The sequence below is a fragment of the Notolabrus celidotus genome, chromosome 10 (genome assembly GCF_009762535.1).
Source record: "Notolabrus celidotus isolate fNotCel1 chromosome 10, fNotCel1.pri, whole genome shotgun sequence".
Lineage (NCBI taxonomy): Eukaryota > Metazoa > Chordata > Actinopteri > Labriformes > Labridae > Notolabrus > Notolabrus celidotus.
This window is the reverse complement of record NC_048281.1, coordinates 28,436,694-28,562,602: the sequence shown is the minus strand read 5'-3', so window position 1 is coordinate 28,562,602 and position 125,909 is coordinate 28,436,694. Positions and strand designations below refer to the sequence as shown.

At 40.5% G+C, this 125,909-nt stretch overlaps 2 protein-coding genes and 1 long non-coding RNA gene across 7 annotated transcripts; 2 read left to right on the top strand and 1 right to left on the bottom strand.

The window, feature by feature from the left end:
* The first annotated feature begins 1,253 nt into the window (after nucleotides 1-1,253).
* Nucleotides 1,254-23,739, top strand: si:ch211-269e2.1 (cohesin subunit SA-2). 2 transcript variants are annotated; one of them, XM_034693131.1, is made up of 32 exons: nucleotides 1,254-1,382; nucleotides 1,794-1,895; nucleotides 1,977-2,055; nucleotides 3,361-3,519; nucleotides 3,598-3,694; nucleotides 3,844-3,920; nucleotides 3,996-4,067; nucleotides 5,794-5,998; nucleotides 6,085-6,236; nucleotides 6,344-6,417; nucleotides 6,485-6,608; nucleotides 6,686-6,784; nucleotides 8,510-8,589; nucleotides 8,717-8,824; nucleotides 8,906-9,029; nucleotides 9,124-9,241; nucleotides 10,146-10,249; nucleotides 11,604-11,696; nucleotides 11,822-11,908; nucleotides 12,163-12,363; nucleotides 14,197-14,273; nucleotides 14,354-14,441; nucleotides 14,538-14,615; nucleotides 14,853-14,945; nucleotides 15,035-15,209; nucleotides 17,621-17,757; nucleotides 20,333-20,434; nucleotides 20,521-20,675; nucleotides 20,768-20,896; nucleotides 20,976-21,157; nucleotides 21,241-21,316; nucleotides 21,396-23,739. In XM_034693131.1, the coding sequence occupies exons 2-32, from the start codon at nucleotides 1,840-1,842 to the stop codon at nucleotides 21,529-21,531; spliced, it is 3,537 nt and encodes a 1,178-aa protein (XP_034549022.1). In that variant the 5' UTR covers nucleotides 1,254-1,382; nucleotides 1,794-1,839; the 3' UTR covers nucleotides 21,532-23,739. The 2 variants fall into 2 exon arrangements, with proteins under 2 accessions (XP_034549022.1, XP_034549021.1); XM_034693130.1 differs by having other exon boundaries at nucleotides 10,107-10,249.
* Nucleotides 23,740-26,961: 3,222 nt separating this feature from the next.
* Nucleotides 26,962-67,777, bottom strand: ppp2r3b (protein phosphatase 2, regulatory subunit B'', beta). Of its 3 annotated transcripts, XM_034693645.1 has the most exons (15): nucleotides 67,652-67,777; nucleotides 65,506-65,892; nucleotides 43,178-43,363; nucleotides 42,741-42,844; nucleotides 41,982-42,084; nucleotides 40,553-40,627; nucleotides 40,351-40,437; nucleotides 38,738-38,894; nucleotides 38,083-38,143; nucleotides 37,896-37,985; nucleotides 35,571-35,746; nucleotides 32,882-33,000; nucleotides 32,675-32,781; nucleotides 29,709-29,750; nucleotides 26,962-28,364 (listed from the first exon to the last, which is right to left on the bottom strand). In XM_034693645.1, exons 2-14 carry the CDS (start codon nucleotides 65,857-65,859, stop codon nucleotides 29,732-29,734), a joined length of 1,638 nt encoding a protein of 545 aa, XP_034549536.1. In that variant the 5' UTR covers nucleotides 65,860-65,892; nucleotides 67,652-67,777; the 3' UTR covers nucleotides 26,962-28,364; nucleotides 29,709-29,731. The 3 variants fall into 3 exon arrangements, with proteins under 3 accessions (XP_034549536.1, XP_034549534.1, XP_034549535.1); XM_034693643.1 differs by lacking the exon at nucleotides 29,709-29,750; XM_034693644.1 differs by lacking the exon at nucleotides 29,709-29,750 and having other exon boundaries at nucleotides 38,095-38,143.
* A 45-nt stretch (nucleotides 67,778-67,822) lies between these two features.
* On the top strand, nucleotides 67,823-108,899 carry LOC117820028. 2 transcript variants are annotated; one of them, XR_004632674.1, is made up of 5 exons: nucleotides 67,823-68,025; nucleotides 69,605-69,724; nucleotides 104,198-104,274; nucleotides 107,237-107,322; nucleotides 108,524-108,899. It is a non-coding gene; the product is annotated as an uncharacterized LOC117820028 (long non-coding RNA). The 2 variants fall into 2 exon arrangements; XR_004632673.1 differs by having other exon boundaries at nucleotides 104,198-104,410; nucleotides 108,524-108,897.
* Nucleotides 108,900-125,909: the final 17,010 nt, after the last annotated feature.

Here is a 125,909-nt window from a genome sequence, read left to right as displayed (position 1 = left end):
ATATATATATATATATATATATATATATATATATATATATATATATATATATATATATATATATATATATATGTATACACACACACATATACATACACATGTACCCACACACACATACACAAACAAATAAATAGAATAAAAGATAACAATAAATAAATACAAGTTCGTAAAAAAAAAAAAGTATGAAATTGAAAGAAAATAGAATAAATGAATAATAAGAAGGAATACAGTTCTTGTACTGTGTCAGTAGTTTTAGTTGGGGAGTGTTGAAGGTGATATATCATTATTGTCATTAAATAACATAAGATAAGTTGTTTAACTTAAAAAAAATACTAACTGAAATAGTTGATTTGACCCTATAAAATAGATGAGAGCAAACTTATGATAAAAAATATGGAAAATGTTGACTTAGCAGTTCAAATTTTAAACACAGATAGAGTGGTAACTACATAAGCATATGACATTCTTTAATGCTAAACATGTATTTACAAATGTATGAAGAGTTCATTTGCCAAAACAGATAACTCTCTTTTAATTTTTTTTTTTTAAATGTTTCAAAAAACATTTTTTCTATAACTAGCTGTATTATCAATCAACTGAAGTTGGGTTGCTTTGACTAAGTCAAAAATGACTTTACTAATTAAAGGTGTTTTAAAAATGTAACTATGTTAAAAGTAAATGTGTTTTTTGAAAATGTAGTTATCTGTTTTTGCAAATGAACTCTTCGTATGTTCTTTGTGTTTGTCTTTATACAAAGTTTGTCAATAATGAATGTGCAGGAATACACTGTTGAGATTATGGATCTGATGTTATGAGTGAATGGCGCCCCCTGCTGGTCAGTTCACGCGTGTATTCAATTTAGAAAATACCACAACAGCTCCCTCCTGAATTAAACTATCGTGCTGCTGAGAGAGTGAACAGAAGGAGCTGAGTAGAGACGTTTTAACACCAGACTGACATCAGGAAAAGAGACATATGACATGTTGTATTATTGTTTATTCTTTATAGATGACTGACGCACTTTGTTCTGGTTCACATGTGCAGCTTAGCTCATGTCTCAGACCTTTAAAGCCGAGTTTCCAACAGATGTTTCCAGCTGCTGAGGTCTTCAGAAAACCACCCGGACACGTTCTGTCTGTCACAGCCGTCAGGGGGCGGGACCGAACAGTGAGTGACGTATGAAAACAGCCAATCACTGACGTGCATTTTTGCGCGTCAGCCAATCAGTGCGGGTTAGGCTGTCCGGGCAACTTGACTGTGAGAGCTGTGGGAAAAGAAGGAGGATGTTCGGGTTATTAGGAGACTTTTATGAATCTGACAGTCTTAAGGTTTATAAAAACACATCAATGGAGACAAGGAGAGGATTACTAAAGGTTCACAAGGTGAGTTTGAAAAGTTAAAGAAAGGGCGTGCTGTTTGTTTACCTGTCAGGAAGGTTTATCTTTGTTGCATTGAACACACCATAGCACTACCTAATGTAAATATTAGTTATAGTTGAGTTATTCAAACAACATGTGTGTTATTAAACAGAGCTGGGAGATAGTGGAGTGTTATTGTGGAAGCCTCTCTCCGCTATGAGGTCCTGCACTCTTATTCTGTCCTTAAGCAACCCTTAAATTCCCACCTGTCCTACCTGTGCAATGCTGCAGGAGATTAATTCATGCAACAGTCATTGCTGTGACAGGGTTGTTATTGGACATATGTCTGCGATTATTGCAACTTACTCTGTCTATGGAAATTTAGGAATCACATTGTTGAAAGTATTCATGCTTTGTGGGGAAATATCTGTCCAGATGCAGACACACACACCTGAGCGCTGTGCGTAAAGACCTGGAGGAGATGATACCAGAGCCCTCTGCTGCAGCTGCATCTGCATCCAGGTCCTCAGAGCAGAAGTAAGCATCCTTAAGGGCTATTTTACTTTATTTTACTTCCTATGCATGCATTCTGATTGTATGTTTTATTTGACTTCCTAGTAATGATGGGGCAAACTCGTCTGGAGCTGTCAATCATTCAGAGGATGACTCTGGGAATGAAAACAGACAGAAGAGTGTGGTAGGTGTTTTTATATGGATCATTTAGCATGCAGTGTGTCCTCCAGGACTCATCAATAGTATTAGTATTAGTAGAAAGTATGCATACAGCAATGCACACACCTTTGATGACCTTTTTTTTCCATAAGGCAAGTTTATTTATAAAGCACCATTCATACAAATAGCAATTCAAAGTGCTTTACAGAGTTAAAAACAAAAAACAGAACAGTAACAATCAACAAAAACACAGCAAACGCTTCAAACATTACAATTTTATATGCGGCCAGTTATGTTTGATCTACTCTCTCTCTCTCTGTGTACTTATGTAACTTAACGTAGGCCTACATAGTAAACAGTGTTGGATCTTATTATTTATTTAAATTAGGAGGGATTATTCTAAATAATCAGCCCCCTCACTGCTCTGAAGTCCGTAACTTGCAGTCTTACTGTCCCGCCGGACACAGAATCACAACTGATCTAGTCTTAACTGAAATGAACCTTTAATTATTCGATCCATCTCAGAACTTCTTCCCAAGGATTAAAACTCACACATTGAATCTTTTCTGTGTCGAGTCGCAGCCCGAAGCTGGCTCAGACCTCTTGAAACCCCCCCAGGGTGCCCGTATGCCCAACATTTAATTGTAGATCCAATATCAGGTTCATTCCATAATGCCATACCTTGTCAGAAAATATCCAATTTAAACATTTAATCCTTAACATAAAGATCTGACATCAAAGTTTGAAAAGACATAGGTGAAAATTATACAGATAAATACAAATATTTTACTTTTACATATTTGATGTGTGGAGAAATGGCTTTGCAATATTTAATCCAGAAAAAGTGGGTGGGGCCTAAAGTATTTGCAGACTTTTAACTTTTTAATTTTTCAGGGAGAGTTCACGTTAATTTTCCTGAAGAGACTTAGTTTAAGTTGTTTATTGTGAAACCCCAACCAAAGTGGATTCTCTCACACTGAAAATAAGATTTAAAAAATATAGTTTCTGTCATTTTACAGACAAAACATTTATTACAACAGAGAAAATAATTACTGTAACTGTAGCTTGAACGTAGCCTATTTTACAATTTTTGTGGTGGAAAAAGAAAGGTTGTCTGTTTCTACATATGTTCAAAGCTGTTTCAGTTGATGTTCCAGAAGTGTGGCAAATGTGTTAGGGCTCAAGTGTACGAGTGTAATGTCTGCTTTGCTTTAAGTTGCACTGTAATCACTGAGGAGCTTCCATTCACAAATTTCAATCTGGCTTTTAGAGGATGCAGCACACTGGTGTAAAATCATACCTGAATTTGAATCATTATCTCACCCCACAGAGGCGAAGGAAAAGAACTCACAAACCCTCTGAGAATGTCAAAAGCAAAAGTGCCAAAGCCAGCCGCAGCAGTGTCAGCAGAGCGCGAGGCCGCAAACAGAAACATGTGGAGGCTGTCACGCTGTTCGAGGTCATCACTATGGGCAGGAGTGCCATGCAGGTATGATGTCGGATATGTTCTGGTACAAGTTATGAGACATCAAACACATAATCTGACTCCTGTGTGATGTGTGACCAGGCGGTGATTGATGACTGGATTGAGGCTTATGTGACGGACAGAGACTCCTCTCTACTCGATCTCATCAGCTTCTTCATCCAGTGCTGTGGATGCAAAGGTGAGGGTGAAACACACACACACACACACACACACACACACACACACACACACACACACACACACACACACACACACACACACACACACACACAATTCATAACCAGAATAAAAACCAAAGCCTTACTTGTCCCTTCCTGTCTCTCTCAGGTGTGGTCACAGCAGAGATGTGTCAGAACAAAGAGGACAGTGATGTCATGAGTAAGATGGTGGAGGAGCTCGATGAGGTCAGTTTTTCTTCTCTTGTCTTTGATTCAGTTTTGATTCATGGAACTAAAACTGTTCTACTATGTGTGTTTCAGGTGGCAGGTCTGCAGTATAAGAAGTTTCTGGCCTTTCCATGGATCCTCACAGTCACATGGCCCATGGATACGGTCAGTGCTTTGGGGATTTACCCTGAAATCATCTTATACTTGTTGTGTCTTGTGTTCGTTGTCTTATGTTGGAGGAAAAGAAAATAGGAACACTTTATTTATAAAGCACCTTTTGCAAAACAGTTACAAAGTGCATGACTGTAAACAAAAATAGCCCATTTAAAAAACACACAAAGAATAAACAAACAAAGAGCCATTAAAATTTAACATATTATAGCACACAGAGAAGATACAGACTATAGGGAGATACAGAAACATGATAAAACACATAAAGAAAAGGTAGTTTTGAAGAGGTGGAATTCTTAAAGTGATTTGAAGAAGGCAGACTTTGCAGCCCTGATCTTCTCAGGCAGATCATAACAAAGTTTCAGGCTCAAGTTACTTTGTTGGTACCTGTAGGTACAATGTTGAAATCCAGTTTGGCACCCAGTTACAGATCAACAGTAACATGAAACAACACAATAAAATATGACTGTTTCTTTGTAGCTGTTTCTAATGTCTGAAAGCATGGCAAAGATGTTCAGTGAGTGGTGTATTTGACTCTGCAGGATGAGATTTTTTGTGAGGACACACTTATTTGGAATGTAGGACAAAATCAGCAAACACCACTTTGTCCACAGGAGGCACCAAAATCAACACAAACTGAAAGTCCTTCAGAGGAACTTTGAATTAATATTGTACATGAAATACAAAGACAACAAAATAAAGTGACAAAACTGCAACAAAACAGAAGAAGGCAATGAGAGACAGAGGGGAACTTCTCAGCTCCAGGGTTATATGATAACACATTATATGGAGCAGTCAGTCATGGCAGACGAGAAGTTTACCATAATAGAAAGTGTTGCCATATCTTATAAAATCTTTTACTCTTAATCCTCAAGCAGTAAGTTGTTTTCTCCAAGGGAAAGAAGTCATTCATTTAAAAGAGTTAGAGGCCAATAGGAATGCTTACATTTGATTTGTATTTTAAAGCAATACAGTTTTTGGCAGTGATCTGCAAACTTTATGTAAATTAGATAGCATGGCTGCTTTTAAGGTTAGAATTTGTAAAGTTGCCCAGTAGACAAATCCCTGGGTGCATTGTGGAGATGACATCATGGATGCTAGAGATAGTGTCACACACTTCCTGCCAGAGCCTCAGACGTTTAGAGCATAGTTTGTGAAAGGTCACAGTCTGATGCAGAAAGTTAAATTGTACTTTTAAGAGTGACAAACTTCCATCCATCCATTATCTTGATCGCTTATCGGGGGGGCTGGAGCCAATCCCAGCTGATTTCGGCCAGAAGGGAGGGTACACCCTGGACAGGCCGCCAACCTATCACAGGGCTAACATGGAAAGATCAAAAAACCATCCAAGCACACACTCACACCTAAGGGCAATTTAGAGTGACCAATTAACCTGGAGAGAACCCACGCATGCAAGGGGAGAACATACATCCACACAGAAAGGCACCTGACCGACCGGGGACTCAAACCAGGAACCTCCTCAGTGTGAGACAATAGCGCTACCCACTGCAGCACCATGCAGCCAGGGACAAACTTAGTGTAAAAAAAAAGATTTGGGCCGAGCATTAAGCCTTGTTGCACCCCAAAATAAACCGCCCCTTGTAGCTGACCTGTCATCAACAACATCGACATAGAAACACCTTTCTTCCCAGAAGGACAAACACAGCTTAAGTTGTCTTTTTGTCGTGTGAATAACAGAGTCTTCATCTCTCAATTCTAGGACAGTATGGAGTATCCTCTGACACAGTCTGGACCGTACAGACGCTGGTTTCACTCTGAGTTCTGTGACTTCGTGTCAGTGCTCGTGACTCAGTGTCAGCACAGCGTCATATTCGACTGTTACCTGATGAACACCGTCATCTCACTGCTCACTGAGCTGTCCAACTCTTATGTACGGGCTTTCAGACACACCTGCACACTAGCAGGTAAGGAATTAAAAACAGTTACATACTGATATATGAAGAAGTGTAATAAACTAATCTGTGTTTTTGTTCTGAACATGCCTGATAAGCGGTGAAGCTGCTGAGCTCTCTGGTGGGTGTCGCTCTGAGTCTGAGCGTAGGCATCGAGAACAGTCAGAAACTGTCTGAGGTGCAGAAGACGAAGACGATGAGACAGAAAAGCACTCTGCAACTGGAGAGGATACAGAAGAAGATCACAGAGGTGAGATATGATTCATTTGGACTGTGTGGTGAGTAATGTAGAGTGTTGTTATCTCAGAGTGTAACACATCGAGTGACTTCTGTTTGTCTCTGCTGGTGTTTCTGTAGCTGCGGGAGAAGAGGACGGAGATAGAGAGCATGATGGACATCATCTTCAAAGGAATTTTTCTGAAGAGATATCGGTGAGTGTTTGAAGGACTGTGTTTCTCTCAGTGTGTTGGAGCTGATTGTGTGTGTGTTCCTCTGCAGTGATGTGCTACCAGAGATCCGCTCGATCTGCATGGAGGAGTTGGGTTTGTGGATGAAGCTCTACAGCTCTTCTTTTCTGAATGATAGCTACCTCAAATACATGGGCTGGATGATGCACGACAAGGTGAACATATCATGTGACGTAACACTATAATAGTTCTGATAAACTGTCTCCTCACTGACATGCACGTCGTCTTTCAGGTACCAGATGTTCGTCTCAAGTGTGTGCTAAGTCTTCAGGGTTTGTACGGAGATCCGGTGCTGCTCCCGAAACTTGACCTCTTCACCAGCCGCTTCAAGGTACACAACTCTGTTCTAGTTCAACAGACTGAGATCACAAGGGCTGCTAGAGCTTTGACTTTCTTTAGGTTTTTTAATAATAATAATAATAATAATAATACATTTGATTTATTACGCACTTTACATTCTGAACAAATCTCAAAGTCCTAGATGACATATTAAAAGGGCAGCAAAAAGACAATGCTCTCAGAGATACAACCAGATTGACCTTAAGGAAAATCATATTTGCAAGTTCAACTGCTGCAAAGAAGACCATAATACATTCCTGGTTCTCTACTGAACCTCAGTCTTTAAAACAGTGGTTTAATTACTTTGGAGATATCGCTCTCATAGAAAGGTCACTGGCTGTAATTCATAAGGCACGAGCATCCACTGTTGAGTCTTGGGATCTCCTTATTTATTCTCTTTTAAATGTAAAGCTATGACTGATGGGTTTTTTATTATTTTTTTATTATTAATATACAGAATATGAAACCTACACACATAAGCTACCTAATTGATGGATATGTCCTTTCAATCCTCTCCCTCCTCTATTTTATTTGTTATTTGTATTTATTATTTTTTATTCCAAATGTATGGATGATGGTGTGGCCTTGTGTCACTTCTCTTTAATTTACCTACTTGTTCTCTGTCATTATTTTTGATTTATATTATCTTTATAACACGGCATTGGTGACATGTAAATAGCTTGTTTGACGGCGATGTCATCTGCTGTGAAAAAATTCAATAAAAATTTTGATCACAAAAAAAAGGGCAGGAAAAATAAAAACAGGGAGCAAAATGCAGACACTTGTTAAAAATGAGTTAGTAGTTGAATAAGACAGGTAAAAAGCAGCAGGAAAGGTCAGATAAAAACTAGGGATGAAAACTAAACTAGAAATTGGGGAAATGCCCTCCGAAACAGAAAAGTTTTCAGTTCCTTTTTGAAGTAGTCTGTGGTCTGTGGTGCTCTCAGGTGGTCGGGGAGGGTATTCAACAGTCGCGGGGCAGTAGAGGAAAAAGGCCCGGTCTCCCATAGTGCGGAGTCTGGTTCGGGGGCAGTGGAGGCAGTTGGTGTTGTGGTGGTCTGTGGGTTTAACAGTTCTTTCAGGTATGTGGGGGCGTTTCCATTGCTGCACTGATGTGTCAGCAGAGAGATTTTGAAGTCGATCCTGTGTGAAACCGGGAGCCAGTGGAGTGAATGGCATGGATGGGTGTGATGTGTTCATGTTTACGCACTCTCATCAGGATCCTGGCTGTGCAGTTCTGTATGTGTTGCAGCCTTTGAAGGCTTTTGCCAGGGATCCAGATGAGAAGTGCATGGCAGTAATAAAGCCTGGAGGAGACAAAGGCATGGACCAGTTTTTCTGCATCAGGGAGAGAGAGTGAGGGGCGGAGTTTGGAGATATTTCTGAGGTGATAGAAGGAGGTTTAACAGATATTTTTTATGTTAACACAGCTTAATTCATATTTGTATCATAATGTATGCAAAAAACAATCTGACTGTTAGAGATCATCCTTATAGTGAGTTTCAGCTCCTTTTGATCATTCTCATCCTGCTCTGGATGGCTTTAGCAGCTTTTATAATGTAATTTCCAACCATCAAACTACAGCAGACATCTTCTGTTAGAGATAAAGAACACCATACAACCCGTATTACCCCACCATGCAATATCTTCTAAGCCCCATGCTGCAGAGTATCATACCACAGAATTTAAAGTGTAGCCCTCATGTGTGATCCTGCAGGACCGGATGATCTCCATGACACTGGATAAAGACAACGAGGTGGCGGTGCAGACTATGAAACTACTGGTGCTCATCTCTAAGTGAGTGACGAGCCTGTTTTGAGGTTCTGAAGAATTCAGTGTCAATTCAAACTTAATTTTAGAGTAAAGTAAAAGACACGATCAATTCTCATATTGAAGTTGAGCCTAAAATGTTCGTTCTCCTCAGAAACTCGGATGATGTTCTCAGCCTGGAGGACTACAAACAGCTGCTCCAGTTTGTTTACTCCTCACAGCGCCCTCTAGCGGCCACTGCAGGGGAGCTGCTATACTCACGGTAAGTTCATCTTCTTTGCGTATTCACAGAAAACTAGACCACAAAGTGAGTATTTGACTGGATTTGTTTGATCTCTGTCAGGCTGCTCAACACTGCATCCCCTGCATCTGAAACTCAGGATGATCCAAACGAGGAGGAGGAGGAACATAAACAACAAACATTTACCAGATTGAAGGCCCTGCTGCGGTTCTTCCAGGAGTCTCAGGTGATAATACTCTGCAAGACTTTATTCCCTTTGGTCACTTATGTTGTTTTTAATCAACACGTTAGACTAATGTGTGTCTTTTGTCTGTTTTCAGCTGCACAAGCATGTGGTGTACCTGGTGGACAGTCTGTGGGACTGTGGTGGAGCTCTGCTGAAGGACTGGCCCGCACTCACGTCTGTGCTGCTGCAGGATCCGCCCTCAGAGAGTCAGGGTAACTGTGATGTGTGAATTAACACAGTGATCAGCCTCTTTATGAGCTACTATGGAAAAGCAGACCATCACCTAGAAGATTGAGACTATCTTAATCATAACATCCAACCCTGTCAGTGTCCCTGATGAAGGAGTCTTTGTTTATATTTGTCCAGCATGTTATCACAGTGAGTTTAGAATACAGCGATTTGATGTTCAGGACAAGATCTGCAGAGAAATAAAGGCGAGGGTTTTGTCCTCAGGGTCACCGAAGTCAACAAAAAAAAGGAAAGTTCATCACAGGTGCTCTAAATCCAGCATAGTGTCAGGCCATGAAGCAAAGTTTAGCCCCCAGTACATCAACTCTTATCAGCTGACAGCTCAGCCGATTACCTTCTACACATCCAATTAGCAAATAACAAACATTGGTGTTACATTTAAACTACTTTAGCTTGTCTTCACTTACTGCTTTCTCTGCATCCCGCCTTCACCCAACCTCCTGCTTCTTATGCTGTGTCTAATCTTACCGGTATCATATGTATTGGCTCTGGTGCTTGATCTGTTGTGTACCCTGAGTCTATGCTGCTGCTCTTGCTGCTTTGGCATTCCACATATGCACATGGAAGGGCAGGGAACTCTCAGAATAGAGCCATACAGCCAAATCTGACTTATTGCATGTAAATAATAATCATTTTTGAATCAACTGCGTTTTTTAAAGAAGTAATGAGTGTATCATTAATTCTTTATCCACTCATATTTTTTGTGTCCATGTCTTGTTAGGAGGGTTTTTCACATCCTCTTCTTTTAGTCTTACCATATCTTTTGAAATAAAATATGAAGATATCTCTGGTGTCATATGCACTAAGTGTTCAGAATTTGTCCTTTAGTGTGTGTTTGTCTATGTGTGTGTGTGTGTGTGTCTGTAGGTCTAACTCAAGATGAAAACGCTGTACTTGTGGAGATCTTGGTCGCGTCTGTGCGTCAGACCTCAGAGGGACCAGTGCTGGCAGGGAGGAGCGGAGCCAAGAAGGTCAGAGGGAGATCCATTACTGTTTATTGATGAGGGGGAGTTATAACAGTCTTTCTGAACGTTTTTATTAGACTAGGCCAACACAGCACAAAACAACAATGCAGCCGTTAGACTCAGAGGCAGATATCGTGCACAAATATTTCATTAATACAATTTTTTCCCCAAATCTTTTAATTCAATTTTTGCAGACTGTACAAAATGATGTCACATAGGAATAAATCAGAGCATCTGCAAAGAATATTAATACATTTTTAAGAAAGATCCATAGTCTGAAATTAAAAACAAAACAAATAAATTTAAAAAAAAAAGTAAAAATGAAAAAAAAAAAAAAAAAAAGTAAAATCAATAAATCAAAATAGTTTTATAAATAGTAATTCGAACAACAATAGAAATACATATTTATAACAGTCTTTACTAAAGTAAAGGTACCATGATGGGCAATCAAAAGACATGCATTCAAAATCCTTCCAAGTAATAATACAGTATTAAGAGTATTAAGTCCAGCGTGTTAATGCTAGTTATAAAATGAAAATGTTAATATAGATGCATCATTGCTTCATCTTGTAGCCACTTGAAGTGGAGACACATTTACCTCGTGATACAGTCAGGGAGTCTCATCCAGTGGATGTCAACAGAAGGGGTCAGGTCCTTCAAGATGGTCACAAGAATGTGAATGACAATGAGAGTGGTCTGGAAAGTATTTGAGTAAAAGGAAGAAATGTTCTAGTTCGAAAATAAGTAGTTTTCTTATGAACTTGTAAAGCCTTAAAAAAACATTCTTGATTTTCCAGAAATGCTCTGAAAGCTTAAAGGAGGAAATGTCTCTAGTGTGGAAATGATAATCTCACACACCTAAAAGGAACAGTTTGTTGTGCTTTGTAAGCTTGTTTAAGTGTCAAGTAATATTCTATTAAGTAACTTGTGAAGTAAAATACAAGAGTGAAAAAGGTTCTTCAAAAAATTACTGTTTTCAGTACTGTTTTTTTTAATTATGCAATTTATAATTTTTTTGAAGTGTACACCAACAACAAAACATAACAGTATAAATCAGAATACAAGTCAAAACAAAGCAAAGCATAAAAATAATAAACATGACATCACCTGGATCAAGATTCATAACCAGAGAATAGCACCTCATAACATATGCTGCTAAAATTGGAAAGAGATCAACAGGAATCTGGCACCACGTCACAAACCCTCCTAAAAAAGGAAGAGGGCAGGAGACATCCTGTAAAAACAGAAGAAGGAAATAAAGATCCAGTGTTTATTAGATGATTCAGTTCTGTTTATAAATCTGATCATTACCGTATGATATCACATGTTATATGAATCTCTGTATGTCTTCACATTTCAGGTGATGAGTGCCCGGGAGAAGAAAATCCAGGTTGATGAGTGTACTAAACTCACTGAACATCTCATCGTGGTGCTTCCTAAGTTACTCTCCAAGGTACTTATAACACACGATCAAAACCATAACTCTGATCCTGTAATATGAACATTATGATCTCTGGACAGCACTTTTTGACTCTCTGCATTATATTCAGTTTCTTTATATTATTTCTGTTTCTGCAGTTCTCAGATAGTCCCGACATTGTTGCCTCTCTGATAAAGATCCCTCAGTTCTTCATCCCAGAGTGTGCTGAAGCTGGAAACACACAGGTCTGCACCCTGGCTTTTTGATGTTCACAATCAGTAACATGAAGAGTGATGAAGTGATGTTTGGGAATCCATTTGACTAACATCAGTTTGACCTGTTAGGCTGTTATCATGCACGATATAATGATAACTACTAAAGGAAACAAATGTGACATAGTGAAGTTCTTCATTTTTGCTCATTATCTTCAAAATTTAAGATTTTGCATGAAACAAAATAGATGAACCGCACAGGGATTTATTTTCCACCTCACCCTCAGGTGGTGTCAGACCTGCTGGCAGAGATCGGAGCTGTTCTGGACCTCCACTCGAGCCCTGCTGTCCTGGAGGCTGCCGCTCGAACATACCTCAGTCTGTGTGGGGAGGAGATGACCTGCTGCTCCGAGGCTCAGACTGCCAGAGACTCTCTAATCCAGAGCTGGGTGGACAAACTGACAAGCCTGCTGCAGAGCACACTCAAGGTGAGGAGAGATGATGATGATATTATGATACTTGTTATTTATTTCTGATTACTTAAGAATTATAGTTGATTCTTCTGAATACTTTTAAAATACATTTATGGGCATTTTGGCCTTTGGCTACACCATTGGCTCCCTACTTCTGACTACTTGTGATGAATAGCGCGAGGAATTTCAAAGTGTCTCTTAGGGCTCTGCATAACTTTACAACCACTGATTTTACAACTTTGCTTTTTTTTTAACTTTATCTATTTAAAGCTGCTGTGAGGAACTTTTAGTTTGTATCGATTCTGGCGCCCCCTTGTGGACAAAGTGATACCTCTTATCTCTTGTCCAGTACATGCAAAATAAGTGCCTTCAGACAATAACCTCGTCCTGTTGTCTTTTAACATTTAGATTTATCACACAATATAATTATTTGCAATGAAAACAGCCAAAATAGGGTGTCTCTCAATCATCTGTTCTAATACCTACCCCCTCAGAGCAGCTTCAGGCATTAAAATGACAACAGAGAAGGTATCAGTGTTGTTGTGGATGGTCTTGTTTGCTTTTGAGGGTCATAAAGAGGCATCAGTATCAGTTTCAGTCTGTTTCTCAGCCAGTTAAAAACTCCTCCTTTAATTAGTCCATTAATCCTGAAGATTATCAGCAGATTAATCCGCAATAAATACGATTTATATTCCTTTAAAAATAGTTTTAATAGCTCCACTTAGCAACATCCTTCTACTGTAAAATTCTGACAGTCATGTCTCATAAAACTCAAAGGTGAGGACCCAAAATGTAGACTTCAAAACAGGATTTTGAATAAACAGGTGAAAAAGGTACAAAAAAAAAAAAAATCTAACTCAAGTCCAGAGTCAAAAAAAACAGAAGGGTAAGAAAACAAAGACACCAAATACACTTAGTAATCAACAGAAGAGGGTAATCCAACTGGAAGGAAAACAAGGCAAGACACAAGGAGAAAGAACTTACAAAATAAAACAGGAAGTAACAAAAACTGAACTCAAGAGAGTAAAAATACACACACATGGGGCATGGGAACACAAGGGTACAATACACAGTGATGGAAACGGAAATAAAACAGGGAAAAATCTAAACTATCAAGATTCATAGACTAATTTTACTTCATTAGCTGATTGATATACGATCATAAATCAATTGAATGATTTTCTGCATTCATTTTTTTAACGTTCATTCTTTTTGTGAATTTTTCTGACACTTGTCTTATTTGCTGGATTTTACTCGTAACAGTTTAATGGCAAGGTATGATTACATTTGGCCTCATTCACAAATATCTTAAGATTTTTCTTAAATGTACCCATAAGAAGGTTTCTAAGAGAATTCTGAGTCAGATTCAAGAACGGTTCTTAAATCAAAGAATTCGCTCCTGTGTTCTTAAATGGATGAATGCCATCATCTCGTAAGTTTGAAGCATGTGCTTAAAGTTCCTAACTTTCTTAGATATATGCACCTTAAATGCCCATATAAGGGCATGACACTGCAGGGCCACACAGAAATCACACAGGCACCAGAGAGGAAGAGGAGAGACATTGGGAGTGTGCAAATTAGACTATAAACAGATTTCCAAGTAAATCGATGCAACGTCAACCAAAGAACACTTTGGTGAATGTCAGAATCTTCTTAAAAGCTTCGTAAGTGAGTTTTAAGAACATATTTGTTCTTAAGAACAAGACTCATTCTTGGTTGTTGAATGAGGCTCATTGACTCTTCTTCTTCCCTCAGCACTTGTTTTAGTCTTGCAGTTTTTGACCCATGTATGTGAAGAATAAAAAGCCTTTCCAGTCAATATGTGTGTTTCCTGTTTCTCTGTTATAGGAGGACAGATTATCTGCTGATGAAGGAGAAACTAGAGAGATAACAGTCACACTGAAGAAACTCAGAGCTTTCTATAAGTAAGATTTTCTCAACATAAAGTTTGAACACATTATTCCTCCAGGGATGTGCATTCATTTGTTGTTTCTCTTCTTGTTAGCTGTCATGACCTCTCGGGATGGACTCTGTTTGAGCTGCTGTCTCCCCTCCTCTCAGTGGAGGGCGGGCAGGGAGGACCAACACCTGAGGTACCAGCACTGATGTTATACTGCAGCTTCTTTACAGTTTAGTTCTGTCTGCAGCCTTCCTCTTTTCAGTGTCTTACCTCTTGGTTCTGTGTGAAGGTGCTGCTGGAGGTGCTGCAGTGTCTGAGTTTCTCCATGGTCTGGTCTCTCAACACCAGTGACACTCTAACATCCAAAGTGGGTTCAAGCTGCTTTAATTGTTTGAAGGCTTTTTACTTTAATCTGATAAAAACATTGACACTTTATTACATCATGCATTTTCCCTTTATAGCTGTTGTGTTTGAAGAAAACACAAATACATTGAGCGTGTAGAAGAACTTTTTTGCACACAAAATGCGTCACAGTTTGTTTGTTGTTAGCATCCCTTGTTCTGAAGTGTGTATGTGTGTGTGTGTGTGTGTGTGTGTGTGTCAGGAGAAAGCTGTGGCCCAGAGACTCCAGCTGCGTCTCTTCTGTGAGCGGGGTCATCACTGTCTGTCTCACTCTGACCTCTGTGTGCGTCAGCAGGTGAAGCTAATGTTCATTTTTAATACATGTCAGCATCATGAACCTTTTCTTCCAGACGTTCTAACCCTCCTCTCACTTCATCACTTCAGGCTTTCCTGGGCGTCTGTGACGTTCTGACGGCTCACTCATACCAGCTCCACGTGTGGGATCCCACCTCCTTCGGCCCTCTGCTCTACACTCCCAGTCCCAAACTGCAGAGGGCGCTGTTGACCTTCGTATGCCAGCATGTCTTTGTTGGAGCGGAGAGTGACAGCCACTCTGGTGGTGAGGCCTCAGCTCATTTTTATTTACTCAACCTTTTTGATTATACTTTTTCACTTATAACTGCTTAAGTTGGATGTTTGAGTTTACCTGGTATCTCAAATTAAGGTTCAGGATTTTGTGACTTTACAATTAGTTAGGGAACAAATCATGGATCACAGATCAGGCTTACACAAGAGTGAAGTGGAAACTTTAAACCCTCAGAGCACATTTGTGAGCAGACTTTTTCAGTGAAGTTACTTGTAGTGTCAGGGAGCTGAACTTAATATTTTAAAAAAAAAAGTGCAAATGAATTATTCTGAAATATTGAATGATGGAAAATAAGTTGAATTTGAACATTTTAAATGAGGGATTTTTATAACTTTATTTCTAATCTTGTACTTGATTTGAAATTGGCCAATACAGGTGGGACAAGAAAAAACAAAATATGTCAAGATTCAATGTGTCTGGTCAAACAAAAAATATCCTCCAAAATAAAATAGGATAAAATAAAATCTAAACATGATAACAGATAGAAGAAGCAGTAATAAAATACAAAAATATGATAAATATGTATTTTAAGGGCAAAATATATACATATTATCTAAAAATCTAAACATTTACAGCAGAATAAACACACAGGAGTCATGCATATTGCACAAAAGGACGATTGCACTCGTGTGTGTTAATGATATTTTACTTATTTAAAAGTTAAATGGCCTGATCATTTCAAGGTACGGGTCTCTCAGCATCTAAAATGTAAGCTTCTTGGTTGTAGACAAAATACTCCACTACAATTAAAATTTTAATTCCAACTTGAGCATGATTTCAAAAGTATCAACAGTTTGGTCTCTGATGCATCAATAGTAGGAAGAACCATATGAAGCTATGCTGTATACGGGGAAGCTAAATACAAGGACAGATATTATGGTTGTGTAGTTTCCAGTTTCCGAGGAATGGAAGATACACGACTGTAAAAAGGAGAATGACAGAACAAACAAACTCTAGTTAGGAATTAAGAAAGTAAAATTCTCTTTGTGGGAATGATAACAACTCATAGATATCTGAGTAATAAAAGGAAGGACCACATGTTTACGTTTAACTACCATCTTTTAATTTACATCTACAACCTTCAATAAGGAAAAACAAAAACAGATTTTAAATAAATGAAGTGAACTTTAAAGCAAATTTACCTCTGAAGTGAACTTGATTTAAAGTAAAATAGCTCAAGTCTCAGACTTTGCAATAAAACACTGAACCTGAATAAATGAAGTTTATTATTTTACGACATGACGGACATCCTTTTCTGAAATCAAACAGAGCTCACTTAGATAACCATACGTGGTGCAATTTAAAACTCACCTTTTCTTATTCTTCACGGTTTCCTCACTATGTTGTTTTGTGAGTGAACACATCGCGTGCCTTTACAGCAGATGGCACTCTCGCTGTGCTGCGTTTGAGGACCAAATATTTTCTCTGGGCCTCAGAGCAAAGCATTGATTATTTTGTCACTTTCCAAAACATGCAGGTATTAAATGCATGGCCACACATTTGGCTTAATAACTCGCTGCAGAGCGTCCTGCTGACTGCAAACCAGGTCTGATCTCCAGCCTGACCGCACAGCTGACCTTCAGTTACAAACCAAGCCCTGTTAATATCCTTACACTCAGACTGGCCTGAGATGATGCTGGATTATGCAAGGTTAAAAAAAAGTTTGATTATTGTTGTGGCAGTATGTGTCAAAATGAGAAAACAAGATTATTGCAGAGTTTTCTCTGTTTGAAGTCCTGCAGGTGAACTTATGATTTCATTCATGGCTCACCGTAACTTAAACATTTTTATTATCTTTACAATAGCTTCTACTTTCAGAGACTTATTGCATCCAAATATGGGATAGTTCAGAGAAAGCACTAGCAGTCCTGGTGGGAATCTCTTAAATGTTCAACCAAATGCAATAGGGGATTATTGGTTTTTGAACATGTAATAAAAAGCGATTGTTTTATTGGATTTGCCTGGTTATGGTTTTGCTATATATATAGACAGTGTTTTCTATTAGCTGCTGGATCAGAGATCACTCGGAGGGCAGGGGCACAGAGTTAAATCATAAAATCAGGGCAATCTCTTTCCGTGAGAAAATTCCATTAACTCTGGCTCACCTCCGAGCCTATTTTATTAGCCTTGTGAAAGATTGAAGCCACATGGTGTCACAACCATAACTCTACTCTGGTGTTATCTTTGATTTCCACCTGCTAAAGCCATTGTCCTGAAACTAACTTAAACACTCTCTCCATGACTCTGCTTTGTTCTTTTCTCTCTGTTATATGATTTCTCATGATGAATCACTCTTTTTTTCTTTTACACCCTCTTTTCTTCTCATCTCGTCCTCGACCACTTCACATCCAACCACACGCTTCAACTCCATCTGGATCCCTCAGTCAGTGAGAACTCCGAGGAGGAGAGGCTGGAGGACCTGCACAGGCAAAGAAATCTACTCGCGGCCTACTGCAAACTGATCATTCATGGAGTATTGGAGATGAGTATGGCGGCAGAGGTGTTCATGTACTACATGAAGGTAAAGGACGGCTCCTTAAAGGAATAGTTACACCTTTTGGGGAATAGTTTTCCTGCCCATATTTAGGAAAGATGACTGATGGGGTGCCGGTGGCCTAGCGGTCTAAGCGCCCCACGTATAGAGGCTACAGTCCTCATCGCAGAGGTCGCCGGATCGACTCCTGGCAGGTCGACCATTTACTGCATGTCCTCCCCCACTCTCTACTCCCCACATTTCCTGTCTCTCTTCAGCTGTCCTGTCCTTAAAGGCAAAAATGCCCAAAAAAAAAAGATGACTGATGCTAACCTGAAGTCATTTCTTCTTAAACATAAGCTCTGAAAGAAGACGCTGCTGAAACACATAAATAAAGGCCTGTCCCAAATACAGACCAGAAAAAACTGATTGTTTTCATATTATGTGCAAGTAATCTAGGAATTACGTAGACTACCTTTGTGTTGTTCAAATACATTTACTATACAAACTAGTTAATCCCCAATCCCATGTTATTCCCCACTGTTTTTTTTAGCAACAGAAAAGAGCCCCAAAAGATTGAAGCTACATTTCAGTTGCTGTGTAGGAACTGTGTGACTCACTGTACTTTCCATCACAGCAATGTTTTACGTTTTTGAGTTATTTTTGAGGCATTTTGACCTTTATTGATGGGACAGCTGAAGACAAGAAACGTGGGGAGCAGAGAGTGGGGGAAGACGTGCAGCAAAGAGGACTATAACCCCATCTTTTTAAGACACCAAGGGATTCTTTTCACTGAATAGCAGAAGGCCTCTAACTTTAAGTGGAAGCTGCTCAAAATGAGGCCATTTAATAAAGGATGACAAATAATAAATGATGCTTTGGACAGAACCGGTCGAGCTGATTCGTCCTGCATCCAGTCTGTATGCTGAACTACATACTGAGCTGTCTGCTTGATGTAGTCTTATATGTGAAAGATTTAACTCTGTGTGAGGAAGCTAATGATAATAACTCACAATCTCAGCAAGACTTTTTGGGACTTTTTGCTTAAAACAAACTTTGACCTAAGCTGCAACCACCACTGTTAGAAAGTGAAGCCAATTTAGAAGTGTGAAAAAACTGCAGTTCCTAGAGTGTCCACTTGAGGCTCAAAAGCCAAAGAATCCTTTATAGTGTCCATATTGTTTCCATATCCAAGAGAATCAAACATTGTTACAGTCTGGTTCAAAGAAACATATTGTTTGTACGCTCATTACCTTATTTGTTATTTTTTATTGCTCATCATTTGATGTTATAAAGTCTAAGACTTACACATAAACTACCCATGATAAGTGGCATGGCTGATTTGACTGACAGGTATCTGTGTTCAATCAATCAATCAATCAATCAATCAATCAATCAATCAATCAATCAATCAATCAATCAATCAATCAATCAATCAATCAATCAATCAATCAATCAATCAATCTTTATTTATATAGCACCAAATCACAACAAGTGTTATCCAAAGACTCTTTCAAAACAGAGCAGGTCTAGACTGTACTCTATGTTCTGTTATTAACAAAGACCCAACATCAAGTCAAGGATAAGATCCAGTCCCAACTTACAGACAGGACTCAGTCCTATCTTATCTTAAAGGCACTATGAGGAGTTTTTAAATGGCTGGGAAACAGACTGAAACTGATACTGATGCCTCTTTATGACCCTCAAAAACAAAAAAAAACCCATCCACAACAACACTGATACCTTCTCTGTTGTCATTTTTAATGCCTGAAACCACTCAGAGGGGGGTAGGTGTCTGAACAGATGATTGACGTCTGGCTTTAGAAACACCCTTTTTTGGCTGTTTTCATGGCAAATAATCACATTGTGTGATAAATCTAAATGTTAAAAGACAGCAGGGTGAGGTTGTTATCTGAAGACACTAATTTTGCATGTACAGAACATGAGACAAGAGGTATCACTTTGTCCACAAGGGGGCGGTAGAATCGATACCAGCCTAAAGTTCCTCACAGCAGCTTTAATACAGTGGCAAGAACTTCCTTTAACAGGCAGAAACCTCCAGCAGGACCAGACTCATGTTAGACACACATCTGCTGAGACCATGTTTGGGTTGGAACGAGGGATGGAGGGAGATAAAGAGAGAGAGATGATAGTGGTGAGATGGATAGTAGTAGTTGTAGCACCTGGAGTCTGGTACATGTTGTAGTTGTTTGCTAGGAGGCAAGGCTATGGCTTCAACTCCACTTCTTTGCAAGTTATTAGATCAGCTGGAAGTTAGTTGGAGTCATTATTTCCAATATGGCGACCTCCATCTTTGGCTTCATAACGCCTCTTTAGGAACCAATGGGTTCAAACAGCCCATGTTTCATACAGTCTATGATTTGACCTAATTTCCTCTGCTGTGAAGGAGCTCTTGTCTGCCTCTCAAAAATGATTTAATAGATCATAGAAGTGAATTTATTAATGTTCACTGCATGCATTTCTTGAGGCATGACAGATGTTAGTACTTGACTTGATGGTAGAGGAACATAATCATCACAGGGCTTTTTTCTTTTCCTTTAAGGTCACTATGTGCTACAGATTCTGCAGGATACCATTTCACCTTCTCTCTCTTTGTCCCCAGTACTACAACGACTTTGGAGACATCATCAAGGAGACCATGTACCGGACCAGGCAGGTGGATAAGATAGAAAGTTCTCGTACTCTGGTGCTCTGTTTGCAGCAGGTAAAGTTGAATCTAAAAAACTAACTTCAGCTTCACTCTGGCTTCTTTTGAGACTCTGACGTGTTTTTTTCCTCCACCTCTCCCAGCTTTTTGTTCGCCTGAAACGAGAGCAGGAGAGCGGCAGCGGCAGAGCGCACCCAGGAGTCCAGACCTTCACCAGCATCAAAGAGCTCGCCAGGCGCTTCGCACTCACATTCGGGGACCTTGTCAAGTTCCGTGAATGTGTAGTCATGATCCACAGGTCGGTGTGGGCGCTTGTTTTCTCATTGTTTGGATGTTGTTGTTGTTGATAGTTTCTGTGCCTAAGGTTTGTGTGTTGTGAAAAATGTGCAGGAACGGGATAGAGTTTGTGTTCCAAGAGTTTAGTCAGGGCCCAGAAACACCCACACCGCTTTACCTCTCCTACCTGACCATCCTCAGTGAGTTCTCCAGCAAGCTGCTCAAACCAGACAAGAAAACAGTGTAAGTGCTGCACACAAGGTTAAACAATGATTTAAACGCTTTTGAAAGGCTTTCTGAGAGGCTGTTCTTGTCTGTGCAGGTTCTCCTACCTACAGAAGCACACCACAGAGCATGTTATTGACCTCAGGGAGGAGTGCTGGCAGCCTCTTATCTACTATCGAGCTTCACTATTGGCTGCAGCTGAAGGGGAGGATGCCGCGTCTTATGTTAGCTCTGACAGGCGACCAAACCGCTCTCCTCTTTCCAAACAAAAGCTAGAAGGTACAAGAAAAAACAACAAAATTAATGAGTCTTTGTCATCAGCAAGTAATAGTGACTTCATGTATTTGGTTTTGCTATTTCAGGCAACAAATCTCCCTGCTTGTTGACCCCCGCTGACTCCAAAGTTAGTAAAGGTCACAGGTCAAGCTTCAGTCCAAGGTGAGGCTCAAATTAAGACACTGCAATTCAATTTACACCTTCTTTAAATGTCTTACTTTAACCTCATCTATCTCCTCAGCCGGCAGGAAAAGACGACAGATATGGATCCTTTTTCCGTTCCCGTGGATCCGCCTGCAAGAATGCTAAACTTGGGGGGCTCGGTCGTCAGCGCCAGCAACGACGCAGAGGACGACACGGTGGAAGTTGAACTGTAACAGTTTAGAAGATGAAGAGAGTGGACTCTTCAGTTTGGACCTCACAGACTCTGATAGAGACACTTCAGGGTCCATTTATTCTGACAAAACAGGTTTGTTGAAAATGCAGTATGTCATGTTTTTTATGAGGACCTTTAGAAGATAACATTTGTGTGTCTGATCTCACCAATTGTTCATCCAACTGACTTCCTACTGGATCATGTTCTTGCAATGGCACCAAGAGAGAACAGTTTCCAATTTGTAATAATGAGCTTTATGTAACGAAATGTAGCTTTGATACCTGAGGTTAAAGAAACAATGGTGTTCTTCTAGATTCTGTGGATGCAGAGGAATCTATCCTTATAAGCCTTGCCCAGTGTCTTGATTTGTATCTGACACGTTGAACTTTGAGCAAATCTGAATGTTTTCTACTGCGCCGTTCTTTTCAGCAATCATCACAAAATTCAGAGCAGAAAACCCCCTGGAAAAAATGCACTTTTTTAGATTCTTGGTTTCCAAACAGTATTGCATTCAGGAGAAATTATACAACATATGTCATATCTCCTGAATGCTTTGTACCATTGCTACCAGATTTGGGGGACATCTGGAGATATGTTACTTGAATTACCAGAACAAATTTGGTTCCACTTTGGCCCCATGGTACTGCTATAACTTCCAATTCAAGTCCCAGAAACAAATGATAATTTTCACAATTTTTAGATTGATCTGAATCTACTTTTTGTTTGCTACTTTGTGTGATATCTTTAAGTGGTTATCACCAAACTTGGCTGACAAAATCACTGCACCAAGCAGGAAATAGCAACCACATTCAGATTTTTGACCTCCCATACAGTCTGCTAAAGCTAGTAATATATGGTCTGATACTGGAGGCATCGGTTCTGTGTCAGGAAATGTTTTATCTCCTGATCACTTTGTGGTACAGGAAACACATTTGGTGTAAGTGTGTAGATATTATCTCTAGAGATAGACCGATATGGGTTTTTCAGGGCTGATACCGATACCGATTATTAGTAGTCAAGGAGGCTGATAACCGATAGTTGGAGCTGATATTCATTCGCAGTAAAAGGGGAAATATTGGCATCAAAACTCCAACACTTAACTTCATTTAATGCCTTTAAGCATATGTTTATTAAACAGCTTTTCAGATTTGCAGCATGTTAGAGGGTTGATTTTTATCTTAGACAATAGACATCTTAACAAAAAGTGCAGGGAGCTCCCAGGCTCAGCAAATGGAACACAAACTAGGCAATGGTTTCTGCAGACAATGTCATTTCTGCCACGTGATTTAGTGAATTTTGAGCCAAAATAACCCAGTTTTAAATTGATCTCTTATCGGCCGTGGGATTTTTATAAAAGGCCAATGCCGATATGTGTCAAAATGCCGATTATCGGCACCGATAAATGGCCCGGCCGATAATTGGTCTATCCCTAAATTTGTCCCAGCTATTGTGATAAATTTGGCCAGATTAAGGCAGACAGTGGTGCCAGCCTGTAACGTTAAACAGGAAGTCTCACACAATATTGGATTTTCACTATTTTTAATTTGTCTGATATATTTCCTCGACTCTGAGACAGAAAATATCTCCACAAATCCAGGAATATTTCAAGTTGTTCAGATACTTTGGGCTGCACTTATATTACAAAATCACGTTGTATCTCCTGGACACTTTGTGCTACTGTGACTTCCTTTAGTGGACAAGAAGTCTGAGTGACCGTCTTACATTTGGTGCCATTTGACAGATAGGTGGCGCTGCAGCAGTATCATGTCACTATAAAAGGATGGAATCTTTCTTTATATTTATAAATGACTCATTCAAATATTTCAAATTCAATTCATCAGGGCGTGTCTTATCTTCAGCAGGTGTGTTACTGACTACCTAGTGAAGACAAATGTTAGATTGTAACTTCATGAAATGAGTTGTTCTTAAGGAACTCGCACTTTACTCGCACTTTGTTTCTCCCCCATGAAAGTTGAATTATCCTGTTACAACAAGTAGCTATATTATTTGTTTATCCAAAGCCTGATTCACTGTATACTTTAGTCTCTGTGCCATAAGCCTTCATTGTTGCCCATGAAATATCAAAAACACATAGTTTAGGAAAGAGTTGAGAAAAAGCACGGGCAAGATGTTTACTTTGAGTAAATCTAAATTCTATGGATCTGCTCGCTAACAGTCGTTTAGCATGCAGCAAAAAAAAAAAAAAAAACAGATCCAAGCACATGCACTTTTTACTCTCGTTGAGGTTTCTTACATTTACTAAGAAAATTATTTAAATGATTATCAAAAAAAGGGAACAGCAGCTTTCAAAGATTTAACATATTGGTTAAAAACTTGTGCTTTGAGTTACATTCGGGGGCAGGGAAGTTAAAAAGAATCATGTCTCCTCGTGAGACTCGTAGACTGTTAAAAAGATACGTAACGAAACACTACTTAACGTCACACTTAGGTCAACTGTATTTCATTCTGACCTCAGATTCCCTTTTATTTATTTGAGGACCATGTTTGTTTGTCTTTGTAAAATGTATTCCTCTGTGTGTTCACTACTTTGACGCACTTGTGTGATGTATCTTTGAAAGGTATTTTCCAATCATACTCAAGTTATTTATGTCAGAGTATATTAAGATGTTTCTCTGCTTGTCACTTTTTTATGAATCCTTATTGGAAAATATTGGGTTCAGTTTTGCCAAATGGACCCTTTGTGTGTTATTGTAAATTACAATAATTAAAGGAATAAGCTCATCCCCAAAACTGACGTTTCTTTATGTTGTGAAAATATTGTGTTGCTTTGGTATTCAGCTCTCACACAGAGACGGTAAAAGAAAATATAACACACCATTTATTGCTTAAAGCTCCTGTGAGGAATTTTGAGTTTGTGTTGATTTTGGCGCCCCCTGTGGACAAAGCAGTACCTCTACTCTCTTTGCCTATTTTGGCCTGTACATGTCAGGGCAGATTAAAAAAAAATAGTCATCCTTCTGTCTGTGTCAGTAGAATGCTGTCACTTACTTCATCCAGTGTGTATCTGCAGCCGTGGTTCCAAGGCTTTCTAAATTACTCTTAAGAAATGATTGACCTCGTACATTATCGTCCAGGTTTTTAAAAAAAAATGTATATATATATTTTGGGCATTTTCGCCTTTAAAGGACAGGACAGCTGAAGAGAGACAGGAAATGTGGGGAGTAGAGAGTGTTGTGGAAGTTTTTGCCGCTACTTCCCGTTACTGGTGAATAATGAAATAGAGACTTCTGCCGGCCGACAAGGTTTTATTTTCTTTGCAAGGAAAAGGTCAGTCAACACCCGAGTGGTTGGAATGAAGAAAGACCTCGAACATGGGGAAAGCTTGAACATTTATACCTGAGAACCGCCCCCCAAGGTGTGTTTCACACCCTTTGTCTGTTGCAGGTATCTACATCAGGGCGGGGTCCCTAAGGTGTGTTTCACACCCTTTCACACCCTTTGTCTGTTGTCGGTATCTGCACCAGGATGGGATTGTTTATTCATCAAGGAGGGTTCAGGGTCTAGACGTCACAATTTAAAACACAATGGGACCTAGTGTCTTGATGAGGGGTCAAGAGATGGGGCGTCTCGGGCAGTTGTGTTACGGGTGTGAGGGTGAACCCAAAAGCAGCACACTGGAGCCCGGAGGAAACAGCAGGTAACAGTGTTGAAGCTGGTTTCGCTGTGTGGAGGATCAGGCTGGAAACAGACGAGGAGCAGGCAAATCTCTTGGTCAGGGACAGAAGGCTGAGGTAGTTACCAGGGCAGAAACGAGGAAGGAAGGTCGGGGACAGGCAGGGTCGAAACCGGGAGATCAGTCCGAGGAAAAGTGCTGGAGAGTCTTGTATTTGCAGTGAGAACAATCTGGCACCGAGTGAGCTGAAACCGGGACTTAAATACTGGCAGCAGGTAATGGGAAACAGGTGATTTGTGTTGGCTTAATGAGGAGAGTGTGGTTCAGGTAAACGAAGGGGAGTGGAAATGTAGTGGGCTGAGAGGCTGAGCAGGTGTGGCAGGTGATAACTGTGACAGTTGACCACAAAGGAACCGATTTTACCATTACAAGAGTAGGGGAGGAAAAGCAGTAAATGGTCGAGGATGGAATTGAACATACGATCTCTGAGACGAGGGCTATAGCAGGGCTATGTACATGGGGCGCACGCTTAGACCACTAGGCCAACGGCGCCCCACGTCTGGGTTGTTCTGATAGGTCATATAGAAGCATCCCTATTAATTCTAGGGATGGGACATGATTTTAGAATGCTTGAATATTCTTTTACTTCTTAAAAATCTAAGAGTTAATGTGAATATTATCTCATTATGGAAGTACAGTTTTTCATCGGTTTCCCTGGTCCTGGTTGTAATACGGTATTCACGCGAGACGGTGGCTATAAAGCTGTTTGCTAACCACATTACGTAACAATAGGAAGGATGCTAACTGCATTTAATAACAAAAGGGGCGCTGGTGGTTTAGCGGTTTAAGCGCCTCACATACAAAGGCTACAGACCTTGTTGTAGAGGTCCCTGGTTTGACTCCTGGCCGCTACCATTTGCTGCATGTCCTCCTGCACTCTCCTCTTCCCACATTTCCTGTCACTCTACAGCTGTCCTATCAATAAAGGCAAATCTCCCCCCCCAAAAAAAAAAAATATATATAACTTTAAAGAATAAAAGAAGACAAACATTTGGGACAGTCGCTGGAAATCCGTGTATAGAGGTGTGAGATTCATAAACGGCGAAGATTGCTGAGACTGAGCGTGGCTGTAAAATGTAAACGTACACGGCACACTGCTGCGTCACAGAATCACCGCCATAAAGGTCGAGACAGACACTTCCAGTGCCCGCTACTAGCAGCACCTCCTCCTGGTTCTTATTAACGCGACTGCCACGCAAATCGACCGTGAAATGGTAAATTAACTTGTACTTATATGGCGCTTTTCTAGTCTTTCTGAGCATTCAAAGCACCTTTCCACTACTCATTCACCCATTCACTCACTAATGGTAGAGGCTGCTATGTAGTGAGGAAACCATCAGTATTAGCTAATCTCTTTCATACACATTCACACACCGCTGAACACCAGCAGGAGCAATTCGGGATTCAGTGTCTTGCTCGAGGACACTTCAGCATGTGACTACCAGAGCTGGGATCGAAACGCCAACGTTCCGATTGATAGACGACTGACTCTACCCACTGAGCCACAGCCGCCCCACAGGACAGGTGTCCCATGGAGTGTTTACGGTCTACACCTGCAGCCGTTGTCTCAACTTAACGTTACATCACGAATAATCGCCGAATAGATGCCAGTGATCATGGAATATTGTTTGGGCTTGAAATGCCCGTCCCTAATTAATTCCAGTCTGTTTCCTAACCAGTTAAAAATCCTCACAGAAGCTTTAATGGGTGAAATGAAACATCACAGAGTCCTTTCTTTACTCTTCCATTAACCAAGGCTTTATTATCAATTTAAAGAAAAACACAACATTTTAAAATTGGTTCCCTTTGTTCTGTGAAAGTACATTCAAACGACTTTATAACATAGAAAAACAACATCTCTAAAACACTTGCCCAAGTCATTTACAACACAGCAAGCACCAAATAAATATTTACACTTATTTATAAATCCATCTCTAATAATTTATAACCCATCGCACTCAGACTGTAGCTCTACATCATAATGAACTCAGACCTGTACAATATACTCTGTGTGGCAGTCTGCACGGTGTGCTCGTGTGTACAGCAGGCTTTACGGTGGCTTATTTGGCATTTACAGCAACTCTATATTTCATCAAAACAACCACGAATTAATTTACAGCTTTCCATTATCACTGGAATGTAACATTAGCCAATGACGTCAGATGGTAATTAGTTCAAAACCTGAATCAAATTTACGTGTTCTCTGTGCAAAAAATCCAGCAAGCTCCAGTGTGCAAAGAAAGTGATTCAGCTCATGTGAGTGTGGTTACACGGCACTTGTCCCAAACATTATTCTGTACAAAGCTTAACATACAAATCACAACTTCTAATGTGTTAACGAGAGGGGGCGGAGCTTGTGTCGTTATCAGCTGGTGTTACTTCTTAAAGTGTAACGGGACATTATTCAAACTACAGACGTACAGACACAGGAAAGGTTCTGATACCTAACCTTGAGTACCCCTCTGATACTGAGATGAAAAATGCACATAATAATATAATATAATATTTGAGGGAGGACACTGATTTCTGACATGTTGCTAGCTCTGCAAACTCTCTGCTAGCACCACACTGCTGTGGTTTCTTATTGTCACTTGATTTTGACCTGAAACCAGTCCTTTATTTGGGCTCCAATTTGTTCTACAATCCCTGACACAGCATTTTAGGCAGTCTGAGAGACAGATACTGGTCTCTGTATCAGAAACACTATTCAAATCATCCGGTATAATACACCATTGTGCTCCAACTGCTTCACATTTCCTGTTTCTCACACATAATACAGTTTTGAAATCCTCCAGAAATTCTGACCCCCGCCCGTGCTCCTCCTCCAGTGTCTTCTGGCGTAGCGGTCATTCCGTTTATTGCAGTGGGTCCTGTCATGCAGGTCGGGGAACCTTCGCCTCAACCTGCAAGTCTATTATTTTTTTATTACGCCTGATGCGATTCATCCACTAACTGCTGCTGCTTCAGCTGTGTGTGTGAGAGAACCCTGCAGGATGGAGGGTCATTCAAAGTCGTCTTCGTACTCGTACTCGTCCAGGTCCAGGTTGCAGTGCGGACTCGGGATCTCAAAGAAGTGTCTCTTTGACAGGCCCAGGTCACTGGAGATGTGCTGCCCTATAGGGCTGAGGGGATTTTCATACCTGATCAGAAAGATGGAGACAAAGGTGAGTGATATGGAACAAAAGGAGAGCCAATAACTTCTTACTCTGGAACATGAACTGAGGGAGAACCATGCCAAAGAAATAGTTCCACATTTGAGAGGTTCCTGTCTTGGTGAGAGATTAAGAGGAGAATACAAGTCTCCAGTTTGTACCAGAAATATGAAACTATCACCAGAAGCTGACCTCTTAGCTTAGCATAAAGACTGGAAACAGAGGTAAACAGCTAGCTCTGTGCCAAGGCAACACTAGGTGCATTTCGACCAAGAGTTCTGGGGTCTTTTAGCCCCCAGAAGTACTTTCCCTGGAACTAAAAGGTTCCTGTGCCCCCATTGTTGTCTGCGTTTTGACCGTGGGCTGCTGAAGTCCCGGGTAGATTGTGCAAATCAGGCCAGTGACGTATGGAGAAAAAAAAAAAAATTAAATATCATTTTGAAATCTTAATAAAAAACGAAACTAGTATGCATTCCCAGGAACTCCCTCTGTGTTTCAACAACTGTGTAAACTCCACAAACACTATAACGTTCAATTGAAAGTCCCAGGACCTTTAAAAAGTACTACCCCCCAAGCAGGGGCTTTTCACGGGGGAGATTATCTACCCCTGAACTAAATTTAGACCCTGGTTCCTCCGGTCGAAAACGCATGTAGTTCAGGGGTAAAGTCCCTAGTTCCAGGGTAAAGTTCCTGCGGTCGAAAAACACCTACTGTGATTCTACTGTTTGAGAGCCTCCTTAAAAACATGTTATAGGTCATGTTTGTGAGAACTGCACAGAAGTGTACAAATTTGTTAAGACTATAAATATATAATTCAAACCAGTATGTGAGTTAGTGAACTTTAAAGTTGCTGTAGGATAAACAAAGCTTTTTTACCACTTCTGGAAGCTTCATATTTATTGTACATGTACACAAATGGTGTCAACTTTTTCTCTCACACTCTTAAAAAAGAGAAATAAGTGTTGTTCCCAAAATGTCAAACTATTTCTTGGAACATACGGGAGATATTCAACGAACCAGTGAGACTGTGAAGGACAAAAGGAGCAGCACATAAAGGCCGGACAAAGAGAGTGCAGGAGAGATTTTTTTGTGAAGTGGAAGGATACAAAAAAAAAAGAGAAGCTGTCAGGTCAAAAAAACAGACTCCCAGCTCTAAGACGTGCCACATATACACGATACTGTGCTGCCTGACAAAACAAGGATCTGCTGTCAACACTTTACTCAGGACACAAGCCAGGAGTGGGTTTAGGACTACACTTTCTAAAAAAGAAGGAGGAGGTGGAGGAGGAGGAGGAGAACACTTAGTCCCTGCTGGTACCCTTAGTGTCTTACCTGCTCTGGTTAGCAGTCTGTCTTTAGAAGTCGGTGGTGTTCCTAAAACCGCCATACAACATACCTGTCAACAGCCTCGTCTATCACTGACTGACCCTCTGAGGGGCTCTGCTGCCGGGCAGAACGCCGCGCTTAGCTAGGAGACATTTAGCTGAGTCACTCTGATGTTTACATCCTCCACATGGACGGGACACAGAAATCAAATTCTTCTTGTTTTTCAATCCATGACATTTACAAATATGTTTCCACATTTGATAACCACACTACATTAGTAATACAGAGCTTGTAAGATGGATCATATTTTGTTTCATAATAAAGCCAAAATATAGTAATCAGGGCCTCTTTAAAAAAGTATGTTTAACTTCTGTACAAAACCAACTTACATATATACACCATTCTTATTTAATGATACAGTTTCTACATGTATAATGGCAAGGGGGGAAAAGAGAGTGCTTATCTTTCGACTGAAATAAGATCATATAGAAAATATATATAGTTGTGCTCATAAGTTTACATACCCTGGCAGATTTGGGATTTTTTTGGCCATTTTTCAGAGAATATGAATGATAAGAGAAAAACTTTTGTTTCACTTATTGTTAGTGGTTTGGTGAAGCAATTTTTTTAATCAAACAACTGTGTTTACTCTTTTAATATCATAAAGACAACAGAAACTACTCAAGAAACCATACATTCTGCCAGGGTATGTAAACTTATGAGCACAACTGTATGTTTTTAATGCAAAGAGTAGAAATTAACTTTTTAAAGCAGTTTTTAACACTCACTAAGAGTGATCAGTGACGAGCATTGGCAGGACATCTGCAAAGTTTTTTTTTTTTGCTAATAAAGCCTTAACATTTTACATAAAGAATATGTAACACTGCAAAAAAAAGTAACTTGTATTTGTGTTTCTAAATAACACTTAAACCTATTTTTGGAGAAACCCTTTTTTTTATCTCCAGTAGCATGAAAAGCTAACTTCAACCTCTGACAAAAAAATAAACCAAGTCAAAAATAACCTTCTGATGTCTTCACAACTCACTTATGAGTAATGGATAATTTAAGCTTGACAAAAAAGTTATTTGATTTATATCGTGATACATATCGATATCGACTTATATGAAAAAGATTATCGTGATAGGATTTTTTCCCATATCGCCCAGCCCTACTAACAACATATCTTCAGCACAAATAGGGTTGGAATTAAGGACTTTGTCTGAAACTGACAGAAAAGAGAAACTTAGCCTAAAAGTTAAATAAAAAATAATCCGCTGGCAGATGATGAGGTGCAATGGCAAGCTGCTATTGACAGAAATTCATTTGAAGTTCTAAGAAGTATTTTAAAGGTTATGTGTGTAGAAATGAGAATACTTAATAACTGGACTCTGTGCACTTCATTAGTTTTTATTTATTTTATGTATTTATTTTTTCTTGTTTTTTTAATGATGAATGTTTTTATTATCTGTAAGGTGACCTTGGGGGACTTGAAAGGCGTCCCAAATAAAATTGATTATTATTACTATTATTACTTGGTGATATTGCTCAACCCCTCCTGTCAGTAAAGTGACAGTGGCTGTCGAAGAAAAGAAGGTCCTGTGTTGCATTACAAGTCTGATCCATCAAAAACATATAGTCTTTTGTGCACAACAACAACAACAACAACAACAACAACAACAACAACAACAACAACAACAACAACAACAACCTTGTTCTTCTGCGTCTTACAAACGTCTCATTTTCGGCTAAATACAAAAAACGCACATGCCGTATAGTTTGACCCCTCTGTGCTGCTGTAGAAACATGGCGGTGAAAGATGGAGGCGTCCTTAAAAGGGGAAGCTTTCCTTGTGTGGATACGAGAGAATCATTCTAAGTTGACAGCTGAAAACCCATCTTTTCTCCTTGGCGTTCAGTCCCAGCTTAGCAAGAATCCTTGGCTTTTTTTTACTCTTTTTATTTCCTAAATTGAGCTCTTATTATTCTTTTATGGTTTTTATTTATTATTATATTTGTGTATGATTATATTGTATTTTAATAGCTGTACAGCACTTTGGTCAACTGAGGTTGTTTTTAAATGTGCTTTATAAATAAAGTTTGACTTGACTAAGTTAACTAAAAAAGATTTTAAAAATTAAGTAATAATACTCTAATTTAAATATACTAATGAATACTGTATCACCAAGTCTGTTGAGCTAAACGCTGCTAAATTAAGTGATAAATTAACCGCTATTAATCTCATCAATAATGTGAGAAGCGTTTCATTACAGGCAGAATTACAGCTTCACCATCATTAGTATATGGTTCTTACTAACTCACATTTTAATTGTTCTCTTTTCTGCATCTTATTAAACTGCTATGATCTGATCATGTTGCTCTGCCTGCTTTGTCCCCCTCTCTCTGTTTGTCTTCCTCTTCATCAGCTGTGTGCTAAACCACAAAAGCTTCATTTTTTTTTCCCTCCCTGCAAATCATTTATCCCAGCTTGTGATCCGCGTGTGGAGGAGGATCGTTGATAATGATGTCGCTTTTCAAAGTGATGAAAAAGAACGTGGATCTAAAGGACATCTGCACTTTTTACAGACTTCTAAAAACAGTGACAGAGGTGGATTTACATTAAACAGAGAAGGCTGCACTCCAGTCAATGCATGCTGAGTCTGGATGTGAGTGAGTCTTTGTATGCATGTGTCTGATGACGGTGTGTGTAGCAGACCTTCCTCTGAACAGGTACAGGAGCAGCAGAGGTCAAGGGGGATGTAGACTTAACAATCGATGGCAGAGGAGATGTTCTCTCAGATTAATATATAAGAGCTAAATGTGTAGGACGTCATTAGACAGCCCTAGTTAGAAGTATCTTACTGAGCAGGAGCTGTGTTGAGTTTCTTCCACTTTTATTGTTTAACTTCTCACTTTCAGTAATGAGTAGTTTAGTAAATTCATGTTTAACAGACCCGTGTGTAAAGTCAGACTTACACGTCGTTGCACTGATCGTTGGCGGCCTCTTCAGCCACCAGGATGTCGTACTCCTCCGCGGCGTATTTCTCCCAGTCCGAGACCTCCTGTCCGTCTGTCTCCACCTCCTTAAAAACACGACAGGTTACATGATCCACTCAACCTCTGACAGGAAAACAAGTCATGATACCATCCCACATCTGCTGACGCCCCCTTAAGAGGTCTTACCCTGATGACGGAGAACGGGTCCTTCTGCTCGTGGTCCAGGTACTTCTCTATGTTGAAGAACGTGTCGAAGAAGATGTGGGACAGCTTGCACCTCTTAAGGTCCCGCAGGGTGATCTTACCTGGATGGGAAAAAATAGATGAGTACTATCACACAAATAACTTACCCAGTGACAGATGAATTATGACATGGGCGTGACTAAACTGTATAAAAGAGATCACTCAGAGTTTCTCAGGTAAGCTTGTCATGAACACAGCTTTAAAAAATCATGCCTCAATCCTTCATGACTCAGTAAATAACTCATTTAGTGTGAGCTCTGAGTGCTGAAGGGGTTAACCTTATGTTCACTAGCTAACTACAGAAGGGACACAACAGGCTGCAACTCATATTTCATTTAATTATTTAATAACCTGTCAATCATCATTCTCATTAACTGAATCCTCTCCTCTTTGAAGTGTTAAATAATGTGTCTGTAACAAGTTATCAGAGCTCAGTGACAAGTCCTCAAATCGTTCTGACTGAAGACCAAAGACGATTCATTCTTAAACGTGTGTAAACAGAAAAACGGTAAACTGTCTCATTAGAGAAGCTGCTGTAAGGATGTGTTTGGAATTTTAGGGATTAAGGAATAAATCATCAAAAGATCACAGATTGGCAAAGTTTAATTTAATCATATTCATTTGTGCGCCTATTATTATTATCCAGCTACTTTTAACAGTCAAAGCCCAATCACCTAAAACTATTAACATTTTTACTTTTTATCTACTTATCCTTTATTCCCAATCTTTTCAGACCGCCACGCCCAAAATATAGATGCCAAAGATTCGCGTTTAGCTGGTCTGGAGAAAATTAGCCTACCTATATGAGCATGTGTCTGTGTTTCCTGTGCTGTTATGAATTAACCTGCTGCTACTGATGCTTTTGATAATTAACTGTTCACTAACTCTAAACTTAGGAGTCATCTGGCAACAAAGAAAGACATAAAACTCATTACATTTTATATTTTTAAGGTTTTATTTCAAGTTTAGCTACTATTTTTGTTGATATTTTTTACTATAATGGATAAAATGTACTATTTTAAAATAACTTAAAAAAAGGAAGACATCTCACGACCCCCCATTTGTGTCCCATGACCATCCAGGGGGTCCGGACCCACACTTTGGGAAACCCTGCTTTATTCTAGCGGCAGAATCCTCTGAAACCAAGGTTGTTTTTTTTCCTGTCCTGTCTAATATAATTATAATTATAACAAAATATACAATATAAACATGATTAAAACAATTAAATAAAGATTCATAAACACAAATACACACACGTTTGTGAACCTCTGTTCCTGACAGTATTTCTTACACTCTGAAGACTACGTCAAGTCCTTTCCCTCTGCAGTTCAGACACTTGTTCTTTAAAGGAATATTCTACATATTATTGCAGCAATATTTCAGAGATGCAGTTTGTGATCAGGTTGTTTAACTTGAGATCCTCCTGTTATGTTTGTTTCTTAGGGACAACAATAATGTTCCTGGGTCAACTTGACCCGGGTCATATTTAATGATTCAAAAGTGTCAGAACCCAAAAAAATCCCAATAAACATTTTTTTAATCTCATTATTAACTTCATTACTAACCATTTAAATCAATATTTAGTGCATTGGTGTTCTTAATTCTCACAGATCATGGTTCAATGAGGATAACTCACTCTTTTTTAAATGAAAATTCATGTTAAAACTTGTCTTTACGTACATTGGAAAGTGATCGGGGTGAAATATGTCACACAGTTGCAAAGAAACATTTAGTATTTGACACTTCTAACCCCTTTTAGCCACCACTTTGACTGCAGGGTCAAACTGACCCACGAACAGTATGTGATATAAACATGCAGGGGGGGTTGCGAATGTGTGAAATGAACTATTTTCATTTTATATGTTGCTCACACTAATTAAGCCAAGCAGAAGAAGTTTCAAAGCGAAAATTAAATTTTCTTTTAAAATTTTTTGAACTTTAAAATGGGTCAATTTGACCCGCGACATAACAGGAGGGTTAAACAGAGATGAGTCAGGTATGAAGGGAGGTTACTTGTAGCTGTGGAGCACAGTGTAATGTTTGGGGGCTGCAGCTGAACGTGAACAGAGTTTGAGACGTCTGATTGGCTGTGACATAACACATACAAAAAGCCCTTAATTCAAAGAGCTGATATAACTGATGGGTTGTATGTTTGTAGTGGTCAGAACTCTCAGTGGAAAATCATTGAGAGAATAAAATCACCCTTTTTTGACAGTAGCATTTTGGGCATTTCTCAAATGTTAAACCCTGCTAATAATGTATAGAGTTGTGCTCTCAGTAGGAAAAAGGGTCACATTACATGTTCTGCCATAAGCTCCAGTACTGCAGCATACCAGCAGGTCGACTTAGGGTCACATTCTTGCTGTGGCTGTCAATACTAAACATGCATACCCTCACCATGGACCAGTGTCTTCTAAATGGAAGAGCAGTTAAGCTGAGTGCTGGAGGGAATTTGTCGACGGTGTGGATGACACCAGCAGCTGGCAGTCCCGATCAGTCAGTGTCTCATCTATAAGTGTGCGCTCGGTCTGTGATCAATGCCCCCGGCCTGAAACCGTGTCTGTGGAGCCTGTCAGACTGTCCGGTGTGTGAACTTCTGAGAGTGTGTATAAATGTAAAGACCGGGACTGACCTTCGACCTCCGGTTTGACAAGGTCCAGCATTTGGCACAGGCAGTCCTCGAAGGGAAGGGGCTCGATGGCCATGGTCTCCAGCTTCTGACACTGCTCCTCGTAGAAATACTCCAGCTCGTACATGCTGAGCACCCCGTCCCCGTCCAGGTCCATGCAGCGGAACCAGTACTCTATACTGGAGGAGGAGCAGAGGAAAGGTTTGTGTGAGAAATATGTACAGACTGTAAACAAACACAAGATACAATCAGTGTGACTCTGGGAGCTTGTGGTAAGCAGTTTTAACATTTGAAGCTGGACTTGATCTTCATTACAGAGATCTGTGATTTAATACTTCCTGGACATAATGAGCATTTCAGATATCCATGATGTCATTCTCCTGAGACAAATTAAGTCATGTTTGTCATTCATGTGTATCAAACCTTCCTTGAAGATATCCAGATTGTCATTCTTCCAATCCAGAATGAACATTTTAGATACGTTCGATAGGATTCTTCTCAGAAAGAATTAAAAAGTTATAGTTTTGTGGCGTTTACACCTTTATTTTAGAGAGGAGAGGACAGTGGATAGAGCAGGAAACCGAGAGAGAGTAAGGGAATGAAATGCGGGAAAGGGGCCGCAGGCTGGATTAGAACCATGGGCAAAATCTGCGCCTGATAAGGTTGTTTTTAGTCACAACTGGAATTTTAGATATCCAACAAGTAACAGCTGGATTGAGGATATGTGAAACATGAGTTTTTCCTAAGGAAGATATCCAAATGTACATTCTGGATAGGGAGAATGACCTTTTGTAGATATCTGAAATATACAATTGTGGATAGGAAAGCTGTCATTCTGCATTTTTAAAATTACAATCCTTATGTGTACGAATAGAGTTTTGACTAGGAGAGAAAACTGAGCTTCAGAGCTTATCATTAGTTGCCCTAAGGTGCTGTGTCCCGCAGCACTTACTGCATGTGATTGACTAAAATATATGTGGATGTGTATCCATGAATGTACATATCTTGTTGCATATTACATGAAATAATTATTTTTGTTATATTATATTACATTATTATTGTTTACTACAACTTACAGTCACATTATATGCCCATATTTATTTATTATATTGCTTAATCTGTCATTACCAAACCATATTGACACCATGTGAACCTGTCACTACTGAATCATTTTAATACTGCCTGTAATTACTTCTATTTAATCCATTTGTAACGTTGTATATACCTAAATTGTATTCTATCTTTATTTATCTATTCTTATTTTTACTTGTTTTATTTTACTGATTGGAACTTTTCCTTGATTGCACTTATGTCTGGGTTGTTGCAACAACTGAATTCCCCCCCGGGGATCAATAAAGTAATATCTCATCTTATATCAATATGTGGGTGTATGTCTGTATATATTTTCTTGCTGAATCCCTCAGTGATTGTTTTGTGATTTTACATGGCTCCTCTGTTGTGGAGGGAAGTGTTGGTTGTTGATGCAGACCAAAATAAACCTAAACCTACTACTAAAAAAACCTACTACTTCTGCTTCCCTAAGTAGTGACCGTGAGGTTTGTTTTAAATGCTCTGTACGCTTCATACTAGCTGTCATTCAAAGGCATCGAAACAAGGAACTGTAAGAACTAGTGATAGAAATCGTGTCACAGCATTAGCAGCAGCTCTAAACTTTGAAATTGTACCTGAAGAAAACAAGTGTGATAACTATTCTCCATCGTATGGACGTCTGCCATTGTTGTTAAAAAGTGATATTGGAAGTCCCGCCCCTTCTTGATTCCGATTGGTCAGTGATCGAGAAGTGACATTGATGAACACGGCGGTGTTGAACTGCTTTTAAACTGAGAGTGTTGTGACAAAAATCCACTGACGCTGAGGGCGTTTATGCACAGAGGACGCTGAACACTGGAAATTAAAATTTATAAAACAGGCACTGCCAGCGGGAAGAACGGCATTAGTGCACACGGCACCTAATAGTCCTAACTTTAATAGTCTGATGAGAGATTTTCTTCTCCCTCTGTCAGTTGCTCTGTAGTTCTGTCTATAAATCTTTGCACCACACTTTAATGTTTTAAAATGCTTCTACAAGAAGTGACTTAAATCAGTCCATCTAACAGTTCCTACAGCCGTTCAGCGTGTTATTAGTAACTTAAGTTGCTTCAGACACAAGCTCTGGGACCAAAGATTCCTCATCTGGTAGCTTCTACCCCTTGATCATGTCTCTATCTCACCTCCTCATGAGGAGAAGCTTCAATGCAAAGAAGACACACAAGTAAGGGAAGAGATGAGGCATGTCAGGGTAATAAAAAGCACTCTAAGTAAAGATACCTGGTGTCAGTCTTCTTGTCTTCTTCAGAGATGAGGAACCAGACGAAGTCGGCGTAACTCAGCCGCCCTTCCTTATGCACCCGTCTGTCTCTGATGGAAGAAAACAACACACGATCACTACTGGAACACAACCTTAATAAAAACACACAATGATGTGTTTACTGCTGTAGATATGAAGGCTTCGTACATTTTCACTTGCCTTGTTACCGTTCCTGAGAATATTCTCTCAATCATCTTATGGGAGATGGCTGGAAAATAAAACAGCAAACAGATTACATACCATCCAGACTCACGGGGGAAAGAACCGCTCTCTCATTTTATGTAGAACTTTTTCACAACACATGTAATCCATTCTCACAGACTGTAAATCCACGCAGGCTAATGTAGCTCTTTTTTTTATCTTGACAATGCTATAAATCCTCTGGTCATCATTTGGACCATATAGAGGCAGAAATTGCTCCAGACATGGCGTCATTCGAGCAGAGTATATACGCTGCTCTCTTATTGATCTTGTGTCTCATTTCCCCTGTCTCACTCGCAGGCCATCAACCAGGAACATGTGGTGTTGAGCGTGTGGGGAGGAAGCGTCAAAGACAAGTCTTTCTCTTAAATCTGGGTTTGTGTGTGAGCAGTAGACCAAAAACATTTACAAATGCTTTTCATGTAGCTTCAGTTCAAAAAGAGTGTAACAAGTGGGAGTTAAATTGAGTTAATTCAGTGTGCATGAGAAAGCATCAGCACTTGTCTGTCTGCATTTATTTCCTTCACTTCATATAAAGTGCATCCAAAGACAACAGATTCTGCAGCTTACTTCCAGTTATTTCTCTTCTGATGTGCTTTACCTTGGTCGTTGTGCTGTGCCAGGTCCTTCTGGTCGATGAAAAGGTCGTGGTCGGTGTCCAGCTCCCAGAACTTGCAGTAGATGACGTAGAAATGTTCGTAGGAGAAGAACTCGGTCAGCTGGTTCACGTCCTCTTCCTGCTCCAGCAAAGCCAGATTCTGGAACAAAAAGAAACAGTTACAGTCGACTTTGAAGGTCATTTTTTAATGAAGAAATTTGAACAAACTGTGAAAATCAGCCTGATTGTCTGTTGTAAATATCCCTCAGTTTTTACAGACATACACTGTAACTCTTTTAGGTGCTAAACAGGAGTTACAGCAACATGATGCATGATCTATCCCTTCATTTGACCCTTAAATAAAGTAAATCAGGTCATGTGATTAAATATCTGACATGTTTACAAGCTGTGTTTTTATCTGACCATCAATCTGGATGCTGTCAAATGTGACTTCAATGTTCTGTAGGGGCTTGCTCCTGATTTGGCAAATAATTTTAATATAATAAGATTTTTTTTTTCATAAACCAAACACTGTTCACTTTATTCAGTGGTGAAATTACAGTAAAGATAAAATAAGAAAGCTTCAGGGAGCATATAATGATTTGTATAGACTCCTGCTCAAATGACCAAGATGGACGAGTGTAAATTGTATGTTTGTTTCTAATAATGTCCCGACATTTCATGCTGTGCTGAGAAATTAAAAGTATAAATGTATGTGTCGATTTCCTCATTCAGAAAGTAAAATAATAAGGGAGCTCATTCAACCCACATTAAGTGACACATGGTATTTTTCTTGTTATTGGAAACACTGGAACAAATGTCTTTTTGTGTGTTTTAAAAATATATTTGTAACTTTTTAGTTTTCTTCACGTATACAAACACAAAAACAACAGACATGAGACACCAGGCAGTGACATCATGAAAACTAATAAAGGTAGGGGGGTTGAAGATCTAAAAGACCCACAGAAAGGCCTCAACAACAGCAACACCTTCAAAAAAGAAGGCTGCCCCTCCTTGCAAAAGAGTCCTGGGTTCAACAGAGATCAATTACTAAAAAAAAAAAAGGATGTAATTACAAAACAAATAAAAACTATTTACATAATTAAAAAAAGAAGGGACAGTAATTTAATAATAAATACAAAACATACATAATTAAATTGGGTCTTTTTCGCTTTCAACCATGGTGAACATGAGAACTGTGTCTTTTTTATCTTTGTTTATATGTTGTATTTATTATTATCATTTATATATTTCAATCTTTTTTTAATATGCCTTTTTATGCTGATATGGACCTATAGGTCTGAAATAAAGTGTTAATTAAAATATTCCTTTCAGTGACCTTCAGGAAAAAATAAACAAAGTAATTAGCAAACAAAAATCAAGTGTGAGTATTTAAAAAAATAAATACAATTTAGCTATGAGAAGATATTATTTAACCCTTACATATAATGCCTATGCAACCAAAATAAATAATTTCATATAAGAGCTCAAGAAAGTGATCTTAGGACCACTGAATGACTTTCAACGATGCGTTTGAATAAAGATTTGATGATTTTAGTTGTTTTAAGGACCAGCAACACATAGATATATTTTTTTAAATAAAAGATTTTGTATACCTGAAGAAAGTTACTTTTCCTGAGCTCTGAACGTGTTAATTTCCCGTTCCACGACCGGTTTGCGTTGTAGAATATCCTCTGAATCACCTGAAAGACAGATCACATTCGCATGAGAACAACCTGAACAATGCAGTCACTTTAATCTTTCACTTCTTCCACTTTCCCATCAGTAATGTCCTTTGATTGTGTAAAGCCATCATACCGTGGTGATGTATCTGGAGTGAAAGTCTGGCGCCTCCTTTAAAAAAGCCAGGCCTGGGTGTGAGTTCACAACATCCTGAAAACATAAAGACAAGTCAGCTCACTTTGTCTCTTTTGCATTTCTGACTCATTTCCATAACAAACCCAACAAAACTAACAAACACAATTGCCCAAGAGCAACTCTGTGACCTGCTGTGCTCACACTTTAAGTTCAGTTTCAGAGAGGAGTTGAATGGTAAACCATAACTGTCTGTCTCACTTTGGCAGACAGGACAGATGACATTCAGAGCGGGGATATAAATGCATACTTATTCAAACATCAGAAGCTGTCAGCGTCTATCTACGTCACTCTGTCATACCATATGCTTTATAAATTGGGTTATATAAATAAAAAGGCACCAGGCCTCGTAGGGAGAGGCCATCAAATGTAAATGTTTCTTTGAAGTCAGAAAACACTGGGTCGACCGGTTTCAGGATGATCTTAAGCCTCTCTGATTGACAGCTGAGCGGTGAGAAGGCCGCAGTAAAGACGTTTGCCAGCGACTGCTCTTAACCTTCTCTCCTTCCTCTTGCCATAAAGTCACAGGGGGGTGTGCTGCATTTGAAATGAACTCGAGCTATATCCCTGCCATGAAACTACACTGTGTCTCCTCTTTTTTCCACCCCCCTTTTCTCTGCTCGGGGGAAAGAATTGTTGACATAAATGCGGAGGCGGCAATGAAATTAAAAGGCCTTATTTCGGGGCGGCCGTCGTGCCTCTTTGACTCTTACTGTGAGAAATTAAATCATAGAGAAACACATAAATCACAGGGCACAGGAAACAGGCGGGGACAGTCAAATCTACTCCACTGCAATCCGCCTTTCATTCATCAAAACAGTCAAGGCTGATACGCTGAGCGGAACCATACAAATTAAACAGCGTGTGCCACAAGGCATCTCTGCTGGTATGCTAACGGGTGTTCAGAGCGACCCAGCCGCTCCTGCCAGCATGAAAATGAATCAGGTGAGGGGCGGGGCCTGTGTGGAGCAACAACAGCTTGTCAGGGGGAGTGAGAATACAAAAGCCAGCACAGCAGGTCCACATGGTAAGACTGAACAAACTGTCAATTAGACCAATACTATGAAACTGTTTGAGAAATCTGTTCCATGTTCTCTGTGGTTCTTTAGGAGCTTAAATGTCTCTATTACATGAAACCTGTTTCCATGGTTAATTTCTGCTGAGCTGGACTCCTGCACCGGGGGAACCTCTCTATACGTCTGGCGTGGAGTAACGTTCCTGAATTAATGCTCTGACATACTAAAAAAAGCACTGCCTCAGCAGGACAGTCCAAAAATTAAGTCCAGTTTTGCTCCACCGTAGCCAACGCAATTTTGCCATCCCCCCCATCTGCCAAGTCCAGCCCTCTCCCTGGGTGTGCTGCAGCCAGTACCTGCAGGAATGGAATAAAGTCGTCTTGTTCCAGGTAATTACAGCCAGGCTTGGCCAGGAGGTGCACAAATTTAGAAGCGTCGTCGTGATAGGTCAGCAGAGTTCTGGAGAAGAAAAGAGGGAACAGATGGTTGCAAGGTTACTCCCTGTGTTGCTGCTTTATAGTCCCCCCTATCCTTTTTATCATTCTTTGTAGAGCACAAGTTTTCAAAGTGTTACCCTCAAAAGTGCCAGCCCGAAATTAAGATTCTGAACGGCTGCCCGGTGACTTTAAGTGTTGAGCGTTAAAGTCGCGACGGGGAATAATGTAAGCATGTGTTGTGGCTTCTCATCTAAGAATGGCTCAGTCATGAGCTCAAGTCAAAGGCCAGGTCTGTCCGGCTCTCCTGAGGCTCACACATTAATACAAGAGCATGCCTATTGCATACGAAAGTATTCAGCACACAGCTTAATGTGCAGACGCCGTTACAAAAGGCCCAGAGGTGTTCCTTTCACTTTGAAACAGAATGACTGAACCAAGGATTTTTCCTTTAATAAGGATCATGCCAAGTGTTCGTTCCCCTGTGGGTATTTGTGAAGACCTCTAATCAACAACTTCTGTTTATAAATCAAAAAGGAAAATGTCATGATAGCAAAGAGCTGCACACACAGTCTGTAATCTAAGCAAGTGGTGGTCATTGTTTCAAGGCGATTGTGTAAGAGTCGTTTGGCTGTGAGTACACTAGAGGTCCAGTGAGAATAAGAAGAGGCATTGTCTTACTTTCTCCACATCGCCACGAACTTGTGAACAGACACGAAGCCCGTCCTGTCGCCTCCAGCCAAGCAGAACAATGGCGCTTTCCAGTAAAGAGGGCACTCACAGGCCTGGGGAGAGACAAGAGCAGTGGGTGGTGTTTATCCAGAGAAGAGAGAGAGATGATTTAAGCTCCTTAACCTCCTACATCCAAGATGTGTGAAAAAACCACAGTGTAATGTCACAAGCAGTGTGGCGTCATTTAAAGACTTCCCAGAGGAAACCTGTAATTTCTCTCCTCACTCAGGTTCCCTTCTGGGCGATTACTGACATTCCTCAGGGAGACAGAGATCATATGTTCCCAGAGTTTAAGAAAAAAATCGGCAAACATTCACAAAGTCAGACACTAAATGGCGGTAATGAAAATCATTTGCAGGGTGGCATGCAGCAAATCACATCCTCACCTTGGCAACCTGCCCCATGTCCTCAATGGTGGCCCTTTCATTTGGGAATTCTGAAAATATTTTCTCAATTTTGGAAATGAGGCTGTCGATGTTTTGGTTGGCTTGAGGCCGGCCCTGTGGGAAGTGAAATTTTGGAATGCTCTCACTCAGCGCGGTGGTGACGGGCTCCTCGGTCCTCACCTGGGCCTGGGACAAACACACAGGGGGAAAAACTGTTAAAACGCTAACATCAAACATACCAGCGTGTGCACAGGCTTGCTTTAAACACAGTCTAAACTGCTTAAGTGAAACCGTAATCAAAGAGCAGCCCCGGGGCCCATCAGAGGATGACTCAGGGATCATAATTATCATCCACTTATCTCTAATCACCACCACTGTGTTACATAATCCAGACTAATAACTTTCACTCTTTATTGGAAGTCATTATCAAACGATTATCATTTGAGTCTGGTGCTAAAAACCTTCATTATCCTGACCATATCTCCATCTTACTCTGTTTAACCACAGCAGAATGACAAGACTACACTAGACAAGTTTAGAAATGACATCTAAATAAGTTTGGAAACACCTTCTCATTCAAGGGTTTGTGTTTATTTTAATTATTTGAAACACTGTAGATTAATACTGAAGACGTCAAAACTATAAAAGAACATATATGGAATTATTTAATTAATAAAAAAGTGTTAAACAAAGCAGAATATATTTTAGATTCTGTAAAGTAGCCCCCTTTTTCCTTCATGACAGCTTTGCACACTCTTGGTATTCTCTCAGTCTGCTTCATGAAGTGGTCTCCTGGAATGGTTTCTAATTAACATGAGCCTTGTCAAGAGTTCATTTGTAGAATGACTTGCCTTCTTAGTGTGTTTGAGACCATCAGTTGTGTTGTTCAGAGGTCGGGTTAGTACACAATGGATAGCCCTATTTGACTACTGTAGTAATCCAGATTATGGCAAAACCAGATTATTTCATAGTTTTGATGTCTTCAGTATTAATCTACAATGTTGAAAATAATCAAGATAAATAAAAACAATTGAATGAGAAGGTGTGTCCAAATTTTTGACTGGTAGTGTATGTTTCTATTTTTCACATTGTGTATTAACACTTGCGGTTGAATATGCATAAATACATAACAGAGATAATCAGCTCAACTTTTCTAACAAGATATCTAACAGGCCATTAGTTGTTATGGTTAATAAGTAATAGTCAGTAGTGGTGCCACAAATGTTTAGAAAGGTGTATAAAACCATGGACGGAACAACAGCTATCAAAGAAGTGAAGCCAAAACTTTAACAGTCCTCATGCTGACTGGCTGCAGTACAGGACATAAAGCCCACCCATTATCACAGATGGGACATGGGTCAAACTACAAAATTAAAATACACATCAAATAAATATTTCTTAAACACGTTTTCTGCCATAGCGGTTAGAACGTATCGTGATGATTCATGAACAAATGTTGGAAAATTTAGAAACTTCATTTTCAGCCTTTCAACTCCGCTTTGTAACTGTTTTAGCTAGGTTCACCTGTATATATTTATTGTATCATTCTAATCAATAGAACCTTCCTATTTTAGTGCTTTTATAGTCCCATACACCTCCTTTTATTTGTATCATTTTATTTGATCTTTTAATTGTTTTTATCTCTAAATCACAAATTATCCTATTTGATGACTTTGATGCTCTTTTTTAAAGTTATATTTTTGGGGCTTTTTTGCCTTTATTTGATAGGACAGCTGAAGAGAGACAGGAAATATGGGGAGTAGAGAGCGGGGGAAGACATGCAGGAAATGGTAGCGGCCGGGAGTCAAACAGACGACCCCTGCAGCGAGGGCTGTAGCCTCTGTATGTGGGGCGCTTAGACTGCTAGGCCACCAGCGCCCCGACTTTGATACTTTAGATGCCTTGTTGTTTGTTTGTTGTTTGTTTTTTAAATGTCACTACAACTGATTCAATATCATTGTAAATGAGGGTTGCCCCTCAATGATCTCTCGAGTATAAATAAAGGTTGATTGATTGATTATCAATTAAAGACGTTTAGTTTTAATTCGCAACTTGATGATCAAAATCTGACGTCATGATTTACATCTCTTTTAAAAAATGTGGACTCCTCTAGCGTTCTTTACCGGATGAGCAGAGTAGAGGAGGAACGTTGAGAGACAACATAAGGAACTCTAAGGGCACATGAGGCCCAGTTGCCCCATTTGGAGGCTTGACTGCCCCCCCTTGCCAGTCCCCTACTGGCCCACACATTGCACATTCCCAGCTAGGCCTCAGCATGGTTAGGCCTTGTGAATACGCCATCAAGTCATAATACCACACATGCATGGCTTTCTGTCATGATGTAGTGTCCTTAGTTTACAAGAAGTGCTCAATGGACAACAACAAAGAGAACATGACTGCCGCTTTTCTGACTTTGTGGCTTATTTTGAGTCGTTTTGGTCAGATGCATCCCTCGAACACTCCTGGGTTTCTTGATTATGCAATAGCGAGGGCCAAGGAGTCGTACTGTGGTTGAGCTTGGAACAGAATACTCACACTAGTTGGACTTTGGGGGTTAAACGTGCTTGGACAATTTACAGATTGCGTAGTGGGAGTGCGCCCTACCACAAGAGTAATTTCCATAACTGCAAATTGTACCAACCTATGACATCATCATGTTATGTGTGTTTTGGTTAGTGACAAAGGTATGATGTCTTTCCCATGTCTCCAAACTTGAAATTATTCGTGTTAACTTACACATTCAAAACTTTTATGGAATCTTTTCAGTCTTGAGTTGAAGGAAACAGAATCATTAGTTTCTCTTTATGTAACATAAGATGGTCTAAAAACCCTGAAGTGATCTTTGGTTAGATTTCCTACACACACCTGGAGAAGGGGTGTGAGGTATTTTGACACAGAAAAGAAAACACACTTCACAAAAAAGCATCACTGTTGGTTCAGTCATGCGTCCCAGTATGCTGTGACTGCTGTGAGCCAGCATGGAAAATATAATGGCCTTTGAAGCTACAGACTTGAATGGAAAATGTGCTCATGTTATTAATTATAGCTGAGCTCTTTCTCCTTTGGCATGTCAAAATGGATTAATGAAAACAAATGATTTCCTCAGCAGAAGGCCCCTTTAATGGACTAGAAAGGCTTTAGTGTCATGGCGCAAAAATGTGTTGCTTAGAAAACAGCTAGCTTAATTACAGGTGAACACTGGTTGGTAGGACATGTGATGCATCTGTGTGTGTGTGTGTGTGAGGTTTGTACTGTAGAGGTAACAGCATGGCTTTAGGAACTTAAAGTTCACTACTTTTAAACTACACATTTTTAACATTTTTGATAAACTTAAATTAAAAGAAAAGGAGTTTTAATTAAGTATTTGAACTATTTTTACTTTCTTTCTTTCTTGATCTTGTATTTAAAAATATTTTATGTTTTAAAGTTTATGTTTGTTTAATGTCATATTTTACAATTACTTATTTTCTGACTAGGTAGGACCTTATGGAATTAAGCTGATATTGGATCTATTAGGCATACGGGCAACCTGAGGGACTGTCAAGAGGTCTGAGCCAACTTTGGGACATTAGCTATTCGGACTAGGCTCGTCTTTTGTACCAGGCTGTTAACATGTTTATTTCTGCTGTAAAGATCGGCTTTTTTGAATTGGTGTGTATGTGGTTTCCGGTACTTCCGAAAGCCAGCCTCAAGTGGACACTCAATGAACAGCAGTTTATAACACTTCTGTATTGGCTTCAGATCTCAAGGCCGGAGGTTGCCGTTTGGCTGCGACAGATAGATAGATAGATAGAGAGAGAGAGAGAGAGAGAGAGAGAGAGAGAGAGAGAGAGAGAGAGAGAGAGAGAGAGAGAGAGAGAGAGAGAGAGAGAGAGAGAGAGAGAGATAGATAGATAGATAGATAGATAGATAGATAGATAGATAGATAGATAGATAGAGAGAGAGAGAGAGAGAGAGAGAGAGAGAGAGATAGATAGATAGATAGATAGATAGATAGATAGATAGATAGATAGATAAAGAGAGAGGGGGAGAGAGAGAGAGAGAGAGAGAGAGAGAGAGATAGATAGATAGATAGATAGATATAGAGAGAGAGAGAGAGAGAGAGAGAGATAGATAGATAGATAGATAGATAGATATAGAGAGAGAGAGAGAGAGAGAGAGGAGAGAGAGAGAGAGAGAGAGAGAGAGAGATAGATAGATAGATAGATAGATAGATAGATAGATAGATAGATAGATAGAGAGAGAGAGAGAGAAAGAGAGAGAGAGAGATAGATAGATAGATAGATAGATAGATAGATAGATAGATAGATAGATAGAGAGAGAGATAGAGAGATAAAGAGAGAGATAGAGATAGAGATAGAGAGAGAGAGAGAGAGAGAGAGAGAGAGAGAGAGAGAGAGAGAGAGTAGATCAAACACAAACGGCAACCTCTGGTCTAGAAATATGAGTCCAATGTGGAGGTGCTAAAAACTGCAGTTCATCAAGGATCCGCTTGAGGCTGGCTCTGGAAGTACCAGAAACCACATACACACCAATTCAAAAAAGGCGATCTTTACAGCAGAAATAAACATGTTTACATACTGGTCCAAAAGACAAGTGTAGTCTGGATAGCTCATTACTCGAATCGGCACACACTGTACGGGGGGTGAATTTTTCCATAACGCGGCAATTTAGAAGATATTGAGATTAAGAGTCTTACAATGAGAGGCACAGCTGACTTGATTGACAGGCAGGAACACTGTAGCTGTTGGCTAGGAGGCTCAAAGCCCGCCTCTTTACGTCACAATCGCTCGACAGCAGCAATATGGCTGCCGCCGACGATTGGCCTCAAAACAGCTCTTCAGAAACAGATTGGTGACATCACGGATACTACGTCCATATTTTATACGGTTTGTGATCAAACATAACTGGCTGCATAGATTTTTTAAATTCTCATAAAATGTTTTAACTCTTTGCTGTATGTTGTTATTGATTGTTGCTCTTCTGGTTTTTCTTTTGTGTTTAACTCTGTGAAGCACTCTGAATTGCTCTTTGTATTAACGGTGCTTCATAAATAAACTTGCCTTGCCTGAAGTTTGTCTTTACTTTGTGAACCTGACCAACTGAATTCTTAACATCTCTAACAGATGCCTCATCAGAGAGCTGCACTTCTCAACAACACAGAAACGTACAATATACAAGTGTGTGTGTCCTCTGAACTACATCTGCCTGAGGCCTAAATGTGCTCTCCTGCATAAGCATATGAGCCTTGTGACAATCATCTCAGACACTGAAGCTCTTGTCTTCATGTACTGATCCATTTGTTCAACATGAGTGAGATTTAAACCGGCTACTGCTGACGTATTGCACTGAGGTCATATTCTGGGATGAAACCTCACTGGTGTCCATGGTGTCCACGGTGTAAACGACACACATCAGTGAAGACATTATCACAGCTCAACAGATAAAACGCCATAACGCATGAGGATCCAAACATGTCTCTATGCTGCATGTATCAGCCGGTTACTATAAACAGTTTGAGGGAGAGGCATGCTTAACTCTCAATCATCATGACTATTTACATGACCCAAGAATCTGCCAACTAGATCAGTCTCCATGGCTTTTAATAATCACATAAACAGACCCCCGCACTGTCCTCTGTGGAGAGATAAAAATACTGTATTGTTGTTTATTTGTGTTTGACTCATTCACTGTTTTGCTGGCTTATCACCATGAAGTTTACGACTCTGACACTAAACAGAACAGAGAGGGGGTAAAAGCTAGCCATAACACGTAGTGGTGAATCAATGCTGACTGAATTAATTCAGTCATGATCTGCTCTTTACACACTGATAGAACGATTCGTTATAAATGCAGTGTATCCTCTGCTCTTCTCTGTCCCATGTGTTGGTGTCAGCTATGGCTATAAAAGGACATTAACATCTCCTGTTGCCCTGCCCAGCACTGTCCCCTCTCTCTCTCCCTCTCTCTCCCTCTCTCACACTTGAAACAACTGCAAAAGTAAAACCCAAATATGACGGCATCAATATCAAATTTCATACGGCACAGTTGTGAGATATATGATGAAAGTTTTGAATGCCTGTGATGTAACTGTGTGTTTGTCCTCACTTGTCCCAGGTGAAACTGGCCCCAAGAAACCAGTTAGGTTCCACTTTAAGAGTTTTTAGTGAGTGAGGACTTGTTGTTGTTACTTTAGGTTTAAAGGCCTGTCATTTTTTTCTGAATACCAAGAATTGAAGTCCCAAATACCATTCCACAAAAACAGATGTTCCCTGCAGGCTGACAGGGCCACAAAAGCCTGTGTGTTAGAAGGTATACACTCATACAAACACCTGCCTGTCCTTGCTGGAAGGCTCTGAGCCTCTTCTTAAACCGAGAGGGCAGCACAAAGTCACAGCCGCGTGCCAGCAGAGCCAACTCCTTCCTCAGGTCAGGATCCTGACGCAGAGACAACTCCCTCATCCTCATCCTCGCTCCCGACAGGACGGGGAGCACATACACACAAAAACGAAAACCCTCAATCCAGTGGTATCCTCTAGTAGTCTGTACGAATCACAGAGTAGGCAGTGGCAGCAGCGGAGGTCCTGTGTGTCCCTGTGATTGTCCTCTGTCAGAGTGAGAGCCTCTTAATGCAAGGGAGCAGCTGCTACTGTGACTCTCTCTCCCATTCCAGATCTGGTCGCACAATCTCAGCTCTGCCTGCCGCTCTGTCCTAGTCTCTGCATAACATGTGCACACACACACAGACACACACACGCTGCACAGGGTCAGGGAGCCCTTGCCTCAAAGCTGCAGGGGAGATAAGAAGTGACGGGGTGTATGTGTGTGGGAGTCACTAAGTGTATGTGTGGAATAGGAGGGGTGTGTGCTATGGATCTGCCCTTTCCAGTTTGCATTCCTCGCTGCTCATGAAGGTTATGCAAAGAGACAGACCTGTTGTTGCAGCTCACTGTAGCTACACAAGCAGATTGAAGGATGCACCTCAATGCCAATCAGCAGTGTTCAGCAGCTTAGAAGAAAAGTTGATTTTGCTCTGAGACTGTGATGGGGAATTTTCAAAATAAAAGCTCTGGAGTTAAAGATTAAAAGATGCAACATCTAAAGCTGCTAAAATATCTTCTTAAACTACAAGAACAGCACAGACAGACTAAATAAACTTGAGCAGAACTTGGATAATAAAGCAAACAACCCAGGTCTGATTAATTAATAGGGTGTACCAGATGATGCACACACAAGACAACATACTCTAAATATAATCAGCTCCTCTGGTTAAGGATTTTCTTTTAATTTCTTTAAATTTCTTTTAATTTCTTTTAACTCATTTTTACTTTCTTTCTTTCTTGATTTTATATTTTAAAATATTTTATGTTTTCATGCTTATGTTTGTTTAATGTCATATTTTACAATTAAGGTGCATTTCCACCAAGAGTTCCGGGGTCTTTTAGCCCCCAGAACTACTTTCCCCAGAACTGAAAGGTTCCTGTGCCCCCATTGTTGTCTGCGTATCGACCGCGGGCTGAAGTCCCGGGTAGATTGTGCAAACCAGGCCAGTGACGTATGGAGAAAAAAAATTATATTAAATCCTATTCCATCTATCCATCCATTATCTTGACCGCTTATCCCATTAGGGGTCACGGGGGGCTGGAGCCTATCCCAGCTGGCTTCGGGCGGAAGGCAGGGTACACCCTGGACAGGTCGCCAACCTATCACAGGGCTTATTAAATCATATTTTGAAATCTTAATAAAAACTAAACTAGTATGCATTCCCATGAACTCCCTCTGTGTTTCAACAATTGTGTAAGCTCCACAAACACTGTAACGTTCAACCGAAAGTCCAAGGACCTTTGAAAAGTACTACCCCCCCAAGCAGGGGCTTTTCAGGGGGGAGATTATCTAACCCTGAACTAAATTTAGACCCTGGTTCCTCTGGTCGAAATGCACCTAGTTCTGTGGTAAAGTTCCTGCGGTCGAAAAACGCCTTAGGTTATTTTCTGACAAGGTATGACCTTATGGAATTAAGCTGATCCTGGATCTACTAGATGCTGGGTATTCAGGCACCCTGCGGGGTTGTCAAGAGGTCTGAGCCAGCTTCGGGCTGCGACCATAGACTGTACAAATAATGGACATAGTATGCATGACGTCACCCATTTGTTTCTGAAGCGCTGTTTTGAAGCCAATCGTTGGTGGGAACCATATTTGAAATGCTGAAGTAACTTCTGTCGAGGTAAAGAGGCGGGCTCTGAGCCTCCTCTCCAACAGCTACAGTGTTCCCGCCTATCAATTAAGTCAGCTGTGCCTCTCATAATGGAAAACTCCGAATCTTAATATCTTCGACATTGCTGCGTTAGAAAAAAATTCACCCTCGTACAGTGTGTGCCGATCAAGAAATTAGCTATCCAGACTACACTCATTTTTTGAACCAGGCTGTAAACATGTTTATTTCTGCTGTAAAGATCGGCTTCTTTGAGTTTGTGTGTATGTGGTGTCCGGTACTTCCAAAGCCAGCCTCAAGCGGCTCTGTACTTCATAAATTAAAAGATGGCGACGCAACATCTAAAGCTGCTAAAGTCTCTTCTTATATCACAAGAACAGCACAGACACACTAAATAAACTTGAGCAGACCTTGGATAATAAAGCAAACAACCCATGTATGACTGCTTATTAATAGGCTGTACCAGATGATGCACACACAAGACAACATACTCTAAATATAATCAACTCCTCTGCATCCAATCTTATGGTGGTCTTTGTTTTGCCTTCACTTTGCAAGCATGAGCTGCCAGCCATTCCATGTCTTATTATAGTTGATGGGTGGTAGAGAGAAAGGGAGGTGCATGTCAAATTCAAAGAATGATGACCGAACCAGTCTGCGCCTATTAAAAGCTCCGGCAAACACTGTTTGGGCAATCCAAGAAACCAGATCTGGAGAAACATGGGGGTATCTTTAGAGCTTGAACAAACATCTGCTTCCGGTTTCTGCTGCTGCTGCTCTGGAGTGACGGCAATTACATCAATTCACCATACACGTGCTGATCTAACAGCTCGGGGGTTGCCTTCACTGCAAACAAGGAAAGCCCAACACCTTCATGCCGCCTGATGTTGGACTGAGTGAAACAGATCTGATACCGATACATCAGACTACATAAATAAGCCTATATGTGTTAATGTTGTTATTCTACACATGGAGTGAAAGCACACCCACTGTACTTTTAGCTGACAGGATCACAGCTCCCACAGTTTTCCACTGGTTTCTGCTCAAACCCAGTTCCTGTTATCCTCCACACAGGACTCTGCATAAGCTTGATAAGCTGTTTGTGTGTCGGCTTTCCACACAAGCTGCTTTTTTTTTGAATGCTCATCAATTCAAACCAAATATGGAAAGAGAAGCAGAAAGGCCAAAACATAACCTGGGAGAGCGTGAAACCGTCGGCTCACATGGAAAAGTGTTGTCTGTTTGATGCAAACAAAAAGTGAAGTGTGTTTCACAAACATGTTCGTAACGCTGCAGGGATAATGATGTGTTGGTTTATGTGTACGGCAACAGCTCTGTTGTTTTAAAGTCTGGTAAACATGGTGGGAAGTTGGAACGGCAAGAAAACAAGTACAAAAATCACAAACAGACTCCGAGTTCATACACATAGGATTATATGATGCATGTGACTTTTGAATAACTTGAATGGACAAGCTCAGCTCATTACCAATAACCAAATCATCTCAGGGGCCAGAGGAGGGGGCGATGTTCGGAGAATGAAACCAATTATGAAGTGCTAACAACAGCAGATCCTCGGGTGTCCCCTTCAATCAATCAATCAATCAATCTTTATTTATATAGCGCCAAATCACAACAAACGTTATCTCAAGACGCTTTTACAGACACAGAAGGTCTAGACCACTCTGTTAAAATATTAACAAAGACCAAACAACAAGACAGGGTAAGACTTATCTCATATTAATCCACCATGAGCGTTGCACCTTGCAGTATTTAGTAGGAATGGGCAATGATTTTCGAATATTCGTTCACTTAGTAAAAATCTAAGGGTTACTTTGAATATTTTGTCATTTTAAAAGTACAATTATCATCGTTTTCACCATAGACTGTATATAAAATGGACGTCATCTCGCTCGGCTCGAAGTGAGGCTGCCACAAAAACTGCTCCCCCTAGTGGCTGGCTGCAGTATAGGTCAAAAACTCCATCTCCCCTATTCATTTGAATGGGGCTGCGGTCACACTTTAAAAAATAAATACATGTTGTACAAACATTTCTCACAATCGTATGCTGTGGTGATATGTAATTATTATTTGACTGTTTTGTGTTCAAGGCGTCTTTTTTCTGAGAAAAATATTTTTCGTCAGTTATTAGAAGTATTTTACATCCGGGTTTGCTTTGATTGACAGCTGCCGTAGGGAGAAACTTCGTAGGACCTCGGGACCGTACGCTGTAGGGCGGAGCTTGTTACCGTGGAAACACACAAATTCCCGACTGCGCAGACTCTGGCTGCAGAAAATGTACAAGATGTCAGCGTTCTGGAACGAGATATTTTGGCTTCAAAACCGTACAATGGGAAAAGGCATAGCGACGCTGTCCATTATATATGCAGTCTACGTTTTTCACCAGTGCCTGGTTGTAATACGGTATTCCCGCCAGACGGTGGCTATAGAGCGTCTTAAGAAGAAGAATGCTAACTGCATTAAACAGCAAAAGAAGAAGAAAACATTAGTGACAGTCGCAGAGGTTTTCTCCATTCTCTGATTTCAAACTACTACACACGTATTTCCAGAGACTGAGCGTGGCTGTAAAATGTAATAATATACACGCCATGGCGCGTCACAGAAACACTGACATAAAGATGGAGACAGACGCTGACAGTGCCCGCTACTAGCAGCACTTTGTCCTGCTGCTGGTTAACACGACTGTCATGCAAACAGACTGTTAACAGGGACAGGTGTGTGTGGGGGATTATTTGAATAATGGTCGAATCGAAGCCAATGATTATCGAATGGTACTTTGGCTTGAAATGCCCATCCCCAGCATTTAGCAAGTTTCAGCTGCAAGGACAAACTTCCTTTAACAGGCAGAAACCTCCAGCAGAACCAGACTCATGTTAGACACACATCTGCCTGGACCGACTTGGGACTTGAGAATATACATTTTTATTTTGAACATATTTAAGCTACAGTTTTTATGAGTTTATTCAATTAGGACAATGCACATTAATCCACATTTTAGCAGAATGCTTCATTGTAAATATGCCAGAATTAGCACCATAGCTAAATCTCCTCCCTAGTCCTAAAGCAGGTACTCCCATTAAACATTAAACAAATATTACAATCACTCAACAGTTCACAGGACAGCACACACATTAACTCACAAACAGTATTACACACAAAGTGGACACTTTTGTTAGACTATAAATGACAGATCTACATTTAATACTCCGGTTTGAATACAAGACGAGCACAAAGCCCCCCGGGAACGAGCTTCAGAGGAGGAAACAGACATTATTCATGAGTACATGACTGGTTTGTTTTTAACCAGTGTTTGAGTGTTTGTTTAAAGGTTAAGTAGTTCTCACACTCCCTGATATGAGCCGCTAATTTGTTCCAGGAATGTGTGCCTCTAACAGACTCTACCATTTGACTAAATTTAGTTCTACTCCTGGGTACATCACAGTCTGCTCTAGTTTGTGCTCTGGTATCTGTTTCGTTTTTTTAAAGATGAACTCATTGGATGGTGGGGGGGAAGCCCATTTAAAAATAAGAAAATAAGACATCAACAAAGTTTAGCATGATAAGGCAGAATTAAATCCCTCGTCTTGTAGGTTCCTCAGAGTTGCTGCCGTCACTGCCATCTGTCTCACCACTATCATCTCTCAATCTTCATCTCCTCTATCCCTCTTTCCAACCCCACCCAGTCTCAGCAGATGGCTGTCTAACATGAGTCTAGTCCTGCTGGAGGTTTCTGCCTGTTAAAGTAAGTTTGTCCTTGCCTCTGTAACTATCTAAATACTGCAAAGTGCTCTGCTCATGGTGGATTAAGATAAGATCAGACTGAGTCCTGTCTGTAAGAGGGGACTGGATCTTATCCTGTCTTATGTTTGGTCTTTGTTAATAATTTAACATAGAGTACGGTCTAGACCTGCTCTGTTTTTAAAGCGTCTTTAGATAACATTTGTTGTGCTTTGGCACTATAGAAATAAAGATTGATTGATTGAATTGGGGGAGTGGCTAACTTGACTGACAGATGGGCACATTGTGGTGTTACTCTACATCCCTGTCTCTTTGCCTCTTACTAGGCCGACCTAAAGTTCAGTCCAATAAAGAGATTGTTGGGCTTCAAAACTCTAATTCAGAAACCAATGGATGACATCGCTGAGATTACATCAATGTCTATGGGCGAGTAGCAATCAACCACTTTTTATTCACATGGTGCCAAAGAAGTCTCTGGCCCCTTTATTTTTACGTAATGTCACCCATCTGTTTCTGAAGCGCTGTTTTGAGGCCAATCGTCGGTGGCAGCCATATTGGAAATGTTGAACTCAACATAACTTCTGTCAAGTGAAAACTCGTAATCTTAATATCTCCGAAATTGCTGCATAATGAAAAAATTCACCCCCCCTACAGTGTGTGCCGATAGAGAAATGAGCTATCCAGACTACACTAGTTTTTTGTACCAGGCTGTAAACATGTTTATTTCTGCTGTAAAGATCGACTTTTTTGAATTGGTGTGTATGTGGTTTCCAGTACTTCCGGAGCCAGCTTCAAGTGGACCCTCGATGAACTGCAGTTTTTAACACTTCCGCATTGGCTTCAATTCTCGCTTTTTAAAATGTATTTACTGAGAGCCATCATTATCTTCCAAGTAGGATCAGATTCATGAGTGTTAAAGAAGAACGTACTTTATTAATCCCCTGGGGGGAAATTCAATTTTTTGACTCGTGTTATTTTTCAGTCATGCTACACGCACAGTTTTTGGTATATACATACAATCATGCACACACATGCAATGGACATGCACTTAGGGAGAGATGTCAGAGTGAGGATGCTGCAATCAACCAGCGCACCCCAAGCAGTTGGGTGTTCGGTGCCTTCCTCAAGGGCACCTCGGCAGTGCCCAGGCAAGTGAACCAGCAACTCTCCAGCTACCAGTCCACTTGCCAAACTTCGTCCATACTGGGACTCGAACCAGCGACCCTTCGGTTCCTAAGTCAAGTCCCTATGGACTGAGCAACTGCCGCCATTTGCCACAGCATTAAGCGAAAATCTGATCCCCAATAGAACCCAGGGAAAGTTGAACACCAACTTAAATCAAGCAGGGCACCTGGACACAGGCAGATCTGACATCATTGGTCACTTTGCTGGAAGCCTCTCTTAACATGCTGTGTACGCCTGAGTAGTAGCCTATCTTTGGTTTCCTTCTGTCAACTGTCACACAAAACTGTTCTTGAGATTAGTTCTTTTTCACTTCTCTGAATCAGGAGCTGAAGAGTCGGATCACTGGCCATCCTGTTTAGCATGAAGGATCTGAGCTGTATGTGGTGACAGCACAGTGGAGGTCAGAGTAGGCTACTGTTTTAAAGCAGCAAGAATTATTTGAGTTCCAGTGAAGCATTGTGATTTTTTTGTGTATCAAACTGGTGCATGAATATCATCCTGATACATAACTCCATGGTAGCCTTTTATTTGACTATAACTCAAACAGGCTGTCCACACTCCAATGGCTCACTGTGACAAACAGGACTTCATGAGAACTCCTTCTGACCCCACAGTATGTCTAATCTGTGCACTGTTAAATCTCATTTGCACAGAAAAATGTGTTTTGTCTTGTTCACTTGATTACATAACACATGAGATTATGAAACGCCATCAGGAGGTAGAAACTACTGACATGTTTAAGCTATAGCGCTCGCAGCAGTCAGATGACTTACACAAGTTGTTGAGGTTAATTTTTAGATGCGCTTTAATCACGAATGTATTCAACAGGGACGCTTTATTGTGATATTCAAGAGACAACATGTAGGGCACACCACAGTGAAGTGAAATAAATTACAGCAGGGTGGAGCGAAATTCCGATCAGAACTCCCCAGAGGGCTTCTCCAGCCTGTCAATACAAGCTTACATGGTGTCCCACTGACTTTAAGCTCATCTGGCTTCTGGATCCGCATCACTAACATGATTGAACCAGTAACACGCATAAAGAGGCAACTCAAAACCATCGTATGACTGCGGGGTGGATCCACGGGCTGGCTCACAGCACAAGGTATAGAACCCAAATCCAGAAAGCTCCAGCTCAATCCAACACAATCAGATGTCTGAGACGGGGATTTGGGATACATGTGAACATGGGCCAAAAATAGGCCTGACTGACTGACAACATGGTGGGCTACGGGAGGGCCGACAAGCAGAACATGATGTGAGCAGATCAGCTGGCTTGCATAAGAGTAATAATACAAAAACAGAGCGTGACAGTTAGCGTGGAGGTCTGGGGAATGGTCTGTGTTGTCTGCAGGGCACCAGAGGTGGAGCAAAGGGGACCAGACTACAGACAGAATCTGAAGATAGGAGGTTACTGTACATACACACCCAACACACACTCACACACTCACACAAGGGCATTACAGGAACTACTATGTAAATACTGGCAGTTTACTAGCTGTTAGAGACAACAGATTAAGAGATCAAGATCATTTAATGTATCTGTTGAAATAAAGACACATCAAGTGGAAACCTGACACCATGATTTTACTGGATAATAAATATGCATCTGCACAAAATAATCTACTCTTTATGACAAACACACTTAAATAAAATGACTCAAATTTTTCATGGGTTATGATTAAGGCTGTTAGCGTTAACACATTCATTTCAATGCGGTTCATTTCTTCTCGTTATCTGCATGCTATTTTGTCCCTTCTGGCACACCGTAGTTAAGCTACCGCAGTGTCTTCCTGCTTCTATCATGACGGACACTTTTGAATGGCACAGTTCACCTCTTAAACTCCCAGATGGCTCAGTTGACAAGTCAAAAATTATATGCACTTTGTGTCAAACTGAATTAAAATCACCAAAGTAAGTGCAGGTGCGGCAATTCAACAGCGGTCAACTGCATCACTAAAGCCGGCAGAGCACTGTTCTGAAGCATGCAATCGCCATAGACCTGTGGAGGAAACTGAATAGAGGAAGTTAACTGCAGAGCATGCTCTTCGCTAATTAGGAAGCAACTAACTGCAGGCCAGTCAATATCGTGGAGGACTCGGATCTACGGGATGTCCTCAGGGTGGCATGATGCGGCCAGTCCTTTGCCGTATTATCATGAGGAACTGTCTGAAACAGGGAAAGCAACCAAACTTGAACTCCTGAAAACTCCATTTATATGATTACCAAATCAAGACACTGGTGAGAGTTGCTTTACGTTGTTGATATGGAAATTAAAACTGTTCTAAAATGCAAAATGATGCATGATGATGTGATTGAAAATTCGATAAATCCCGGTTGGCTATTTAAATTCAGGGACAGTGAAAGTAAAACTCAGGGACACGGAAAATGAAATAAAACTAGAGCCGACTGATGTGGGCCTTTTGTGACTGATACAAAATGTATTTTAGTGAGGACATACTCACTGGGTACAAATATTCTGGCCATCAAATGAGCTTGGTCCTTATCTAATTGGATTTGGCACTAATTCTGTACAAACACGTCTACACTCAGATGCTTCTTTTTTTTTTAATATCATAACTGCATTCAAGTAAATGTTATGTTACAATATACTTCTACACAAATTTAGTACTGCTAACAGACAGTTAACCTTGTTTACCTCATTTATCACCTGTCAACAAAAGTTCTCATACAAGCACATACACTACTAGTCAAAAGTTTGGAAACAATTCAAGGGTTTGTATTTATTTCAATTATTTTAAACACTGTAGATTAACACTAAAGACATCAAAACTATGAAAGAACATATATGGAATTATTTAATTAACTAAAAAGTGTTAAACAAAGCAGAATATGTTTTATATTTCAGATTCTGTAAAGTAGCCCCCTTTTTCCTTCATGACAGCTTTGCACACTCTTGGTATTCTCTCAGTCTGCTTCATGAAGTGGTCTCCTGGAATGGTTTCTAATTAACATGAGCCTTGTCAAGAGTTCATTTGTAGAATGACTTGCCTTCTTAATGTGTTTGAGACCATCAGTTGTGTTGTTCAGAGGTAGGGTTAGTACACAATGGATAGACCTATCTGACTACTGTTCAATCCAGTTACTACTGTTAATCTGTGTAATCCAGATTATGGCCAAACCAGATTATTTCATAGTTTTGATGTCTTCAGTATTAATCTACAATGTTGAAAATAATTAAAATAAATGAAAACCATTGAATGAGAAGATGTGTCCAAACTTTTGACTGGAAGTGTATAGCATCTGAAAACGTACACAGATACTAATGTGTCCATTTTAGGTGGTAATATCGGCCTGTCAATATACCCCTCAGGTTTGAAAACCAACAACTACAACAAAACTGGAAGGTGCCATAGGGCTCAAATATGTTCCCAACATGCATAGGTTATTATGGAGACTACATGTTAATAATACTTTGTGCAATGTCACACAGAGGCCGAAACCAGCTCAGTCAAAGCCAAACCCAAAGTCTGCAGTTGTACACTAAACACTCCAAAGTTAGAAAGACTCCAAAATAAAAGGACTTGCTGGAAACAGCTTAACACCCGGGTCTCTCTGACAGGTCAGGCAACTGATAACGTGACCCTGGACCCCCCGCTTCAAATAGCTTCAATGCTGCTGAGCCCAACTAAGCACGATAAAAATAAAATCACATCTTGAGAAATAAACTCTGATCCCAAATGTAGACGCTGAGAACAGACTGAAAAGTAAACAGCTCTTTCTTCTGCTCTCCATCTGTTAGCCTGTGTAGAATCTGTGGGTGAGACATATTTGCACATTAAGAGAGCGTTAATTCAGAGCAACAAAGCAGAACCGAAAGTCAAGCCTTTAGGTGGAGCATGGTATTTACTGTACCAGATCTACAACCACATATTTTGACAATGAGCAGCATCTTACAGAAGTTGTTTCAGAGCAAATGACACAGGATGAATGTCCTGCCACGCCTCATCTCACTGGCAAGAGTTCTGGGTATCTAATGCCAACACAAGAGAACCAAGGCTATCTATATCAGTGTCTGATGTCAAAGTCACACCAGCTGTTCCAGGCGACAGCAGCCTGACATAAATCGAATTTTTGACTAATCCTTTGAAGAATGCATCTGTATGCAGGAATTCATTCTGTTGTCTTAAAATAGAAGTATTACTTTATACAACCTCACAATCCTTTTTAATATTGACTGACACTGTGTCGCCACATGCCATGACACATCACAGCAGAATACACAGACTGTCCTGCAGTTGCTTTTATATGAAGCTAGGAGAGGGAGAGTCATCAGGGGTCAAGGGGTCACGAGGAGGAAAGAGACATTGATGTGATATCAGGAAAGTTCAACCCATCTGTCAAGCGTCTGACTCATTAGGGGCTCATGTGAAGCAGACAAGAAAGAAGTCTTGAAAATGAAGATTAAAGCCTCGTCGTTCTTGTGAGGATCACTTAAATCTAGAAGCACACTGCTGCAGTGCTTCCTCTTTGACATGTTTTAAGGGAGGAAAAACTTCTCAACAGGTCACCAAAAAGGCCTTGGAGAGGCTTTTTTATATCTCTGCCTGAGTTGGAGATATTTTTGATGAAGACAATGTCAAAAAATGTTTATGGATGTTTCATTTTGATGCCGAAAAGTGACCTATATCCATCTGAAGAGAATGGAAACAGCATGGCGGAGGTTTTAATCATAATTCACTTCAAGTTGTTCAGATAGTTATAATTAAATAAGCTGTATGAGTTATCTTACCAGTCCTGAAATGAGATTATTCAAATGTATAAAGTGGTGTAGTATTTAAAATGATCTTTTATGCGCTCGTTCTGGAATGACATTTTTAAAGCTTTTTCAGATATTTGCCAGAAGACCATTGAACCTGATCCAATCCTGGCTAATTTTGGAGTTCCAAAGGACAACACAAATATCTCTGCCTCCCAAGCTAAATTTTTAAGACTCATTCTTTGTAACTGGAAATCAGACAAACCCCCATAATTTGTTAGCTGGATCAAAGAAATGTTGTCATTAGTTCCTCTTGAAAAACTCATACAACAGAAGCAAGTCCCATCAGAAATTCATCACTACCTGGGCCCAATTTATAGATTATACTCTCCCTGTTCCCTTTTCACAATTACCATAATGTTGAGTCTCCTTAAGCTTTTTGCTTTGTATTCTATGTCTGAGAATAAGAATTGAATGCTCTCCATGTCATTCAGTCCCTCCAGGATTTCGCGGGATTTTTTTGTGATTGTTGCGGCCCAAAAAGCCTGATTTTGCGGCAGCTTTTTGAAAAAATTGCGGTGAAAGTTGCGATTTTTTTTTAATGCTTTTTTCCCCCAATAACATCTCAGGGGCAACTAAATACGCTAAATTACAGTTGTTTTTAGAAAGCATTCTTGATGTGACCACTGTGACTGTATTTTGATTCTCTTGATTCACAGAAAAATGCCATGAAAGGGCTGTATTTCACATTTACGACGGTCCCTGAATGCACCTCGTAGTGACGGGCACTTGACAGTCAGTTCACGGCACTCTGAAATTAATCTGCATCTTTGATGACTAGGAGTTGATCAAAACTTACTAAATGTGTCTGATGTCTCACCAAACTAGAATAAATCAAGCTGTAGACGCAGAACTTTTTACGGTAATGGCGGCAACAATGTCAAACCTCAGATAGTAGTAGGCTACCTTAAATAGTAAACAGACGCCCCGTGGTTGTGTCTGTGTCACTAACACACACCGGGGGTAAAATCATCAATGAAGATGAGACAGATGCATGGAGGAGGGAGAGCTGGTTCATAAAGCACACCTGCTGCAGGTAGGTGACCAAGCGAACACTGAGCCCCTCAATCTATAAATAACAACGTTGTCATGGTCACTTGTCCTGCCTGCTGTCCCCTCTCTTCACCCGTTCTCTGTGCATGTTTTGCTGTTCAAAAGTGCCGATCAAGTGAGGACTTACGTTTAAGGAAGTGAAATTGATGATGAAACCGATGACGTACAGGGGCTGAGATTAAGGTAATTGGTCAAATTTGCGGGAAAGTTCCGGTGATTGTATAAAATTGCAAGGCCGCGATTCTGATTGGTTGAATTTGCGTTGATAGTTGCGATCGCGAAATCGCAACTTCCTGGAGGGACTGGTCATTACACTCCTGTTTTTATTTTTTTATTTTTAGATATTTTATTCTATATATTTATTATTCACAAATTATTTATTTATTTTCTGCTATTATTATTATTATTATTTATTTATTTATTTATTTTTTATTATTATAAAACATTTTTTCTACCTTTATTTGTCATTTCCCTGTCTGTTTTACAACCTTTCGGATGTCAGGTGGTTTGGTGGATGTTAGGGGTGTACACGTTTGTGTTTGTACGTGTACATATCTGCTCAAAATTAAGAAAAAAATATAAATAAAGTTATAAAAAAAGAATTAAAAAAGGATCTTTTAGCACCTCAGTGGAAATTATACTCTAGTCAAATTTGCGGGAAAGTTGCGGTGATTGTATAAAATTGCAAGGCCGCGAAAAAATCGCGCTGATTGGTTGAATTTGCGTTGATAGTTGCGATCGCGAAATCGCAACTTCCTGGAGGGACTGGTCATTCCACTCCTGTTTTTATTTTTTTATTTTTATATATTTTATTCTATATATTTATTATTCACAAATTATTTATTTATTTTCTGCTATTATTATTATTATTATTATTATTATTATTATTATTATTATTATTATTTTATTATTCTAAAACATTTTTTTAACCTTTATTTGTCATTTTCCTGTCTGTTTTACAACCTTTCAGGTGTCGGGTGGTTTGAGGGATGTTAGGGGTGTACACGTTTGTGTTTGTACGTGTACATATCTGCTCAAAATTAAGAAAAAAATATAAATAAAGTTATAAAAAAATTATTAAAAAAGGATCTTTTAGCACCTCAGTGGAAATTATACTCTAGCTCTGCTTCATGCAACATCATCACCAGCATCTGAAGGTGACAGTTGTCCCAAACATGAAGTCCGGCCTCCCTCGTTGCCTTGGTGTTTCAGTCAAAGAGAGATTAGATGTCACACCACTGACCACTCCAATGCCTCCTTATGTCCGTCTTTAGCATGTCAACAACATGTAGAAGGAGGAATCTCCAAGAGGACTTGCCCCAGCTGTCCAGCAGTCTCACTGTCATCACATGTACTATGCTTACAATGCGGACCCCTTCCTGGCAGAGTGGGAGTCCTTGAGAAGATATATTTAAGGTCTTTTGACCGTAACTGCTGCCCGGTTTATTTTATAATTAAAGCACCCCTGAGTATAAACCCATTCCCTTGTGGAGATCGTAGCCACAGCACAATAAGATCTGCAGCAGCACACACACTCTGATAGGCCAGGTTTAGACACTCCTACATCTCATACCACTCTTCCTCAAGAGTGAGGCGTGAACATTTGGAAAGTATTTGACTAACAATCACTACATGTGCCCACAGACTCGGAGGCTCCACTGTGATGGTACAGGGTGGACAGTCCTTGGATCCTTTTGATCCTGCAGGACACTCAGCAGCCTCTTGTGGCCAGCCTGGGGAAAGAAACCCTCCAACTGTGGACTCTTCAAGAGAACTTATGAAAGAGACCATGATCTTATGGAAAGGGGTTAGAGGTGGAAAGATCCACCATAAAGTACAACGCCTCATGATCTGAAAATTTGACTCTATTGATGGTACAAGATCCACTCATTTACAAACGACAGAAAGTAGAATGAACGTCGTCATAAACTGAAATAGCAGTTACATATCAAGGCCTTTTTAACAGCAGACTTTTTAAAGTCATTGTTGGACTTGATAGAGACCATTCCAGGAGACCACTTCATGAATCAGACTGAGAGAATACCAAGAGTGTGCAAAGCTGTCATGAAGGAAAAAGGGGGCTACTTTACAGAATCTAAAATATGAAACATATTCTGCTTTGTTTAACACTTTTTTGTTCATTCAATAATTCCATATATGTTCTTTCATAGTTTTGATGAGAAGGTGTGTCCAAACGTTTGACTGGTAGTGTAGGTTTAGGTAAATAATGTTCAGAAACCTTCTTCTGTTCTGTGAGAGTCACAATACATCTCCTCAGTCTTAATGAAGTTCAGAAGCACTTGCGTGTTGTCAAGGCAGTTATTAACTTCATTCCTGTAATGGAATGTGTTTGATTTTACAGGTGTATCGAGTACACCGCACTCTCTGCGTGTGCAGTTAACATGCACACAATCTAACCTAATCTTCTCTTGAAAGACTACAACTAATCTAAAATGCTGCTGCAAGACTGTTGACTAGATCCAGTAAAACAAACCACATAACCCCCATCCTGTTCTCTTTACATTGGCTGCTAATCAAATTCACAATACAGTTTAAGATCCTCATATTAACATATAAAGCTCTCCATGATCAAGCACAGTCGTATATCTCTGACCTGCTCCGCCCTTACATCCCCAGAAGACCCCTCAGATCCTCAGACCAGGGTCTGCTTGCTGTGCCTCGTGTGAGGCTAAAAACTAAAGGTGACCGTGCCTTTGAGCATGTGGCTCAAACTCTGTGGAACAATCATCCGGCCTAAGTGCGCTGTGCTGATTCCACCAAGACATTTAAAAAGAAGCTCATTTGTTTGTCCTGGCTTTTGACCATCTTTTGTAATTTGTTATTTTGTCTTCTTTCATTATATTCTTATTTATTGCACATTGTATTGTCTTGTCGATATTGATACTCTGTGAAGCTCTTTGTGACTGTGCTCTGTGAATCTGAGTAATGAACATGAGCAAGGCTTTAATGATATAACAAAAATGATGGCATATGACACGTCTACCAGTCCCTTTTGATTCTTCTAGCACCTGCAGCCTGGTAGAGCCGGGCTCACTGAGACTATGGTTTTGTAACAGTCTTAAGTCAGAGGTATGTTTGTAAGGCTCTTGGAATTAGTCTGACACTGCCAGACACACCTTGTTTTGAATGCTTTATGAAACAGCAGCCTTAGATGCCCCGAAGTTTGGCATCTTAAGATCCTGTAAATCTTGTAAACACCTGTTCAACTCTTACATAACATTGCAGATAAGACGGATGAGTGTTCTGCTTCATGACATCTGGAGATAAACCCTGTTGATGTTGTTTATTCTATCAGTTCAAGATCTAGATGCCAGTATTTACCTTTTTCGTGCTGACTGATCTCCGTAGTACTCGGCCATTGGGTCCTGTCACTCTTGTATTACTGCCACAACCAGAGGGCAGGGTGCTGGTGGATGGCGGGCTGGAGGGAGTACCAAGTGGAGCAGGCTTCTTCTCCGCCAGGTTCTTCTGGGATGCCACATTGTTGTTCTCATTGAAGGTCATCAAGCGTTTGTTCTGGGGTTCCCCGCTCATCAAATCAATGTCTTGCCCACTTTTGATTAGGTCAAGATAATCCTTGAGTAGTGACTGTGTTGCAGGATCACTTAACCAGTTGAGAAAGAGCTCGTCCACCTTCATCTTCAGAACAGGCTGGAGGACCTGTGGTGATGGCATTATGCAGAATGGTGTGTTTTCTGACGAGATTGCCTGTGTGGAAATAAAAGAAGTGTGTCATTATCAACACACGGCTTTGATGCTGTACTTCCTGCACAGCCGCTATGAATGAGTGGGGTCTGCACGAGGAAGAGGAGATAGAATAGAATAGAATAGAATAGAATAGAATGTACTTTATTGATGCCCAAGGGAGAAATTCAGGTGTCTGGCAGATAAAATTATAAAAATCACATAAAACAAGTAATTCAGGTGTCTGTCAGCTCATCTCACATTGGCTAGAGACTTATGAAGCCTAATGGCTGCAGGGATGAATGATTTTCTGTATCTCTCAGTCCTGCAGCGCTGAGAGATGAGCCGTCCACTGCTGCTGTTTCTCTGGTCCACAAAGAAGTTGTGAAGTGGATGATCTCTGTAATTTAGAATGGCCTCTAGCTTCTTCTGTGTGCATCTCTCCACCACAGCCTCCAGTGAGTCAAACCTGGTTCCAATCACAGTGCCAGCTCTTCTCACTATAGTTTGTCCAGTCGCCTCGCATCCTTGTGTTTTATACCAGTGGTTCTCAAAGTGGGGTCCTGGGACCCCTGGGGGTCCGCGAACCATAGCGTGGGGGTCCGTGAAATAATTAGAATAAATATCTAATTAATTATAAAATTGTGCTGTGTCATTAAAAACAGCATATACACCATTGTTATGATACCATTTAGTGGCTCGAAGGGATATGCCAGTCTTGCTCCTGTTAATTTTCTGAAAGCTTTTAAGATCAATCACTTGAAAATTATAAATGCAGTCATGTTGAGTCCACAAGGAATGAAATGACCCTCTGTTTTAAAGTATACAAGTGGTATTTTCAAACTGAAGTGTTATCTGTTTATCACTATGGAACAGGTCTGAAGTATTTAGATTGATAAGTTTTACAATACAAATAGTTCTGAGGGCATCTATGAGTGCAAATGGTAGTAAGCATGTGCTTAATCTATGTTACAATTATGAGGGGGTCCTTGGAAAATGTTCTCACCTGTAAGGGGTCCCTGGCTCCAAAACGTATGGAGTTTTATACTGCTTCCCCAGCAGACTGCAGCATAGAATAACACACTTTCCATCACAGACTGATAAAAGCAGCATCTTTCTGCCGATGTCTAAGGATCTGAGCCTCCTTAAAGAAAAAGAGATGGCTCTGCCCCTTCCTGTAGAGTGCATCTGTGTTAAGCTTAAGGGACCAGTCCAACTTGTTGTACACCTAGATATTTGTAGGTTGGCACCACCTTGATGTCCACCCCTCGAATGTTAACTAGCTGATGGCAGAGCCTGGATATAATTTCCTTTGATGCCTAAGTTATTAGAAACACAGGCTCCAATAGAGAAACGCACATGCAATCGCTTGGTATCAGCTGTCTTTGCATGAGTAAACACACAAAACACTCACCAACGTTATTGAATTTTAGCGCGAAGCGTCAATGGCTCAGCCCACAGGCAAAACAAGCCTGAACCCATATTGACCCCGAGTGAAATCAGCTATTTATAACCCCATTGTCAGAAAAAAACAGAGGCTAATTCACTAAGCCTGCATCACTTTAACTTAACAGAATACCTGAGCAGGATCACCTTTAACGTACTGAAGGTTTCTGTGCAGCAAACAAGTTATTTAGCCTCGATAGCTTTAGCAGACTGGCTAATGTTGACTCGTTCACACAGATCCAGATGATATATTGAATGAACGGTGAGATTAAACACTCTGGGAAGACTCAGAGGAGCTTCCTACATGAGCGGAGGAGTTGAAAGAATGTTTATTTACCTGTGATTTGGAGAAGTTCCGCTCTATCTCCGGCGTTCATGTCACTCAGTGAGAGCAAAGCAAACAACCGCAACTTCTCGCGCTCCGGTTCCCCTGGTAACCACCGGGTGTTATCGCGAGACTTCCCGAGAGGATGACGGTTGAACCCGCAGCAGTGAAAAAGGTACTTTATCCATCATAACACCTGTTGAAAGTTCTGTTTTCAAACATTTCTCCTCTTAGAGTTTGACTTTTTCGACGCAGTAGGATACTGAAGTTTTCTGTAATAGAAGCTCAAGTTCTCAGTGGTTAAGTGAGTTTACATTTCAGCCGAAGAAGCAAATTGTGGTTTATTTCGAGTCATGCAAACTTTAATCTTCCATTAGGATAAGGAGGTGAGTATCATCAGCAAATTGCTTTAAAATAAGGTACAATTATTGCTGTAAAATGGTAATATACAGTGTTATATTTTCATAACCCACATTATTTTCTATTTTTTGTGTGTGTTTTGGTTGCTCCTCTCCCTTCTTATTTTTATTTTATTTTATTTTATTTTACTTTATTCTTTTTTTTGTTTTTGTTTAATCTTGATCTTTTTAGGGAGCCTTTTTAACATCTGGCAAGGGAATGCGGATGTAAACTAGCCTTTTGGCTAATTCTGACATATTTACAGAAGTGTTAATTAATATGCATGGTTCTTTTAAAATGAAATATAAAATAAAATACAAATAATATTTGATAAACATGACTTTTTTAATTTTATTTTTTTAAAGATCAGTTTATTTAATTTTTTTTAACACATTATATACAGAAGATCAGTGTAAACAATTAAAGCAAATAATCTTTTTTTGTATAAGAAAACATATAAGTGAATGAATGAAAAAACAAACAATAATAATAATAAATTATGATCATTAAAATGAAAAAATAAATAAACAAATAAGAAAATAAATAATATTTAAAATACAATAAAATAGATAGGTTCATATTTAAAAAAACATGACTTATTTTAACCCACAATAAGTCTTGTAATTAATTAGCGAAGATACAGCTGTCAGTTTCTTTGTTCTTAAAGCTGCTGTTGGTAGGAATGGTGTAAAAAGCGTTACTTTTTATCTGCTGGGTTTGCAGAAAAGGTCATAATGCCCATCGGTACTCATCTGTAAGTGGAGTAGTTTTGAGACTATTGCGAAATCTCTGCGTTTTCCAATGCCTCTGTATCAAGCAATGTTATTATTCCCCTCGTTCCCGTTATGAGGGACCAATCATAGCTAATCTCCAATCCTCTGTCTTGATTGGTTAAGGGGCGGCCCCTACTACGTCCTCCGGTTGGTTATGAGTCCGGCACTATCATGACTGCACACGCCGATCTGTGTTGGGGGGCTAAGAGGAAATCTGGTTGGGAGTGATAGTGTTGACATTCGAAGCCCCTCTCTGAACAGATGTTTACTCTCTGACTACCAACAGCAGCTTTAAGTGGAAAACTAAATTGGTTGGAGTAAAAAGTCATTTTTTCCCTTGTATTTTAATATAGAAGTATTAAAGAAGTATAAGAGCACAGGTGTCTCAAATATTCTAGTATCTAGTTGTCTGGGTAAATATTTAAATCTTCAACTGTACACATGTATCTATGAAATGTTGCACTTAAACTCTGTATGTTCAGCCAGAATTTTTTTGCAAGGTTTGACATTAATATTTACTTTATTTAATATAATATATTCATACAAAGAGTCATCACAGGGGAAATAACCATCTTAAGTATTTTTTAAATTTTGTAAGTGTTTGTTTTCTGAAATGTACAATCCAACTTTAACTTGTTATTATCAGAGCACTCATTTTCAAGAAGCTTGTCTTCGTGCGTGTTTGATTCAGCCTCCTATAAACTTGATCCTGCCTTTTTCTGCATGAATGACATATATACATCTGAGCCTAATTCCCCTCTCTTGTCTCTCCTTGTGTTTTTACTCCTTGAAGCAGCTGGGCTGAGCACCTGGTGTGTATGAAGCCACAGATCCCTATTTACTACTACTGCAGGGAGACATCTCAGCCTCTCTTGCTGCATCCCCAGCGTAATATCAAGCATCACATGGAAAGGTCAGTACAGAATAAGGGCACTTTATTTGACATCAGGGGCGTAATGTTTTCCGCAGAATGGGACTTTCCAACTCTGTACCTCAAACTGAATCCAGACAGCAGGTTTCACCACAACATCTTAAGTTAATGCATACTTAAGGGATGAAGGAACATGTTAAATGCACTCAAGAAGAGGCTAACATGTTTTATGGATATTACAGAAACAGATTACATGATCACAAGGTCAGGCATTAATGGGATTATAACAATTTCACTCTAAGTTATTCTCTCACAAGCATTGCAAACAAAGTAAACAACGGTGGGGTTATTAATCTTGAAGTCCAGACAACATAGGAAAGTTTGTCCGACTAATCAGACACACTGAAGTCTTAAAGAAAATATTTTGCATACTTTTTTTATTCTTGTAATCAAAGATTTTACATTTATAATTTCACATTTGTTCCTAATGATGCATTTTGTTTTACATTCACATTTTTATATCAACAAAATGGATAGTTCTGATGCCGTTCTTCAGCACAGAATGAAAATGTTGATTATGATGAAGGTGATTAGACAGTTGTTTGTTGACTTACTGTGACCACCTTTATTGATATGTTATTCCTCTGTATTTTCTGCATGAAGCACTTTAGGGATACCTATGACCCTAAGCCTCTATATCTCTTTAATAACCACATTCAAAGTGCCCGCAGTGTTGTTGTTTAGAACAAATTAATGGTGGTTGCACAGTTGTGAAAAATATTGACTGCCTTCTCCTGATTGCTTCCCTTGATAACACCGTAAACCAATTCTGAGACATTCAAAGTTGTCTGAGGCGCAGCACGTAATGAGAAACCTCTTTGTTCTTCAGAACACTGTGTGTTTTAGAAACATGTGTTTTAGAGCCTAATCAATATCAGAAATGAGAAGAGAAAAAAAGCGAAGGTCTTGAAACTTTAAACTTTGCAACTTTTCAAAGCGTAATTATAGTATACAAATAGGATTTTACCCAAAGCAGTGTGCATGTTGTTTCTTCACGCCTTGAAGGACGTTTCAAAGGTTTGGCCGAGGCTGAAACCACAGGGGGACAGCTGGTTAGCGTAGGAAAGTGTTAGTGAGGAGTTCATGTGTGCAGCTCTCCCTTACTGCTGTCAGCTATGCTATATGGGTGCTCTGTGAAGTAGGCAATAAGCAATCTGCTCTAATAAGGAGAGTGAATAAAGTTAAAAGTGTTGTGTTGTAGATGTGTTCTGTAGGGACTTATTTTCACTGTAGTCCAGGCAAATAGTAGAAATAGTAACAGGCATATGGCTACAATTCTTTTTAGTCAAACTTTTTTAACTTGATAACTCGAAAAATATTTCCAGATTCAGATTTGAGATTTTTAATTGAAATAAATTAAATAAAAATTGCATTCAGACACAACATTTGACATTCCAGTCCAAGATATGTTGACTCTCCAAATCTTTGCTTGATCCTGCTGTTGCTAACTTTAAACTTACAAAAGCCCTGTAGTTCTGGTTTTATTCCACAGATGTTTTTCGCCATATCACTCCTGTTTTGATTGGTCATTAAGTTTGCAAATATTTGAGCATACTTTTCCAGATGTGTCTGAACCCGTCTTTCAACCGTTGTTCAGCAGAAAGTTTCAAACAGCTGGAGTTCTTACAACCATTTGAGAGTAACCGCAGCTTTGTCGCGAGTACATAAATTGATGTTTCAAATATGTGAAAGTTATTTTAATTATTTAACAGTTCTCTTCTTTTTTATAAGGCATAAAGGGAAAAAATGTGAAAGAAATTAAAGTGAATATAGAAGAAAAATTAAAAGTCAAGACAATAGTTTGAAATCAATCTGTAAAAATACAATCTGTTGAAGAGTTTAATTTTTACTGAAGTGAATATCTGTTCTTGATCATACTGTTATATGTGACATCTTGCAGTCGGTAAAGACTCTGAAAAATCTCCAGCATAGAGAAACAGAACCAGACTCTTTCATGAGGTTGTATCATATGCTATATTTAGTTTAGTTTAGTTTATTCACACACATTATCACAAATATACATGTGTATATATTCAGTAAACATTTTCACAATGGTTGGATGTGTGGCTTTATTGATTATTTCCTTTTACACCAACCTGTCACACATTTTTAAGCACACAGCAATAATTTTCTGTTAGATGGATTAAGCATTTTGAGGGATTATTCCTTTTTGGCTGAACAAGAGCTGCAAACATTTGGTAAAGTGCTCTGAAATTTATGATACATAGATCGTTGTTCAAACTTTTTAAAGAACTATTCAATCCTTTCACGACAAACCAAAAACACAAGTCCAAATTGTTCCCCGTTACAAAATGATCAGAGTTCTGTAGAAAACAACTATTCACCAGTGATTGTTTTAAAGATTGTAATAGTTTGATCTCATAATATAATACTGATACTATCTATGCTGCAAACCTTTAAGTCAAACTGTGATTGTATGATAAAGTTATTCTGATGCAGATATTGTCGTTCTCAAGAATTTACAGCCAGGAGTGAGAATTTAGGGCCACGTGGATGTTTCATCTCATCCGTTCATCTCCTTCTCTAACTCAGACCGCAGAGTGATCGTATGGAGCTCCTTTGAATAAATACAACTCTGTGTGAAATAGCGTATTACACAGATCTCCAGTAAGACAACTCAAAATAATCTAAATGTACTTTTTATATATAAAAAAGTGATTTTCACGCCATTTAAGTACAAAATAAGAAGTGAGAAAAGCACTTTATATTTCATAAAAATGCCTCTCAGTGCATTTTTCCTGTAAATTTCTTCCCTTCTAACATTTCTCCTCAAGACATTAATGGACACTTGTTTGAAGAAACTTCTTTCTACTCCTCTTAGTGCATCAGTTCTAATCCTTCATTTAAAGTACATGAAATATCAGAAAAGAAGAGCAAACATTTAATTTTCTTTTCCTACATTTTCTCCAACCTACAATTATGTTTGAAAATATAATGTAAAAACCAGTTTTACACCTTACCGGGCCCTTTAAACAATATTTTACTGTCAGTTCTACTTTGTTGCATAAAGCAAAATAGATGGGATGCCTTTTCTGTTAAACTTCGATAAAATTTAAACTTTCCAGACATCAGTTGCATGTTTTGAGGTACCTGAGCCACCACAGATGTCACCTTGGGTTACTTTCCCTCCACACACTGTGCACATTTTACTCTACAGCTCCAAAAGCAATACAGATTTGTAGATATCTCTCTCTGTCTGATTTCCAATAATAGCCAGACATTGTTGAAATAACCGCTTGCATGAAGTAACAATTTTACAAGAATGTAGCTGGTCTAGTGATATTTTTGACCAGAAATCGCTTTGATCTCGGACTTAAACACTCTCTGTTTGATATGGCTTTCAAATGAACCGTGGTATGAACCTCACTCTCCGCCTCCCAAAATGGCATCGGGTAGTGATGAGCCTTCGCATAGCTCTTTCATGGCTTACAGTGTAAACACGCCACACTGTTTTTATTCCTTAAGAAAATCACAGACAGAGAATCAAACTGTCTTCAGTCAACATTTAGATTCCTAATACGCTGCGCGAAACGGAGCCGCAGAGGAGGAGACTTCTTTCATTAGACACTTCACTGAGGCTCTGAAGTTTGCTCCTTCCATCTGAGATGACTTTAAAAGAGAAACAATGCCTCTGCCTATTGGGGTCTTTGGAGATTTTCTCTCTCATCACGTATTAATGAAAGAGGTGGCATGTATGGAGTTGGAGAGCTGAAGCAGGAAAACCTGGTAGTGAGCGTGCCAAGGAAGAGCTGCCTTTATGTGCACGGATGTATGACAGACTACATTGCGTATATTTGATGATTTGTATGTTGTTTTTTTTCCTCCAAGAAATCTTCAACTTAACAAAATCTGCTCATTCTCTTCAAACTACTATTAATACATGTTTGTAGACATTCAAGAATATGTATCTAAGAGCTGCCTGTAGAGGGCACACTTCACCTGGGATGCTTCAGGGCTACACCTTTCCCAATCTCTCCCTCCTCTCTCTCTACACACACACTCACACACACATAAACAATATTCATCTGAGTATAATCATCTTATATCAGGCGCAGAGACAGAATGAATTAGAGGTGAGTTCATGCCAGTTATTCTGATGAATGCACCGCACATCACTTCCCCACATTGGCCTCCATTTCTCCTTTAATGAGACAGGCCCATCAAGACGGAGCGGGAGCTTTTTGATATCCTCAGAGGGGCACGGCGCTCCCAAACATTAACGCTCATAATTCATAGCAAATCAAGAAAGATCTTGTTGGAACAGAGGATCACACCAATTACCAGTTGTTTATTGTTTGCTATTGTTGTGTTTACCGCAGTCTAATCATATTTGGAGGTCAGCCACAGCACTACATCAGCTCCAAGTGGAAAAGCGCGTTTGAAGCCTTTCATTTCGTTGTGCCATATTAGCTGCACTGAGCAGCCCCCGACAACACGCTGCCTTTGCTTTCAAGATAAAAAAGAACAAGCATTACATCACTTTCCAAATAACTTCATGAATTAAGGAAATTGCTTGTAAATTGGTCACCTAAAAGAGAAAGGGGAAAAAAAAGGGCCAGCCCATTAAGGAAAAATATGTTTCATGTATTAATTTGCCTTGAGATAATAATCATTTACATAATGACTCTTACATGGGAACAAGAGTTTGTGTTCGATTCTGAACAAATGTTGTTGTCTGCTAATGTTTGGCCAGACAAAGCTCCCTCTTTTTTTCTTGCCTCTCGCCCCTCCTGTGGAACAGCAAATCCGTGGCATGAAGGCAAGAAAATCATGGAAATCAGCGAGGCCTTCATTATACCAAGGTCATTACAGCTGCCTTTTATCCTCCTCTGTACTTATAGGAGGTAAGAGAATCCTGTTCTCCATCACCCAAGGCCTCACCTTTGAACGCGCACCAGGGCCAGCATTCACTCACACACACACACACACATGCATACACACACATCGGTTTCTCTTTCATTTGGCCTCCTTGAATTTCATCATTCATTTTTACATAACATTAGTGTGTTAGTGGACGGCGTGCCTGCATGAAGAGGGCGGCTGTTACTTCAGGAAAAGACTGAATAATGCACGGGGAAAAGGCAAGGGAAGGCTGGAAGGGAGCCGGCAACAGCGCACACGATCGCCTCCTTAAAACACATATATGAAACAGTTAGAGTATACATGAAGAGGGAGAAATAGATCATAAAGCTTTTTGGATTTTGCTCTGTTACACTACAAGGTAAACTAGGATGTAGGTGAGCTGTTTTTAGGTAGCACTGTAGCTCCTTGATTTCGATGGTAAAACACATTGATACGAATGAATCGAGCCAGAAAAGCTTTGATTTCTAAAAGCCAGGCTCTGCAAAAACAAAACTATTTGTAGATCATAGGATAATGTTAATAAAAATGTGGGCTACATTTGTCACTTTTATGTACTTTAACTGAAGATACTTTGAGTTTTTATCGGAGGAATTTGGAAAGTATCAACTAGAGATTTTCATTTTTGTTCAAATCTACACGAGGATCAGAAACAAAGAACTCAAGGTTAACATTTTACGTCTTTTTAGAGACATCTTGGCACAGTAAGTTACGGTCATTATAGGGCCATTGCTTTCAAAGTAACCCAATCCATCTATTAAAAATCCTTTCCCCATTAAGAGTTATTTTCAACAAGCATCACAGGACAGTCCTGTCTTACTCTACGGCTCCATCAATTAAGGAAACTTATACATTGGTGTGCTGTTTTTGGGCCAAACTGTTTGGTTGCAGTGACCTGATTTGGAAGTGAAACACATTAAAGATGCTGAACAGGACTGTAAAAGCTTTGTTTCTATAGTTTTACCTTCGTTAAACAGGACAATATGAACCAAAATTATAATCGTGTGTCACTTTCATGCATCTTAACAGTGGATATATGGTGTTTCTTTGGATACATTTGGATCAAAGTAAAAGAAGTGGAGTTGTATGAGGTACTTGTCGGTAGTAAGTGTATTACTCACAGGGGATCGCGGTCAGTTGGGCCTCTTTGTTAAGGAGCTGGCTGAAAGCTAGGCTATCAACTCCTGCAGGCAGGGTCAACCCTTCCATGTAATTTAGCTTATTTTAAGACACTGAAACATGACAAAATATCAAAATGCACAATATTTAGTGTACTTGGCTCAACTCATACATCATAGATCTGATTAGTCAAACTGTGCACTGCAGGCGGATGAATACGAATGTGTCACGTCAGAGAATAGCTGAAAAACGGATGGGCTTCCTGATGGGAAAGTAAAGTGCGGGACAATTTCAATGTGTACACTTACAATGACATCAGGGTTTTGGTCAGGTTTCTTAAAATTAGCTGGCAAAGTTGGCCTCATATGTGCCATTTTTATGCATCACTTTTTGTACTTGCTCTTTCCAGGCAGATTGAGTTTCTATTGAATGAATTTGGAAAATATTGAGAGCAGATTTTGTTTGGTATAAAACATGTGCAAGGATCAGAAACAGAGCACATCTTTCCAGAGATGCCACATAATAATAATAATTTAAATGACTCCTATTAGGCAATTATTTTCATGGTAACTCAATTAAACAAATTGGAGCCATAAGAAAATATCCCTCTTCAACTTTAGATTTTTTGTTTGTTTATTAAGGCACTTTTTCCTTTATAAGTTAGGACAGATGAGGAGAGACAGGCGGTGTGTAGAGTTGAGAATAAAGGATGAAATGCAGCAAAAGGGCCAGGAGCTGAACCACAAACTGCAGCGACGAGGACCGTATGCCCTGAATATGGGGCGTGTGCTTTAACCGCTAAGCTAAAACAGTGATCCATAAAGTGAATATTTTTAGAGTATTGAGTCTTACCCAAGGACTCCATCAAAAAAAGCCCACTACAATGTGAATGAGCTTTTCTTAGACTGAATTATATGGTGATTTGATTTGAAATAAAGCACATTAAAATGAATGAATAGAGCTGTAAAAAGTTAGATTTGTATAGTCATCTGTCCTTTTGGATTCACAGTAGAAGAAAATGTGAGCAAAGTCTCAATTTTACGCGCCCCAACAGTAGATGAAGTTTCTATTGAAGGAATTTGGAAAGTTTGAAGAGCGGGTTTTGTTTTTGTACAAAACCTGCACAGGGATCGGAAACAAAGTGCCCAAGGTTACCGCTTTCCCTCCTCTCAGAGATGACTTACCATAATAGTACATTAAGTTACTGTAATTAGGCCATTAGTTTCAAAGTCACCCAATACAACAGTTTGGAGCGAGCAGTAAAAAAAATCCCTCTCCACATTTAAAGTTAATAATTTTAACGAGCATCATAAGACAGTTGAGTCTTGCTCAATGGCTCCATCAAAAACGAAATAACTCTGATCTTAAGGGGAAGGAAAGTGTTCTCTTAATGTGGGCCAAAACTGGTCTCTTCTGTCTGTCTCAGCGGCTGTGTCTGATTTGAAACTGTTCATTGATCTGATACCACCAAGAACTGGCCTGCATATTAACCAACCCTGCGATACAGCTCCTTAGAGGCGGGTGGATTGTGTGTGTGTGTGTGTGTGTGTGTGTGTGTGTGTGTGTGTGTGTGTGTGTGTGTGTGTGTGTGTGTAGGCTCATGGCTGTGGTCCAGGTGAAGGGTATAACATAAAAAAATATCCAAGGAAAATGTACTCAGAGTTATGTGCTGTCCATTGATAGTCATACAAACTGTAATATCCCTCAGTAGTCCAGCTCAGTGCCTGCCAAAACACATTGGCCTGCACTTCTGATGCTGACATCATTTAATCTTTAGGAGGAGCTTGGGTTTCTGTCCTAAATCCTTGATCTGGTTCACCTTACAGGATGAGCCCCACTGTCTAACATCCAAAACAAACACACTCATTATTGTACTCACTCTTGTCCAAGACACACAGACTGTCTTCCTGTCTTTGGGTAATGAAACCTCTCTCTGTTACAGCCTGTCCACGATGCATTAAATATATTTCAAGCTACAAAGTGTCCTCATCTGGACTGCATGGGAACTGACAACAGGCCAGGAGATATCCGGTTTCATGCACATAAATACATGAGCAAATGTTCTTCTTATTGAGGTTTTTGGATGGAATCTTTTCACAGAAACAATCGCCTCTCTGTTTTTGTGTCTGGCTGTTGTGTAAGCACAGAGAAGCTCTCCTCAGATTGAAAAAGACAGAAGAGCTCGGGAGACAGCGCTGGAAAAAGATGAACATGAGGCACCTGATCGGACAGGATCAATGAAAAGCAATTAGATGATAAGTCTCTGGCAGCAGCGCAGGACTACAGAGGCCAAGACCTTTACAGAGAAGGGGTGAACAAGGGCAGAAAGTGAGGAAATGTGTCAGATACTTTTCCAGATCCAAAACAGGGTGGAAGTAAATCTTCATACATGAGGTGAAGGAATCTATGAAGCTGTGATTATACGCATGCTGTTCAGTATTTACATGTGTTTGTCTCGCCTGTGCGTCTGTCTCCTTGTGTGATTTACGCATGGCTCGTGTGTTTTGCCTAACATCTATTGTCATAACGATGTGCGATTATTAAGGGAGCAGGGTTTTCACAGCGGGGAGAAAAGGGGCTGAGCCGACAACAGGTTGGGCCTCCCTTTGTGTCTTTGTTTGAACGCTCAGCAAATACATATTCATGCTCCCAATATGCACACCATAGCACACATTTGTTTGTAATCTTTGTTTATTTGGGTTGCATACATTTACAGGAACACTTTCTTTGTATTGTTGCTTTTAATGCAAACTGGGGGCAAGTGCTAATAGCAAAGAAAGGATCCGTGTGAAAGAGGTGGACGCCGACTCCAGGAGTGATGCCTTGTTATTTCAGTAGTATCCCTGGGAGAGGTTATAAGCTCTTGCAGCAGGCTAGCTATTAAGCTAAACCAGGCAGCGCTGTGTTCTGTGTGGGCTGAGAACACAAGTTCTGACCATTAGCGTACCATCTGTGCCTGAACTACAATAGCTCATGAGAGTTTTTCTTTCAATTTGTGGGAGTAATGATGACATACAACAAATAACTCAGTGCTCAATCCAGGCTTTGTTAGTTTATTCTAATGTTTTATTCTGTTTATCTGCTGCATCCGTGGCCCTTAAAAACAAATGAAGGTATAAATGTATGTGTAGCCTACAATGAAGTGCATGTCTCTTTTTACAGGATCCATGCATCTGCTCCTTCCCAACACTAGATGGCTGTGTGTGCTATGTATGCTTTGTATCAGCACCCGTGCAGCCCTCTTCATGCTGCTTTCACTTGCCCTGGAAATGCAAGGCTGAGCAAACGATTTTTGTTAATAATGCTTTGAGACACTTGGGTTATGAAAACACACAGCTACACAGACATAGCACACAACTTAATGTTTTGATGTTTGAATTTGCCAACCCTTCATTTTTTAAAGAAGTCACGAACAAGGGATTAGATATACTGTCATCACAAAAGTCAGGCACAGATGCACACTCACCGAGGTGAAAGTGCATGTGAGTAGATTTAAAAATAAACTCTATGCGATGTCAATTTTGATATATATCTAACAAATCTAGAGGTTTTGTTTGTGCATCAGGAAAAACTTCAATAAAAGTGACAGATTTCAAAACAAGTCAAAGGTAGTATTAGTGTCAAACAAAACTACCGAACGCATTATTTATCATAATCGTATCATTATTCAAACTGCAGCTCCATATCTCTGCTTGGCTTTTACATTTCTGCATCCACTGTGTGGGTTTTGTGTTAGAGGCTATTTGTAGTTTCATTAAGTGCAGTAAACGCGACCACATAGAGCACTTGGTTGCAGTATCGACTTTGAAGATTGCCTTTCTTCTTCTTCTTCAGAGGCCGTCCGTCTCTTTAGCCCGGAGCTCCCAAACCGCACAGCCGGCCGGTTCGTGGTGGCCTTTTATTATGATGTCAGCACTTCGCTTAAAGAGCATTCAATATCTCCAGGACGACCGTTGGTGGAACATCAATAGAATAATACAGACACACACACAGTAGATGGCGATTCCTCATAGGCGGTCAGTTCATTTGCTCATTGATTTATTGGTAGCTGACAGTGTAATAGAATTAAGTAGTGGTGATTATCACAAACAAACAGGTTGTTTGTTTTTCCTGCATCTGTCTGCTGCGGTATCTGGGGTATCAACACTGGATGTGCAAAGGTCAACAAATACATTTGCACGTATACAATTGCATGCATTCAAATCTGCATATCTGCTTATACAAGCACGTACAGCATGTCCGTATGGATCATGAATAGAATAAGAAATATCCCATAGTTCTACGTGAATTATGTGATTTCTCATTTGACCCTCAGCGGGTCCTGAGGCTAAAGAATAGGTAATAACAGGAACAAATGAGAAAAGCAGTGGAGTTTAGGAGAAAGCTATTGGGTCTGGTCTAATTTGCAGGCCCATTAAAAGAAGGTGATGTAGAAAACAAGCAAAGCTTTGTGAGACAGTTGTAGCAAAATCACCCACATAAATCAGGGTGTGATTACTTCAGGAGCTGCAGTTATTGGGTGCTAACACTGCTGCGCTCACTCTTTAACGTTATTAACACTCTTAATAGTGAGCGACAGCTGGTAACAGAAGCCATGCCTAACAGAACAGTCCCAACAGCTGGAGCAACAGGAAACTAAAAAATAAGATTCAGCTATTCCACTGGTCTTAGCTTGTGTCCTTGTGTTTTAACAATGTTATTAAAACCAGAATACTCCAATATTTAAAGAAGTTTAACTCTGAATTCTTTGTCTGGTGTGTTAGTGCTCACATGTTCAATCACACCTCCACATCTCGATGTAGTACTGCATCTCCAGCTCTGTAATTCATGCAAAATGAAATAAAAAAAAAACCTTCTTAGCAATATGCAGATTTCTTTATGCAAAGCAGCATTACCTATGGTGCACGGACGGCAGCTAATGCCTTTGATCAGTCTCTCTGACATTCTCTAACTACTGAGAAGAAAAGAACTTAAAAATTGTAAAGGCTCTTAATTGAAGTGAACATAAAAGAAGATACATGGTGTTAATTGGTATACGCTAAGAATAATCTAGACCTTGGAGACCACTGTCCCTTACCGGCCCCCCTGCCAAAGTGTCAGGATTTACATCTTTAATTCAAGATTTCCCCACATTAATTACCTCGCAGGCAGTGAAATGCGGATCACTTCATTTTAAAGTATAATAAACATCCAAATAGTCCCCCCCTCCCTCCTCATCCATGAATATCAATTTTTGTTAGTGTGCAAAAGCCTGTTTCGCCTTTTTTAAAAGGAGGTTGTGCAGAGAGTAGCAGGTTGTGAAGTAGTCCAGTTATTGAGATACAGTAAGAGCATGACTGAAGGAAAAGGAAATATGTGAAAAAAGAATTCTGCTTAATAAAAAAAGATAACGTTGGAGAATTAGAGAAGAAACTGAGAGGTCACTGAGAGGTGCTGTGTTTGCTGTTTTTGTACACAACCTGTTAAAAGACACAAAAAAACAAGTGAAGCAGGTTTAGATGGATTTCTTTTTTATGAGCATATGTGGCCTGGCATAATTTTGGCATGGCAACTAATTTGTGTGTGTTTGTGTGCCCTTGTGTGCTCGTGTGTGTGTGTGAGCATCCACTTTGCAGTGAAGTAAAGCAATTTGAACACCGGGCCCCGGTTTGACCTTTGATTATGAGAGGAATACAGCAGTGCTCATATCCCAGGCCTCTCCGTTCCCCTCTCAACATGATGAATGGGACACTCCGAGCTGCAGGACAAAACAACCATTGGTGTGCACACGGTGACACACACACACCGAGTGAACACACGCACACACCTGTATGCACGTGCACACAGAAATGCTGACAGACAAATGACACACTGATGGAAAGTGAAGCACTTTAAAGTCCTTAAATGCCACCAGCAGCACACACATAGACACACACACACACACATGCACACACACTGTGGTATTGAAACACCTACACTGATCTCCTTCTGTTTAAAGCACATTTAACACTGTACTGCCCTTGAAAATAACCAGCTAAGCTGAGGCTTTTATCTTGTGAGCAGGTTCATGTATGGATTTATTAGCAGAAAATAGAAACACCCATTATGGCTTATTGAAACAGTTTCAAACAAACCCCAGTGTGGTTAATATTATGCGGTTTATTAAGCAACAATAAGCAATTTATGTAAACACAGTTCAAACGAGTGCTGCTCCTGTACACCTTAAAAAAATCCTCCTTATTTGAAGTGGTTTTATTTTGGGGTTTCATTGTAATTTATTGGCTCAAAGTGCACGATACAGTGTTAAAACTGATTTGATATGGAAACCTGCAGGGACATATTAATTAAAATAGCAATCTAATTAGCATTCCACTGTGACCTAAAAGTTGAATATTATTAGAGCTGCAACCGTCGGCTGTGATGAAAAGCGCTAACATGACAGTGAAATTGAAATTCAAAGAGCTGGAGATAATGTACACACAGATCAAAAGAACAAACGGTGGGGAGAAAAATAACACACCAAGAAGTTTTACATTTCCGCACATGGGGGAAATGCAGCGTGCGTGCTGTCTCACCCACGTACACACACAGGCACACTGGCTTACACTCAGTATTAAGCAGAGGGGTGTAACTTAATCCAGAAGTCTGCCAAAAAGATAAACCACTACTATGAGCATCAGTTAACACCTGTACAATGGAAAAAACTCACTTTACTGTCTTACGATGGCTCTTTCTTCAGTATGTGTGATTGACTGTAATTCGTAGTCAGAGTAAGACTAAAGCTTGGGCAAATTGTTAAGTTTTTAAAGTATCAGTTCACTAATAGATAGTTTATTTATCCATAGAGTAACACTGTTTACATGCTACCCTGTGATTGGGTTCAACTTGAACTCACAAAGCTCTTTGTTCTTGTGAGTTTGTGGTATTTTGAGCACTTAAACCACTGCTGACCACAGACTGCAACTTCTGATTATTATAAGCAGAGCATTTTGACATAAATGGATAAATTGATAAGTCTACTGTATGATAAAACATGATAAAAAGCTCACTATTGTTTCTCACAGCCTGAAGAGTAGTCTTGAAATGACTCCTTTCCCAAACAACAGTCTAAAACCCAAGGTATCTTCATCTAGTGATATAGATAAGAAAAAACAAAACAAATATGTATATTTAAGAACTTTGGATCACCTTTTATTTAACATCTAAAAGATAATAAAACAATAAATTGATTTTCAAATAACTTGGAATCGTTGTTTTCTTAGCTAACTTGTTACCTTACATTAACGGACTCATTCCTGCAGCTCCTCTGGAAATTTAAATCTATAAAAGTGCATCTTTTACATGATTATTAAACGTCTGCACTAAAAATGTGAATATACTACTTTTCCACTTACTCAGCTCTTTCATGAACACATTCTCCGCTCCTCATGACATTGATGCCATCCATGATGATCATCTAATAAAGGATGATGTTGATGTTGTTGATGACGGCAGGAAAAATCTACCGTACACACCCTGAGCACTTCCTGTCAGCACCTGTGTCCCATTGGTCTTGAAGAACTATCAGAATCACTAGTTTCTGACACAAGTTATTTATACTTTTCATATCATAGACCAAGAATACCGGTCATAAGTTGTGTCTGAGCTGTAGCGAAGCCACCCAGCTACTGGCAACTGCCATAATGCTTTAATGCTTGACTATCTGGATGTAAACAAACACATATGACAGATGGCGTCTCGTGGTGCGGTTGGGCTGTATTTTGATTGAGAAAGTTAAGGTTAAGTTGCATGTAGGATGTGTCTGGTGAACTCCACAGAAGCAATGGGTAACAACGCAGATAAGTGGAAGTTAACTTGCAGGGGGGGGGCAAAGGCTGGTGGTGCTAGCTCTACTAATATAAACCACACTCTGTGATCCCCTGTGTAGCAGTGTTACATAAATTGAGTCAATTTTTACATTGTCCTGAGTTTGTTCTACCTTTAGATGGTCCGTTAGTCGTAAATTCTCAGTTCCTACTCTCAGTTGTATGTCACTTTGGACAAAGGCGTCTGCTACGCCTGCCAGGAAACCAACAGGTAGTATCATCAACTCCTCCCCTCCGGCAGGCGCTACAGACCACTGTGCGTCAAAACAACCCGCCATAAGAACAGTTTCTTCCCCCAAGCTGTCACTCTGATGAACACTAAATACTCATGTAGATAAACATGTAGATATACAATGCAACATTTTTTCTGCCTTATTCTTATGCCCATGTACAGAGAGAGCACGGTTCACCAAGACAAATTCCTTGTGTGTTCAAGCATACCTGGCCAATAAAGCTGATTCTGATTCTGCTACATGAAAATGTAAGACTGTAACATAATAGAGTGAGGTATGTAGTATCTACCAATAGACTGTATAAATAATGGACGTAGTATCCGTGACGTCGCCCATCTGTTCCTGAGCGCTGTTTTGAATCCTCAATCAATCGTAGGCGGCAGCCATATTGGAAATGCTGAACTCATCCAAAAGAGTGTGACGTAAAGAGGCAGGGTTTGAGCCTCCTCGCCAACAGCTATGTGTTCCCGCCTGTCAGTCAAGTCAGTCATGTCCTAATTTGGGCAAAAACTCGTAATCTTAATTGTAGTGACTATCCTGACCTGATTCTAGTCTCTGTCTGGGTGCGGGAGTGAGGTGTTTTTGATGCGCTTCTAAAAGAATCCAATGTCCAACCTGAGGTTATTGTTGCGTCATTTCTTGCTGTTTATTTTTCCAAAAGATAAACAGGTAAAGACAACTTACTTTGAAGGTGATATGCGTGATGAGGACAACAATGTGGTCTAAGATGAGCGGTAAAAAACGTGTGCTCTTCCCGTTCCCAAAATCACTACTTCACCTGTGCACCTTTTGTAGCATTTACCTGCCCGTTTACCTGAAGTGCCCCTTGTGGTGATACTACTCCTGAAATGTTTCAGAGTGTAGGTGTAGCATGAATACAGTAGATACTGATAGACTTAGTACTGCAGTACAGTGCTTAAATAGATGTAATTAGCTACTTTCCACCCTTGCTTATTACTGACACAACAAAACAACACCACATGAGGGAATCAACAGGATCTACATGTTGCCTGTTTTAGATACAGATCCGTTTAATACATACACTGTTTTCTAAAGATCAATATGTGTAACAGAAAGTATGAATAGCTGTTTCTTTACACAACATATTAAGGTGTTTTCTTACCACCACTGAGCTGAGGTCATAGGTGCACAACCTTTTTATTCAGCACTTTGTCGCTGGTTTAAATCCAATAAGCAGCCCCGCACAGTCACACCGGAGTGCAGTTTCCTTACAGTTAAGCAGGAGGAAGCAGTGTATGGGTTTAGGTTGCTCGGATTATTGACACTTCACTTGAGCTGACATGTTTCATCATATCACCAAACAAGCTGCTGCTCCCAGTCTCTGGGCAGCTGCTTGACCTATCATCCACCACAGTAAACCCACATATACATTAAGCCTTATACAGGTCATGACAATCAAAACAGTCCACACAGAGGTCAGAGCTCTCCACTCCGATCTGTGTTATTTCTCTTTAACCTTGAGGGCTTCTCTGTTTCCTCTGCATCCCTTCAGGGACAGATGCTGCATATTCCTGCACAGCCTTCCACTTCTTGGGTAAGAGCCTCTACACTTTCCCTACCGTTCTACAAGTGGGTGTGTTAACATGTGTCCCTGCAGTGGGCCGACGCGCCAGCCAGGCACTGATAATTATTCATTAGTATTCATTAGTGTGAGGTGCTGGCCGGTGCGGGGCTCATGTCGAATCAGTGTTTTGACGAGGCCTCGGCCCGGCGCGGGTCAGAGAAGAGCCAGTAATTAGGCCCACCAGTCAGGAGGCATTTTTCCTAAGCACAACACGTGAGGGTGAGAGGGAGAAGATGCAAACACCAGGAGAGCGGCTGCAGAGAGAGGGGAGAAGGGAGGGAGGGAGGGAGTTTTTTCAAATGTAGGCAAACCTTGGCCTCCTTGGGTGACGTGGAGTACCTTAACCTCGCTCCATCACTCACTCCATCATGAAAAAATGTGTGATAACCTTGGTTGTCTGCTTTGTTTGTTTTGTGCCCTTTCTTTCACTCTGTTTCCATTACTCCTCTTTGAAGCTTTTTTGTTAAATCCACCCTGTTTCCTATTTTTTTCCTCTCCAGTTTGCATACGTGTGCTTGTTTGTTTCATCCTAATGTGTCTGCCTTTGTTGCACATGTTTATTTATGGCTCTTTGCATGTCGCATGCTTGATAATAACAGCAGTTATTATCACTTACAGACGTAATTGTGTAACGGTTAACATGACAGAGTGGTCGCCTCCAAGGGATGCGGTTAGTGTTGTAAATGCGACCAAGGCCTAACTGAATTAATCTAATCTGAAGATAATTACACTGGCTGGGACAAAGCAGGACCAGATTTATCAAACTGTTTCCTGTGAGATGGTAAAGGGGGAGAATTTTTCTGCAAACCTGGTGAGGTTAAAGGCCTCTGGTGCACCTCAGAGCTCACTGTGCCACAGCTGTCAGTACATTTCTGACGCAGAGTCTGACATTGACTGACAGCAATTGAACAAACATGGGGTCAAGTGTTGAGATGTTGTGAGACAGGAGGGAGGACGGTGTTTACCGCCCAGGTTCAAATCTCTGTGGAGGAGAGCAGAACCCAAGGAGATGATACTTAGTCCCGTCAACACATAACAACAGTTTACCTTGAATTAAAACAAGAAAAGAAAAAGACAACCTCCTTCAGCTTCTCCTCTTTTCTATCTTCTTGATTTCCCTCTTCTTGTTCTTCTCACATGGGAGGGAGAGAAGGAGTGCCTTGCATCACCTTGTGTATCCTGACATGATTCCAGATTAGACAAATTCCCTAAACTACAAGCTGATGGCATGACACCCTCCTCCCCCCCCCCCGAACCACCCTCCCTTTCTTTCTTTCTCTCCGTAACTCCCCTCCTCTCTCCCCTTGGTCTCAGGCGTGCACATTCCTCTCCTTCAGATTTATGACACCGCCGTATAGGTGCACTTGACAGCTCTCAGATTGGCGCTGCAGAAGAGGGAGATCCCAAAGTGAGGTGGGTTAGCTGGGTAAATCTATCAGGGGTCCATTCTGGAGAAGAAGGAGGAGGAGGAGGATGAAGAGGGTGTATGTGGAAGGGGAGGGAGGGGAGAACCGAGGGATAGGTGGAGAAGGGGGAGAGGAGAGCGAGGGAGAGAGGCCCCGCTGAGCACATAAAGCCTCCACGCTGAGCACAACCGTGGCTGGCTGACAGTTGTGCTCAGCCTTCACTGTAATAATGAATAAAAGGAAACTCCCTGCAGATTACACATCTTCCGTGTTTTGACATTGACCTTAATACATAATTTAAACACAAAGCCTGAAGAGTGTGTAACGAGATAAGAGAGGACCAGAGGATAGAAAAAAGATGCCCGGGCTAAAACACACAGGCCAAAAAAAAAAAAAGCCCTGAGCTGTAATGGCTCTAATATGAAGCCTGAGAGGAATCGTGTTGCTTTAATTTTATCCATAACAGGACTGGAACAATTTTAAAGAGAAGACAATAAGGTGGAAGGTAGAAAAAGAGGAGAATCATGGATGTGTGTGTGTGTGTGTGTGTGTGAAAAATGCAATGATTTCCCTGTTTATCAAATTCCCAGTGGGAGGAGAAGGTAGTAGTGTACACCTCAGTAGAATAGTAATGTGAGTGTTGCCACTTCTCCCCTGTTTGTGTACTCCCTCCTGGTGTGTGTGTCTGTGTGTGGACCGACTGCGTGTGAAATCTGAAAAGAGGTATTTGTCACTGTCAGTGTCACTTCTTGACTCCTGAATGTGTGTCTGTGTGTGTGTGCGTGTGTGTGTGTGTGTGTGTGTGTGTGTGTGTGCGTGTGTGTGTGTGTGTGTGTGTGTGTATTTGAGTGTGTGTGTGTGTGTGTGTATTTGAGTGCTTTCCTCGGGGCGTGTGAGCGTTGTGATGTTTCGAGTGACTGTTTACAGCAGTGTTTGCTGAGCCAGCTCTCTCTGTTACAGGTTATGTCACTCCAGCTGAGGTCACGGTGTCACACGCGCTGACAGGAAATGCTTTCTTTTGACAAATTCCTCAAGTAGAAAAATACTAGACTTGCAGGGTTTAGAGGATTGTGTCCACTGCATCCATTAAATACACTACCAGGTAAAGGCTTAATAGGGGTGGGAATCGCCAGGGGCCTTACAACCGGATGTTATTGTGGTACTTTAGTCACCTTAGAGCCCAACTGGGATTTAAAACATTCAGCAATTTGTTGAAGATTCTGATTAGTTTTTGTTGTTTGAGAGCAAATATGACAAAGAAAAAAAAAAGTCACATCTGTAATATGATTCACTTTTCAGTCATTGAAGTATTGAACTACAGAAATATTTTTCATTGCATTAAATAGACTGTTGAGCAGTGACCAGTCCTGCAAAAAAACATGCCATAAATTTTGCACCTGACAAACTAAACCTGCATTATGTAGTTTAACTGACTTAAATATAGGGTTGTCAGATTTTCATCTTGGGATTATTATGGCCAAAAAAAACATTAATATTGATATAATTGTTTTATTTATTTATTTTTAAAGTTATATTTGTTGTTGATTTATGTTGTATAAGTGGTGTACCAGTGTATTGTTCTTTGTTTTGAAAAACAAATAAAAATATGAATTATATATATAAAAAAAAAAAAAAGTTATATTTGTTAGGCCTTTTGCTTTTATTCCATAGAACAGCTGAAGAGAGACAGGAAATATGGGTAGAGAGGGGGGGAAGACATGCAGGAAATGGTCCACTGGTCGGGAATCGAACCGGCGACCCCTGCAACGAGGACTGCAGCCTCTGTACGTGGGGGGCTTAGACCGCTAGGCCACCAGCGCCCCCATAATTGTTTTATTTTTTATCGTTTATGAAAACTTAGGGGAAAAAACAACGCAATCAGTCAAATTATGGAAAGACAAAACCAAAATTGAGTGACAGCACTTCATACATTTTACTAGGGATGTACATTTTAAGTATTTTCCGTGATCGATTTTTGGAAATGTTAACGATCAATTATCGATTAATTGATTAAAAAAAACATTATTATTCTTACGTCAAAAACAATGCCAAATACGTTGTTTTCCCCCTACATTTTATTTTCTACAGCAACAAAATGCATATAACTGACGGGATTGAATACGGGCACACGTTTGACACGCAGAATATCAACGATCAGGCTCATTAAAATATTCTACACGGACATAATCTTATAAAGTGAAGGCTCATAATACTAACAGAACAGTACTTCAGACTCACAGTGTCCAGTTTTCTGTCTACTCGTTCTTATTGAGAAAAATAAACATGTGTGTTCGGTCAGGTGTCAGCCGGGAGCGCAACCGGGTCACTATCAGTCCCGCTGGAGAAAAGCTCAGACGGCTCTGATGTTGCTGGTCTGTAAACGTAGCGTACCAGAATTTCCCACCTGTCTGTTGCCTTCGTATCCAAAGGTGGGAAATATCCTGTTTAAAGCTGTCAACCTTTGTGTCCGTGTTGTTGTTGGCAGCAGTTTTGTATTGATCCTCTTTTAAAAAGCGCACGTGGAGAACTGACGCGCAGCCGCCAGCCGCCAGCTGAGCGTCTCCGCTGTGCGCAACACCTTTAACAGCTGAGCTTTAAACTTAAAACACCTCCCTGATAGATGAGTGTAATATGAGACCACATGATGTTTGTTCCACGTGACGGAAAATTGATAACAAAAATGTGTGTTTTGAGTAATTTCTTAACAATCAATTAATCGATAATCGATTAATTGTGGTCATCCCTACATTTTACTGATAAACACATTTGACTTACATGCAATCATTGTAAAGTGTCTCTAGATAACTTTTGTCATCAATTGAAACTATATAAATGAAGATTTATTTCTAATAATGTCCAAAGTCATGATCTATCAGTCTCACCATTCCTGTGACAGAAACGTATATTTTAACAAAAACTAACCATCATCTTCTGCATGTTATCTGCTTTACTGTCCTTTTTTATGAAATCCAAATACTCCCAAACTTTGGATGCAGTTCAGGACCATGTTGCCATCTGTCATCATCAACGAAATGCAGTAGCCACATTCTGTAGTGAAGACTAGCTAGCTAGCTGATTACTGATTTCTTCTTCTGCTGCTTCTTCTTCTTCTTTGACTTCCCACCATTGTATGGTTGTTGACTACCAGTGTGAAGAACCACTACTGCCCCCTTTTATGAACCAGTTAGTTACATTGTATTACCGTTTGTTTATTTTGGCACAAAAAATATGTAGCCTCTTTAGTCACTATCAGATGGTTACAGAATTTATAGCCACATTTTATTTCGCAATGCCCATCATTAGATGAGCTCTTAAAATACAATAAAAATAAATTCAACAAATGCACAAGGCTGACCTCAGAGATGGAGAAGGTGCTCCCAGGTGCATTGAAACCCCCTGCCCACCATTGACCTGCAGGGAGGCAAACACAGAAACAGGAAATGAGGAAATACAAGAGCAGGCCCTGTGAAAGTGGGAGGACTGTCACAGCCCTCTTCAGAAATAGTTTCTGTTTGAGTTTAAAATTAGGTCCAAATTATTTAGGATGTTATTGTGATTTCATACAATATAATTGCAACGTGATTTAAAGTATGTAGTATTACTCCTGATATATGCTGAGTAGTTATGTCAGAAAATAATGTCCTCAAAGGAAAAAAGTCTCATATTTTTATTGTCTAATAACATGTCTTTTATTTTGTTCATCAATTAGATGTTTTTTCATGACAAATTGATGGTGAATAAATGGAAAGTGACATTAAAACCTACAACACATTGTGCAGATACCTGACAAACTTAATTCAAAATATATCGATCAATACAACTTGATACAATAATTTTTAGACCACTGCACAGTGGAGAAGTTGAACAGTGAAACTTCTACAAAAAGTTATTTAATTTTCTGTAAAGAGCTTAACTTGTATTGGGGATATTACTTCAACAATTGAAATAATAAAACAATAATACTCAGCTTATTTGTGTGGACACAATACTGCCACAAAATATTTCACTACCAGCCATATAAACATTTCCCCCACCTCTTCTAGGATTAGGATTTTGTTTATCAAATTGTCTTTATATGTAATTTACTGTTTTGTGCATTTAGTGTGTTGAGCTTGTTTAATGGAAAATGTTGCTGCACATGTTTCATGCATTAACAATCAAACAACCCAATTAAAAAGGTGATTACTTCACCGGTGTCCTGCTAGGTGCTGTGAAACACAGATGCAGATATTAAATATGAATTACAGAGGCTGTATCATCCCCCCGCTCCTCCCCCTTCTCCCTCCCCTCCCTATCTCATCCCCTTAACTCCTCTCAAACCCTTTCGTCTTTGGGCTCTACAAAGACAGACTGCTCTGTAATTGAGGCAGCGTGTCAAAGCCGTCTTCCTGTCCGCGTGTAACCCTCTGATTCTCGCTCTTCTCATTAGTGTCATAATTACCGTTGGTTGGATAGCGCCGGCCTGAGCGAGCCCCTCAGCGAGTGCTAAGGTGAGAGTGCGGGCCCGTGGCGCTCTCAGTCGGAGGGTTTAGCCTGACCTCCAACCCAGTAGGGGGCAGTGGAGATGTACTGAACCCAGCCTGCGTGGTGTCCACAGCTCTGTGCATGAGGTCTTTTTTAAGGCTAAAGAACACGCTGCTTTGCATGGTAACAAGCTGTTGTGAGGGGAAAACTGATTGGTTGATTAATGAAACATGAAGAATTTCTGGATGGAATTGATGCTGCCTTTTCTCATATTTTCTATTCCCTCTTTTAACCATCCATGTGCCTCCTTTTTCTTCATTTTGGGACTCCACACACCTGTCAGTGTGTCCCCGGGCCTTGGCCTCCACCTGTGTCTCTAGGCTTTGGGCGCTCTTCAGGGGATTTGCTTGGCTGCAGCCTAACCGGCCCTGAACAGCCTCCAAACTGGTCCAGCTGGGTTGGACGTCTACTGAATGTGTGTGTGCATGTGTGTGTGTGTGTTTGTGGGGGGGGGGGGGGGGGGGGGGGATTTGTGCCATCATGGCTCAGTTAGCACACAGAGCCACAACTATGACTGCGGTGGCAGTAGTACTTTGGTGCTTTGCCATCAGGCTGTCCTCCAAGGGCCGTGTCAAGACAGAGAGAGAGAAAGAGAGTCGTGGTCCTGGTGTGGATGCATGTGTGTGTGTGTGTGTGGTGTGTGTGTGTGAATGTGCTGGGCGATGCAGGGCGGTGCTCTACTTCTGCAGCAGTAATCTAATGAGCCTGTAAACACACTCATTTGACATCATTAATTGGAGGGAGATCAGAGATCCGAGATGTGTGTGTTTGTGTGTGTGTGTGTGTTTGAATCCTGTGTGTGTGTGTGTGTGGTAGTGGTTGGAGGGTTCTCCCATCAGAGAGGGTTCTCCCAGATCAAAGATTTAGAGTGTGAAATCCTTGATTATGCGACAGAGAGACACATTAGAGGCAGTTTTCTGCCAAGCTGAGAGAGCAGCAGAGTGTTTGGCCGGTGCCAGCAGCAGGCCTTGATTTCAGCAGTGAAAGGACCTACATAACACACACACACACACACACACACACACACACACATACACACACAACACCCTCTGTTTTGTCAATTTTAACCACAAGTGGACAAATTAAGGTTGGAAGACGAGGAGTTTGTTTGTTCCAGATTATTGATTTTCAAGTATTGCAGCATTTTCAAACACATGAAGCTATAATATGGATGTGAAGTAGACAAAAAGGCGTCTGCTTACGCTTTTGAAAGAAAAGTTTGAGTCCTCTTTGCAACTGTGACAGGTTGTGATCCATTAGCTCTAATTGTGCTGCCATACTGCTTCACTCACATTTGTCAGCTGGATCTGAGCTGGGGGGGAACAGAGGTGCAGTGCCGGAGTTGCTAGCCAGTTGCACTCTTGTCTGACTGTAACCTAGTCCAGTCCTTAATGATCTATCTCCCTACCACCCGCACAATGGCCCACACCACCGCTCGCTTTCATTTACAGAGTGCCGGTCTCTGAACTCCCCTCATCAGCCCTTTGTTCCTGGCTGTTTCATGTTTTTTGGAGGGGAGTTGAACGGCATAGCTGTGTATGGGATACTTCTGAGTGAGCGCTTGAGAGAGACAGCTAGTGTAGGAATTTTTCCAGTGCAATACATTATGAAGATTTCACTTTCTGCCTTTGATTCTGCACTGACAGTTGTCCTTCAGCCCTCCTTTAAAGTCCCACTTTCAATCCCTAATGGCTGTCATGTCGCTGCGCTCTCTGGACTCTTACTCAAAGTGTCATTGGCATAATGGTCGGCAGCCGTTGGCCTCTTTTGATCATCCATGCTGTGTGCAGGAGCAACTGGAGCCGAAACAGCGAGGTGTGTGAGGTGTCTGTGTGTGTGTGTGTGTGTGTGTGTGTGTGTGTGTGTGTGTGTGTGTGTGTGTGTGTGTGTGTGTGGAATACTCGCACCTCTGCTCATGCTGCCACTCCAAGGCAAAGCTCCACGACCGGAAATCTAAAATTCACTTTCAAATAGTTTTCCTCCTGTTCTTGGTGCCTAATAGCCAAGCAGTGGAAAGTGTGTGTGTGTGTGTGTGCGTGTGTGTGTATGTACTCATTAAAGGGAGAGCGCAGGTTTCTCCTGTATCAGCATCTCAGCCCAGTTTGGCACTCCCTCAACGGTTATGCGTACCACAAAGGGATGAAGGAAGGGCCGTGAGGGAGCGAGAGAAAAAAAAACCAGGAGCGAGAGTGGAGACGTGTGTGTGTGTGTGTGTGTTGTGTGTGTTTGTGTGTGTTGGTTTGACGGCGAGCCGAGGCCTTGGACACACAGAGCCAAACAGCACCCAAGTTCAAACACCTCGTCCTGCGTTCAGATGTATCAAGCCTTTCCAAGATAAATTCACACTCACCGGGCCAGAAAGAACACATCACAGCGAGACGATCGGGGCCAGGAAGCGTCCAGAAGAGCCAATGGAGACGTGTGTTCACTGAATTACATTATGTTCAAACATCCTGGGCTGAAACTATGTGTTTAGATCCAAGCAGTGTCTCCCTTCCAGGTTTAGCGTCCTCTCATTCTCTGCCTGATTCACCTGCCCTGCCTCACAGCAGCTCAGGCCCTGCTCCAGGTGTTAGATAGGCACTATCCAGGCCCCACGGCGCTAACACGATCGCTGTCCAGAGAACGAGGCCAGAGAGTTGCCGCAGGGCTGCTGCACCTTTCTTTCTTTTGCTTTGATACAATCACTCAGACTTTTGTTATTGATTTTGACAAAAGCAGTATATATTTTGTAGAAACAGGCGTGGAGATGCATTTTCAGGCATTGCTAATAATTCCATGATGCTCTCTTTTGCTGCCCTTTGACCTTTTGTAGCTTCTGTCCTCAATCCAGCATTCACTTAATTCTCTTCACGCCTGACTCTTCTCCTCATCATTCTTTGTTCTTGCAAAATTTTAAGAAAATGTTAAATTATACAAAGCTCTCTACCTCCTACATTCTGAACTTTGAACTCAGTGTATTTGATGCATAGTGCTGCAGTATAATCCTACATTTAGTGTAGTGTTTCCGTTGCAGTAGTTTCCCAAAAAAACTTTCTTTTTTTCCTTGTCTAGTTTCCCCAGAAAACTTCTTCACTTCTGAGTTAATCGATTTGCCTTTGGACTTATTTATTTAATACACACACACTCGCACACATACATGTGCAGCCCTCCCCTCCCCTTTATCCACAGAGGGATCCAGATCAGAGCGTTCGGCCAAGATAGTGTGTGATGTAAAGTTCTGGAGAATAAAAGATGTCTCTTCCAATAACATATTTCCTGCATGTATCGAAAGACGTGTCAATTTCAGTTACACCTGGCGCAGCGGTTGGAAAACACAGAGTTCTCAGCTTCTAAAAGACAATGCCATACCAGTCACTCCCCACCTGAATGACTGATACATTAAACATGCAGAAAGCAGCGGGAGGACACTAGGGAAGGAGTGTTCAAAGACAAAAACAACGCATCCAAAAACAAAAAAAAAGGGAAAATATGTTGCTCGCTACAGTACAGTACAGTATGATGCAGCTGTCTGGTGCTGCAGCCAATGTTGAATCCAAGTCATTCCAGGAACAGACAAAGTACTATACCTTTCAGACAATGCTGAATAAATTAGCTCAAATAAGTGCTATTTAGACCCATTTTAGGTTGTGTATGGATCCCCAGTTAATTCCAGCTGCCAGTAAAAACCTATTTTTGTATCTTTGTAATATTCCAGTAATAGTTGACACTGCTAACTGAGCATTTTCCCACTTTTCCATTCTCTGAAAGCTCCTCCAGAGGCGGCTGATCACACAGGGGTTTGTAAGAGTAGCTGAGCAGCATCTCTGCTCTCTGATTCCCTGACAGGACTGTCAGCGTGCTAACAGCGTCTGCAGACCAGACGTTCTAAAAACCTGCAGTCCTCACTGTGCTCATGAAAATGCTGACACAGCTGCCCCATAGGCTTGGCCTGTTGTAGGAAATTAATTCAGGCAAGTCAGAGGACACCTCAGTCAGTGAGACAGACAGACAGACAGACAGAAGGAGTCCTGTGAGGCAGGCAGTGTGAAGACGAGCACCTTGTCTTTGTTCCCCGCTGGACGCATTATTACTCCATTTAGGAAGGCTGGCTCACAAGGTGATGGCTGTCTCCGTTCTAACTGAGCAAGCAACTTAGCTGAAGAGTCCTGTCCGCTTCCTCTTCTTCTCCTCATGCAGCAGTATTTAAAGTCTCAGCTGAATTTAAATTAAACAACGGATTTCCTAGGAAACCATACATAGAACATAACTACGCTTCCTAGATTTCCCTTTCCATTCTGGTTCTCCTAGCTTGCCAGCTTACTGCTGAACTGTTACATTTTCTGAAGGAACACATGTCATAGATTGGGAAGCTTTAGCTGGTGGAAAATAAATAAAAAAAACACCCTGTGTCAGCGTTTAGCTGTACAGGACTTTGACGCGCTCCAGACAGAAGCACATCCCGAAAGTTGACAGCATGTCTCCTCCAACATCAGCCCTTAAATGTCAACAGCTGCCATGCAAAGCTCAACCAAGGACGTGAATCTTAGACGCTGTTTTGCTTCCACAAAATATGTCCAAATCATCTTTTTGAAAAATGTAAAAATACACACAAATGCTGCTGTACCATTTTAAGATTTATGTCACGGCACAAAAAGTGAAGACATTTCAAATTCAGAGAGCTTTCTTCTAAAACAGAATAAGAAGACACTTTAGCCACCGAATGCATGCCAAATACTTCAAAGTGACTTCTTCTCATCAACATTACAAGAGTACATGTGTCTTTCTGTGAGGAGTTTTATCCCCAAAAATGAAGATATGACGTTTTATTAAGTCAGCTCACGGCCTCTGTTGCCAGACCTACATTCAGATTGGAGTCTTAATCTGAAGTCTTTAGTCAGGCCTTGGGGAATCCTTGTTAATAGATCTTCTTGCTTAAGGCCTCTGGCTTAATCCTTGCCATTTACCACTTCCTCTGCTAGTTTGCTAAATACTCTCAATTAGGTGGCTGCCGGGGCATTTTGTATCACTCCAAGTCCTGACCACTCCTCCTTTTTTTTTCCTGGTAAATTTTTTGGCTTGACCTTGGTTTCTTATAAAAATGGTCATGATGGGGCCTTCATCTTCAACATCTCCCTGGATATACTGCCAACTTCACAGTGAAATTATAATTAACTCCCAGCATCAATTAGCATTCAGCCTGTAGAAGGGTAACGAGGAGCCAATTACAAGAAAATATACATAATCAATTATTTATTCGCTCTTAATTACAGTGAGTTTTACCCTGTTACAGCGGCGGCAGTTCAATTAATGACCTTCAGCTATCTTCATTTGAAATTGCCGTGGAGCGGAGGAATTTACTCAAACCCCGCTGTGAAACAAAGCAGCAGAAACACACACTCACACACACACATGCACAAACACACACATGCACAAACTCAGAAAACTGAACAAGGGGAAAGCAAGAGAGGAGGTAGAGCAAGAAAGAGACGTATCGAGAAAGAGGGAGAGAGAGCGTAGAGGAGGGAAGGGACTGGCACTGTCTGTCAGTCAGATGCCCAGAGCTGCGGTGTACGCGGTGTCACCCACAACGACCGAGCCGTCTGTCGAGGCCACCTGCCTCATTATGGGAAATGTATGCATCTGGGGCAGGCTCTGGCTGGCTCATCCTCAGCATGGGCACACAGGCAACTATTACTGCGTTATGTTAGCAAGCTGTACTCACTGCATGCATACAGACCGCACGAAAAGAGAGAAAGAATCTAGTGGGAGTTTTACTGAATGGGCTGGAAAATTTGAAAAGTGAGTGTGTGGATTTCTCACCAGTTCAGACTGGGATCAAACTGGTGACTTCTTGGGTGGTGGCATATTGCTAATGGCACCAAGATGATGCATACGAACGCAATTCAGGAGAAGGTTTATCGCAACTGACTTTGAGTATTTTGATATTGAAAGTAGAACTTTTCCGATAACATTTTGCCTTTCCAGTGTGTAGACTTTGGAGTTTGATGTTGCCGAGCACCTCTCCCTTAAGCTAGGGCCAAAATACAATATACATAATAATGCTGAAGAAACACCAATTGCTGATCTGCCATCATGATACTCCAGTAGCGCAGTTCTAGTACAGTAAAAGGGCCCAGTGCCTCCGTGCTCTTCCCATTGTGAGATGTGAAGCCCAAAGACTGCCTCCATGGGCGCTGACATATCACGCTGGTGGAGCCAAGGCAAGCCTGATTTGACTGGTGAAGCCGGGGACTGATGCATACAAGGTCAAAGATCCCTCAGGTCAGGTCCGATTCTAGTTTTCGTCTGAAGCAGACACGCATAGCTCTAGAAAGTTCAATTACTCTTGTGTTAGTGTTTGTTATGTTTCTCTTGCCCTTCCTCTACACCCCTAATTCAATGAAGAATGCTATAGTTGTCAACAGAGCTGTCAATCAATAATCTTTTCAACATCACATAACTAATTAAAACGAAACTACTCTGAAAAATAAACTCTTGAACAGAAACAGCATTATAGTAACTAACTATACGAACACAAAACATGCTTTATAGACATTCATGTGGCATGTATTTTAATTTTATAGTTTGACCCAAGTTCCATCTGTCAACATGAGGTAGGCGGGGTTTATGACCTATACTGCAGCCAGTCAGTAGGGGGAGCTCTAAGAACTATGGCTTCACAGTCAGTGAACACTTATGGTGTCCATTCAAATACACAACCTATGACTGAAACACTGTTGTAGTTAATCATCACACAATAATAGATCTGAATCTACTTGATTTTTCAGGTTTAATTTGTCATGGTATTGGACTGATGCATTGACTGGTGTAACCATACAGACAGAATGGTGTGCCAATGCACTATTTTGTATTTTAGGTTGTATGTGAGGCTAATGATACTGGTGTATCTGACAGTATAAGAACAGATATTGGTATCAGTAACAGTATGACTCTTTGTGGCTCATTGGTACATAAAAACACAATATATAAGGTTCGTAGTATGAATCCTTTTATATTGGTATTTAAACTAGAAATGTCCTGATATGGGGCGCTGGTGGCCAAGCGGTCTAAACGCCCCACATACAGAGGCTACAGTCCTCGCCACAGGGTTTGCCGGTTTGATTCCCGGATGGTCGACCATTTCCTGCATGTCTTCCCCCACTCTCTACTCCCCACATGTCCTGTCTCTCTTCAGCTGTCCTATAAAATAAAGGCAAAAAGGCAAAAAATATAACTTTAAAAATAAGAAAAAAGAAAAAAGAAATGTCCTGATATCATTTTTTTGCCTCCCAATACTGTTTCTTTTTACTAATACTTTGGTTTAACAAATAAAATAAACCCCTAGTTGATTTATTTAGGTTTTTTTTGTCAAACTAATGTACCAGTACATTGACAGGCATTCTTGCTAATGCTGTATACTTCATTTTGAGCATTATTAGACATCAATATCCATACTAGTATCATTACCGGCCAATACTGTTATGGGAATGAGGCCAATACTGATATCTGTATTTGCTGATGCTGCTATCAGTCATTATGAGAACAACACTCATTCAAACTGTGGGTCCTCAAGTAACTTACTCAGACATTACAAGAGCTGTATGTGTGTGTATGAGATAGACTGAGAGGACAGCATGTCAATAAGTGGACAGCTGACTGTACTGGCTGTCTGGCCCCTGTTCAAATGTCCCCCACTGTGGCCACAGGGTCCTGCTGAAGCCAGCACACAAATAGAACAAACTGATCACAACAGAAAACTTTCTCCCTGTCCATCCCTACTCCCCCCCTCCCTTACCTCTTCCTGCTTTCCGCCCATACCTGGCCTGAATACCATTAGACCTAATGGAGCGCGGTGTGAGGGACAGCCAATCATGATGGCGTCCCGTCAGTGACACCGACATGTATCTTGGTGCTCATTATCATCCTTGAACAGCGCCAATTTACATCTGATGCTCTGACTAATTCTGCTCCAGTGTTGTCAAGAGGCATAGGAAGTGGCCTGGCCGTGATGACAGCGCGGCTGTCAGGAGCCTGTGGATGGAGGATTCCTCGGGGCATGATTTAATGCCCATGTCAAGCCCCGCTGTCAGCCTCCCTCTCTCTCTCTCTCTCCTTCCCCGCTCCCCGCGCTCCTTCCTTCTCTCCATCCAGCCATTAGGATTCAGCCGGCGGAGAGATGGAGCGATAGAGCCGGCGATTGGCCTGCTTAGGATTCACACTCTGGGCAAGAAAATAACACGCCCTGTTTCACAAGTGATTACCCTTTCCCTGTAAACTGCAATTAAGGCTAAAACAGAAAAGCGGGCAAAGAGGTGTTGGTGAAACAAAACGTGTACGACCGCCAAGTGAAGAGGAAAACCTTGAGCGTTTTCCCTCGCTGGTTTATGGCTGCCTGTTTGTCTAATTTCCACGGACAACTTTTCTGTGGTGTTTTGCTGAGTTGTTTTGGTTTTTGTTTGGTTGTATAACACCCTCAGATTTCGTGCCCCCTTGCCCTCCCTGCTGCAGAATGATTTACATATTGCATGATGTCTCTGGATAGTTCTCCTCGCTCTATGCAATCCTTTCTTGCTCTCTATATATTTATTTTAGTTAGTGTAGAGCAGAGTTTTAGTGGTTGTCTAATTTTGTGAAGCGTAAACCAACCAACTTGTAAAAGTTTATTCGAGGTGAATCTCTCATAATAATCGACATGTTTTGGAGTCAAAGATGAAGCTGTGAGCGTGCCTGAGTTTTGGGACAGAAGCTGTCTGCTTATTTGAAACAATAGCCAAACCTGAGACGCCTGACCTGTATTGACCTGTGTTAAAGGTCAAAGGTTAGAGGGGGCACAGATGGCTGGAGAAAGCTAGACTGGACAGAGGGACAGGAAGCAGATATTTCTCAATCTCACAACAGGGGAAGCTGGAGGTTATATGAGTCTGAGACATAGATCAGCACAAAAATACACCAGGCCTCTGTGTATTCATGGGTTTTCCCTTCAATATGTTGCTACAATATGTCGCCCTTTCCCAGATTTTCTCCTCGCTAACAAGGCAGTGATGGATGACCACAGATTTCTCTGCCTAATGTGCACAGAGTGAGGACATATGGCTCACTTTGGGCTGTCCTTGTGAGCTCTCTTTAAACACGAGCACTCTGCTGCAAACAACAGATCACCGCAACTCACTCAAAATAGAGGCTGGCCCGGTTTAGTGTGAGTCATCAGCATTTGAGATTGCAGTAGCAGAAGTTAACCTGGCCGTTTCCCTTGCTTTGACTCTTAATAAACATTAATTAGATTCAGTCTGCCTTGTGCATGTTTTGGATCAGCTTCATATCCTTTTTGGCCACATTAGGCTCAGCTCACAGCCGCTGATTGCTTCAGCTGTGTGAGAAGTACACATTCGGTTCACAGCGTTAGCATTGGACACCAGTCAAATAACATGGGATGTTTGTGTGTGAGTGAGGTGATAGATGATAGGCATTTTTATGAAGTGTGTCTTTGGTAAACTCGTTTGCTACGGCTCAGCAGTTGGCAGACTGATGGAGGAAGTCTGGGGAAGAGGGCTGGATGCGTCTGTGGCCAGTTGGCTCTCGTTGGTCAGTGTCTGCTCTAAGCCTGTATGTGCTCATGTCTCAGAGCACGTGCTCCACAAAACTGAGGAGATATTATTTCATAGCTGAATCATGTAAACAAAAAAAGGATGAATTAATCAACTCAGACATATTACATTGTTAAAGACATATGTCTAGGTCAGCAACATTTTGAATAAGTTAATCCTACATATATTTGTGCCTATACAGCAGAAATAGAAATAAAATACAAACCATAACAGTTTTTCAACAAATGTTACACAAAAGTGTATTTAAGAATATACTGTATTATGAAACTGAAATGTATCGTTGTTAAGCCATAAAAAACAGCCCTAATTTTCAGGTCTTCTTTGAGCAAAACACTGAATTTACTCATCCAATCATTTAGTATTATCCAATAAATCCCCTTAAAGTTACATTATGTGTTGACATTGCCAATTATCTTTATTTAAATAAGTGTATTGGATATTTTTCAATATATTATTTTTTATGAGAATGTGTTAACTATTGCAAGGACTATCAATTACAAAACATTAAAAAGGCCCAGCAGAGGATGTACTTCCTGCGTCAGCTCAGGAAGTTCAACCTGTTCTACACCTCCATCATCCAGTCTGTTCTGTGCACCTCCATCACTGTCTGGTTTGGCTCTGCAACCAAACTAGACAAACACAGACTGCAAAGGACTATAAGGACTGCAGAAAAAATCATCAGTGTCGACCTGCCCCCCATCCAGGACTTGTACCGGTCCCGGGCCAGGAAACGGGCAGGTAGCATCACCGTTGACCCCTCACACCCTGGACACAAATTCTTCAAACTCCTCCCCTCCGGCAGGCGCTACAGATCACTGTGCGCCAAAACAACCCGCCATAAGAACAGTTTCTTCCCCCAGGCTGTCACTGATGAACACTAAACCATAACAGTGTCATACCTGTTGGATCAATACTCTCTGTAAATATACATGTAAATACACAATGCAACAATTCTCCAAGCTGAATTCCATATTTCAATTTTTTGTATTATTTAACTACTATTTTTAAAATGTTAAAACTACATCTGCAACTCACCACTGCACTTTATCATATTATTTTAGCCTGTACATATTTGTCATGCCTATTTGTTGTTCTTTTGTATTTATAGCTGATGTTATTGTTATTATATTTTTATTTTATATTTTATTGTAGGTCTTATTCTTATTCTTATGCCTTGTACAAAGAGAGCACAGTTTACTAAAGTCAAATTCCTTGTGTGTTCAAGCATACTTGGCCAATAAAGCTGATTCTGATTCTGATTCTAAAATACAACACTGCTTCGATTGTTGAAACAGGGTTGCAGATGTAGGTATCATTAATCTCACTCACTTTTTATCAGTAAACTGTGACCATCTTGTGAAGAAAGCATCATGTGTCTCTTAACTTTGTCCTTTGAATTTTCATCAATAACATTTTTTTTAATGTGTTTTTAAGTATTTTTTTAAAGTGTCTTATGTGTTTTATTATGATTCTTTTATTGTATTTTATTGTATTTAAAGTGTTTTATGCTCTGTTTGTTTTAACTTATTTTACCTGACTGTGCAGCAATTTGGTCAACTTTATTTTGTATCTTTTAAATGTGCTATATAAATAAAGTGGAATGGATTGGATCATCTCAGATCATCTATCACTGTAGTGGAGATAATGTTGATAACTCCGTCTGGACACTAGTTCGTGTAGTATTGCCAGGTTCACACAGGGGTGTCGGCCAGAACACCACTTAAGGCCAAATGCTCGAGAGCACGAAAAACACAGAGAGTTGGAAGTTGGTTGATTTGGGTTTTACTTCGTGTGACTGTGTGGGTGTGTGGTTTTCTACAAAGAAAAAGGGACAACAAATATGTCTTAAATATGTAAAGCAATATGGCACACTTCTTTATACTATAACTTAGCTTAGCAAGAGTGTCTGCAAATCTACGAAATGAACAATGGAGAACATCTACACTCTAAAAGGGGACTCAATAACAGTTTACAGTGCAACATCAAATTAAATCAACTCTCTTATTACAATTATCCTTTAGATTAATACTCACTCTTTCATTCACGCACATCCAGCTTCTTGTCACTTGTCTGTCACTGCACCAGCTCTCATCACCGCATGGCCTCACTCACTCGCAGTCAAACACTAGCTGGGGAAGCCCCTCCCACATTGAAAGTGAAAGCATAACTTAAACAGAACAGAAACCAAACAGGATTTAACATAACTTTGGGGCCTTTTCTACAATCACTGTCTGACAACTGGGTTGCAAACTTTTCTATAATTCTGGTCTTGCCAGTGATTACTTCATTTTCTTTTCTTCTTCCTTACATCTGCAATGTAAATGTTGTTATTCATTGGTCCTTTAAATCCCCCCAGTTAGCGCCCATTCATCTGTTTCAAGTACTGGTGAGTCTCACTTTCATCGGTAGACATGTAAATGCTTCACTCTGGCTTACTACAACTGTAAAAAATATTTTCTTATAATTTACTTAAATGTACAGGTCTTAAGTTTGTTATAATAACATCTTGATAAAAAATTGTAATTTGTAATAACTGTCCTCTAGAGCAGAAGAAACAACTTTTACAATGTCTGTTGAACAGAGGTTGGTTGATCATTTTTGATTATATCAGCTAGACAGGAAATTGAACCACTGATCAGCTTTTAAAACGCAAAATTGAGCAGATTTGTGTCTCAGGGTGAAATTTCTTATCTATGACAGCTTTATCTAAGTTTATAGAGGTAAATCAGATGGTTACAGATTGGAGCAGGGATGTCATTACAGCAGTGTGCGTTCTGTCTGCTTTTGCTCTTCACACTGACTGTTTTCCCTGCATGCACGGGGGCCTGATGAAACGTGATTGGTCAACTTGTACTCCAAACAGACACAAGAACACTTCTCATGCTTAGAATCCAGAACCTATACAGACATGCATCATCAGACACATTTTCATGTAGAATCTGTGAATTAGATTACATTTCTATGAGATGTTTCTGAGGTTTCCATCTGTCCTCCTACTGTAGGGCTGTTTTAGACTTCTCTACAACCCATTTGTGCAAAAAGACAAAGCTAATGTATGAATTTGTATGCTGAGGTTTACAAACTGGTAAGAATAAAAGAAAACAATTGATGGTAAAATAAATACACAATTATAACCATTAACCCAGCAAAGCTTTATTAAAATGCTGTATTGGTAAAAGAAAGAAACCTGGACTTCCCAAGAATAAAATCACTCATGAAGTTGGACTTTTCACTCTGATTCAGTTTTTTTTTTACTGTTCCTATTTTGGCCTACAGGTGGCAGTAGTGAGCGCAGGAACCCTGTGATCTGCCTGCAAAGCCTGGAAAAAGAAGAGCACCAGGAACATCCAAAGGTATTTGGAGGGAATGGACCCATTCAAAATGTTTGCTGGACCTCATGAAAACAGACTACACAGTTTGGTGAGAGAGGCTGGACGTACACAGAAACTTTGCTTGTTCCCTTGAAGACTACACAGGATAACTTTAAAAGTAAGACATATCCCATCATACTTAAAATTACACATGGATATTTTAAGTGTAACATGTTCCATGAAGTTATTTGAAGACAGCTGTTGTTTTGTGCTGCATTACAGTGCTAGGGAGCGTATTTTCCCAGTCTGTAAGTGTGCATGTCCTTAAAAAGCCAGTTCACCCAAACCATAAACACCCAGATTTCCCTGCTTACCCCAAGAGGTAATTTAGTCATTGAAGAGTTTCAGCTGTGCCATCACACCAGCACAGTTGGGATAATTGGGATTTTGTTTGTGGTTCTTGAAGTTTTGCAAACTTACATTTAAAAGATTCAAAAGCAATGTTGCTGTGTCCCAGTTCCTCCCAGTGGGGAAAGATGTAATTTGTGTTGGTTGACTTTGTTTTATTGTAAGTTGTGTGTGTAAACGATCCCTCTTCAACTATACAAACACACATCTGTGAGAGTTATAATATAGTGTCATTGGAAAGAGGAGTTGTGGCTACAAGGCGCCAACTAACCCATGCAGTTATTATTCCCTGTTTGTGGTTAACTTTCTTGTCTGAGGGTGGAGATTGATGGATACCCAGAGTGCTCCTGTGTGTCTTTATGGGAACTATTGATCGCTGTTGCCGTTGGTTTCTGCCTCCATTTGTTGATCGGCCCATGAAAGCCCGACTGCATGGATCATAGAAATGACCTCGGCTCTTTTAATGATGTTTGAGCTTTAGAGAAATAACTGCTTCACTCACTAAGTGTCAGGTCAGAAACGCTGCAATTTCCCCCCAGATCGTCATGTGGAGTTTGTTTTCATGGACGCTGGTGATGTGAAATACTCACAGATGTTTGAGTGCACAACAATTGAAGCAATTTTGATAATGATGCTCTCTGAATTTTGACACTTCGGCTCTGCGTTCATTTGCTAAATTGTGTTTAGTGTCGTTTTTATTGCAATTTTCATCAGTGCTTTTTTTCTCCGCTTTAAGAAGAGAAGGGATCATTAGCCCAGGACTGCTCAGCCATGCACAGAGGAAAAATGCCATCAAAGTTGACACAGAAAATGTCCTTGTTCTCTAATTTATAAACAAAAAACACAGATTTTCCCTTTCATGTGGCTTCTTGGAGATAATTATGACAAGATGAAAGCAGTTAAATTCCTCCCTCTGTTCTCTGCTCTTCAGATGGTTCCCCCATTGTCAAAAATGGAGATGAGATTTCATGTGGCTGTCACTGCCTGTGTCCCTGTCTCTCTCCCTCGCTCCCGTGTCTCTCATCCTCCTCCCCTCCTGTCTCTCTCTCCCTCGCTCTGTCTGTCTCGCTGTTTCACTCTTCTTTGTCAGGTTTTTTATTGAACTCTGATATCCGAATCTGTACTGTTTTCAGAACTGTCAATCAATCAGTCACTATCTGTCTCGGAGGTTGCTGTCCCCTAATGGAAGCGAATGATAAGCTTTAATCAGCTCACTGATTTATAAGGTTTAAAGCTCTCAAACACAATCAAAGAGACAAATAATTCTTCGTGTTGCACGCATATGTTTCTGTGCACACACTCGCGCACACACACACACACATGCACACATTGTTGATGGGATGTCTGCCGACCCCTCCCTCCTCCCCTGCCTCCCTCACACACTCTGAGGCGACGGGCTGGTGCAGTGCAAGTGTGTCGTGGCACGCTGTGGTGTCTTTGTGTGTAAGTGTATGTGTGGATGTGTGTGTGTGTGTGTGTGTGCCCTCCTGGGAGGTAATTACCAGAATAAATACAGTAGAGGCCACGGCTGCTAATTTATGCCTGATTGTTGACAGTCAGAGTATTGTTTAACATGCACAGAGAGGGCCCTTGGTGTTGTGTTTCATGATCCTCCTTGAACGTGTGCTGAGAAGTGTGTGTGTGTGTGTGTGTGTGTGTGTGTGTGTGTGTGTGTGTGTGTGTGTGTGTGTGTGTGTGTGTGTGTGTGTGTGTGTGTGTGTGTGTGTGTGTGTGTGTGTGTGTGTGTGTGTGTGTGTGAGATGAAATAGAGAAAGGGGACACATTTGTACAGAGCATCCCTGTTTCCTGTGGTTGTACTCCGTCTCCCCTCTCTGTCTGTGACCCCACTTACTCTTATGATGATTCTGTCTCTGTCTGTGAGAGCGGTTCCATTTCAGTTTCAGTCCTCACCTGTTACAAGACACTTCAGATTTAATAAACTTTGACATATAGGTGATGGTTTGTTGACCAATCAAGTGCATGCAAAAGCAGATAGCTACTTGCTTTTGAGCTTGATCCTGTTAAGTGTGCTTCCACTTAGACTCTGAGGTAACCTTTCATTGTAGTAAAATCCTGTTCGGTGGTGCAGGTGCAGAGTTAAGTTCCACACTGATGGATCGAGTACTCTTATGCTCCTCTTGGAGGACTTATACCAGGGGTTCTCTTTTTGGAGCCAGGGACCCCTTACAGGGGAGAATTTTTTTCCAAGGACCCCCTCATAATTATAACATAGATTAAGCACATGCTTACTACCATTTGCACTCTTAGTTGCCCTCAGAACTATTTGTATTGTAAAACTTATCAATCTAAATACTTCAGACCTGTACCATAGTGATAAACAGACAACACTTCAATTTGAATCAAGTAAATACCACAGGTATACTTTAAAACAGAGGGTCATTTCATTCCTTGTGGACTCAACATGACAGCATTTATACTTTTCAAGTGATTGATCTTAAAATCTTTCAGAAAATTCGTAGCAAGACTCACATATCCCTTCAAGCCACTAAACAATCCTAACAATGTTATATATGCTGTTTTAATGACACAGCACAATTTTATAATTAATTAGATATTTATTCTAATTATTTCACAGACCCCCACGCTATGGTTTGCAGACCCCCAGGGGTCCCAGGACCCCACTTTGAGAACCACTGACTTAGACTACCTAATTCAATAGAGGTACAGTATACAAGCCCATGTTTTAATTTGTAGATTGTTTCTTTGCAAGTTTTGGTATAGGAACAGTTGACTTAAATCAAGCCACCCTCATCCCAGCTCCCCCACTCTGATTTCTGGTCATATTGAGAATTGACTTAGATTTGAATGATCACTTTTAAACTCTTATAATACTTAAAACTCTTTCTCTGTGTTTTTTGTAGTTTATTTTTTAAAGCACTTTACTGACTAGATGCACTTTTTTCTGATGTTTTTTATCACATTGCTAATAATTAAGTTTTATGTGATTTTGTGTCCTTAAATGTTTAATATTAATAATAATAATAATAATACATTTTATTTATATAGCACCTTTTAAAAACATGTTTACAAAGTGCTTTACAAAGTGCAAGACATAGCGAGTGAAAACACTAAAGCACATGACAAAGGTAAGGAGAGCTAAAATGAGTTAAGTAAAAACAATAATAAAAAACATGCAGAAATTAAAAAGTCAGTGATGAGTTAAGAAATAAAAGCACGTTTAAAAAAGTGTGTTTTTAAAAGAGATTTAAAAGAGGACAAGGATGTGGCTTGCCTGATCTCCTCCGGCAGGTCATTCCAGAGTGACGGGGCCCTGACTGCAGAGGCCCGGTCACCTCTGGTTTTTAACTTCGCCCTTGGGAGTTCCAAGAGGGACCTGTCGGAGGATCTCAGGCAGCAATTGGGGACATACATTTTAAGGCATTCACTTAGGTACTCAAAGGCCAGTCCATTTATTGCTTTAAAAGTGAGTGTTAAAATCTTAAAATCAATTCTAAAACCCACAGGCAACCAGTGAAGGGAGGCTGAAATTGGTGCGATGTGTTCCCTTTAATTGGTGTGTGTGAGGAGTCTGGCAGCGGAGTTTTGGACTAACTGGAGTTTTGAGAGTTTAAGCTTGTTTGAAATGTTTTAGCCTATTTCTCGTGTGTCTTTTTAACATATGCACTGTTGAGCTGGGGAGAAAGAGTATTTAATTTCACTATATATGCAAATACTAGAGGAAATAACAATAAAGAGAATCTTGAATCTATAGTTTGTCAGATGTCATCTAAGTATGAGGTAATAGGAGATTTCCATTAAAGCCACACTGCCCTTTAATTTTTTACGAATCCATGTTTTTTAATTGAATAGATAGCCGTCATTTGACCTCTTCTAACCCATGTAATGTCTGATTTTGTGACAGAATTTACCTCAACAAGTCAGGACAGGACAGTGTGGCTCCCCATGGCAGAACTGTTGACACCCGATGATCAGGCCCCAGCCTTAGGTCCTCGGTCCTCAGCCCTTCTGGTGGTTCTATAGTAGAGACCTAAACCTGAAGGTTAAACCTCAGCCTTTTGAGAACCTGCCTGAGTAGATCAGGTGTGCAGAATCAATGACATCGCCAAACCAACTTCTAACAACTTACCTCAACATGCCCTCATGTGATCCCGTCTTCCTATTGCCTCTTTATTCTCCTATTTTATTCTTATATTGTTTTATTGCTCTCATTTCTTTTATAGTTCTTACTTATTTTTACTGACTGTATATCTATTTATTGTTTTAAAGTCTTCTGATTCATCATTGATGTGTTTTTTATTGAGTTGTCTGTTAACACAGAAGGTCACAACACACACATGTTCAATAGTTACAGCCACATCCTGTACATTTTCACCCATACCTCTTTTTCCATCGTCACTCACGTCTGTTGAATCAGTGGAAAGCTTTTTGATTCACTCGGTCAATGCGACTACAGCTCGCTTGTAAGTGTATATATATATATATCTGGTGTGACTGACGGAAAGTCCTCTTGAACTCTGTTCCACAAAGATTTCCCCTGAATCCCACACAACCACTCCGTATTGACTTTTCTTCTGTTCCTGAACCGCACAGTTGTTATCAGATAGGCCAGCTGTGGCTGTGTGGTTGAGGGGCTTTAAACGCCTCATAGACACCTCATGAGTTTTATGAGCATGAGAGGATAAAGAGTTCACAGCCCTGCGACTGAGAGAGCTGCTGAGGCCCCGTGAAGCCGAAATTATCTGCAAAAAGTCGCCAGAGTGGAAGTTCAGACGCCGGCAGCCAAACGAGCTTCCAATGAAGTTAAGTCTTGGTCCAGAACTTTTAACGATAGCCGAGGTCTATCAAAGATATTGGATATTAATTCATTAATAATAAATACTAATGAGCTTTGAAGTGGGTGTACTGTTGGACTTTAGAAGTCCCCAGAGACTAATGAAGCCTGTGAAACACCTTTGAGGTGCTGGGGGCCGGGGGGCCTGGCTGGAGGAAACACTACAAGTCTTTGTATTAGAGCTGATTGAGCCGGTCTGTGCCCCGGCTTCGTTACAGCCGACCACTTACACGCCCCGAACTCTACTGAGGAGACCACTGATGAATTTGTTTAATTGAACGTAAATAATGAATTCCCAAGGAAGAGATTTGGCCCAGTTGTAATTGCCCCGAGATCAGACGGCACAATACCAAACTTCAAAACGCCCGAGCCAGGCGGTCGTAAGAGCCGTAACGACGACTTCGAAGAAAAAAGAAAGGAGCGATATAAGAGAGGGGGGGACAACAGAGGAGGAGTAACAGAGACAGAGATAGAGAAAAGAAGAGGGACTAATGAGGAACAAAGACCTAACGAGTTTTTCGCGAGGAAAATGAAGTGTTTCCAAAGTCGTCTTTAAACTTGGCGAGATGAAACGCCGGAGCGGCAGTTGTTTTTGACAGCTCGGGACGAGATGGGCCACAGCTCAGAGAGAGAGGGGTAATTCCCTATTCCTTTATATTACCCACTCCCCACTCTCTTTCTCCATCTCTCTCTCTCTCTGCTGGGAGCCCCCTCATCCCTCGCTTCGCTTCCCTACATTGATTCTTGAATTAGACTGTTTTATTGAATAATTAATGGGCCTTTTCCCATGATTGATGATTTGCATGGCTTGAATATTAGCTTTTCAATCAAACGCAGCTTGTTCTAATGTAACCATATTGAAAACATGTCAAACACTGTTTACCCACTTTGTGCAAGATGTTGTCTTAAGTTCCGGTTTTGCCGAGGCCCCACAATGCTCAGCGGTGGGGAATGGCCTTGTCGAGAGCCGGCTCTGTGCTGATTACAAAGCCCTTGAGTTCTGACACTCAAACTGAACACGCATAAATAGATAGACACACCATTAAGCCTGCTAGGCTGCAAACGCACACAAACAGACTATATCCAAGTGGCTCCTCATGTGAACATGCATACAATAAAACACACTGATCGTTCTCTCCGTTCACTGTAGAGCTCTGTTCCCTAAAAGAGGCTGTCTAATAGCTACAGTAGCGCTCTGCTTAGTTTGAGTGGCAGCGAGGCCAGTCTGGGAATAGATTGTCAGGCATATTGCTGCTACCATCCTGCCGCCATATCACAGAGAGAGAACACATCAGTGCTGGGAGAGACACATGCATTAAGATTCCCTTTTAATTTGACTGGGATTGAAGTCGAGCGCTAAATTACGCCGTCATCCCCAGCTCAGCCCCCCCCCTCCTCCTCCTCCTCCTCCCTAACCAAGCTTGTTTTTTGTTTGTTTCACTTATTTATTTATTTCCCCCGCCTTACTTATTCATTCATTCCAAGAGTCCGTTTTTCAGAGAGTGTGTCAGCGCGTCGCTCGGCGCATGAAAGCGCTTTGCGTGGCGTTGTGTCTGGTGTGTTTAGAAGCTTCCAAACATGTGCATGTTTAAATAATTTACAGCGTAACTGACTAATGACAGGCAGTGATCATGTCGAGACGAAGAGGCCTGGGTGACTGCTGATCAGGGACGGAGGCTGTCTCTTCCTCTCACACTCACTGCGCGTGTGTTTGTGTGTGTGTGTGTTTGTGTGCGAGGCTGTGGTTCTGTCTATGTTGTGGATGTGTGTGTGTGTGGGAAGGGAATATGTTTGTGTTGTTGGTGTCTCAGTGCTGCAGGAAGCCGCACAGATTACAGTTCAGTCTGCTAAACATGGAGAGGATGGATCCCTCCCAAGACATTTGTAGAAAATTGATTCTGAGTTCCATTCATCACTGGGGTTTTGTGTGTGACAGTTCATTCAGTGTGTATTCAAGGAAGATATGAGCTCTGCATACTTTAAGCTCCCAAGACAGTTCTCTGAGAAATGCATATGAACCTGAGATTGAGTGCTGTGCATAATTTCACCTCTGATGATGTGGTTGTTTATGACAGAGGTTTGTGCTATTGAGCTTTTGCCATTAATGCAAACAGACAACGCTCACTCTGTTTCCAATACCTTACCCTCTTACCCAAACAACCCCTCAGCCTTACTGGTGCTAAATGTTGGGGCTCAACATGGCTTTCATAGATTAAGTCTTTATCTGTGTCTGCTTTAAAAAGGGAAGAAGAAAAAGATCTATGTCGCTTAATGTTTTAAAACCAGCTCCTGGTTCAAGCTCTTGTAATGTCACGCATTGACTACTGCAACTCTCTACTGGCAGGCCTCCCTGCATTCACAGTTAAACCTCTGCAAATGATCCAGAACGCAGCAGCAGCACGTCTGGTCTTCAACCAGCCTAAGACAGCTCATGTCACTCCCCTGCTCATCTCACTACACTGGCTTCCAGTTACAGCTCGCATCAGATACAAAACTCTAATCATGACTTACAAAGCAGTAACCAAAACCGCTCCAGTTTACCTGGAACCCCTCATCCAGGTCTACTGCCCTTCTCGCCCGCTACGCTCAGCCTCTGAAAAGCGCCTAGTGCTTCCAGCACACAAGGCCTCAAAATCACTAGCTAGACTCTTCTCTTCTGTTGTCCCTAAATGGTGGAATGAATTGGCCAACTCCATTGGATCTGCAGAGTCCCTCTCTACTTTCAAAAGACAGCTAAAGACCCAGCTCTTTAGGAAGCACTATGCACTTAGCTAGACTGTTCTCCACTGTTGTCCCCAGTGGCAGATCATGTCTTCCAGCTACGATTGACTCGCACTGTCCTGCTCTACTCTGGGAGTCTGTGTTCAGCTCTTGAGTGACCCAGCACTTGGTACTTTGGTCATTATTGTGGTGATGTTAATTGTTGATGATGATAATGGAAGGTCTTAAATTGGTTGGTTGCTTCATTGTAGATGTTCCTTATTTCGGGAAAAAAAAAAAAAATAATAATAATAATTCCTTACTTATTTTTGTGCATTGCCTTTACACTGCTTGGCAGTACCTGCACCCAAATTGACTTGAAGCTCTTTGTTCCTCTTACTGATCTTGTTTCCTCTTGTCTAGATCTTTGCTTGTGTTGTTCTTGTTCTTGTATGTACGTCGCTTTGGATAAAAGCGTCTGCTAAATGACATTGTAACATTGTAACATTGTAACATTGTAACATTAAAACCAGCAGTAGTAGTTTGAAGGTTCTAGATTCAAAATCAGGATCAGTTTTATGGCCTGTGTGTGGGCACATGCAAGAAATTTGACTGGCTTTTCATTACTTTCCATGTACGGACAAACATTGGCATATTAAACTTAAAACAAAGAGAAAGTTAAATAAGAAGTAAAGGATCCTCAAACTGAAGTCAAGGGTCTATTTTCTCCAGGAAGATTTAACACACTAGGACTTATTTATAGCAGAGAGACAAAGTGAGTGATTACTTTATAATCAACTGTGGTGCTATGGTGAAAAGGTGAAGTCAAGACTCAGATGATTGACTTTCTTATATCTGATCTTTATCTTACTCTTTTGAAGAAATGTGTCTTACACAGAATACAGCCATGTCTGACCATGAGCCATGGTTCACAATGGATATGATACATGAAGAAAAACAACCCTTTTTTTCCCCTTTTTTGCCTTTATTTTATAGGAAAGCTGAAGAGAGACAGGACATGTGGGGATTAGAGAGTGGGGGAAGACATGCAGGAGATGGTTGACCGGCTGGGAATTGAACCAGCAACCCCTGCGACGAGGACTGTATTCTCTGTATGTGGGGCACTTAGACCACTAGGCCACCAGCACCCCAAGAAAAACAACCTTTAACACAAAACACAAAGTTCTTCTTAAATTCTGTAGGTCTTTCTACTTCAATATGTCTCCCTCTCTTGATGTATTCATCCTTGTTGGGTATATTATGATGTAAAGCACTTAGTAACATCTGTTTTGATAAGTGCTGTTTAATTAAATAAACTTTGTTACTATTATAAGATAGCTGCTGCTGGCACAGGCACACGGTTGGAGCTTGCACAATTATTCTCTAAGGCCTTGTTGAGAAAACTATTACTTTTAGGTTTTTAAAAGAGTCTGTGTTCATAGTTAATACAATGTTGTGCAAACAATCTGCGATCACATGGAAAAATGTGACAGAAAACGCAGGAGCATGCATGTCGGGCCATGAGTTGGGATATAACTTTATGATGATACACTTTTTTTTTGTGATCAAATTTTTACTTTATTGATATTTATATGCAGGTTGTTACAAGCAATTTATTGATAAGTACAAGCAGGAAAATCAAGCTTGTGCAAAAAGATAACCTTATACAAATAAGGAAGGGGAGAAAAACAAAAAGCGAACCCTCATAATAATAATAAAACAATATTAATGAATGACAATAATAAGGAAATTAAGTGTAAATGACGATACACTTCAGAACACAGTGTGCCTGCATATTGCTAGTTCACACGGTGACAGAAGGGGTGGAGTATTTCAAATGATTCTACTCTGGAACCCGATTTCAAAAGTTTCAGCCGCCTATAACACAGATAACGTGAGGACCGCCCAAAATCAATCAATTAAGGTTACAAATTTTCCATTATGAGAGGCAGAGTTGACTTGACTGACAGGCGGGAATACTGTGGCTGTTGGCAAGGAGTCTCAAAGCCCGCCTCTTTATGTCACACTAGCTCAACAGAAGTTAAAGGGGACATATCACGCTTTTTTCATCAATATATATTGGTCTAAGAGGTCCCCAAAACATGTCTTTAAAGTTTATGCTCAAAAAACACTTTGAAATCAGATTTTGGTCTGCCTGAAAAGTCCTCTTCTTCATTCCTCATCAGAACACTCTGTTTTCTCTCTGACCACGCCCCCTCAGGAAGTGGATGTGCCTCGGCTCTCCAGCACGTTGATCTAATGTTTACATGTTGGCTGAATATACACGGCTGCTCAGAGATCGTGTTACTTCAACCCTCTGAATCTGATCCTGACGGAGAGGCGCCTGTAGCAGGACCTTTCTGAACGATTGGTCATAGATTTAGTGTTTCTTATTGTTTTATTTATCAGTTTGTAGACGTGTGTCTTGCTACACAGCTACGAACATGTAGCTATGTGGCTATGCTAACTAGCGCTAGCACTTATCCATGATAAATACAAATCATCCACTAGATCTTCAAATCTGCAGACGTGGGGAGTAAAACCGACCTCTACCAGAAAGGCAGCGGGACCTTTCTGAAGGATTGGTCACAGATTCTGTGTTTCTTGTTGTTTTATTTATCAGTATGTCGACGTGTGTCTTGGTACACAGCTACGAACATGTAGCTATGTGGCTATGCTAACTAGCGCTGTCACCAGACATTCCACTATGAGTGAGCACAGGTATACTTCATATCAGGAATACACACATAACACTTCTATAAGTTCAATTAATCACACCAAGGTCATTATAAATGGATGTATTTTGAAAAAGGTGAAACTATATGAGGTTTAAATAAACATTTTCTTCACAGGTTCTCATTTTGAAATGTAAACAAATTTAGTGTTGTTTCTTACTGTGTGTTTTTAGTTGATTCTGGTCATGCAGCTTTTAGACAAGCAGATTTTGGACATGCAGATTTTGGTTGCAGAGACTCAAGATAAATGTAATCAAGTTTTTGTTTGCTAATATTAGGAATACATTTATAATGTCAACATACTCCATACCCCTCATTGTTCCCATCACTTTCTGTTTCTACATGTACTGAGCTCTCTGTTAAGAAAGCACCTCATTGACTTTAATGTCAACAAGAAATGTGTGAGGACATTAAGTCTTGGAAATAAACATCCATTTAAACTGATATGTTTACATTTTTAAGTATGAGAACAATCTGTGTTATGAGTATGCACACTATCCACAGACTTCCATCTCACTTAGAACCTCATACTTCAAAAGAGCACATGTGACATACTCCACAGACATAATCATTCACCAACAAAGAAATTCAATAAGAAGCGAAGCAGCTAAAGAAAGAATCCCAGAGTTAAACAAAAACACCTATAGCACAATAACATCCTACTAAACCTCGGCTTCTCTCACTATAAAGGCACCTTGAAGAGGAGGGCCGCTCCCTGGGGCTTACCAAGTATCTGATCTATTATGCAAAAAATCATTAGGCTAAATTAAAAAGCTGTTTGAGGGTAACCAGATCCTTTAATGAGGTCAGCGAGCAGAGGAGCGACATTAAAACACAACCCTGGAACAGAAACACGAGACAAGGGGAGAGGGAGGCCATCGATTATCAATCATGCGGGTCATTATCTTGCTGACTCTTTCTCTCTCGCACACTCACTCACACACACACACACACACACACACACACACTCACACACATACTCAATTACAAACACATTCCATCCCTCTCACTTTCTGCCTCTTTATCAGACAGGTAAACTTTTTATCGTTTCAGTAATCATCCCTTTAAGCTGCCTCACAACTTTGCTGGTCAGCCGGTGACAATCGCAGTAATCAGGACGGATTCTGCATCGCTGGCTGGCGGGATCGTTTGTTTTGAAGTGTGTGAGTGTGTGAGTGTGTGTGAGCGTGTGCGCCTGTATGTGTGTGTGTTTGGGTTCAGCTGACAGTCTTCGTAGAGTTCCTGGGAAAAGACATCAGTTTATTTGGCATGGTGAGAGCCTCTGTCTATTTAATTAGCGGTGTTGAATCTCAAGCAGGCTGCAGATCTAAAAATACAACCAAAATGATGTTAAAGAGACAAGATACAGTAAAAGCTGACAAATATGATAATACAGCTCGGTTTTCAAGAGGATATACAGTGAGATGTGTCCAACCTGCCTCCTGAAGCAATCCGATGCTGGGCGAAGTGTGTGTATGTGTGTGTATGAGTGTGAGTGGAAGAGCTACAACAAAAGCCTTCCCTTTGTACATTAACTGCATTGATTTAGAAACAATACAAACAGTCCTGATTATATTTACATCTCATAACCATAAAACAAACACATTATGGGAGTCTTAATTGGATGACATTCCAAGCTTTGAAGCTTAATTCGTCTATCAAACAGGACATTTGGCCTCATGTAGTCGTGCAGAAAGTCAGTTGACTCCAGGCTAACATGATGACCTCTAACTTTAAATGTATATCTATACTCCTTCTGCTGGAGCCACTGGGATTATCTATAATAAACAAGTAACGCCTTGCAAAACAGGAAAGACATTAACCAAGGCAATGTTTCCCACTTACGGATGATACATAAATGGACCACCAAAGTATATCTTCATGCGCCCAAGATTATTGGCCGACCATTTTAATGTATTTTCTTTTTTTATCAATTCAAGATCACCATCTGTGATCAATGCTTTAGACGATCTCTCATTGTTCTCAGCACCTCATGTCTGGTAGCCTGCAGCGTCTTACACATGCTCTGCAAGTGGTCAGAAATAGAGAGGTCCTACTGTACCCCCTTACTATCAATGCATTAATTGAGGTGAGACGTCTCATGTTAAAAATGAAAGCTGGTAGCTGCCGATGTCATTCTGCACCCTTAAAGCTCCTATGAGGAGCATTCTGTTTGTGTCAATATTGGTGCCCCCTGTGGACAAACTGGTACCTCTAATCTCTTTGCTGTTCTTTTCCTGAGTATCAGTGAGTCACGCTTAATAGCTAAAAACCTCATCCTTCTTCATTCTCACCCAAATGTATCACTTCTAGAGAAACTCCGCTGTGGAATATGTTAACGTTTGTTTCTGCAGTGTGCTGTGTATCACTTTGTTTGACACCTAACCCCCTGAAGCAGTTTCAGACATTAAAAAAAATCACTATATGAAGAGTTCATTTGCAAAAACAATTAACTCACTTTTGGTATGATCAATCAACTGAGGTTGGGTGGCTTTGACTAAGTCAAAATGACATTACTAATCAGAAATATCTTGGAAATGTAACTTTTATTAGGAATCTAGAGTATATCAAAAAGAAATATGTTTTTTGAAAATGTATAAAAACGGAGTCATCTGTTTTTGCAAATGAACTCTTCATATAGAAAGAATCAATCTTGTTGATCGCGGTCTTGTTTGTTTGTGTAGATCCTACAGATGCATCAGTTTTAATTTGAGTTTAGTTCTTAACCATTAAAAACTCCTCATAGGATCTTTAATTTTGGATGGTTGTGGGACGTTACATCATTAAGAAGTCTTGTAAACAATTGAATCACCTGTTGTGATAAAGTAAAATAAAGTCAGAGATTTAAAAATGGGAGTTGTGTTACTTGTGCATCTTCATAAAACATCAGACAGGACAGCAATGGTCAGAGGCAGGGCAGGACACGCTTATATATAATGAGAGGAAAGTTGTAGGTGTGTGTGTGTGAAGGGGTGGGAGGGGGTACAGCAGAAGTGAAAGAAAGTACTATAAAATCCCAAATATAAGTCACACCTGTACATACAACAGTTTTTTGAGGGCTCCTAGAGTGAAAGGTTTAAACTGTTCCTGCATGAAGACTTCTATTGCATTCAGCAACATGCAGTGTAGCTCTTCCTTGTATCATCTGTCATCACTATCCGGCCAGCTAACAGTGGCTGTGTTCAACTTATGGTAGAGTTGGAAGTTGTGAGGCACAGATGAGTCCACTGCCTGCTACCAACTTGCGCCACACAACCTCCGCTGGTCACTTGGAAAATATTGAAATTGAAAATGTTTCCCCTTATTTTCTGGATGTGTGATGAAGCAGCTGTTTCTGACATTTATGAATTATCAGCTTGTTTCTGCGACCCCAAACTGAAAAGAAACAAACGATACGGTCAGTTAGAAGAAAACTAGAGAGTATTGTTGACCAAAGAGCAGACTTTTCTAAGCATGGGAGGATTTTCTGCAGCTTGGCACAATGTAAGCTTGGACACATGGATCCCAACAAAGCTAGAGGGAATTCTCGGTCCTCTGCTGTGCCTTTCATGTCCTAGTTGTGTGACTGTGTGTGTGAATATTTCTTCCTGCTTGCACATGTGTGTGTGGTGTTTGGAGGGTTGATTAAAACCTAAAATAGCTACCTGCTGATGTATCCAATCAATCACTATCGCCCTCTCCGACCTTGTTGACCCATCCCTCTCTGAAATCTCTCTCTCTGGTCTCCCTTCCGCCTGACTGGATGTCTACGTCTATTTCCTCATCTGGCATCATCTCTCCGTCACCTGCCCGCGCTCTGGGGACTGTATGTGCGTGTCTGTCTGCGTCAGTCGACCCCTTGACCTCGGGGGAGCTGAGTGAGAGGTCTCAGTATGGGCCTGTATCAAACCGGACAGTTGGCACGGCTCAATCAGACGCAATTACGGCGGCTGCGATTAACGCTGTCAGTGCATGAAGCGGGGGCCACGGCTAAAGGCGTGCAATGTGAATAATGGAGGAAGTCTGCAGCCCCGCTGGAGAGCCGGAGCCTTCAAACACGAGGCAGCCTGAACACTCTGGCCCTGATCGCTCTTCACCTGTTTGTTTAGCAGGCTATTACTCAGGCTTTCTTTCACTGGAAACTTTCATCCACAGAGGCGAGGAGAGGACAGAGGCCTTGGCGGCTGGAAAAGGACACGCAGCATTTATCTCAAGCTGCTGTACTTTGAGATCAACAGTTGTCAGCTGATCTGAGAACAATTGCTGAAACACCTGCTCGATGCTTTTCATAACACGTGTGCCCCTCTGTGTCCCATGATCACTTTCAAAAGCCTGGACACATTCTTACAAGCTTACACACACATTAACACAGTTGTGCTGCCCTTGCTGTGCTTTCAAACAAAGCTTTTCCACATATATGTCTTCTGACTGTTAAATATCGTCCTTTATTTTTGTAGCTTTTTGAGTCATATTGAGTGTGGCCCAATTAAGGAAATCCCTCACATAGTTACCGCTCTGACGGGGTCAAATGCCAATCCTCCAAACTCAGTCTTTGATTTTTCCTTCCTCACAGTGCAGCTCCATTGATGCCAGTCCGTCTGATGTGTAATAACGTCGGCAGTTAGGAGCAAGGTGTGCGTGATTAGTGGTCGGCGTGAAGCGGTGTGTTCCAGAGCCCTGAATACTTCAAAAACACAATTCGACCTGCACATGTGCTTCATGCTAGCATGCTATCTGTGTTCCCCCCTGTTGGAGTGTGATCGAGCAGTTCACCGTGACCTCAAGGTGGTAGGCCTGCAGCTCCATGATTAGAGGGTCAGCGGCTCGAACCTGGCTCCAGCTGTTCCCCCTCAATCCCGGTCACAATTGGGAACAGTTTGATGACATCACCAGTCAGAGAGGCCAGTGGGAAGCCCACCCTGCCTCTTTCGCCTCACCTCTGGGATAGTGCTAATGAGGCGTTCCGCATCTAGCTCTCTCTCGCTCTCTCTCTCTCTCTCTCTGTCTTGTTCTGTTTCCATCTGCGGTTCTTCCATGGTCCTGCTCTGTTTCACCGTCTTTGCTGGAATCGCTCCGTAGACCAGAGACACCCTACAGTTCCTGCTTGCTGCAGCTCTCTAATGACTCACACACAGGAGACTGGAAGCTCAGCCTGTAGCCCGGCCAGTGAGCAGGCCAGCCGAGCTCCATGCCTCTCCCTCAGATCTCCTTAACGCTGCGCAGTAGGAGGGAACCTTCACACACTGTGATCTGGATAACTGGCTCACATGCTCGCTGATTTGTCGGCCAAATCACTCCAACAGGACTGTTTTTGATACGGGCTAAATTTATTGGTTCATTGTGCGGAAGCAGCATGTCCCTCTTTATTGTCTAGGGGTGAAACATCACTTAGAGTCGAGTAGTAATTAGTCACGAGGGAGAGCCCACAGTAAAAATAAAATGACTTGTTTGGTATTGTATTAACATGAACAATGGCGTGTGAAGGCAGGAGCAGCAGCAGACAAAGAACAAAAGCAACAGAAAGTTATCAATATGCAAAATTGACTGATGTGTTTATTTCAGGCCTGTTTTGTTTTGTTAAAAGAAGAACTTATTGTGGGTTTTTTTTGTGGTTAGATTCAACGAGGCTATTGGGATAGTCATTAGAAATTCACAAACAAAATAATGATTGTACCATATTTATCAGATGTTGCTATTTATTGCGAGCAAGCTGTGTTTTTTTTCATCCCACTATTGTGGCTCCACGGAGAGTAGGCCAAGCTGCTCTCCCCTCACATCTGCCTGTGTGTGTTTGTGTGTGTGTGTGTGTGTTTGTGTGTGTGTGTGTGAGCACACACCCTGTGTAGTGAATTCACTTTGCCACGATCGAAGGAGCTGCAAGGTTTTGAACTCCAACCGCAGTTAAAAGACAATGCAGTTGCGGTTGCATGTGACTTTGAAATCTCAAATCTTCCTCTGTTTCTGAAGGGAGCGCTGACAAGACAAGAGAGAGCGAGGCTTTCTGTTCGTGCAGTTTTGTTTTTCCGTTAAAAATCAAAAGACGTTGCTCGCTTTATTTGCCCCTAATCAGCATGCAGCTGCTTTGGTGCTGGATTGCAGAGGTGTAAACTGTGCTCTGTTTCTTGTGTGGTGTTGCACATGTTCCACAAAAGATATTTGTGCTGCACGTCTTTCAAAAAAAAACGAGACAAAAGGAGAGATCATGTCTTACAAAACGACCACGGTTCATTTTTTTTTACAAACCTGTGTTGGTTTGTTTTTTTTCATCTGATACTAAATGTTTGTCAAGCATGTGCTGAGCTGTGATAATGCTGTTCACCAGCGTGCTTCATGTTTCTGATGTATATGGCAGGTATGATGTTGCCCTTAGAGCTGTGAGAGATGAGAGCAGAAGGTTGGGCTGTGGGTGGAGATTGATTCATAACATCAGGCTAATTGAACGAGTTATCGCATTTCCCCCTCCTAATCATTCTGATATAGTGAAGTGGCGTCGAACAAGGATTTTTAAAACACAGTTTAACATGACTTCACATGATGTAACTGATGTAATCAGGATTTCAGGATGAGCTCAAAGCAGATGCTGTTTTGGCCTGTTTCAAACCGTCTCCCTTACATGACTCATTTGGCGAATAGCTTTATTAATAACCAGCTTCTTCTTCTCCTCCTCCTCCTCCTCCTCCTCCTTCTTCCTCAGCTCTGTGTCACTGAAAAACATTCCAACATCTTGTCTTGATAAATATAGAACTGCACAGTGTCTTTAGCGATGCAGCTGGACAGGAGAGTGAAGTCAGAAATTGGAGGTGCCCCAGTCGATGTTCAACCCAGAAAAAGTCTCAGTGAATAAATGAAACCATTCATCATAATGTTTGGATGCTCGCTATATTAGCAGGAGCTCATCTGTGCTTAGCATCAGCGGTAAATTAATGTGGCGTTACGGTGGTTTATGACTGTTTATCGTCAAAAAGTTGAGGTTTATTTTGAACACACTGTAGCTGCTCTTAGGCAGCGCTCGCTGAAACATGTCTAACACGTGGGAGAGATGATTGGAGAGAGGGAGAATGAAAGAGAGAGAGAATGAGCGAAAGTGGTGTGAAGGCTTTTTTTTTGCTCCAGAGCGCCAACTGGGCTGCACATTTTTCATTTCCCGCCGAGTTGAAAAGATCAGGTAATTGAAAGGGAGACAATCCAACAGCCAAGGCTCCACAGATGCCAATGAAAAGCTTCAGAGATATTAGAGTATTACACTTTGGGCCCCGTCTTTGTATTTCTTTCACATGGGGCCTATGGAAAAAAATGGCTCTATAATGACAACACCTGAAAAGTGTTTTCCATCAGGCTCATGCATCATTGTCAGCGCGGAGATGAAACCGTATTGTTTCTCTTTGGATGGGTGATGTCAATAGGGAGACAGCAGGCTGTAGAGAAAGAGAGAGGAAAAGCAAGGGATGGAGGGAGAGATGTAGTGTGTTCTCTAAATGCAAAGTGCATTGGAACGAAATAGAAATCAGACACCTCCTCTCATGATAAGAAAAAAACTACCAGATCAATCAAGACTTTTACTACTCTTTCTAATTTGAGCATCTTCTGCGGTCAGTTTCTGATAATTTATACCGCTCTCTCGTTCTGGGTATCATATCAAAAGTTGTGTCCTGCAGTGCGGTCCCCTGCAGAAATCTACAGTTATTATTCATCATAAGATAATGAATAACTCACGAAACATGAATAAGTCAATTGTCAGATCTGAAAACATAAAAGGCCAAATAAAAAGTGATGAAAGTAACTCAGAGTATGATCATTAATACATGAAGGAGATTATGAGAATTCTGGAAAATACAGCAGATTTTTAATCAGTGCATTCTGGGATATCTGGTTTTATCAGATTTGTTTTTTAATATGCAGGAAGGTTAAATGCAAATGTAAACAAATGAAAATGTATGAAGCAGGCATGAAGACTTATGGTGCATGTCACACAGGAATCCTTCATGTTTTGGACGGATCTCATTTTTCCAAACTCGCTGCCCTCCGTCAAGCCTTCCGAGTGGGATTTGTCTAAGATTAATAGTTTTATGATTTATAGGCTGGCAGTGTGTGAGCAGCGCAGCACCTCCAAACAGCCAGATATACAATTATCCGCTGCTCCTGCCCTATATGAATGCCATTTCCCCTGCATCCCTCCTTAAAAGAGACATGGGCCATTTGTCTCCCTGGCTGCCTCCTCACCCGGGCCAGTAATAAGCCATCTGCTGGATCTGAACATGAAAGATTAAAATGATATACAGTATGAAAGCTCTCTATTCAGTTGCTAATGTCCAAGATTCAGGGACGCAGAGGCCAAAGCTGTCATCTCTCTCAGGAAGAGGTAATTATCACTCTTCCTCCGAGGGGCGGCCGCTACCTCTGCCTCAGCTTCACGCAGGACCCGGCCCCCGTGCCGGCTGCCACCGGCCAAACCTCATTTAGTAAGCCAGAACAATGCCCGACCAAATGTCTGGCTAATCCCCACAATCCTTTGTATTCATCGAGGGCTGGTCGTATGGGCCTGAGGAGAGGGCCCCGCTGCTTGTGTGTACGTGTGGATGAGTGTGTGTATGTGTTGGAGGGCAGGGGGTCAACTTCAAGCCCACAGTGCTACAGGCGAGGCGGGTGATTATCTCACTCACTGTCATTAAGTCTTCCTATGTGAGTGTGTGTGTGTGTGTTTGTGTGTGTGTGTTTGTGTGTGTGCATGCTTGGGTTGGGGGCTATCCCTTGTAAATAAATGGGAGATTAGAGTGAGGCACATTTGTTGTGTGAGTTTGATCTACATCTGAGAAACGGAGCGAAGAGGAGCGGGTTAAATTGGCCTCGTACAGGAGGGGATGTGATGATTGCAAGAAAACTGACGAGAGGAGGCCCACGACTTTCATTTGGAATTTCATGAGACTGTAGGCGTACTTTATTGTGTATGATTGGTAACCCCTCTGTGTTATCTAACAGGATCTTTATGAAAGGTGGTGAAGTTATGTTTGCATTGGGATGCACAATATTCTCCTGTCTTAAATCACTTTGGAGTTTAAATGATATAACGGCATGACAGTTTGCAGTTTCCTTCCTATTAGTGCACAATAATGGAAGACAAGTTTTCTATAGGTAGTCTGTGATTCAGAAAACCAAACAGACTGCATTAGGTATAGTGTGTTGTTTGAGATGTAACTACAGAGGAAATATTTAATCTGTTCTAAAAGCATCAAGTACTGAAAAAAATTCAACACTTCTTGCAAAGTTTCCATAACTACATCAGTTAACACCGACACAAATATTTAGATGAGAACTTGCAAGTAACTATTTAAGATAAGATAAGAGATAAGATATTACTTTATTGATCCCCCGGGGGGGAAATTCAGTTGTTACAGCAACCCAGACATAAGTACAATCAAGAAAGAAGTTTCAATAAGTACAAAATAAAAATAAAAAATAAAATAAAAAATAAAATAAAAAATAAAATAAAAAATAAAATAAAAAATAAAATAAAATAAAAAATAAAACAAAATAACATAAAATAAAAAAATAAATAAAAAAAAATAAGTAAAATAAAATAGATAAATAAAGCTAGAATACAATTTAGATATATACAATGTTACAAATGGAATTTAAATTAAATAGCAGTAATTACAGGCAGTATTAAAAAATGTTTCAGTAGTGACAGGTTGACATGGTGTGATTATGGTTGGTAATGACAAATTAAGCAATGAATAGAAGAATATTTGTATGTAATGTATGTAATTTGGTCTGACTAACTCTCAATCTAAACATTTTTCAATTGACAGTGAAATTAAATAAAGAGGAAATGATCCCATTTCAGATGTTGGAGCTTGTGAATGTCTAACATTTGCTTAAGAAACTATCCAAATAGCTTCTTAATGACTTTCTTTCAATTTCCTAATCAATTATTTCCTGCTCATAAAGTGAATAAGTGGCTTAAAAAGCACATTTCATGGCAAAACAGTTCTATATAATGTAAATTCTTAACACAACTGTACAATGTTGTTGAAATCACGAAGTCTACTCACATTTTTAGATTGAATTGAGAGGTCGATTTATGAGATGATATCATGAAGCTTTTATTTTCTCACACAATCAGCCTCCAATTTTAAGACTTGTCTTATTTATTCATGTGATTCTATCATTTTTATTGGCTGACTGTTCTCTGATATGCGTTTTAAATGGAACCTTTAGCACTTTTATCATTTTATCATGTCTATTCATTTTACCATTTTTAGTGTTAGATTAGTTTTAGGATATTTTTGTATGTTTTGCACATGAAGTAGTTTGTTCTGTCTGACATCTATCTTGTAATTTTGTATCGACCTAACATCTCACTGGCTACTAAACAAGTTTACCTACGGGTACAAATAATGTAACCTGAACCTGAACCTGAACCTGAACCTGAACCCATTTAATGCATTTAGTTGCATTTTGGTGTACTCATTAATTAACATGAGATATATGATCCGAAGTGAAATTAACAAGATCTTATTGAAATTTAGAGAAAATGTATTAGTATGATTATAGATATGAAATAGGTAACTATCATAGATAGATTTTTTTTTACTTTGTTTTATTTTTGATAACAGTACTGATTTATCAATCAACATCAATGTATTATTCCACCTTCAATATAAATCTATAACCAACATGTTCATCTAAAGCTTAATAATGCTGTATTTACTGTTATGTCACTGGTGTAGAGGTAAACTATAAATAGCATGTCATGTGGCCCCTCCTCTCTCTTCATTCCCAGTAATGATCGGCAGCACAGTTTGATTCAGATTTAAAGCAGCAGTTAATGAGCTTTAAATCTGAGCAGGGCCCAAAACAACAAACAAAAGTTAGCGAAACAAAAGCAGTAATCCTTCCAAACAGAAAACAAAACTTTAACCAAATGTTAATTCTCTTACATGACCTCCTTAAAAAAGACAGACAGAGAGAGAGAGAGAGAGAGAGAGAGAGAGAGAGAGAGAGAGAGAGAGAGAGGGAGAAATATGAAGCAAACAAAAAGGGCT

Coding starts and splice junctions, on each gene's coding strand:
- si:ch211-269e2.1 (XM_034693130.1), top strand. CDS start 1,840: ATGATACCAGAGCCCTCTGCTGCAGCTGCATCTGCATCCAGGTCCTCA. Junction 6,785..8,509: donor TCTTCACCAGCCGCTTCAAG/GTACACAACTCT, acceptor GTGATCCTGCAG/GACCGGATGATCTCCATGAC. Junction 9,242..10,106: donor TCCGCCCTCAGAGAGTCAGG/GTAACTGTGATG, acceptor TTTGTCCTTTAG/TGTGTGTTTGTCTATGTGTG.
- ppp2r3b (XM_034693643.1), bottom strand. CDS start 65,859: ATGCCATCACCACAGGTCCTCCAGCCTGTTCTGAAGATGAAGGTGGAC. Junction 42,085..42,740: donor TTCGTGGCGATGTGGAGAAA/GTAAGACAATGC, acceptor TTTCTTCTCCAG/AACTCTGCTGACCTATCACG. Junction 38,144..38,737: donor GGCACAGCACAACGACCAAG/GTAAAGCACATC, acceptor TTTATTTTCCAG/CCATCTCCCATAAGATGATT.